The sequence below is a fragment of the Somniosus microcephalus genome, chromosome 5, assembly GCF_052327205.1.
Source record: "Somniosus microcephalus isolate GS21.2 chromosome 5, FLI_Smic_1.0, whole genome shotgun sequence".
Classification (NCBI taxonomy): domain Eukaryota; kingdom Metazoa; phylum Chordata; class Chondrichthyes; order Squaliformes; family Somniosidae; genus Somniosus; species Somniosus microcephalus.
This window is the reverse complement of record NC_140991.1, coordinates 79033071-79177249: the sequence shown is the minus strand read 5'-3', so window position 1 is coordinate 79177249 and position 144179 is coordinate 79033071. Positions and strand designations below refer to the sequence as shown.

Below are 144179 nucleotides of genomic sequence, written 5' to 3'. Positions count from 1 at the left end.
GATAATAAATATCTTCCTCCGCAGCCTCTGGAGCAACTGTACCCATGCTTTTTTCATGTGTAAGTTGTAATGACTTGACCTCACTGAAAGCATTAATGAAAGCGGCGAATTATACTGCGCACGCGCTGCCTGTGCAGTCGCACGCGTTCTGCCTCTGCACCCCTTCGTTCAGAGGACAGGAAATGCCGGTTTTCCCCACATGCACTGTGCATGCTGAAAACCGGCATTTCATCCGGCCAGATGCGTAAGTACCCCGACCGTACTCGCGCATTTGGAAGGGAATTACTGGGCCAACATTTTACATGTCAATAAAATGAAAAATTTAACAATTGCACGACTTGCCCCCTCGCATCTGCGACTGAGGGTCCAAGGAGGTGCATTGCGCAAGAGGTCATCATCGTACGTATCCTCACACTGTTCCCTTTGGGGAACTGTATGAAGTGGTGGAAGGATTTATGGCCGTGATTAACGCTCATTCCGTGACCGTAACCATCTTTGAACCAGCCATTAGGGTGGTTAGTCCTATGGCGGGAGAGTTTTACGGGCTCCCACAACCCATCTGAGGGGGGGGGGGGGCCACCAACACCCACGGACGCAAGTATCCCGCTGGATGTCCACCCAGAATTTAAAGTTGGAGCTCCGACTCCACTTGCCGGGACTGTCTGGAGTGGGGTTCAAAACCCTACTCCTTCTGGCCCAGCGGCAGGGATGCTTACTGCTACGCAAAAGGCCCACTCCGCACAAAAGGTGACACCCATACGTTTCCTGCGCCTTTTCCCTCCCCGTGACTGGAGCCCTATGCTGCCATTTCACGTTGCTAATCGGATTGGGCCTTTGTCATAGTGGTAGGATCCCCGCCGCTGGGCCAGATCAGGGTAGGGTTTCGAACCCCGCTCCAGACAGTCTCGGCAAGTGGAGTCGGAGCTCCGGCTCTAAATTCTGGGTTGACATCCAGTGGGATATTTGCGTCCGTGGGTGTGGGTGGCCCCCCTCCTTGTATAGCTTGTGGGAGCCCGTAAAACCCTCCCGCCATAGGACTAACCGCCCTAATGGCTGGTTCAAAGATGGTTACGGTCACGGAATGAGCGTTAATCATGGCCATAAATCCTTCCACCACTTCATACAGTTCCCCAAAGGGAACAGTGTGAAGACACGTATGACGACGACATTGCTAAATAAATAAATGGAATTAAAAAAATTCTTTTAGGGCTTTTAAAAGTCATTAAATTGCTTTAATTCTCTTTAAAACTACTTCAGATTACTCAAAATAATGTAAACATTTTAAAAAGTTTATAAAAGTTACCAAAATCTTCAAAAAACTTCCAAAAACCTATTTAAACTGCTGCTTTGCATGTAAAAATGCTTAGCAGCTTGACAGAAACATTGGGGGCGTGTCCAGTGAAACTGAGACCTCAAGGGGCGTGTCTCACTTACACTGCACGCTCCTGGCTTCGCGCTGGCTGCACTCCTGGGCGGCGTGACGTCATACGCTGCCCGGGATTCTTCTTTTTCAAACACCAAGTCCAGGCGTCCCTGGAGCTGATCGGCAGTAGCGCGGGGTAAGTGCATATACGGGGCTTGCACGCGCGGCAAGCCCCGTTCACCAATTTCTGGCCCAATATCGAGTTCAACAATTTCAGATCATAACCTCGGCCCCCATTACATTTTTACTTTTTTTTCCTCTCTCCCACATGGCAGCTGTCTCTCATCCTGCCAGTACACTTCACACCTAATCTGAGCCGTCTTTTGTCTCCTACTAGTCCTATTACCATCTCGTCTGGTTTTGAATACCTCTTAATGTCTCTTTACTTCTTTTGTTCTATCGCAGCCCTGCCTTCGATCTATTTAATTTCCTTTCCAGTTTTGAAAAAGGGTTCACCCTAAATGTCGATTCTAATTTCTCTCCACGGATGTTGCCTGGCCTGCTGAGTTTTTCCAGCATTTTCTGTTGTCTATATAGACTTCAGAAGGCATTAGATAAGATTCTGCACAAAAGATTATTAGCAAAAATAAAACCCACGGAACTGGAGGTAACCTTGTGACATGGGTTGTTAACTGGTTGGGAGTTAGGAGATAGAAAGTAGCGATAAAGGGAATGTACTCTGATTGGAACATAGGAAGACTAGGCCATTCAACCCCTTGAACTGGCTCCACCACTCAATTGCATCATTGCTGATCTGTACCTCAACTCCATTTATCCCAACTTTGCTCCATATCCCTGGATACTCATACCTAACAAAAATCAACCTCAGTTTTGAAAGCTCCAATTGTCCTAGCCTCCACAAACTTTGGGAAATTAATTTCAGATTTCTATTACCCTGTGTGTGGAAAAAGTGCTTCCTGATTTGACTCCTAGCGAAATGTGACAAGTGGTATTCCCCAGGGATCTGTATTGGGGCCTCAGCTTTTCACTGTACAGTATATCAATGACTTAGATGAAGGAAGAGAGAGTTGTATATCCAAGTTTTCAGATGACACTAAATTAGGAGGCACAGTGAAGTATGTAGTTGGAAGGAGGAAATTTCAAACAGATTAAGTGAGTGAGCAAAACTGTGGCAGATGAGTTCAAAGTGGGGAAGTGTGAGGCCACTACAACTACATTACAACAGTGACTACACTTCAAAAAGTACTTTGTTATAAAGCACTTTTGAATATCCTGAGGTCGTGAAAGTCGCTATATAAATGCAAGTCTTTTTAGATTTAAGAAGATCAGATCAAAATATTTTATTAATTGAGAGACTAGGAACTGTGGAGGAGCAAAAGGATTTAGATGTCCAGATACACATATCGCTAAAAGCTTGTGCACAAGTACAATAAGTAAACAAAAAGGCTAATGTAATGTTGGCCTTTACCTCAAGAGGGCTAGAATACAAAGGGGAAGAAGTAATACTTCAGTTGTACAGAGTCTTGGTCACACCTCTAGAGTCCTGCATTCAATTTTGGGCACCGCATGATGATTAAGAGGTAGTGGCCAAGGATCTTTGGGGGACTGCAGAGGTAATAGTGCGGGGGGTAGGAAGAGAACCCAAGCTGGAGATGTTCTAGCTATGATTTAATGGATAAGAGTGGAATCAGTGAGGGCAGTCTCACTCAGCTGCACAACTAAGGAGGCACTGGTTGAGGACGGTGTGGTCGACCATTTCAAAGGCTGCAGAAAGATCAAGAAAGATAAGAAAGAATATCACTGTTGTAAAGGGGGGTCACTTGTGACTTTGATCAGGGTTAACATAAAGATAGGAGCAGGAGTAGGCCATTCGGCCCCTCGAGCCTGCTCCGCCATTTAATGAGATCATGGCTGGTCATCCAAATTCAGTACCCTGTCCCTGCTTTCGCCCCATATCCCTTGATCCCTTTAGCCTTAAGAAATATATCTAACTCCTTCTAGAGTATATTTAATGAATTGAACTCAACTGCCTTCTGTGGTAGAGAATTCCACAGGTTCACCACTCTCTCGGTGAAGAGATTCCTCCTCATCTCTGTCCTAAATGGCTTAACCCTTATCCTTAGACTGTGACCCCTGGTTCTGGACTCCCCCGCCATCGGGAACATCCTTCCTGCATCTAGTCTGTCTAGTCCTGTCAGAATTTTATAAGTTTCAAGGAGATCCCCTCTCATTCTTCTAAACTCCAGCAAATATAAGCCCAATCGACCCAATCTCTCCTCAAACGTCATTCCTGCCATCCCAGGTATCAGTCTGGTGAATCTTCGCTGCACTCCCTCCATGGCAAGAACATCCTTCCTCAGATAAGGCGACCAAAACTGCACACAATACTCAAGGTGTGGTCTCACCAAGGCCCCGTACAACTGCAGCAAGACATCCTTGCTCCTGTACTCGAATCCTCTCGCTATGAAGACCAACATACCATTTGCCTTAACCGCCTGCTGCACCTGCATGCTTACCTTCAGCGACTGGTGCACAAGGACACCCAGGTCTCGTTGCACTTCCCCTTCTCCCAATCTATTGCCGTTCAGATAATAATCTGCCTTCCTGCTTTTGCCACCAGTGGATAACCTCGCATTTATCCACATTATACTGCATCTGCCCAATCACCCAACCTGTCCAAATCATACTGGAGTTTCTCTGCATCCTCCTCACAGCACAGACGCCCACCCAGCTTTGTCTCATCTGCAAACTTGGAGATATTACATCTAGTTCCCTTGTCTAGATCATTAACATATATTGTGAATAGCTGGGGTCCTAGCACCGATCCCTGCGGTACCCCACTAGTCACTGCCTGCCACTCGGAAAAATACCCATTTATTCCAACTCTTTGCTTCCTGTCTGCCAACCAGTTCTCTATCCAAGTCAGTACCTTACCCCAAATCCCATGTGCTTTAACTTTGCACGCTAATCTCTTATGCGGGACCTTATCGAAAGCCTTCTGAAAGTCCAAATACACCACATCCACTGGTTCTCCCAGTTACATCCTCAAAAAATTCCAGTAGATTAGTCAAGCACAATTTACCTTTTGTAAATCCATGTTGACTTTGTCTGATCCGGTCACTGTTTTCCAAGTGCTCCACTATTACATCTTTTATAATGGACTCTAGCATTTTCCCCACTACCGATGTCAGGCTTACCAGTCTATAATTCCCTGTTTTCTCTTACCACCTTTTTTAAATAGTGGGGTTTCATTAGTTACCCTCCAATCCATGGGAACTGTGCCAGAGTCTATAGAATTTTGGAAGATGACCAGCAATGCATCTACTGTTTCTAGGGCCACTTCCTTAAGTACCCTAGGATGTAGATTATCAGGCCCTGGGGATTTATCGGCCTTCAATCCCGTCAAATTCCCTAACACCATTTCCCTACAAATACGGATTTCATTCAGTTCCTCCCTCTCATTAGGCCCTATGTTCCCCGACATCTCTGGGAGATTATTTGTGTCCTCCTTTGTGAAGACAGAACCAAAGTATGTGTTTAATTGTTCAGCCATTTCTTTGTTCCCCATTATAAATTCCTCTGATTCTGACTGCAAGGAACCTACACTTGACTTCACCAATCTTTTTCTCTTCACGTATCTATAGAAGCTTTTACAGTCAGTTTTTATGTTCCCTGAAAGCATACTCTCATATTCTATTTTCCCCCTCTTAATTAATCCCTTTGTCCTCCTTTGCTGAATCCTAAACTGCTCCCAATCCTCAGGTTTGCTGCTTTTTCTGGCCAATTTATATGTCCTCTCCTTGGATCTTATGCTATCCCTAATTTCCCTCGTTAGCCACAGTTGCGCCACCTTGTTTTATTTTTTATGCCAGATAGGGATGAACAAATTCTGTAGTTCATCCATACGATCTTTAAATGTTTGCCATTGCCTATCCACCGTCAACCCTTTAAGTAACGTTCCCCAATCCATCCTAGCCAACTCACGCCTCATACCATTGTAGTTTCCTTTATTTAAATTCAGGACCCTAGTCTGTGTCAACTATTTCACTCACCATCTTAATGAAAAATTCTATCATATTATGATTGCTCTTCCCCAAGTGCCCTCACACAACAAGATTGCTAATCAATCCTTTCTCAGCACTGTTGTCTCACAGCGCCAGGGACCCGGGTTCGAATCCGGCCTCGGGTGACTGTGCAAACACCACACAGACATTCTCCCCGTGTTTGCGTGGGTTTCCTCCGGGTGCTCCGGTTTCCTCCCACAGTCCAAAGATGTGCAGGTTAGGTTGATTGGCTATGATAAATTGACCCTTAGTGTTCGGGGGATTAAATACGTGGGGTTACGGGGATAGGGTGGGATATGTGTTGGTGCAGGGGTTACGGGGATCGGGTGGGATATGTGTCGGTGCAGGCTCGATGGGCCGAAATGGCCTCTATCTGCACTGTGGGGTTTCTGTGATTCTGTGATTACATAATACCCAGTCTAAGATGGCCTGATCTCTAGTTGGTTCCTCGACATATTGGTCCAGGAAACCATCCCGTATACACTCTAGAAATTCCTCTTCCACAGTATTGTTACTAATTTGGTTAGCCCAATCTATATGTAGATTAAAGTCACCCATGATAACTGCTGTGCCCTTATTGCACGTGTCTCTAATTTCCCGTTTAATGCCATCCCCAACCTCAGCATTACTGTTTGGGGGTCTGTATACAACTCCCACTAATGTTTTCTGCCCCATGGTATTTCTCAGCTCTACGCATACAGAATCCACATCATCAGAGCTAATATCCTTCCTTACTATCGTGTTACTCTCCTCTTTAATCAGCAATGTTGTCTCAGTGTTATGGCAAGCGCAAAAACCTAATTGGAGAGATTCAAATAGAATTGTGGGAAAGATGGGCACACATTTGTTAAGCGACAGCACGTTCAAGGACTTGAGAGGAAATGGAGGTTGGAGATATTGCAATAATATATGTGCATAAATCCAGGGTAACAGATCTTTGCCATTCTTGTGATTGGTTATGCCCACTTTACATACACCAAAAGGGCTGAACCGAGCGGAAAATCTACTCTCTGCTGTAGAATTAAACCTAAATGGTCAATCTGACTAAAATTTATGTTAATGAGAAAGAATGCAAATATTACAGCAACAACAACTTGCATTTATATAGCGAAGAGATTTGTGTAACAATTCCAAAAACGTAACACTTCGATGACATACACCAGGTGATAATACACAATGCAGTTATAGCACAAGGCATGGGTATAACTTACTGAAAAATATGAGTAACTGCAGCTGCTCATGGTTCTTGTCCAAAAAAAGACTAGAATTTCCATAAAAGTCTTAAAGCTAGTCAAAAGGGGACTCAATTATGACAACATGCTCAAAAATGTAAAACTATTCTCTGTAAATATGTTCAAGCTGGGATGTCAACCTTTGCAAAATTAATTTAAAATCTGCTTTTATTTTTATGACACAAGCCACAGCTACAGGGTTCAAGGGGGAAGACTGAAGAGTCACTAAACACCAAAACCAACAGACAGATGTCACTGATCAGCATTATATATTACAGTAAACTCCCTTTCACTGTGTTACACATACATGGTTTCATAAGAAGCATCACAAGAAATGAAATGGAGAAGTGAAATGTGGCAACCAGAAATTGGCACTGGAATGCATTTTACCACTTATTGGACCAATCACATCATCGTCACTTGCCCGTCGCTAAATGTCCTAGACTGGGTAAAGCAGGCCAATGCTCATTTTGTTCCTTAAAGATGCTATCACAAAATGTAAAAGCATTTTTTCCACCTGTGTATCATGTAACTAATTAACCCTCACATTTCTTTACTCTCCATCATATCTACATATTGATTAGTTTCTAATTAGCAGTTGAATCATAAAAATAGTCAAGAAAGCAGTCATTTACTTGAAAGACTGTTTGGAATAAAATCTCCCAATTCTTCAAGCTGGCGCTTGTCTACAGAGTGCGAGGGTTGTTGGGCTGCAACAATTACAAAGAGGCAAAGTCACAAAGGGATTTGAACACGAGGATGATAATTTAAAAAATGGAGGCGTTGGCAGGATGGGATGCAATGTAGATCAGCGAGCACAGGTGCGATCAGTGAGCAGGACCTGATAAGGGTTCGGAGACGGTCAGCAGAATTTTGCATGAACTGAGGTTTATGGATGATGGGAGGTCAGCCAGGGAAGCATTGGGATAGTTGAGTCTGGAGCTAACAAAGACATGGATGAGGGTTTCGGCAGAAGATGGACTGAGGTAAGGGCTGGGGCAGTAAATGTTATGGAGATGGATGTAGGTAGCCTTCGTGATGGAGGGGATATCAAATAGGGTGCTGAGATTGCAAACAGCTGGCTTCAACCAGAGTTTCTGGGAAGGGGGAGGGTGTAATTCATGTCTAGGATACAAAGTTTGTGGTGGGGGCTAAAAACAATGGCTTCGGTCTTCCCAATGTTTAACTGGAGGAAATGGTTGCTCATCCAGGATTGGATTTCCTCCAACTTCCTCCATAACCAGGAAGACAGGGGGGAATTGGAAAAGTTAATACAGGAGGCAAAGAAAGGTTACGAGAAAAGATTGGAGGCAACATTAAATTGAACCCTAAAACATTTTATAAAAATATAAAGTGTAAGAGGTTAGCTAGGGAAAAAGTTGGGCCTATTAAGGACCCAAAGGGAAATATTCATGTTAAGGCAGAGGACATGGCTAAAGTATTAAATGAGTATTTTGGTACTATCTCCACAATGGAAGTAGATGATGTGAAGGTTATACTAAAACAGAGGGAATTTATAGACAGAAAAGTAATAGAGAGAGAAGACGAACTAAAAAGATTAGCATTACTGAAAGTTGGTAAGTCACTTGGTAACTAGGTATTCTGCGGCGAGTTTCTCACCTCCTGACTCCCCAAAGCCTTTCCACCATCTACAAGGCACAAGTAAGGAGTGTGATGGAATACTCGCCACTTGCCTGGATGAGTGCTGCTCCAACAACACTTGAGAAGCTCAACACCATCCAGGACAAAGCAGCCCGCTTGATCGGTACCCCATCCACCACCTTAAACATTCACTCCCTCCACCACCGGCGTACCATGGCTGCAGTGTGTACCATCTACAAGATGCACTGCAGCAACTCGCCAAGGCTTCTTCGGCAGCACCTCCCAAACCCGCGACCTCTTCCACCTAGAAGGACAAGGGCAGCAAGCGCATGGGAACACCACCACCTCCAAGTTCCCCTCCAAGTCACACACCATCCTGACTTGGAAATATATCGCCGATCCTTCATCGTCGCTGGGTCAAAATCCTGGAACTCCCTACCTAACAGCACTGTGGGAGTACCATCACCACATGGACTGCAGCGGTTCAAGATGGCAGCTCACCACCATCTTCTCAAGGGCAATTAGGGATGGGCAATAAATGCTGGCCTTGCCAGCGTCGCCCAGATCCCATAAACGAATTTAAAAAAAAACAAAGGCATGGATGAGGGTTTTAGCAGCAGATGAGCTGAAGCAGGGGCGGAGACAGGCAATGTTACCAAGGTGGAAATAGGCGGTCTTAAGTTATGCCACGGATATGTGGTCGGAAGCTTATTTCAGGGTCAAATATGACACCAAGGTTGCGAGCATAGAGTCATAGAGTAATACAGCACGGATAGAGGCCCTTCGGCCCATCGTGTCCGCGCCGGCCATCAAGCCCTGCCTAATCTAATCCCATATTCCAGCATTTGGCCCGTAGCCTTGTATGCTATGGCATTTCAAGTGCACATCCAAATGCTTCTTAAATGTTGTGAGGGTTTCTGCCTCCACAACCCTTTCAGGCAGTGAGTTCCAGACTCCAACCACCCTCTGGGTGAAAAAGTTCTCTCTCAAATCCCCTCTAAACCTCCCGCCCTTTACCTTGAATCTATGCCCCCTAGTTATTGACCCCTCTACTAAGGGAAAAAGCTCCTCAGCATCCATCCTATCTATGCCCCTCATAATTTTGTACACCTCAATCATGTCCCCCCTCAGCCTCCTCTGCTCCAAGGAAAACAAACCCAATCTGCCCAGTCTCTCTTCATAGCCGAAGCGCTCCAGCCCTGGTAACATCCTGGTGAACCTCCTCTGCACCCTCTCTAACGCGATCACATCCTTCCTGTAGTGTGGCGACCAGAACTGCACACAGTATTCCAGCTGTGGCCTAATCAGTGTTTTATACAGCTCCATCATAACCTCCTTGCTCTTATATTCAATGCCTCGGCTAATGAAGGCAAGTATCCCATATGCCTTTTTTACCACCTTATCCACCTGTTCCACCGCCTTCAGGGATCTGTGTACTTGCACACCCAGATCCCTCTGACCCTCCGTCTTGCCTAGGGTCTTTCCATTCATTGTGTATTCCTTTGCCTTGTTAGTCCCCCCAAAGTGCATCACCTCGCACTTTTCCGGGTTAAATTCCATTTGCCACTGTTCCGCCCATCTGACCAACCCATCTATATCGTCCTGCAGACTGAGGCTACCCTCCTCGCTATTTACCACCCTACCAATTTTTGTATCATCCGCGAACTTACTGATCATACCCTTTACATTCATATCCAAGTCATTAATGTAGACCACAAACAGCAAGGGACCCAGCACCGATCCCTGTGGTACCCCACTGGCCACAGGCTTCCAGTCACAAAAACAACCTTCGACCATCACCCTCTGCCTTCTGCCACTAAGCCAGTTTTGTATCCAATGTGCCAAGGCACCCTGGATTCCATGGGCTCTTACCTTCTTGACCAGTCTCCTGTGCGGGACTTTATCGAAGGCCTTACTGAAATCCATGTATACCACATCCACTGCGTTACCCTCATCCACACACCTAGTCACCCCCTCAAAAAATTCAATCAAATTAGTCAGACATGATCTTCCCTTGACAAAGCCATGTTGACTATCCCTGATTAATCCTTGCCTCTCCAAGTGGAGACAAATTTTGTCCCTCAGGATTTTTTCCAATAATTTTCCTACCACTGATGTTAGGCTCACTGGCCTGTAGTTCCCCGGTTTTTCCCTACTACCCTTCTTGAATAATGGTACTACATTAGCGGTTCTCCAGTCCTCTGGCACATCCCCCGTGGCCAGAGAGGTCCTGAATATATGCGAGCAGTATGGTTCAGCCTCAGACAGATGCTAGGGAGAGGGATGGGGTCAGTGGCTAGGACCGGAGTTTATGGCAGGGCTTCGGTCTTCCCAATATTTAATTAGGAAAAATTTCTGCTCATCTGGTACTGGATGTCGGACAAGCAGTGTCTCAATTTAGAGACCTTGGAGGGGTCGAGAGAAGCAGTGGTGAGGTAGAGCTGGGTGTCGTCAGCGTACATGTGGAAACAGACGCCATATTTTTGGATGATGTCACCATGGGGCAGCATATAGATGAGAAATAGGAGGGGGCCAAGGATAGATCCTTGGGGGACACCAGAGGTAACGATGAGGGAGTGGGAAGAGAATCCATTGCAGGTTATTCTCTGGCTATGATTAGATAGCCAAGAATGGAACCAGGCGAGTGCAGTCCCACCCTGCTGGACGACGGTGGAGAGGCATTGGAGGAGGATGGTGTGGTCAACCGTGTCAAAGGCTGCAGACAAATCATGAAGGACGAGGAGGGATAGTTTACTATTGTCACAGTCACAAAGGATGTAATTTGTGACTTTGATGAGAGCTGTTTCGGTACTGTGGCAGGGGCCGAAACCAGATTGGAGGGATTCAAACATGGAGTTCCGGGAAAGATGGGCACGGATTTGGGAGGCGACAACACGTTCAAGAACTTTGGAGAGGAAAGGGAGGTTGGAGATGGGTTGGTAGTTTGCAAGGACAGAGGGGTCAAGGGTTGTTTTTTTTGAGGAGAGGGGTGTTGACGCCAGATCTGAAGGAGAGGGGACAGTACCGGAGGAGAGAGAACCATTAACAATGTCAGCTAACATGGGAGCCAGAAAAGGAAATTGGGTGGTCAGCAGTTTAGTGGGAATAGGGTCGAGGGAGCAGGAAGTGGGTCACATGGACAAGATGAGCGCTGAGAGGTCAGGAGGGGAGATCGGAGAGAAACTGGAGAAAATGAGAGTTCAGGGCTAGGGCAGAGGAGAAGCTTAGAGGAAGTTTGGCCTGGTGAGCTAGGGGAAGAAAGTGAAGTGGCAGAGGCAGCTGAATGGATGGTCTCTTCTTAGAGACAAAGAAGTCCATGTGCTCCTCGCACTTGTTGTTGGAGGTGAGTGTGGAGAAGACAGTGGAGAGGGGTTTAAAAAGACGGTTAGCAGTAGAAGATAGTAGCCAGGGGTTATCTTTGCATTCCAGAATTATCCTGGAATAGTGAGCCGTTTTGGCAGACAAGAGTAGGACCCGATAATGCTTTATGTGGTCCAGCCAGATCTGACGGTGAATAACTGAACCAGTTGTCCGCCATATCCATTCAAGTCTGCGTCCCTTGGACTTGAGGGAGCAAAGATGTGGGCCTTACCAGGGGGAGAGAGAATAATGGTTTTAATAGGGGCTAGGGCATCAAAGGTGGTGGTGAGGGTGTAGTTGAGCAGATCGGTAGCTGCAGAAAGGTCATGGTGAATGGAGGGCCAAAGGCTGGACAGTTGGGATTTCATAAGTGCAGTTGTAAGAGAGTTGGGAGAGAGTTTTTTTCCAGGGGTGGACACAGAAGGAAGTAGGGGCGGGTGGGGGAAGGGGCATGTGGGTGGAGAGCGATACAAGAAAGTGGTCAGAGATGGCCTTATCTTCGATTGACACAGTGGGAGTAGCGAGGCCACGAGAGATGGCAAGGGGTGGCCGTGAATATGGGTTGGGGAGTTCACAAAGAGCAAGAGATTAAGGGAGGATAGGAGGGTAGTGAACTCAGAGGAGAGAGAGCATGATGAATTGAGATGGAGGTTGAAATCACTGAGGATGAGAAGTCTGAGGCCGAGGGAGGAAAGCAGTAAGGATATCTCGGTGATAAAATTATCATACTTGGGTGGGCGGTAGAGTGCAAGAATTTTAAATAAGAGCTGAGAGAGGTGGAAAAAGGTGAGATGCTCAAAGGAGGAGAAAATGCCAGAGGAGTAGGGGGGGACAGACCCAAGGTGTGATCTGGTGAGGAGAGCCACACCACCACCACCGCGGTCTGGGCGGGGCAAGTGGTGGAAGGTATAGCCAAGCAGGAAGCATGCAGTGGAGATTTACTAGAATGGTACCAGAAGTGAGGGGCAACAATTACGTAGTAGACTAGAGAAGCTGGGATTGTTCTCATTAGAGCAGAGAAGGCCAAGAGGATATTTAATAGAGATGTTCAAAATCATGAAGGGCTTTTATAGAGTGAATGCAAAGCTATTTCCAGTGGCAGAAGGGTCAGTAACCAGAGGACACAGATTCAAGGTAATTGGCAAAAGAGTCAGGGGTGAGATGAGGGAAAAAAATATGCAGCAAGTTATTACGATCTGAATTACACTGCCTGAAAGGGTGGTGGAAGCAGATTCAATAATAGCTTTCGAAAGAGAATTGGATAAATACTTGAAGGGGGAGAAAATTGTAAGGCTATGGAGAAAGAGCAGGGGAGAGTGGGACTAATTGAATAGCTCTTTGAGAAAGCCGGCACAGGCATGATGGGGCAAAGTGCCTCATTGTCAATGTTCCCGTTAAGCTGCGCAGGCGTGCGGTCACGCAACAAGCTTGGAGGTGCTGCGCAGTAAACAAAAGTCTGCGCAGGCACTTGCAACGTCGTCAGGCCCACAGGGAGCAGACTTCTACGCGCAAGAGAATGCAATGGAATAAAACACATCAAGCGACACTGTGGAATAACAAACGGGTTCGACTGGAATGTTGAATTTCGATTGGAATGGATAAAACACCGAGGAATCAGCAACTTAAATTGGGATTCCCATCATTACATTGATCTGAAAGAGAGAAAATAGAAATTAAGGTAAAGAAAGGAAAAAAAAGAAAAGAATAGACCTCCTTTCTTATTCTCCATTTTTTTTTTTTAACACTCGCTCATCAATAAATAAAAACTGTAAATAACTGGGAGAATTTAGCCAAAAAGGGAGAGAAAATGCTGCCAAAACCCAGGATCGAACAAGGCCCCATCAAACCACTTGTTTAACTGTCTCCTTACTGGGGGATTTCCATCGGTGAGCAATATTATCCTCAAAATTTCATTTTTTGTTAAATGAACCCAGATCTGCACTCGGAGTTAATATCAGTGTTCTCACGGCTGAATAATAAAATTGCGAGTTATCTAATTTTTTTCTGACAGATTTCCTGCTGAAAGCTTACAATTTATCTGATGTAAAGTTCCAAAGGAACTGACATCCGTGATATCTTTTTAAATATTGCAGTTTTTTTATTCTTAAGTCACATTCCTGTGTAAAAGTAACACATTCCACAGCGGAACTATTCTCTGCTGCCCAATGATCTCCAGCACTCGCTCCTCCAGCTGGCTGAGGTCTTGGATGGCAGCTTGCCACCCACCTGTATGCCGCTGCTCTCTCCAATTATGCGCGTGTGTAAATGTGGGGCAATGTGTTTGGGTGATGTGCCTGCTATGATTGAATAGCTGTCAATGTGTGCAAGGTGCGAGATGTGGGTGAATGTTGCAGCAGTGGCAAAATTGTGAGGGTGAAGTGAAGCTAGGATTGTGAGGTCTGAGTAGTGCTAGGTAGAGATTGTTGGTAGGTGAGTAATGGGGATGTGGTGCATTGAGCAATGGGTGAGGCTTATGGTGCAGATGGTGGGATATGGCATTTACCAAAGCCTTTACTCACCTTGACCTGCCATGTGAGGTCATTAAACTTCTTTCGACACTGGATGGCCAACCTTGGGACCACGGTGCTGGCCGTGACATAGGCGGCTATCTCCTGCCAGAGCCTTCGAGAGGTGTGTGGCGAGGGCTTCCTGCCACACACCTCTCCACAGCCACGACCAGTGCCTCAAGAGCCGAACCAAAGAATCTGCGGGCTCTCTCCGTGTGCTGAGGCTCCGCCATACGTTTGCATTGCCGTCTTCTTCCAGCTGAAGTTGTGAGTGGCTCGACAATGAGGTGCTGCAGCATCAATGCACCTCCCCTTTAAGTACTGAATAAAGCCTGTGCCACACATGACAATATTAAGGGAATCAAGGGATATGGGGATAGTGCGGGAAAGTGGAGAGGAGGTAGAATATCTTATTGAATGGCAGAGCAGGCTCGAAGGGCCAAAAGGCCTACTCCTGCTCCTATTTCTTATGTTATGACTGGGAATTAGACTTGACCGCTACTGGCCCACCTGTTGAGCGTTAAGCCAAGGAGCAGTGGTTTTAGTGCTGAAATCAAGACTACAATCATGCTAATGAGGACTGAGCACGAATTTTGCATGCTACCTCGACCATTTTGACCTGGCACAACTCAACATCGTCGGGCCTCAACACTGCCCATTTCGTGACCATATCCAATATCTCGGCCAATGGATTTTACTATTCCCCCAATTACTGACATTAACAGCTACATCCTCCCCCGATACACTATTTTACACAGAACCAAAGCTTTATCCGTTATATCTGAGCACTACCAAAATAAATGTCAAATTTCTCTTTTATATTACCTACAGAGAGATTAGTTTTCGGGTAAATTCTGTATCGGAAAAATCAAAGGGGGCGAGTTTAAAGTGGAATGTACATCGGGCAGGCGATGAGGGGGACTGGTCCTAATGCCTGCTCGATGTAGCTCGCAATAGGTCCAAACAATTTTAATTTACATGGAAACGGCGAGCATGCCGTTCTAGGAGTGGGGCAAAGTGGGAAATCTGGCAGCCGATTTGCGGAGCCATGCTGGCAGAATGCTATTGGGGGGGGGGGGAGGAGGGGAGGGACAGGCAGGTAAGTTAAAGTCTAGGAGGATTTTTAGGGAGGCTCAGAAGTGCAATAATGCTTATCCTGCTGCCAAAAAATCCTCTCCAAACCATTACTTTAACTTTTTCCTCTTTATGCAACACTGGTTTGGCCACTTTCTGCTTGCAGGCAGTGGGCATGATCTGCACTTCGGGGATGCTACACATTGGAGTACTAAAATAACATTGGGGCCCTAGTTACGTCATAGGTCCCTGATTTGCATGGCTCATTGAGCATCCTGCCCGTTTCCAGCAGGAGCTCAGGCCATCTGTTTTAAGGATTGCTCTAAAACTTGAGGCAGGCCTTGAGTGAGGAGATGGCGGTAATTTTGTGTGTAATTCAGTCATTTCTAATAACTGAATAATTGTATTTATTTGTAATTATTATGCTTTTTTGAATCATTAATAAAAATGTTGACCCCATTTATAAGCCAATTGCGCATTTAGTTGGTTAATTCTGAACCGCTGACATCAATAAAATGGCATGGAAAGTAAGTTATGTATTACAGCAGGGTGTCCAAACTCGGTCTTTGCGGATGTATAGATACACACCATGGAGCCTCAGGGGCCACATATACAGTTCCCATAATTTGCTTATATTAATCAAGCTTGGTTTATGCACCAGGGCCAAGACCACAGACTAAAAAGCTTAGAACAATAGTTTACAGCAAAGGAGGCAATTTGACATATCACGGCTATACCAGCTCTTGTCTACAGCAACCCAAAACTAACCCTACTGCCCTACTCTCTCCATAACCCTGGATCTTTCTTTGCTTCAAATATTTATCCACTTTTCCCACAATGATTTATGACTCACATAAAGCCTGTGCCAAAGCATTCCATGCCCCAAATCCTCTGTGCAAACAAATTTCTGCTCACCCTCATAGTAACAATTATAAATTGATGCTCTCTTGTCATTGATTTCCCAGAGGAAATAGTCTTTCCGTATTCACTCCTTCAAAGTCCTCTACTAAATAACCTCTTAGCTCCAATATAAATAGTTCCAGTATATAGTCCTCATCCCTTGAACACTGGTTTCCAAACAAACTGTAGTTTTGAAGTCCTGATGACTCACGCTCCTGTGTTTCTATTTGCTGATGTGGTTTGTATGCCGATAATGCCGCTGGATTGCACGGTTTGAATCTGGCAGCTTTGTGGTTAGTGTACTTTCTCACTGGTGAGTCTGTTGTCTGCAGAACTCCTCCCCACTTGCAAGTACACTACATGCAATATGCCAGATAGCTATCAGCTAACAAGAAGCCGCTTGAGCAAGGAAAAGCCTAAGCCCTAAAAAAGTAATTTCAGAAGATTGGGGTAAACTGCAATATCATAGTTGGAGAAGCAGTTGCCTCCTTCATGTTAACTCTTTTCATTATTATGGAGCAAAATTCGCCAAAAGTGGTTTATTCACCCATGAACAGGGAACATTAGACAATTCTGACACAGGCTAAGTTTACCCTAGCGCTGGTGCTGTTGAAATAGTATTCTTGCTAAGTACAAAAGGGTCACAGGCCTCCAAGTCAGCACCTGTGACATAAAATATATATCGGACTTCTCTCTGGGACATATACTTTTTAGATCACATCTCTGAATGTTCTAAAAGTAAAAAGAGGCATAGCCTTCTTTAACACCCTCCATGCAGTTATGTGTACAGCCTCTCAACTCTCCCCAGGATATGCCTGGCTCCTATCTTCAAAATCCTTTTGGTAGGGAACTGAGGAAACAAACACAAGTCCAGAGTAATAGCATTAAACTTTACTATTTTTTTCCTCAGACCTAATTTAAGTTTCTAGTTTTGTGCCAAATTGGCCCTCTTGTTTCTGATTTAAGTTAAAGGTTCCCAAATCTTAGCAGGGACAGTCTGCAACTGTGGACTTCAGCGTGAACTATTACTACTTCCATTACACAAGCATTCTAATTTTTAAGCAAGATTTCTAAGTCAATTGAAGAGGCTGGAAAGTGTAAGGGGGAAGCACTTTCCATTCAGAAGTATTCCATCTTCATCATTCTCGAAAAAATAATTATAAAAAAGGAGGATATCTAGGTAGAATGTGTCTCAGTATATAGTACACACCTATCATTTTAGGCCATGAACTTTGGGAAAATGTAGTATCATGACTAATTGCCCTTGCCAGAACTTTTAGCTGTTGAAAACTGTTACTATTTGGTCAGAGAGCAGTGAAGGCAGTTAAGATTCCGAAAAAAATTAGTTATATCTAACTAAAAGCACATGATCTACTAGCTAATGCACTACCATTGTACAGAATGTTCCTGCTGATTTTGAAGATAAACTAACTCAATTTCAAGGTTCTTACCGAAGTAATGTAAAAAACACAATTTTCAACTAACCTGCATTAGAAAAGCAGGCCAAACTCCACTCACATGCCATATGAAAGTGCCATTGTACAAATGGCATAAATTGATTTCCATCAGTATTGCAGGGCATCAAAAGTTACAATTCACTAATGCTCGCAGGTATGGACTATAAGAACATAAGAAATAGGAGCAGGAGTAGGCCATATGGCCCCTCGAGCCTGCTCCGCCATTCAATAAGATCATGGCTGATCTTCGACCTCAACTCCACTTTCCCGCTGATCCCCATATCCCTTGATTCCCTTAGTGCCCAAAAATCTATCGATCTCAGTCTTGAATATACTCATCGACTGAGGATCCACAGCCCTCTGGGGTAGAGAATTGCAAAGATTCACAACCCTCTCAGTGAAGAAAATTCTTCTCATCTCAGTTCTAAATGACCGACCCCTTATCCTGAGACTATGACCCCTAGTTCTAGACTCAACAGCCAGGGGAAACAGCCTCTCAGCAACTACCCTGTCAAGTTCTCTAAGAATTTTATATGTTTCAATGAGATCACCTCTTATTCTTCCAAACTCCAGAGAATATAGGCCCATTCTACTCAATTTCCCCTCACAGGACAGCCCTCTCATCCCAGGAATCAATCTAGTGAACCTTCATTGCACCTTCAGAGCAATAGTGGTAGGGGATTCGATAGTTAGAGGAGCAGATAGCCGTTTCTGCGGCCGCAAACGTGACTCCAGGATGGTATGTTGCCTCCCTGGTGCCAGGGTCAAGGACGTCACTGAGCGGCTGCAGGACACTCTGAGGGGGGAGGGTGAACAGCCAGAGGTCGTTATCCATATCGGTACCAATGACATAGGCAGAAAGAGGGATGAGGTCCTGCAGGCAGAGTTTAGAGAGCTAGGAGAGAGATTAAAAAGCAGGACCTCAAAAGGTAGTAATCTCCGGATTTTACTCCTGGTGCCACGTGCTAGTGAGTACAGAAATAGGAGGATAGAACAGATGAATACATGGCTGGAAAGATGGTGCAGGAGGGAGGGCTTTAGATTCCCGAGGCATTGGGACTGTTTCTGGGGAAGATGGCACCTGTACAAGCCGGACGGGTTACACCTCAACAGAGCCAGGACCAATATTCCCACGGGGAGGTTTGCTAGTGCTGTTGGGGAGGGTTTAAACTAGCTTGGCAGGGGGATGGGCACCAGCATATAGGAGTAGAAAAGAGGAAGAAGGTGCATAAAAGATTGAGTGTGTTGGATAGTACTAGAGAAGAAAGTCGTACTAGAGGCAGAAGTAGTACCACATTAGATAGGAGCAGAGTAAGAAAGATAAGCAGTAGTGAGAAAGGATCTTGGCTCAAAGATCAGGAAGTAGAATCAGTATGGGTGGAGATAAGAAATAACAAGGGAAAGAAAGCAGTGGTGGGAGTAGTATATAGGCCCCCTAATAGTAGCTATACCATTGGACAGAGAATTAATCAAGAAATAACAGGAGCTTGTAACAAAGGTAATACAATAATCGTGGGGATTTTAATCTGCATATAGAGTGGGCAAATCAAATTGGCAAAGCTAGTCTGGAGGACGAGTTCATGGAATGTATTCAAGACAGTTTCCTAGAACAATACGTCATGGAACCAACCAGGGAACAGGCTATTTTAGATCTTGTTTTGTGTAATGAGACAGTGTTAAATAGTAAACTTACAGTAAAGGATCCTCTAGGAAAGAGTGATCATAATATGTTGAATTTCACATTGAGTTTAAAAGTGACATTGTAACGTCTGACACTAGAGTCTTAAACTTAAACAAAGCCAATTTCGTAGGTATGAGGGGCAAGTTAGCTAAGGTAGATTGGGAAATTAGATTAAAAGGTATGACAATAGATAAGCAGTGGCAATCACTTAAAGAAATATTCCAAAATTCTCAATGAATATATATTCCATTGAGAAATAAAAACTCCACGGGAAAAGTGATCCATCCATAGGTAACTAAAGAAGTTAAGGGTAGTATTAGATTAAAAGAAGAGGCTTATAATGTTGCAAAGAATAGCAGTAAGCCTGAGGATTGGGAGAGCTTTAGAAACCAGCAAAGGATGACCAAAAAAATTGATAAAAAAGGAGAAAATAGAATGAGAGTAAACCAGTAAGAAATGTAAAAACAGATTGTAAGAGCTTCTACAAATATGTCTTCTTCTTAGGCAGTCCCTCGGAACCGAAGATGACTTGCTTCCACATTAAAAATTAGTTCTCAGGTGACTGATGAGTCCAATGCGGGACCTACAGTCTCTGTCATAGGTGGGGCAGACGGTGGTTGAAGGGGCGGGTGGGTGGGGTGGTTGGGTTGACGTGTGCGCCTTGTGCTTGGCTTCCACTTGCTCCCAGCGAAGAGACTCGAGGTATTCGGCGCCTTCCCGGATGCTTCTCCTCCACTTTGTACAGTCTTGGGCCAGGGATTCCCAGGTGTCGGTAGGGATGTTGCACTTTTTCAAGGAGGCTTTGAGGGTGTCCTTGAAGCGTTTTCTCTGCCCACCTGGGGCTCTCTTGTCGTGTCGGAGCTCCGAATAGAGCGCTTGTTTTGGGAGTCTCGTGTCGGGCATGCGGACAATGTGACCCGTCCATGGGAGCTGATCGAGCGTGGTCAAAGCTTCGATGCTGGGGATGTTGGCCTGAGCGAGAACACTGACGCTGGTGCGCCTATCCTGTCAATGGATTTGCAGGATCTCTCGGAGGCATCGTTGGTGGTACCTCTCCAGTGCTTGGAGGTGCCTACTGTACATGGTCCATGTCCCTGAGGCATACAGGAGGGCAGGTATTACTACTGCTCTGTAGACCATGAGCTTGGTGCCGGGTTTGAGGTTCTGGTTTTCAAACACTCTTCCTCAGGCGACCGAAGGCTGCACTGGCACACTGAAGGCGGTGTTGGACTTCGTCATCGATGCCTGCCCTTGTTGACAGTAGACTCCCAACGTCTGGAAAGTGGTCCACATTGTCCAAGGCCTTGTCATGGATTTTGATAATCGGGGGGCAGTACTGTGTGGTGGGGGCAGGTTGGTAGAGGACCTTTGTCTTACGGATGTTTAGTGTAAGGCCCATGCTCTCGTTCACTTCGGTGAAGGTGTTAACGATGGTTTGGAGTTCGACCTCCGAGTGTACGCAGACGCAAGCGTCGTCTGCATACTGTAATTCGACGACAGAGGAAGGGACGACCTTGGATCTGGACTGGAGGCGAGGTAGGTTGAACAGTTTCTCGTTTGTTCTGTAAATTAGCTCCACTCCAGCGGGGAGCTTACCGAGGGTGAGATGTAAAAAGGAAGAGCGTAACAAAAGCAAGCATTGATCCCTTAGAGGCGGAGACAGGAGAAATTATATCGGGGAACAAGGAATTGGCAGAGGCTTTAAACAAATATTTTGCATCTATCTTCACAGTAGAGGACACAAAAAGTATACCAAAATTAGTGAGGAACGAAGGGGCTAATGAGAGTGAGAAACTTAAAGTAATTAATATCAGTAGAGAAAAAGTACTTGAGAAACTAATGGAACTAAAAGCCGACAAATCCCCTGGACCTGATGGCCTACATCCTAGGGTTCTAAAAGAGGTACACTTAGTTCACGTTGCGATCCGTGGTTATGCTCTGTGCCTTAGCTCCCTCCTTACTTGACCCTACTCTTCGAACTCCTTCCTTAGACTCCTCTGCCTTGCTCATTCTGTCTCCGCTTTTAAAATCTTCCTCAAAACTTATCTTTTCAATCATGCCTCTCTTAACTCTGGGCTGGATCATTTGGCTGTTCGAGCTAGTGCTCTGCTTAACATTAAACATTCTCTACTGCTCCACTAATGCCAGGCATCAGCTGAGCCTTAACCTCAGGCTGCAGCCAACATGGCCTGAGCCTTGAGCCCACAAGTAATGCCACGGGAGATATATCAGAACACTGCACTGAACACACTGGGAATAAGCACATTGGTCACTAGCATTAGCAGTGAGAAACAAGAGCCCAATTTATGTAAATCTATTAGGGTGTCATGGGAGATTCACTTGTAGAAATTTAAATTGGAAGGGGGCATACTGTAGAATGCAAACATGTTTCCATCTCAATGCAGGTAGGACAATTTAAACCAGCTTGCTGAGGTTTTCTAGTTAAGACATTTTAGAATATCATTTGAAACCTTTGGGGAAAAAAGCAATGTTTAAAAAAAAACTAGTGTTTTTCACTTTTAACAGATTACCTGTAAATCAGTCAGCCAAGCTTAAAACCTGCCTACAACAGCTCCAATAACTCAGTTGGTAAAGGTAACGTGTAACTCATAACATTCCAAGTTCGATTTCCATTCTGTGCCGAGTTCATCGATTTCAGCCAGTTTTAAAACTAGAAATCTTACAATTAGCTTCAGTGTCCTGGCATGGACTGAACAAAGGAAAGAAAAAGTAAGCCAGGGTTCCAGCTCGTTTGCTTTACAGTTGCCTATACTAGACATGGACATTGGGCAAAGAAAGAATTGGGCGCAACTGCAATGGTCCCATGGTCAAATACTGCCGAAGCTTGCAGATGGATAATATATGAGCAGCACTGATCAAACCTTACCACAATGTAGATCAGTGCCTTCAGGACAGAAACTGAATGAATAATAAATGTAAAACACCCAGAGACAAAAGGTATCCTTTGATGATCACAATAAACCTCCTGGCTGTAAGGAAAAGTACAACTAGCTCTATGACACAAGTTGAATTGGTTAATGCAAGCCATATCACAATGGTGTGATCTTCAACTTCAGTGAAGTGCTTAAAAAAGATATAAAGTGCAAAATTCCTCTTTTTTGTTAGATGTATCAAAATCCTAAACAAGTTCTTCTTGAATTAATTCACAACATCACTACACATAGTTAAACGAGCTCTATGTAATATATTGTATTTTACCAATTTATCAAAGTATTAACCAGAAACAGGCCATTCGGCCCAACAGGTTCATGCCGGTGTTTATGTTCCACACGAGCCCCCTCCCATCCTTCTTCATCTAACCCCATTATTGGTTGAAAGATTGATGGGAGGAACTGCTGGCTAGGACTTTCTACTTACGAAAGTAGTTGTAAGTTCTATAGTTAATGCTATCAAACAAATGAGTGGAAAATGTCCACAAGACATTCTCTACACCTTTGGTGGTAAATAATATTCAACTTCATGAGTGAACACAATTTCTAACAGTCACGTATAGCATTTTGAATATATTATACATTCCAATGATTTTTTTTTTTTAACAGTATGTAGACAGTTTAATTAGCTCTGCAGAAAGTGGACATTTCTTGAGGGCGATAAATATTAGTACTTTACAGTATTCTGCTTCACCTGGCTGAATCAACTAAGAAATAACTGTAGGTGAAACCATCACTAAGGTGATGGAGTTAGGGCTTCCACATGATTATAGTGAGAGAATGGAAGAAATGTCAGGCCCAGTTTTGGCCCAAAGATTGTGCCAGTGGCAGGTATGAAACTTAGGGGGGAGATATTCGGTGGGCTGCGCCACCAGTTAGCGCCTAAAGAGGGCACTCAGTGGCTTTAGCGCCACTGGCCACGCCTCCCGCGATATTTAGCTGGGGCGCTAATGGCGGCGTTAGCCTGTTGCGCTGCACCGCCACCGATGACGTCATTGGTGTGCGCAGCGCCTCGCTACCACCCCGATCGCGATATTTGGCAGCGACCGCCTCTGTAGCGCCGCTCGCTAATCGCACCCGTTTCACGGGGCCTACCTGTGGTGGCAGTGGCGCAAATTAAGGTGGAGGTGCGGGGCGGCCGTTTTTTTCGGCGGCCGCCTGCCAGCACCTCCATCCCTGGCCTCCTGTTCTCCCCCCGCGGCATTGCCAGACGTTTTCCGAGAGCCCGGCACTTCTCCTCAGTGCCGGGCTCTTTTGCCGGCACTCACGATCACTCATCGCGCTGGTGCAGGCCCCTCCCCCTTAAGAATGGGAGGAAGGCCTGCAGTACCGCAGCGCGCCGTGCCGCAGCATGTGGCGCTGTGGCACGTTGCGCTGTGATAGTCAGTTTCAGCGCCCTAAGAGGGACGCGGAGCGCCTCGAGCCTCGCCCCGTGTCCCTCTTGGGGCGCTCAAGCTGAATTTCCGGCGATCACTGCTGCTCCGATCGCAGCGCAAAATCTGGCACCTAGGCGAGCTTGGCGCCCCGTTTGCGACTCAACCCAATTTCTCCCCCTTAGTGTCAAATTGACTTAGTTGATAGCACTCTCACCAAGTCAGAAGCTTATGGCTTCACACCCCACTGCAGACTTGAACACATAAGCTAGGCTGACAGTGCAGCACACACTGACGTGTCACTGGGAGAATGTTACTAGTGGGATCCCACAGGGGTCATTTTTGGGACCACTTTTTAACATTTTCAGAAATGATCTGGAACAAGGATCACAAACATAGTGGCTAAATTTGCAGATGATACAAAGCTAATGAAGATAGACCACAAAGCTAAACAGAATAAGCTACAGGAGGCGTTGAATATACTTGGGAATTGGGAAGACAGGTGGCAGATGAAATTCAATGTAGAGAAATGCAAAGTCTTTACATCAGGACAAAACCCAAAGGGGGTGGGGGGGGGGGCGATAAATTCAAAACTAACTTGCAGAACCATTATTTCAGTGAGGTAATTTTATGAAACAGCTGCCACAGGAAGCCAGTGAAAGCAGCTGGTGTTCAAATGCAAATTAGATAATTTCTTTCAGAAAATACTATTTTGGGATATTGTATATGAGGAATTTGGGACATGACATATGGTAAATTTACTTGGGAGGAAGAGCACCACTAGCAGATTTTTGTCGCCTCATGTCTGGGCCTGTTGTAGGCTAATTGATAGAGATTGATTGCCATGATTAATCAACAACTCCATTATTGCTGCATCATGCAAGTATCAGGATGATAGAAGCAAACTAGATGGACCTTGGTCTTTTTTCGTCTAGCAATTCCTATGTTCCTAGAGGTGCCATCTTTCGGACAAGATGCTAAACTGAGGCCCTGTCTACAAAAGCAGTGCTCATCCCTCATCCACCGCTACCAAAAATAGATTATCTGGTCATTCATTGTTTGTGGAACCTTGCCTACAAATGTGGCAGCCAATCGCTTACTTCAAAACTCTACTTCAAAATGTAATTCATTCATTGTAAAGCACTTTGCCATGGATTGAGGAAACTATAGGTGCTATATAAATAAAAAAGTGTTTTTGCTACATTACTGATGCTCTTGGATTGGCTGGACTGTTTTTGCCTAGAAGCAGGTCTCATAGAAGATCAAAAATACTAAGTGCTGTTTTATTACTAATATCATTACATATCAAACAACAACTGACGTAGAAAAATGGAAAAAATATGTTTCACAATGTGGAAATAACAAACATTTATAAAATGGCTGTTATCTCTCACAAATAAAGCATGTAAAGACTAATGTCTAAAGATACACAAAATATATGGTTGCAACTTACTTCAATTGTTTTGGGGCAGAGGTAGGTGTTAGGAAAGTTGTGCTTGTAAACTTCATTAGCAACAGTATTGATGTCAACTGCAGCAACAACTTCTGCAGCAATGCAGCTTTCTGTAACAAAGAAAATTAATGAATTGTAGTCAAGTATTGCCAAGCCTTTTTAAAACAAAACAGAGCAAACAATTGCTTAGTTAGCAGTTAAAAATCCACTGTTAGTAGGATTATTGGATTGCACAGCATATTTTCATTCCTTGCTTCCTTACATCATTAAATGGTATCCCACATAGTGCACAGGAGGTGGTAGCTAAATACCATTCAGGCTGCTGTCTATCTGTACATCTATTCGGCTTCCTTCTTCTAACGGTTCTTAATTTCAGCTTTTCTTTCACAGGGCCCCTGGATTACCCCTGCACAGTAAGCACTTAAAGGCAGGTTCCTGGTTATGATCAGGAAGGCAACTTTAGGAATTTTATAACATGGGAGAGGTTACGTGCAGTGGGGGCAAGTAGGGCTAGCAATGGCAAGGTGCTAGCTGGGATGGAGGAAAAGTGCATCTCAGGGCTTAGGACAGAATACCAGTGGCATACAGATGCCATCAGACTGAATTATAACCCATTACTAATGCAATCATTTCAATGAATCAAAAATGACTAGATTTTGCATCCATTTGACTATGAATAGAAGGAATATCTAGTCCAATGTGAAACGTAGTGCTGAAATTACATTGAAGACATGATGTTATCGTAATTGGTACTGTCAACATGAGCTCCATGAGGGCACTGCAGCGGAATTACTTCTCAGCCAGAAAGAAAAACTACAAAGGAATTAAGAATCTACTACATTAATTCTGTGCTGGTTTTCAGTGTCAGTACAAGCAAGGGCCTCTGCAGTGGGACAGTTAAATGTAGGACAAGTGCTTCTGTTCTATCTAGCCCCTGCAACACCAAGAGTCAAAAAAGGTAGAATTCTATTTAAGATCAATTTAAACGTCAAGATCCTCATTTTCTTTTCTTTTTTGTGTTTAATTCTCTGATCTTGCCTGACCATTTGGATTCCATGCATGTATCCTCAGATAAAAGTGTTGTTTTTATCTATAAGATACACTTGATGAAAAAATCAAAGAGTGGTTATTCAGTGAAAGAATGTGTTTATAATTGCACCAAACACTACACGTTGAAGAGCCTTGATAATAACTACAGCCATGTCATTTACAACACAGATACACTGCACACAATGCAACATAGTGCAAAATAAAATTATTTTATATTTCAGTCCGAGTTCACAAAAATTGTACTTCACGATACTATGGTGGTTTTGTGCTACTTCAAACATCAATTTTAGCAGTCAAGATTCACAAATATTATAAATGTAAAATAGCTCAACTGTATTTTGTGTTCATGGAAACTTATATTACATTACTTTTCAAACTGTCACTGAGGCCATAAAAATGGTCTATGAACTTGGCCTGTCATTTAGCTTACATAGACTGATAGAATTTTACAGCACAGAAACAGGTAATTTGGCCCAACAGGTCTATGCTGGAGTTTATGCTCCACCTCAGCCTCCTCCCACTTTATCAGCATAACTTTCTATTCCTTTCTCCCTCATATATTTATCTAGCTTCCCCTGAAAAGCATCTATGCTAGTCACCTCAATCACTCTCATGGTAGCAAGTTCCACATTCTCACCACTTTCCTGGTAAAGAAGTTGCTCTTGAATCCCTTATTGGATTTATGAGTGACTATCTTATACTTACAGCCCCTAGTTATGGACTCCTCACAAGTGGAAACAACTTCCCTATGTCTACCCTGTTGAAACCCTTCATAATTTTAAAGAGCTCTATCAGGTCACCTCTTAGTCTTCTCTTTTCTAGAGCAAAGAGCCCCAGCCTGTTCAGTCTTTCCTGATAGTTATACCTTCTCAGTTCTGGTATCATCCTTGTAAATCTTTTTTGCACTTTCTCCAGTGTTTCTACATTCTTTTTGTAATACTGTATGTAGACCAGAAGTGTGGTCTAACCAAGGTTCTATACAAGTTTAACATAACTTCTGCTTTTGACTTCAGTTCCTCTCAAAATGAACCCCAGTGCCCTGTTTGCACTTTTTATGGCTTTGTTATCTTGCGAATCTGTACCTCAGATCTCTTTGCACCTCTACCCCATTCAGACTCGTAATTTTTCAAAGGAGTAGGTGTTCTCCTTATTCCTCCTACCATAATGGTGCCTTGCTGGTCTCTAACTTGTTTTCTTAAGATTTAGTATTGTTCAAAATAAAAACTGACTTTTAATCATTTTCTCAGAACACATCTGGGTTTTTTCCTCCTGCTTTTCTTAATGTTTTTTGATGCTAAAAAAAACCACTGAAAAATAGTCACAAAAACCCAGGTTTTTAAATTGGCAACAAAAATTGATTTTAAATGTATTTGATATAGTAGAGGTTGGGAACTCAGCAAAGTGGGGGATTGAAGGTACTGCCACAACAGGCAGCACAGCATGCTGGAGCCACTGTGCACCTTCAACTGCTATCCCTTCTTTAAAGAAAATGAAAGGAAAGACACTTATCTCATACAGTGCCGCACTTCTCTTATGGGCAATTCCAATTGCATCTTCACCCTTTTTTATTCGCCTACACCAAGTTATCAACTGCATTCAAAGAGAACAAGTAATGCTTTCTCATCCATACACTACAGACAAGCACCACATAGAACCAATTAGCACAACACAGAACCACCACTTGATGTAATGTGATCATTCTTAATGTAATTTTGACTTTTGTCATGGCTTTCAACAGTATCGTAGGATGCACAAGCTCGAACCATTAAACAGAGTTTCTCCATGGAAGGAGGGGAGATAGTGTTGAAAGGGCACAAAATACTAACTACTCAAACACCATTTTCAAAATTAATTACTAGACTTGATGCAGTAGTTTACGGTATGCTGCCAGAGTATAGTACCAATGTAGTTACAAAAAATAGTTAGTACAGTCCCTTAGGAAGTACTAGAAGGAAATGAGACTTTTGCACAATGCCCAAGGAATACGCCTAGATTCATGTTTGACAAGCTGCCTGTACTAAGGTTGTATAATTTCTACTACAAATGAAAGCACATTTGCTACATGATAAAGAGGAAACCAGTTTTAGTTTAGACATTGACCACATGTTTTCTGCATTTCTTGCATCTTCTCATTTGAAAAAATAACTGGCCAGTTATGGAGAAAGACACATCCTGATACTTAGGCACCTCCAGTCATCCGTTCAGCCTTGGCTCAGTGGTGCCTCGGAGTCAGAAGGCTGTGGGTTCAAGCTCCACTCCAGACACTCGAGTACATCATTTAGGCTAACACTTCAGTGCAGTACTGTGGGACTGCTGCACTATCAGAGTTGCCATCTTTCAGATAAGATGTTTATGCGAGACCCCATGTGCCCTCTCAGGTGGACATAAATAATTATGTGGGACTTCTCAGAAAAGATCAGGAGAGTTCATAGAATCATAGAAATTTAGGGCACAGAGGCCATTCGGCCCACCGTATCTGTGCAAGCCGAAAAAGAGCTATCCAGCCGAATCCCACTTTCCAGGTCTCGGTCCATAGCCCTGTAGGTTACGGCACTTCAAGTGCACATCCAAGTACTTTTTAAATGCGAGTTCTCCCATTGTCCTGGCCAACATTTATCCCTCAACTAACATCACTAAAATAGGTCATTTCTATCATTGCTGTTTGTTGGACCTGGCTGTGTGCAAACTGGCTTCCACATTTCCCTAGATTACACTGTATCTGTAACTGTGACTGCACTTCAACAGTACTTCACTGACTGTGAAGTGCTTTGACACATCGAGGTCAAGAAAGGCACTATGTAAGTGCAAGTTCCTTTTTTCATTTTATAGCTGGTGAAAAAACATGGCAAGGAACGGAGAGAAGTAATGTTGCCAATTTCAACTTTTGCACACTTTCACGTGGAATCCAAAAGATATCTGTATGCATACAACGTAGAAAACCTGCAAAAGCTGAAAACAAACAAACTGCTGGCAATCTGAAACAAAATCAATAAAAACTGGAAACGCTCAGCAGGTCAATCAGCATCTGTGGAAAGAACAGATGAGTTCATGTTTCAAGTGTGGACCATTCATCAGAACTCATATTACAGATGAAGAGCATTTAAAAAAGAACAGAACAAAGGAAAGGGAGGAGGGAAACACACACACACACACACACACACACACACACGAGAAGAAAATGACCTGTAAAGTGTAGAAGGGGAAAACAGAGATGGTTAAATGGCGGAAGTGATATTAGCATGAGACAACAGGAGAAACTAAGGAAATTAAAGGCATTTATGAGGCACAGAAAATGTGTGAATAGCTGAGAAGAGGGGTAGTACAATAGGTAGAAATAGGCATTTAAGTGCATTACTGGGAGAGTGCTGCATTGACAAAGGTACCATCTTTCAGATGACACTCTAAACCGCAGGCTATCTGCCTGTTCAGATAGGCGTAAAAGATCCCATGGCACTATTTGAAGAGAAGCAGTTTCCCGGTATCCTGGACGACATTCATCCCTCAATCAAAACCACCAAATGCAGATTAACTGGTCATTTATCTCATTGTTGTTTATGGGCGCTTCCGCTGTACAACTTGGCTACCGTGTTTGCCTACATAACAGTGGCTACAATCTAAAAATAATTAGTTGACTGTAAAGCACTTTGGGGCGTCGGGAGGACATGAAGGGAGATATTATTGCAAGTTATTTTTTTGCACTGTGTCCAATATTCCATCATCCGTATTGTAGGGAAAACAATTGAAGTATAAAAAAGTATGGCTTATGCAATGGTGAAGTTAGGATTTTGCGAAGGGAGATGCGGGCATTGAATATGAAATGTATTTCCTAGATAGCTTTTGAGGCATGTACTCCAGGAAATGTTACACTTTATTGGTGCATTTTCTAAATTGTTTTACGGTTTCATCATTTAATTTGAATGGCTTATTTAGTGTTTTATTACAACAACATCTTGCCTTTATGTGGCATTTTTATTGTAGCAAAATGTCCTACTGCACTTCACAAAAAAAGGTTGAAGACATCGAGCAGGAGTTGGCAGGAAGTGACCAAAGGCTATGAGAAGATAACAGGTTTTAAGGAAGTTTGTGACAGTAGGAAGAGTTGTAGCAAGACAGCTGGTTTGAGAGAATTCCAGAATAGTAGGCTGTAATAGTAGAATTGCAGGAGAGAAGGATAGACAGACAGGTATACAGAAGACTATAGGAAGTGAGTGAGGATAGGTCTGATAGGCGAGCGGGATTTGGTATGCGATAGGACATGGGTAGCAGTTTTAGCCAAGTTGGAGTTTATGTAGGAGGTAGAGTCAGTGAGGAGAGTACTAGAGAAGTTAAGCCCAGGGATTACTATAAATCAGAGATCTCAATTATTTCTGAGATTTCTGGGGATGTCATCAATGTTTCCCCATTTGGCCTGTATTGCAAACATTTTCAGTTTGCTTCTGGTCCAAAGTTGATTAATAGAAAATAGAAGATATCCATGCATTAAAAAAAGGTTTATCCTCATTCGAACTGAGCATGCATTATGTCTGTGCACAAATATATCTTGAATATGAGCTAGAATAATTTTCTAAAAGCAGAAGTGACTGGATTAACTGCTCAAAGCACTGCACCCTAGATGTGGGATTTTATTAAATAGTCATAATCTGATCAAAAATGTATTACTTAACCTCACAATGATTATCAAAGTTAAATATTACTTAGTTCCAAAGTTAAATACTGTACTGCAGTTTCATATGCAAAAATGAACCCTTTTAATTTAAGTCCACCAGGAAAGATCTGTGGTCTGGTATAATGGGTATGATTCACTGCTTTAGATTTTCAGTCTTAAACCTCCTACAGTTTTCTCTACATTACTCATTATCAGTTGACTGCCTAAGGACAGATGTCTGACCCAGAACTGCTTTTCATTATCATAAAAACACAAATGTACTGTAGTTACAGTAATAGTCTGCATGAGTTTGTACATTGACTACATACTATATACACATGGAAATTATAACAGAATTTAAACTAAAATGAGCAATATTGGCAGCATTATTTCTAGCATTACCAATTTCTATGCTAAATCAAAAATGAAGTAACACATCACCAAACAGTACTCAGAACTGAATGACTAATAAATTAAATAGGGCAAGTTTAGTTTAGTTGTAGGATAAAGAAGTGGTGTATAAAAGCATACCACTGTGAGATAACAGAAGGAATACATCACGAATGGCACAGAGATGAGTCAGTTAAAAAATCATGTAACAAGTGCTGCATTTTCCATACATCATGTTACCAATTCATCCAAAACATTGTTAACAGGGAACGGTAGCGTAGTGGTAATGTCACTGAGCTAGTAATCCAGAGACCTGGACTAATGATCCAACTAATTCAGTTAATTAAATAAATCAGGAATAAAAAGCTAGTATCAGTAATGGTAACCATGAAACTATCAGATTGTTGTAATGTCCTTTAGGGAAGGAAATCTGCTGTCCGTACCTGGTCTGGCCTACGTGTGACTCCAGACCCACAGCAATGTGGTTGACTGCCCTCTGAAATGACCTAGCAAGCCACTCAGTTGTAACAAACCGCTACACACAATCACACGGCCTTGGCACCGGTACAGCCAGCCCAGTCGACCCTGCCAAAATTGGGAGAGCTGTCCCACAGACTAGTCAAGCAACAGCCTGACATAGTCATACTCACAGAATCCCAAACTCCTCCATCAACATCCCTGGGTATGTCCTGTACCACTTGGTTCCAGACCTCATTACAGCCTTGGTCCAAACATGGACAAAAGAGCTGAATTCCAGAGCCGAGATGAGAGTGACTGCCCTTGACCGAGTGTGGCATCAAGGAGCCCTAGTAAAACTGAAGTCAATGGGAATCAGGGGGAAAACGCTCTACTGGCTGGAGTCATACCTAGCACAAAGGAAGGTGGTTGAAGGTCAATCATCACAGCCCCAGGACATCGGTGCAGGAGTTCCTCAGGGCAGTGTCCTAGGCCCAACCATCTTCAGCTGCTTCATCAATGACCTTCCCTCTAACATAAGGTCAGAAATGGGGATGTTCGCTGATGACTGCACAGTGTTCAGTGCCATTCACAACTCCTCAGATAATGAAGCAGTCCATGCCTGCATGCAACAAGACCTGGATGATGTTCAGGCTTGGGCTGATAAGTGGCAGGTAACATTCGCGTCACAGAAGTGCCGGGCAATGACCATCTCCAACAAGCGAGAGTCTAACCACCGCCCCTTGACATTCAACGGCATTACCATCGCCAAATCCCCCACCATCAACATCCTGGGGGATCACTATTAACCAGAAACATAACTGGACCAGCCACATAAAAACTGTGGCAACAAGAACAGGTCAGAGGCTAGGTATTCTGCGACGAGTGCCTCACCTCCCAACTCCCCAAAGCCTTTCCACCATCTACAAGGTACAAGTCAGGAGTGTGATGGAATACTCTCCACTTGCCTGGATGAATGCAGCTCCAACAACACTCAAGAAGCTCGACACCATCCAGGACAAAGCAGCCCGCTTGCTTTGCACCCCATCCACCACCTTAAACATTCACCACTGGCATACCGTGGCTGCAGTGTGTACTATCTACAAGATGCACAGCAGCAACTCGCCAAGGCTTCTTCGGCAACACCTCCCAAACCCGCGATCTCTTCCACCTAGAAGGACAAGGGCAGCAGGCGCATGGGAACACCACCACCTCTCCAAGTCACACACCATCCTGACTTAGAAGTATATCGCTGATCCTTCATTGTCGCTGGGTCAAAATCCTGGAACTCCCTCCCTAACAGCAGTGTGGGAGTACCTTCACACAGACTTCAGCGGTTCAAGGCAGCGGCTCACCACCACCACCTTCTCAAGGGTAATTAGGGATGGGCAATAAATGCTGGCCTTGCCAGCGACATCCACATCCCATAAATGAATAAAAAAAACTGCTCAAATTCTTCTGTTATTTGGTTAGTTATTATTTGTTGAAATTAAGTCATCTCATAAAAGAATTGAGTTGGTCAGTACATCTTTTAACATAAATCATGTTGCCTTAAGCTTGTTATTTGGAAGTTTGGGGACATTATCAAGGCAGCGCTGGAAGTAAAAGAGCTGTAAATATGCATTAAGATGCCACATTTCGATTGTGGAGCATATTGGTAGCAAAGCTGTGAAAGTCAAAGATGGTAACTACCTGTTAAGAGCTGGGTCATGAATTACATTGCTCGAGTCAGAAACTGTTAGGTGTGCGATTTAAAGAGCAGGCCATGATAGAGCAGAGCTATAACAACATATGATGAGAACTGGGTAGAGGAGGCTCGATAGTAGTGGTGCAACACTGAAGCAATGGGAAACTGACATTACGATTGTTAAAACAGTGCAGATTCTTAACCTGAAAAAAGTCTACATAAATTGAGTACAAAAAGTAAATATGTCACGGGTACATAGTTCCAGACCATCGACAAGCAAGCGCTGAACACAATGGCCTCCGTTTTGCCAATGTTGACCTGTAAGAAGTTTTAATTCATCCAGGATTGATGACATAAGAAATAGGAGCAGGAGTAGGCCAATCGGCCCCTCGAGCCTGCTCCACCATTCAATAAGATCATGGCTGATCTGATCCTAACCTCAAATCTTCTATCACTCTGCATCCACCCGAACCCATGTGATCTCCCGGGAGAGGCGAAAAACCAGATAAAGACCCAATGGCCAATTTGGGAGAAAAAAATCTGGGAAATTCCTCTCCGACCCATCTAGGCGATCGAAACTCTTCCAGGAGATCACTCTGTCCCTATATTTTCTACAGTACTTACCTTCTGTAAAGGCGATCTCCACCCCAGCCAGGAACAGGAATAAAACCATCTCCTGAAATCTAACAGAATTAGAACACAGTAGGAGCAGAACAAGGCTACACGGCCCCTGGGCCCACTCCACTACCCACAGGGCCATGACCATTCCGAACCCAGACTCATGTCCAATTTCCTGCCCGCTCCCCGTAACCCTTTATTCCCTTTACTTCTAGGAAACTATCTATTTCTGTTTTAAATTTATTTAATGATGTAGCTTCCACAGCTTTCTGGGGCAGCAAATTCCACAAACCTACCACCCTCTGAGTGAAGAAGTTTCTCCTCATCTCAGTTTTGAATGAGCAGCCCCTTATTTTAAGATTATGCCCCCTAGTTCTAGTTTCACCCATCATTGGGAACATCCTCACCGCATCCACCCGATCAAGCCCCTTCACAATCTTATATGTTTCAATAAGATCGCCTCTCATTCTTCTGAACTCCAATGAGTAGAGTCCCAATCTACTCAACCTCTCCTCATATGACCACCCCCTCATCCCCGGGATTAACCGAGTGAACCTTCTTTGTACTGGCTCGAGAGCAAGTATGTCTTTTCTTAAGTATGGACACCAAAACTGTATGCAGTATTCCAGGTGCGGCCTCACCAATACCTTGTACAACTGCAGCAATACCTCCCTGTTTTTATATTCCAACCCCCTAGCAATAAAAGCCAACATTCCATTGGCCTTCTTGATCACTTGCTGCACCTGCATACTAACTTTTTGAGTTTTGTGCACCAGGACCCCCAGATCCCTTTGTACTACAGTACTTTCCAGTTTCTTGCCATTAAGATAATAACTTGCTCTATGATTTTTCCTGCCAAAGTGCATAACCTCACACTTTCCAGTATTGTATTCCATCTGCCAAATCTCTGCCCACTTACTTAGCCTGTCTATGTCCCTTTGCAGGTTTTTTATGTCCTCCTCACTCACTACTTTCCGTCCCATCTTTGTATCATCTGCAAACTTTGATATGTTACACTCGGTCCCCTCCTCCAAATCGTTAATATAGATTGTAAAGAGTTGGGGACCCAGCACTGACCCCTGCGGAACACCACTAGTTACTGGTTGCCAATCTGAGAACGAACCATTTATCCCAACTCTCTGCTTTCTGTTAGAGAGCCAATCCTCCACCCACGCCAGAATATTACCCCCAATCCCGTGATTTTTTATCTTGAGCAATAATCTTGTGTGGCACCTTGTCAAATGCCTTTTGGAAGTCTAAATACACTACGTCCACTGGTTCCCCTTTATCCACCCTGTATGTTACTTCCTCAAAAAACTCAAGCAAATTTGTTAAACATGACTTCCCCTTCATGAAACCATGCTGAGTTTGCCCTATTAAATTATGTTTATCCAAATGTCCCGTTACTGTCTCCTTAATAATGGACTCTAACATTTTACCAACCACAGATGTTCGGCTAACAGGTCTATAGTTTCCAGCCTTCTGCCTACTACCCTTTTTAAATAAGGGTGTTACATTAGCAGTTTTCCAATCTGCCGGGACCTTTGCTGAGTCCAGTGAGTTTTGGAAAATTATTACCAATGCATCCACAATCCCTACCGCCACTTCGCTCAAGACCCTAGGATGCAAGCCATCAGGTCCAGGGGATTTATCCGCCTCGAGTCCCATTATTTTACCAAGTACCACTTCCTTAGTGATTTTAATTGTATTTAGTTCCTCCCCCCCTAGAGCCCCCTGTTTGTCCAATGTTGGGATATTCTTAGTGTCCTCTACTGTAAAGACTGATACAAAATAATTGTTCAGTGCTTTTGCCATCTCCATGTTTCCCACCATTAATTTCCCGGTCTCATCCCCTAAGGGACCAACATTTACTTTAGCCACCCTTTTTCTTTTTATATAACTATAGAAACTTTTACTGTCTGTTTTTATATTTTTTGCTAATTTACTTTCATAATCTATCTTCCCTTTCTTAATCAATCTTTTTGTTATTTTTTGCTGTCTTTTAAAGACTTCCCAATCTTCCATCCTCCCACTAGATTTGGCTACCTTATATGCCCTTGTTTTTAGTCGGATACTATCCTTAATTACTTTACTTAGCCACGGATGGCTATCTTTTCTTTTACACCCTTTTTTCCCTCAGTGGAATATATTTTTTTGGAAGTTGTAAAATAACTCCTTAAATGTACACCACTGGTCATGTACCGTCTTACCCATGACGGACAAACATCATCAACCTTTGAGTGAAATATAGTGATGAAGAGGTGGAGTTGTGTGTTGCCATATTTGGAGCTGACCCCATGCTTGTGAATAATGTTGCTAAGGGGTAGCATGTAGATAATAGGAGGCAACCATGAATGCAGCCCTAATCACACACAAGCGGATTGTGTAGGCAGAGGAGCAGAAACAGTTCAAGGTATGAAGTGACTGTGTTGGGTCAGGTAAGAGTGGAGACAGCAGAGCCACAAAGGTTGTTTACAACTACGAAACTGCGTGAACTGCCAGTCTGTGCATTCAACACTTTTGGCTTGCCTGATTAGCCAAGAATAGGCCAATAATATTAGCAAACCATGTTGTTTTACTGAAGTTCTTCAATTTTAAAAATGGGATTTAAAAACAAAGTTCCTATCAATAAAACAGGAAAACAGATTTTAACTTGGCACAAAAATTGCAAATGCCAGTTAATACATCAAAAAGGTTCACACAACAGTCTCATTATGTTTAGCAGCATTTATTACATTGGACTGGCTTCCTGCAGCCGGAGGAGAAAACTGTTGACTTATTCTCAATTTTCTGATGCTAAACAAATATAGTGCCAGCAGTGTACTGAGGTAAAAACTAGAGTCCCTGCCTGCCTAATGCAGTCATAAACCGAATCACAATAGCTCAATTATGCTATACAAATAGCCTATTTAAACTATTCTCACTGCAGAAGAAACATTGGAGTATTGGCCATTGACATTTTCCAGCAGCATGATCCAATTTTTTCACTTCATAAGTCAAGATTTTTAAATAGAAAAGCAGGTAACTATAGATATGTCAAGCTTGGCTCACACCTGTCAGAAGGCTGTGCATTGCATTCCTGCACCAGGACTACAGTGCACAACAAAGGCTGACAATCTAGTACAGTACTGAGGAGATGCTGCATTGTTGGAGGAGCCATCCTTTGGATTAGGACATGAACCGAGGCTCAAGCTGCCTGCTCAGGAAGATGTTAAAAATCCCATGCCACCAAAGAAAAGCAGAGTTCTCCCGTGACTTGACCAACATTTCTCCTTCAACCGTTATGACCGTAAAAAGCAGATAACTAGTCATTCATCTCACTGCTGTTTGTGGGATATTGCTGGCACAGAATGGCAAGTACATTCAACTCCCAAAAGCAATTTCATTCAATGAAGTAATTTGAGACATTTTAACAACATGATAAGGTGCCACATAAATATATTTCTTCTATCTGGTGGCTTATTTTTGATTCTGGCAATACAAAGGATCAGCTCATTTTTTTTTTAAAGGTTGCTATATTATATGCTTAACAGTTGTTGTGCCAGGGCCTGGAAAGCAGGGCACTAAAGTTTTGTTGATATAAATTCACAAGTATGCAAAACCACTGTTTTGCTTTCTTCAATTTCATCAATAATGGAACATGTTCTCACCTGGCATCAACACACATGCATCTTATTGCAGTTAACAGCAATTTGAAGCAAGAACCCTGGCTGTATTATCCACCTTCCTACCTCAGAGACACCGAGGCCAATTATTGCAGCCTACTGCTGGCCTCCCAAAGATCAGCAGACTGAGAATCGAACACGAGACCTTCGAGTTTCTACAGTAGCGTGCTACATCAGCAGTGCCTTTACCCGCTAGATTATTCTCAGAATCATCTACAAGGCACAAGTAAGGAATGTGATGGAATACTCTCCACTTGCCTGGATGAGTGCAGCTCCAACAACACTCAAGAAGCTCGACACCATCCAGAACAAAGCAGCCGCTTGATTGCACCCCATCCACCACCTTAAACATTCACTCCCTCCACCACTGGCGTACCGTGGCTGCAGTGTGTACCATCTACAAGATGCATTGCAGCAACTCGCCAAGGCTTCTTTGACAGCACCTCCCAAACCCACAACCTCTACCACCTAGGACAAGGGCAGCAGGCGCATGGGAACACCACCACCTCCAAATTCCCCTCCAAGTCGCGCACCATCCTGACTTGGAAATATATCGCCGTTCCTTCATTGTCGCTGGGTCAAAATCCTGGGACTCCCTCCCTAACAGCACTGTGGGAGTACCATCACCACACGGACTGCAGCAGTTCAAGGCGGCGGCTCACCACCACCTTCTCAAGGGCAATTAGGGATGGGCAATAAATGCTGGCCTTGCCAGCGATGCCCAGATCCCATAAACACATAAAAAAAGAATGTCCTCTAATCTTTTTACTTTTTTTCCCCCAGATGTCAGCCTTTTTCACTCATGCATAACAAGAATGCTAACTTGCTCAGAAAGAACAAATGAACTTCCAAGTATCTAGCGCCTTTCATGACTTCAGCATGTTCCAAAGCATTTCACAGCCAATTAAGTACTTTTGAATTGTAGTCACGTGTAATCTAGGAAACAAAGCAGCCAATTGGCTCAGCTACTCTACATTACAAGATAACAGCAGGGACATAAAATGTTGCCACTCTTCCAATAAGTACAGCTACCTGAAGTATTTTTGGCTATTGCAGTCTTGAGTTACAATGACTATAAATTTAAAAATATTTCCAATATTATTCAAACACATAGCTAATGTACTTTGACTGTTGTCAATATGAAAGATTAGTCATCTCTCAATCAGTTGCTATTTCAAAATTTCCTAATCACAAGGTTTTGATGCAACCTAGATTCAAAATTTGCCCAAGACATTTTGTGTGACTCTGGCAGAAATGAGGTTATGTTAACATATAGTTTATCATCTCTACAAATCTAGCTTCGACTACCTCGGGCCCTGGGTTCGAAGACACGCAGGCTCCAGTATCCCCAAAGCCTCCAAGGTTAAGGTCCAAAGCAAAGCAGTTGGGCAGCCAGATATGTGGGTGTCAGTAACCAGTTTTTCAATTTGTTGGCAGCATTTTAAAATAAAACCAACCATCAGATTTTTCTCTTCTCTTGAATACATCACTTCATCTGTTCCCTTCCCTCTAGGTGACTTTAGGACTCTCACATTTCTTCTGAAATCAGTCCTATATTCAACTTCATTCCCTGAATCCTGTTACTAAACTGGTGTCCTGAATAGAATTGCACTGCTTTGCGAATGAATGATGGCTCTGTTTGTATTAATAAGAGAGAAAACTAATACTGGTCTTTCCTCTTTCCCTCTTAATACCTCATCAGCAAATTAAATGCCATTTTCTTACATGAACAGGCTGCAATGCACTCCCTATGTAAAACCAATCCAGTTGGCAGGAAAATGTGTTGAGTTATGCTTTGACTTTCCATTACTGGTGAAGTACCAGGACCATTAAAGCACAAATACAAGCAGGAAATGCGCAGCGCATTGTGGATTGGGAGCTGATAGTGTTACCAGTATTCATACGCACACTAGTGGATCTCCCATGGTGTTGCTCATGGAAAGTCAGGATCAAGCAAATTTCCCTGAGTATATTGGTGACACTATAGGTATAGGGTTCTGCAACATTTGGAGCTAATGAAACCCCAGCTAGAGGTCGAAGTGTGACTGTGTAACAGATAGCTTTATAATGGGAAGATCCTATTGAGACATTGCCTCAAGCGTGACAGAATGGTTATGCCCAAATAAAAAGGCCACAGCCTACATAGCAAATTTAATATACCCTGTACTATAGATATATATGGAGCATAGCTTACCAGCCTCCAGCTACCACAACAACTTACATTTATATAGTACCTTTAATGTAGTAAAATGTCCCAAGGTGCTTCACAGGAGTGTTAACAACATTTGACATCAAGCCACATAAGGAGATATTAGGACAGATGACCAAAAGCTTGGTTTTAAGGAGCATCTTAAAAGGAGGAGAGAGAGAGGTAGAGGCGGAGAGGTTTAGGGGGGAATTCCAGAGCTTGGGGCCTAGAGAGCTGAAGGCACAGCAATGAGAATTGAAGGAGCACAGTGATCTCGGAGGGTTGTAGGGCTGGAGAAGGTTACAGAGATGGGGAGTTGCGAGGCCATGGAGGGATTCGAAAACAAGGATGAGAATCTTAAAAATAGGAGGTGTAGCCAGACCGGGAGTCAATCTAGCTCAGCGGGCACAGGGGCGACGGGTGAACGGGACTTGGTGCGAGTTAGGGTCCAGGCAGCAGAGTTTTGGATGAGCTCAAGTTTACAGAGAGTGCAAGGTGGGAGACCGGCTGGGAGGGCTATGGAATAATCGAGTCTCGAGGTAATTAACATGTGGTTGAGGGTTTCAGCAGCAGATGAGCAGAGGCCAAGGCAGAGATGGGCGATTTTACAGTGGTGCAAACAGGCAGTCTTGGTGATGGAGGATATGAAGTCGGAAGCTCAGCTCAGGGTTAAATAGGACGCTACGGTTGCGAACAGTCCGGTTCAGCCTCAGACAGTGGCCAGGCAGTGGGATGGAGTTGGTGGCTAGGAAACTGAGTTTGTGGTCCTCCCAATATTTAATTGGAGTAAATTTCTGCTCATCCAATACTGGAAGTCAGACAAGCAGCATGACAAATCAGAGGCAGAGGAGAGATCGAGAGAGGCGGTTATGAGGTAGAACTGGGTATCGCCAGCGACATATGGAACCTGGCGTGTTTTCGGATGATGTCGCCGAGGGGCAGCCTGTAGATGAGAAATAGGAGGGTGCCAAGGATAGATTCTTGGGGGACACCAGAGGTAACAGTGCGGGAGCGGGAAGAGAAGCTAGTGCAGGTGTTTCTCTGGCTACGACTGGATAGATAGAAGTGGAACGAGGTGAGGGCAGTCCCAATCAGCTGGATGACAGAGGAGAAGCGGTGGAGGAGGATGGTGTGGTCAACCATGTCAAAGACTGTAGACAGGCTGAAAAGGATGAGGAGGGATAGTTTACCACGGTCAGTGACACAGGATGCAATTTGTGACATTGATAAGGGCCCTTTCAGTGCTGTGGCAGGGGTGGAAAGCTGATTGGAGGGGTTCAAATGTGGAGTTGCGAGAAAGATGGGCACAGATTTGGGAGGACTTGAAAGGAAAGGAAGTTTGGAGATAGAACAGTAGTTTACAAGGACACTTTACTAGTGAGTTTTTTTTCATTGCTATATTTAGAATGGCAGTTTAGGAGAGAGCCTCAATTCTAAATTTAAAAAAAACTGATTTAAGATGAGACTTGCACAGGTGGCAATTACACTGCTCCAGTGCAAAATCAAAATGATTCAAAATCACCTAGAAGTCATCTTTTCTGAACCAATACTGGTCCATCCCAGCAACTTTATATTTGACTTTTAGCATTTACATGCTGAAAATCCTGGCACAGTTCTAGGACAAAACGTTGAAAAGAAACATGGCATTAACCAACAAAGAATTAGATAGTAGATCTACATAACCAAAAAGATAAATGCTACAATTGCATATAAGCAAATAATTCATTTTATTTTACGACTGCAAAACAGCTAAAGTGATGTCACAACCAGGGAAGGAGCTGATTGGCAAGTAGCTGGTAAGTGTTTCTAGTTAATAGTCTATTAAGTAAAGGCATGGCAGGGCAGCTTAGTTCTGTGGAATGCACATACTGTGCCTCCCAGGTAGTGGAGATACTTGATGGGATAAAAATTGATAGAGGAGGTATTAGAAAGGCTGGCTGTACTTAAAGTAGATAAGTCACCAGGAGCGGATGGGATGCATCCTAGGCTGATGAGGGAATTGAGGGAGGAATTCGCAGAGGTACTGGCCATAATATTCCAATCCTCCTTAGATACGGGGTGGTGCCAGAGGACGGGAGAATTGCAAATGTTACACCATTGTTCCAAAAAGGGTGTAAAGATTAACCCAGTAACTACAGGCCAGTCATTTTGACCTCAGTAGTGGGGAAGCTTTTAGAAACAGTAGTCAGGGACAAAATTAACAGTCACTTGGACAAGTGTGGATTAATTAAGGAAAGCCAGCACAGATTTGTTAAAGGCAAATCATGTTTAACTAACTTCTTTGATGAGGTAACAGAGAGGGCTGATAAGGGTAATGCAGTTGACGTAGTGTACATGGATTTTCAAAAGGCGTTTGACAAGGTGCCACATAATAGGCTTGCCAGCAAAGTTGAAGCCCATGGAATAAAAGGGACAGTGGCAGCATGGATACGGAATTGGCTAAGTGATAGGAAACAGAGCGTAGCGGTGAACGGTTGTTTTTCGGACTGGAGGAAGGTATATAGTGGTGTTCCCCAGGGGTCGGTTCTAGGACCACTGCTTTTCTTGATATATATTAATGACTTAGATGTGGGTGTACAGGGCACAATTTCAAAATTTGCAGATGACACAAACTTGGCAGTATAGTGAGCAGTGAGAAGGAGAGTGATAGACTTCAGGAAGACATAGACAGGCTGGTGAAATGGGCGGACACGTGGCAGATGAAATTTAACGCAGAAAAGTGTGAAGTGATACATTTTGGTAGAAAGAATGAGGAGAGGACATATAAACTAAATGGTACAATCCTGAAGGGGTTGCAGGAAGAGAGAGACCTGGGGGTATATATACACACAAATCGTTGAAGGTGGCAGGGCAGGTTGAGAAAGCAGTTAAAAAGGCTTAGGGGACCCTGGGCTTCATGAAGAGGTATAAAAGAAGTAGAGATACAAATTATGATGAACCTCGATAAAACACTGGTTCGGCCCCAACTGGAGTACTGTGTCCAATTCTGGGCACCACACTTTAGAAAGGATGTGAAGGCCTTAGAGAGGGTGCAGAAAAGATTTACGAGAATTATTCCAGGAATGAGGGACTTCAGTTATGTGGATAGACTGGAGAAGCTGGAGTTGTTCTCCGTAGAGCAGAGAAGGTGGAGAGGAGATTTGATAGAGGTGTTCAAAATCATGAGGGGTCTGGACAGAGTAGATAGAGGGAAACTGTTCCCATTGGCAGAAGGGTCGAGAACCAGAGGACACAGATTTAAGGTGATTGGCAAAAGAACCAAAGGCGACGTAAGAAAAACATTTTTACGCAGCGAGTGGTTAAGATCTGGAATGCGCTGCCTGAAAGGGTGGTGGAGGCAGATTCGATCACGACTTTCAAAAGGGAGTTGGATAAGTATCTGAAGGAAAGAAATTTGCAGGGCTACGGGGAAAGGACAGGGGAGTGGGAATAGCTGAAGTGCTCTCGCAGAGAGGTGGCATGGGCTTGACGGGCCGAATGGCCTTCTTCTGTGCTGTAACCATTCTATGATTCTATGACCTCAGGTTCTTCGACAGACAAAAGTGATCTGGAAATATTAGATATACGTCAAAAAGTAAAATGTGTTACTTCTATACTGAGCTACAACAGCATATATGACATTACAAATTTGGGTCTGCCATAGCTACTTTCTTGTGTTCAAGCAGCGGCTCAGTGGTACAACAACAACTTGTATTTATACAGCACCTTTAACGTAGTAAAATGTCCCAAGGCGCTTCACAGGAGTGTTAAAAGACAAAAATTTGGCACCGAGTCACAGATGAAGAAATTAGGGCAATGACCAAAAGCTTGGTCAAAGAGGTAGGTCTCAAGGAGCGTCTTAAAGGAGGAAAGAGAGGTGGAGAAGTGGAGAGGTTTAGGGAGAGAGTTCCAGAGCTTAGGGCCTAGGCAGCTGAAGGCACAGCCACCAATAGTTGAGCGATTATAATCAGGGATGCTCAAGAGGGCAGAATTAGAGCAGTGTAGATACCTTGGGGGGTTGTGGGGCTGAAGGAGATTAGAGAGATAGGGAGGGGCGAGGCCATGGAGGGATTTGAAAACAAGGATGAGAATTTTGAAATCGAGGCATTGCTTAACCAGGAGTCAATGGAGGTCAATGAGTTTTGGATGACCTCAAGTTTATGTAGGGTACAATGTGGGAGGCCAGGGAGTGCGTAGGAATAGTCAAGTCTAGAGGTAACAAAGGCATTGATGAGGGTTTCAGCAGCAGGTGAGCTGAGGCAGGGGCGGAGACAGGCAATGTTACGGGCGTGGAAATAGGCAGTCTTAGTTATGCCGCGGATATGTGGTCGGAAGCTCATTTCAGGGTCAAATATGACACCAAGATTGTGAACAGTCTGGTTCAGCCTCAGACAAATGCTAGGGAGAGGGATGGAGTCGGTGGCTAGAGAACGGAATTTATGGCAGGGACCGAAGACAATGGCTTTGGTCTTCCCAATATTTAATTGGAGAAAATTTTTGTTCATCCAGTTCTGGATGACGGACAAACAGTCTGACAATTTAGAGACCGTGGAGGGGTCAAGAGAAGAGGTGGTGAGGTAGAGCTTGGTGTCGTCAGCATACTGACACTGTGTTTTCAGATGATGTCACCAAGGGGCAGCATATAGATGAGAAATAGGAGGGCGCCAAGGATAGATCCTTGGGGGACATCAGAGGTAATGGTTTGGGAGTGAGAAGAGAAGCCATTGCAAGTGATTCGATAGATAAGAATGGAAGCAGGCGAGTGCAGTCCCACCCAGCTGGACGACGGTGGAGAGGCACTGGAGGAAGATGGTGTGGTCAACCATGTCAAAGGCTGCAGACAGGTCAAGAAGGACGAGGAGGGATAGTTTACCTTTGTCACAGTAACATAGAATGTCATTTGTGACTATGATAAAAAAAAGTTTCAGTACTGTGGCAGGGGCAGAAACCTGATTAGAGGGATTTAAACATGGAGTTCTGGGAAAGATGGGCACGGCTTTGGGAGGCGACAACACGTTCAAGAACTCCGGAGAGGAAAGGGAGATTGGAGATGGGGCGGTAGTTTGCAAGGACAGAGGGGTCAAGGGCTTTTTATGAGGGGGTGATGACGGCAGATTTGAAGGAGAGGAGGACATTACCTAAGGAGAGAGAACCGTTAATATCAGCTAACATGGGAGCCAGGAAGAGAATTTGGGTGGTCAATGGTTTAGTGGGAATAGGGTTGGGGGAGCAAGAGGCGGTCTCATGGACAAGATGAGCTCGGAGAGGGCGTGAGGGTGAGAAAAACTAGAGAAAGATGTGAGTTCAGGGCTAGGACAGGGGGGAACCTTAGAGGAAATTTGGCCCAGTGGTCTAGGGGAAGGGAGGGAAGTGGCAGAAGCAGCTGAATCGATGGTCTCAATCTTAGTGACAAAGAAGTCCATGAGCTCCTCGCACTTGTTGTTGGAGGTGAGGGTGGAGGAGACAGGGGAGAGGGGTTTAAGAAGACGGTTTGCAGTGGAGAAAAGAAGCCGGGCGTTATCTTTGCAGTCCAGGATGATCCTGGAATAGTGAGCAGTTTTGGCAGACGAGAGCAGGACCCGATATGTGGTCCAACTAGATCTGGCAGTGAATGGCTAAACTAGTTGTCCGCCATTTCCATTCAAGTCTGCGTCCCTTGGACTTAAGGGAGTGGATACGGGGGCCATTCCAGGGGAAACGGCCAGAGTGAGGAACAGCAACGGTTTTAATGGGGACTAGGGCATCAAAGGTGGTGGTGAGGGTGTGGTTGAGCAGATTGGTAGCTGCAGAAATGTCATGGTGAATGGAGGGCCGAAGGCTAGACAGTTGGGATGTTGAAAGTGCAGTTGTAAGTGAATTGAGAGTGTGTTTTTTCCAGGGGCAGACACAGAAGGGAGAGTGAAGGGGGAAGTGGGTGGAGAGCGATACAAGGAATCTTCAGTGGTGTTAGTTGCTCCCATAAGTGGTCTGAGCATCTTACTTTTATGGTATTGGCTCATACTGCCTTGTATGTACTTGTACAATAGTGGGTGTAACAATTGTATCCCCTTGTAACCCGAAGCAGATCTTACATACATGTTTTTCTACAATCTCTCCAAAAGTGAACCAAGTTAACAGTAGGTGAGGCAAGGCTTAATGTCAATAGTTACGCTGTTTTATTTTGTGGTAAAGTGGGCATATAAGGTAGCAGTTATGATCAGATTCACTTAGTTCAATCTGTAAAATATATCTTCATGGAATATGATATGAAATTAATAAAATGCTACACTGCCCCACTTCAATGGGTTATCTCACTTAAACAGAATAATTCCTCTGCATTCTGTTCTACAGTCCAGGGCAGAACATCCTCTCCCTATAGTTTCCTGTCTTTTAAACTTTCTTGCAGCAGTTTTCTCCCCCCGCCCACCCCGAACTCCAGCTTTATGTCAAACTGACACCATCCCCACACCCCCTGCAGAATCCACCAGCCTAACTTGACAATGAGCCCTGCTAAGTTCAAATGAATAAAATTGTTGCAGGAACACTGAACGTGAATGCTTACTTATTGCCTTGGAGTGGCTTGTATGAAAACTAATCTACGCCTGTCAAGTCCTGTTCTCCTGTATTTAAACCCAAGAGATACATTTAGCTCAATAGTAGTATATCAAAAAACATGATATAGGGGCATACTGTATGAACTAACAAAGTATCAGTTGAGGACTTTGGAGTGGGTCCTCACATAAAGACAATCAACATTTTGACCTCTGAAACACTGAAAATGTTCCTTCATTACAGATGAAACACTGAAAATGTTCATTACAGATAAGCTACTGATCAGTACTCCATTTCCAGAGATAATATTTAATAGGAACAGAGGAATGGGAGTAAGCCATTCAGCTCCTTGAGTCCATTACACCATTGTATTAGATCTTTTTGTACCTGTGCACTAGCTTTTACTGATTTGTGTACATGGACACCCAAATCCCTTTGATCGTCCACAGCTCCTAGTCTCTCAGCATTAAGTAAATATTCCAATTGGTCTTTCTCTGATCCAAAGTAAATGACTTCACACTTCCCCACATTGAACTTCTTTTGCCATAATTTTGCTCACTAATTTAGTCTATCTATGTTCATTTGTAACTTCCTGCTCCCATCTACACAACTTACTATGCCCCTAATTTACTGTCATCTGCAATCTTAGATATACAACTCTCTATTCCTTCATCCAAGTCATATATGGTGAAAAGCTGAGTCCTCGGTACAGATCCCTGGGAAACATCCTAGTCCTAATCCTAGAGAGCGTGGATAGGAAGGACCTATGTCCTTTAGCAGAGAGGGGGCATAGATTTAAAGTAATTGGTAGTACGATTAGAGGGGAGTTGAGAAGTTTTTTCACCCAGAGGGTGGTGGGTGTCTGGAACTCATTGACTAAAAGGGTGATAGAGATCGTGCAAACAGATCAACGGAGGATGCAATCACAACTGCTCTACACTCTGCACTGAATCACTTAGACGGTAAAGAGACCTACATCAGAATGCTGTTCATAGACTACAGCTCAGCATTCAACACTATCATCCCCAACAAGCTGGCCACCAAACTCCACACTCTTGGCCTGAACACTTCCCTCTGCAACTGGACCCTGGACTTCCTAACAAACAGACCCCAGTCTGTCAAATTAGGTAACCACACCTCCCCCCCACTGACCCTGAACACGGGGGCCCCACAAGGATGTGTGCTGAGCCCCCTCCTCTACTCCCTCTTCACCCACGACTGTGTGGCTGTTCATGGTTCCAACACCATCATCAAGTTTGCGGATGATACCACGGTGGTAGGCCAGATCACCAACAACGATGAGTCAGCCTACAGGGAGGAGGTCCAGCATCTAGTGAAGTGGTGCGCCGATAACAACCTGGCCCTCAACATCAAGAAAACCAAAAAAATCATTGTGGACTTCAGGAAGTCTAAAGGCGGAAGTCACACCCCCATCCACATCCATGGGGCTGTGGTGGAAAGGGTGGACAGCTTTAAGTTCCTCGGAGTCCACATCACGGAAGACCTCTCCTGGTCCCTCAATACCTCCTCTCTGGTGAAGAAGGCCCAGCAGTGCCTATATTTCCTAAGGAGGCTGAAGGGATGTAACCTGTCACCCCTGATCCTCTCTAACTTTTACCGCTGCACAATAGAGAGCATCCTGACGAACTGTATCACAGTATGGTATGGCAGCTGTAGCTACTATGACCGGAAAGCCCTGCAGCGGGTAGTCAAAACTGCCCAACGCATTACCGGCACCCGGCTACCGACCATAGAGCACATATACCAGAAACGCTGTTTACGGAGGTCACGGACCATCATCAAAGACCCTACCCACCCCAGCCACAGTCTGTTCGCCCTCCTGCCATCTGGGAGACGCTACAGATGCATTCGCACCCGAACGACCAGATTTAGGAACAGCTTCTTTCCCAGGGCTGTCATCCTACTGAACTCCACAAATAAACTCTAAAGCCTGCACATCTGCCAATGCACTTTATTATGTTTATGTTAATGTATTACAAGCCAAATGAATGTTGAATGTTTAAATGTCTTAATCTAAATGTACACTCTCGGGAGCCGCAAGCCTACATTTCGTTGTACTGCACTTGTGCACTAACAATGACAATAAAGTTGATTATTATTATTATTATAAACCCTCACTGCATTTAAAAAATACTTGGATATGCACTTGAAGTGCCATAACCTACAAGGCAGGACCAAGAGCTGGAAAGTGGGATTAGGCTGGATAGCTAATTTTCAGCCAGCACAGATGATAGGCCGAATGGCCTCCTTCTATGCTGTAAACCTCTTCTATGATTCTACCACTTGTCACATTCCACCAATCAACGTTCCCTTTATCCCTACTCTCTGTCTCCTACCTCCCAGCCTATGTCACAGGATTACCTCCAATACCATGTTTTTCATTTTGATTATTTCTTGTGCAGAACCTTATCAAATGCCTCCTGCAAGTCTATATAAGCAATAGCCATAGATGTTGCTGTCTCAATGTTCCTATTTGATTGCGGTGCAGCCCATCTCCCCTGTACCAATCTTTTTATTCTGCTAATGTCCCCAGTTATTTATGAAAGTAGCACTGTTGCTTTGATAGCAGGTTGCCAGCCACTTATTTACACACTTAGTTTTATTGGTGAACTTTCCTTTCTCAAACTAGAAGTATACAACTAGAACACAGCTTTGCATTCCCTATCTTTGAGTTCTGAGAAAAGGCTTGCTTACATGCCTTTAAAACCCCCATATTATTTCTCCCTTTGTCATTTACCACCAAGTTGACTACCACCACAGGGCCGGGTCCTGAGCCCTTGAGCATCCCTTCTAACCTTTCCTCAATGTGTACTTTTCAAGCTCCAGGTAGACAGGCAATTGTCCGTTGGCTTCAGTCGTTCCAGTGTATATAGCTATGTAATTTCCTGTGTAAGAAATCTTCTACAACCAGTTTCTCTGTGCCTCACACATTGTCTCTTAGTCCAAGCTGACCCTTCTGGTATTCCAGCTGCCTTTTCTTCCAGGACCTTGTTACCTTCCTCAAAGGATGCGAACAACATTTAGACGTACACAGTGAGAAGACACAGACACACACAATCCAAGTGCGGTGAAGGGGAACACGTTAGTTTGTAAATTGATAAAGCGTTTAACAGGAGACCTGAACCAGCACATTCATCTTCAATGTTAAACGAGCTCGGTTCTCGGTGCTCTTCTGCTACATGACTGTCATTTTTGCTGCTTTACCTTTCAGCGCATAGTGCATGCCCCCGATGCCGCTGTACAGCTCCAACACCCTCAACGGTGGCTGCGGGGCCTCAGGCTCCATCATAGCAACCGGGCCGTCTCCAGGAGCAAACCTACACCCTCAGTGCTCCGCCGCTGCTCGTGCTCCAGGACAAGAGTTCCTACCTCTGCTCCTGAACGCCTCGCCTGGACAAAAGCCTCCATCTGTCCAATTCAACGTGTAACGTTTCCATATCTGCAACAGAGCTGTGCACGCCAGGGAACTGTAAGGACCGGGATTTATGTCATTAAAAAGAGTGAGACTGACCACAAATCTATTTAAACACAAGGAGGTGTTTTAATTTTTGAGAGGCGAATTCTTCCAAATCGGTGATATTTTTTAAATAAATTGACTGTCGCTCCACATGAGTGAAGTTTTATTGATCTCCATTAAACAGAGCAGGATTCAAGGTGTGCAAAGAGTTGGTGTGTAGCATTTTTCCAAACAGTGATTTCTAGTAAATTATATTAAAGAGTTTGGATGTGATTTCTCTAATATATAAAAGAAAAAACAACTATCATGATTTATTAATTTGAGAGAGTTGATCAGTGATTCAAAATATTTATTTCACATTTTTCCTCTTACAAGACTGTTTGTGTGCACATCTTAATATGTCTAACTTTTTGATGGATGGTGATTATTTGTTAAGGGGACAAAACAAACCAAGTGATTTCAGAGCGAGTCAGATCAGAAATAGGATGAACATACAATAAAAGGTAGGAAAAGGCCAGTTGGTTCATCAATCCTGGCATAATGCAACCTACGCACACCATAAATCCCATTCCCAATATTTCAGGTCAATGACCTTTTATCAGAACCCTTGATTGTCGACCTGAAATGTTAACCCTACCACCCTCTCTCCACAGATGCTGCCTGACCTGCTGAGTGTACCAACATTTTCTGCTTTTATTGGAGATTTCCATCATTTACTGTATTTTACTTTTTCATGTACTTATGTTCTTTTTTCCAGTACAAGTGAAGGAATAGTGTGAATAGCTACAGCTTAACTTACAAAGCCCATGTGTCTACTTGTTTTCACATGTCAGTGCTGTCCTTGAGTAGGCACCGTGCTAGGGGTTCTGTCCACTTTTTCAGAGCTGCTGGTTTTCTAGGTTGGCATGTGCGCACCCCATTCATTTTGCTTTCCATTGGTGCCCTGTGGCCTTGTCACCTACCACCTGTGACCCAAAAGCTAACCTATGATCCTGGCCAGATATCTCCCTCACCAACCACCTGCAGCCCAAAAGCAACCATGCCACACACTACCTCAAAACCAACCTGCCACACTGGTCAAAGCTCACTCCCACTGGAAAATCCGCCCTACAGCACTTGGTGGCTCCCTTACCTGTCCAATCAACACTCCACATCATATCCACAATTGAAAAATGTGTCCTACGGCCCTCAGCAACACCATTGCCCTGAAAGAAGAGGAAGAGAGAGAAAAGAGGCAACACAGAAACAACAGGAAAGCGATAGATTGTATCCTTCAACTTGCCACGAGTAGCGGCGTGGGGATTCATATATAATTATACATTTTGCCCTACATCTATACCATCCAACCTGCTGTCAAATATCAAATTCTTCGATTAAGTGTGAACAGTGCCACAAGACATACACTGGAAATTTAGAGATACGGGGGTATCAGGAAGACCCAAATTATATATTTTGGACTCAGTCTCCCAGCTCCCAAACTATTAAAATCTCCTGGACTTTCCAATATTTGCAAACCAATGACTGGGTATGCATCAGATTATGTCAGCTGACTGGTAGCTAGAGCCTGGGTGGCTAGTTTAATCATAGCAGAAATGGTATCAGAGTTCAAAGCACACTATCTCCTGCCCATGATGTGGCTAATGACTCAGACTGTTTCTGTCACGTACAGTGTTCCACAAATTGTTTGAACCAATCCTAACATAACATGCTAGCAGCTGCTGATTGGGGATCTGGGGTCATGTGCACTGTGTGAGGTGAAGAGTAGACCCCAGAGAGTGGAGACTCAGATTGTGGTAGTGACTCAGTTGGAGCAAGTTTTTGGACATTGGCCATTTAGGCATGGAACAGAGGAATTTGTCATGCAAGGCAAATAATGTACAAACATGTGCCAATCCTGCCAATTTGTCCCTGCTTTGTGCATTGAGTGCTGTTGGAGTTTTGCTAAGTGGGAGAAAAATCATTTAAGTGTATTTTGTGAATTTTAGTGTGTTAAGAAGTCAATTATTTGAAGTAAGTTTAATTTTTTAAGGGTTTTTTAAACTCTTGGGCAGTTTAAACCGGAAGTAGAATCCGGGTATAAAAGGGGAGGGGCTAGTACAGTGCACGGAGTGCTTTGTGCATTGAGTGCTGCTGGAGTTTTGCTAAGTGGGAGAGTTTGGATAAGTGGGAGGTGAGGGTGTGTTTTTTGCTTTGTTTTGTTCCCCACTCCCAGGCTTAGACAGCACTGCGGAGGCGGAGCAGCGAGACGAGTCAACCAAACAGGCTCCACAGACAGTATTCAAGGAGGAGGTTGGTGATCAGCTGGTTGGTTGGTTTTCTTCCTTCTCTTCTCTTTTATACCTTTAAGTTGGTAAGTCCTATTGAATAGTAGTGTGATATTATCATATATATCCGGGCAGGGTCTTCATAACTAATAATAAGAAATTTAATTAATTATATAGAATGGAGCAGGTGATGTGTTACTGTTGCGAGATGTGGGAGCCGGTGACCCCCATTGAGGCTCACGGTGATTACATCTGCGACAAGTGTTTGCTGCTAGAGGAACTCAAGTTCCATGTTATGGAGCTTGAGACCGAGCTTCAGACACTGCGACACATCAAGGAGGGGGAGAAGTTCCTGGACTCTATGTTTCAGGAGATGGTCACACCTATGAAGTTAATTACTGCAGATGTAGTCCGTGGTCAGGGACAGGACGGTGTGACTACGAGTGAGGAAGGTACAGGGATCCAGGATGTAGTGTTGAAGGAGACGCAGCCCTTGTTCTTGTCCAGCAGGATCGAGGTTCTTACTCCCTGTGAGGGTGGGAGCGGGGACTGCAGGGAGGATGAGCAACCTGGCCACAGCACCGTGGTACAGGGGGCCATTCAAGTGGAGGGAGTAAAAAGAAATGTTGTAGTGGTAGGGGATAGTATTATTAGGGGGATAGATAGGGTCCTCTGCAGTCAAGAGCGGGAGTCCCGAAGGCTGTGTTGCCTGCCTGGTGCCAGGCTGGAAAGAAACTTGGAGTGGGAGGGGGAGGATCCAGTTGTCGTGGTCCATGTTGGTACAAACGACGTAGATAGGACAAGGAAGACGGTTCTGTTAAAGGAGTATGAGCAGCTAGGGGTCAAATTAAAAAACAGAACATCAAGGGTAATAATCTCTGGGTTATTACCTGAGCCACGAGCGAATTTGGCTAGGATAAATAAAATTAAAGAGTTAAATGCGTGGCTCAAAGACTGGTGTGGGAGAAATGGGTTTTGCTTCTTGGGACACTGCCACCAGTACTGGGACAGGAGGGAGCTGTTCTGTTGGGACGGACTCCACTTGGCCAGTGCTGGGACTAGAGTCCTGGCGAATCATATAACTAGGGCTGTAGAGAGGGCTTTAAACTAATTAGTGGGGGGGAGGTTTCTAGAGAGCAAATAATAGAAATGACAACAGAGAAGGTCATAGACTTAGGTAGCAGTGGGGGAATTAAAAAACAGAATGTGTCAGGAAGGGACAGAAGGTATGGAGTAAAAAGTAAAGTACTAAAAAGGGAAAAAGCAGGAACTAAGTGTTACAAAACATATTTGAAAGTTCTTTATCTGAATGCACGTAGCATTCGTAACAAAATGAATGAGTTAACGGCACAAATAATGACATATGGGTATGATCTTGTGGCCATTACAGAAACATGGCTGCAGGGTGACCATGACTGGGAATTAAACATACCAGGTTATTTAACAATCAGGAAGGACAGGCAGGAAGGGAGAGGAGGTGGGGTGGCTATGTTAATAAAGGAAGGAATCACTATAATACAGAGAAATGATATTGGGTCAAAGGAGCAGGATAGTGAAACAGTTTGGGTAGAGATAAGGAATAATAAGGGGAAAAAAACACTAGTGGGTGTAGTCTATAGGCCTCCGAACAGTTGCAACTCTGTTGGACGGAGTATTAATCAGGAAATAGTTGAGGCTTGTAATAAGGGAACAGCTATAATTATGGGGGATTTTAATTATCATATTAACTGGACAAATCAAATTGGGCAGAGCAGCCTTGAGGATGAGTTCATTGAGTGTATTAGGGATGGGTTTCTTGAGCAGTATGTAACTGAACCGACCAGGGGGCAAGCAACCTTAGATTTGGTCCTGTGTAATGAGACAGGATTAATTAAAAATGTCCTAGTAAAGGATCCCCTTGGAATGAGTGACCATAACATGGTTGAGTTCCATATTCAATTAGAGGGTGAGAAGGTTGGATCCCAAACAAGCGTGCTGAGCTTGAATAAAGGAGACTATGAAGGTATGAGAGCGGAATTAATTGAAGTGGACTGGGAAAATAGATTAAAGGGTAAGACGGTACATGATCAGTGGTGTACATTTAAGGAGTTATTTTACAACTTCCAAAAAATATATATTCCACTGAAGAAAAAAGGGTATAAAAGAAAAGATAGCCATCCGTGGCTAAGTAAAGTAATTAAGGATAGTATCCGACTGGACACAGAAATCATTCAAAGAGCAGGTAGCACCAGTTTAATTTGCTACCTGCAGCGCAAGGAACAGGCGTGTGTTCATTGCATACCACGATCCCCACGCACATTTTTGGAGGTTATCCTATTTCTCCCCCTTGTGTCTACAGCTCAGGAAAGTGCCAGGTAAATTTATTGAGTAGCTGTCAAGGGGGCTTGTGTAAGCGGTTTTGATCCTAGCCCAATTGCTAGACGGACGGTTTGAATCGCCCCCGACTTACGAAAGTTCTATACCCGGGAATTTTTATTCAGAGTGTAAATGGAATAAGTCACGGACAGGAATGCTTTGGTGAAAAATCGCACTTATATTTATTTGGTCTAACATACACTGGCTAAAACATGCACTACTAAAAGAAATCACTGTCTCTGTGGAGAATAAGATCCAGGTTACAAACAACATACATACAGTACACAACTGGGGACTATAACATGCAGTAATTCCCTTGTTGCTATGGTGGACTCTAACTCCACCCCTACCAATGAATTACCCAGTCGCATAAGCCCCTTCACCTGGCTGAACCAAACGAAGCTCCCACCCCAGAATAGCCCAAAAAAACTTCACTTCTGAGAAAAACCCTGAGCCCCTTACACCTCACCCAGCTCGCCTGGGATATCTGGTTACTGGCTTGGGACACTCAAGACCATGCTTACCACCACACACAGTCGGACTCGATCGCTCCGCTCAGTGGCTTCTTCCTCTGGTCCTTCTTGTTAGGTCGATCTTGATGGAGCGAGAGAGAGAGAGAGAGAATGGTGGAAAAGAATCTATCTTTATAGGAGTGGTTAGCACTGTTGCCTCACAGCGCCAGGGACTCGGATTCGAATCCGGCCTCGGGTGACTGTGTGGAGTTTGCACATTCTCCCCGTGTTTGCGTGGGTTTCCTCCGGGTGCTCCGGTTTCCTCCCACAGTCCAAAGATGTGCGGGTTAGGTTGATTGGCTATGATAAATTGACCCTTAGTGTTAGGGGGATTAAATACGTGGGGTTACGGGGATAGGGTGGGATATGTGTTGGTGTAGGGGTTACGGGGATCAGGTGGGATATGTGTCGGTGCAGGCTCGATGGGCCGAAATGGCCTCTATCTGCACTGTGGGGTTTCTGTGATTCTGTGATGTGTTGGTGTAGGGGTTACGGGGATCGGGTGGGATATGTGTCGGTGCAGGCTCGATGGGCCGAAATGGCCTCTATCTGCACTGTGGGGTTTCTGTGATTCTGTGATTCTGAGTCTTGCTACCCCTATCTTTCCCGCCAATCTTTAAAATCCTTTTGTTTCTAAGCACTCCGGTGCTTAATCAGTGATGGGTCATCATCAGACCCATGAGTATTCCGTGATTGGACTAATGGCCCTAAGTCTGGGACATATCTTCGGTCTTTGTGTTGGGAAAAACTGGCTCCTCTTTGGCTGGCTGGACTAGTGGGTTCATTGTTCTGCTTCGCTTCTAAGATGGAGGTGAGAGGTGCTTTTGCATATTAGAGTAGCTTTCTAATAGGTTCAAGTTCAACGGGTGCCTCAGGGTCCTCAGCCCTTTCGTCAATGGCCCCCTTCCTTTTTCCAGGACTGTCGGGCGAACCCATACATTCTGGATGACTGACCGTTCTTTTGTCACAGCCAACTGCCATGCATTCTCTGGAGTTTTAACAAACCAGTTTTTCACGTATCTGCACAGGGCGATCCCATCACAGGGAAGATACCCTCAGAAAAATCCCATAAAGTCCACAAAATATTCTCGACTGAGTCCATTCTTCAAACAGAGACTTTGCGATGGTTTCCACTCAACTGCCTCCAAATATGCTCTATTGAAAAGGGCACTGTACTGAACACAGCCTCCATCAGTAAGTATAAAGAGCTAATAACATTCTGTAACAAGTACAGAAGCATCAAAAACACTTGTTATTCAAAAAGCTAAAAATAAAGACCTTTCTTGGCAATATCAGCCTGTCCTTTAAGACAGATAGAACCTAAAGGGCAGCTCAGTAATCGGTAGCAGCAATTTTTTCTGGGAGCCGTTTGCCTCTGAAGTGCATTGTGTTATGTATTGTGTGTTCTCCTCCCACCTGTGGTGGCGCTGTCACAGGAGATAAATGGTTGGGTATTCTTTCGGTTAAGTTTAGTTCTCTTTGTTCGGAACTTACCAGAACTTCCTTTCCTTCCAATAAAGCACTTCATGTTTGAATCTCTGAGTTCTGAGTCCTAAATTGTGTCTAGGTAGAAAGGTACCGACACAACAAGTGGCAACGAGGAGCGGATGAATCTGCGTACGTTACAGGTGCAGTGAGTAAACAGAAAATTTAATTTGAAATGTGAGATGGCTACTATATTAGGAAACATCGGTGATTTTGATGAAAATGTGGAGCAATGGAGCGCATATACAGAACATTTTGACTATTTTGTATTAGCGAATGCGGTGGCAAATGAAAAGGTCGTGCCTACCTTTTTGAGTGTAATCGGGCCGAAGACTTTCAATTTACTTCGCAGCCTCGTGCAGCCAGATAAGCCAGGAACTAAAACATATAAGCAACTAGTGGAAATTCTTGGAGCACATTTTTCACCAAAACCTCTGGTTATTGCTGAGAGATTTAGATTTCACAAACGGAATCAAGAGGAGGGGGAATCAGTGACGATGTTTATTGCTGCTTTAAAAAGGTTGTCGGAACACTGCCAGTTCAAGGAGGTGCTGAATGACACCATTAGAGACAGACTTGTGTGTGGTCTGCAAAATGCAGCCACACTGAAGCACCTTCTTACTGAGGACAACCTTACTCTTGAAAAGGCCATTAAAGTTAGTGTCTCCATGGAGATGGCGGAAAAGGAGGCTCACCAGTTGAGTTCAACAGGGAGAGTTCACAAGGTGTCGTCTGAGCCTAAAGGTGTGCGGAACGGCACATGTTACCGTTGTGGGAAAACGGGCCATCACGTTAATGACTGCTGGTGTACGGAGCTGGAATGCCGAAATTGTGGCAAAAAGGGTCACATTGAACGCGCCTGTAGAGGTAAAAAAAGAACAGACAGAGCTGGGAAGCATGGAAGCAAAATGTCTGTATTTGGACAAGAGAGGAAAAAGAGTGTTCATTCAGTGCAGTATGATGGAACAAGCAAAACAGAGGGGAGCGACACCTCTGAGGAGGAAGAGGTGCATATACTGACGGTTGCAGGTGGTTCAAATGGCTACTGGGTGTCACCACTGGTGGAGGGACAATCAGTGCGGATGGAGGTGGACACAGGCGCGGCTGTGTCCCTTGTTTCAGACACTGTCTACAACAAAATGCTAAAGCATCTTACCCTTCAGCCAACAAACATTGTGCTAAAGACGTATACCGGCGAACCTGTGGCCATGAGAGGCGTCATTGAGGTGACAGTTAAATTGAACGGACAGACTGCAAAACTGCCACTATATGTGGTAAAGGGAAATTACCCATCGCTACTGGGACGTGCGTGGCTAGAGAAAATCACGCTGGACTGGCCTGCAGTCCGCATGATGTCAAAAGGGGAGTCAGGTCTGACTGCAGTGTTAAACAAACATGCAGAACTCTTCAATGGGGAACTTGGGAGCATGAAAAAGATCAGCGTGAGACTGGACATTAAACCTGACAGCAAGCCGAAGTTTCACAAAGCCCGACCTGTACCCTATGCAATTAGGCCAAAAGTTGAAGCTAACTTGGAGGCCTTAGTTGAGAATGGAGGCCTGGAGCCTGTGAGCATGAGCAAATGGGCCACACCCATTGTTCCTGTCCTGAAAAAGGATGGATCTGTTCGAATCTGCGGGGATTTTAAAGTGACTATTAACCCGGTGCTGTCTGTGGAACAGTACCCTCTTCCCCTCATTGATGATCTTTTTACGGGCCTGGCCGGAGGGCAAAAGTTCAGCAAAATAGACTTATGCCAGGCTTATCTACAAATGCATGTCGATGACAAATCAAAGGAGCTGCTGACAATTGTGACACACAAGGGGCTATACAGGTACTGCCGCCTTCCGTTTGGAATTACGTCGGCCCCTGTTCTATTCCAAAGGGCAATGGATCAGATTTTGAGTGGATTGCCAGGAGTCCAGTGCTACCTGGACGACATCCTTGTCACTGGGACAAATGAGGAGGATCATCTTCTGAACTTGGATGCGACACTACAACGACTGAAAGAGTACGGACTCAGAGTTCGTAAAGACAAATGTGAATTCTTTCAGTCTTCAGTTGAGTACCTGGGGCATGTGATTGACGCTACTGGCCTGCATAAGGCGCCGCCAAAGGTCAAGGCGATCGTGGAGGCCCCAGCACCCCAGAATGTGAGCCAGTTACGTTCATTTCTGGGGCTACTTAACTACTATGGGAAGTTTATTCCAGACTTAGCAACATTGCTGAAGCCGTTACATCAGTTGCTATGTCAAGGCAAAACATGGAAATGGACTGAACTGTGCAACGAAGCTTTCGCCCAAGCAAAGAAAGCATTGCTGAAATCGGAGGTCCTGACACACTTCGACCCAAAGCTACCCGTGCAGCTAGCATATGATGCATCACCATATGGTGTGGGAGCAGTCATATCCCACATCATGCCTTCGGGTGAAGAGAAACCTATCGCCTTCGCATCACGAACCTTGAACAAGGCCGAGAGTAACTATGCGCAGATCGAGCGCAAGGCCTTGGGAATCGTTTTTGGAATTCGAAAATTTCATCAGTACCTGTTTGGGAGAAGGTTCACACTCCTGACAGACCACCGTCCATTGACTTCAATCTTCGGGCCCCACACCGGAATTCCGTCTCTCGCTGCAAGCAGGATGCAAAGGTGGGCTTTACTGTTGTCAGGACACACATACAACATCAAATATTGCAAATCAGACTTGCACGGCAACGCAGACGGTCTCTCGAGGCTACCCTTGCCTGTTACTCCCCCAGAGCCTCGTCAGATAGACATCTTCTACTTTAGACAAGTGGAGGGAGCACCTGTCACTGCAGTTCAGGTGCGAAGGTACACCCGCAACGATCCAGTCCTGTCTGAGGTAATGGACGATGTCATTCGAGGGAGAGCGAAAGGAGATTCTCCTAGTTTGAAACCTTACGTTTCAAAAAGAAATGAACTCTCCGTCCAGGCAGGTTGTCTTCTTTGGGGACGCCGTGTCATCATTCCGCCACCTCTGAGGGAGCCTATACTGCAACAACTTCATACAGGCCACAGTGGGATGGTTCGGATGAAGGAAATGGCAAGAAGCTACTTCTGGTGGCCAGGTCTCGATGGGATTATTGAGGAGAAAGCCAAAACATGTTCCCCATGTCAAAGGGTCCAGAATGTTCCACAGCTGGCAACCCTACACCCCTGGGATTGGCCTGCAGAAGTGTGGCAGCGAGTACATGTGGACTTCGCCGGTCCTTTCGAAGGGAAGTTGTTTATGGTGGTTGTGGACGCTTGTAGCAAGTGGCCGGAGGTCGCTGTGATGAGGTCTACCACAGCAGAGAAAACAATTGAGAAACTTGGTGAGATGTTCAGCCGTTATGGCTCACCGGAACAACTCGTAAGTGACAATGGTCCACAATTTGTATCACAGGAGTTTGCAACCTTCCTGCATGTGAATGGTGTCCAACACATCAGGTCTGCGCCCTATCATCCCTCTACTAACGGCCAGGCAGAAAGGTTCATGCAAACTTTGAAGCACGCCTTGAAGGCATCGCAAGGTCAGGGCTCAATCCACCAACGTCTGAACAGCTTCCTGTTGTCCTACAGGAACGAGCCGCATGCCACAACCAAAACTTCCCCCGCTTCGCTCATGATGAAGAGGCAGTTGCGGACAAGTTTTGACTTACTCAAACCTCCAAGGGCAGAGCAGGTTGTCCATCGTCAACAACAAGCTCAAGTTGAAAAGAGAGAGAAAAGAGCCAAGGAGAGACGGTTTCATCCGGGAGAGCACGCCCTAGCTCGAAACTACAACACTGGACCGAAATGGGTTCCTGCTACGGTGATCGCGCAGACGGGCCCTGTGTCTTACATGGTTGAGACTGCTGAGGACGTCGTCTGGAGAAGACACACAGATCAACTGTTGCTAGGAGCAGAGACAGCCACAGAGGCTCCAATGGCTGGTTGGCCTGAACTGTTTCCGAATGATACCGCAAACCAGCATCCTTTGCCACAGTGCTCTTCTCCAACACAGGAAGTCAAAGAGACTGTTCCACCTGTGCAAACTCCTGACTTTCAACTGACACAGGCACCTTCTCCATCCAGGCCTGTGTCAATGCCTACTGCTGTGGAAGCCAGCGATGACCGCCGGTATCCTGTCAGAGAGCGGCGGCCTCCAAGACGCTTGGATCTGTAGGCTTAGTGACTTACCCACAAGACTGGGGCAGAATAAACCCCAGGGTAAAGTCAGGGTTTGAGGCAGTCTACCTCTACCCTAGGTTAGTTGAGTGTATTGAAAGTAACTTACCTATTGAGGAATAATGTGGACCTTCCATTTAAGAGGGGAGGAAATGTTATGTATTGTATGTTCTCCTCCCACCTGTGGTGGCGCTGTCACAGGAGATAAATGGTTGGGTATTCTCTCGGTTAAGTTTAGCTCTCTTTGTTCGGAACTTGCCAGAACTTCCTTTCCTTCCAATAAAGCACTTCATGTTTGAATCTCTGAGTTCTGAGTCCTAAATTGTGTCTAGGTAGAAAGGTACCGACACAACACATTGTAGTGCTATTCAGGAGCAAAATGGCAGCAAAGGATTAAAGCCCATTTTTACTCTGTATTGCATTATTTTCTCAGGCACAATTTGGAAGTAGGGCAGTTGGGGATCAACATTAATAGTTGTCAATAATGACTAATATTTATTTTTGTTTATGTGTACATTATTTTGAATATAATTTTTTAACACATTTGTTTTCTACATATTAGTAATTTGAATACAAATGACTGACTTGTGAAACCTTGTACAGGAAGACGGAAAATAGCAGAAGTGGCAGTTATGCAATGTGTAACGGACTTCTGCATATCACCACTTAACGAAATTCAACATTCAACATACCAACAAACTTCCTACCCCCAAACCACATTGATTGTTGCTAAGAACCATTATCAACTCCTGGTTGGTTAGTTGCAATGTCAGTCACAACATCAGCTGCCACCTCATAACCTTAAAGCATTTAGGAGATGTGTGTCACCTCTCTATAAATATCAAGCAACTTTTGAGACGCCGTCCTGTGCCGCTGCATAGGAACTTGTGTTCTGGAAGAACCTTTGCAAAAAAGAAGTTAAAAAAATTATAAAATGAGTTATTACGTAAATAACAAATCATCATTCCGCAGAATGACTATGCGGTCAAAATCAAGTTCACAATCGTCTGCTGCTGCCTCAAATTCCACACCAGTTCATCGCTCCTTCACGAAAACAATGACCTACTCCACCCCATCCACTGCCTCAAGTTGGCTGAACAAGGGTGCTCCTGGAAAAATGTCTGCTGATAATGACCCATTAGACTTTTCCCTGCTGGACGCCATAAGTGATGAATTCAAAACCAGCCGGACCAACGAGAAAGACAAACTGATTGACCTGAACAACCGCTTTGTGAACTACATCGAGAAGGTGAGATCCATGGAGCAACAAAATAAGATCCTTAATACTGAACTGCAGGAACTGAAGGGCAAAGGCACTTCCAAGATCGGGTACATCTATGAACAGGAGCTTAAGAAACTGCGGCAAGAGTTGGATCATATCTCTAAGGAGAAAGCCAGGATTGAAGTGGCAAGAGACAACTTGTTGGATGATATCCACAAACTCAAAAACAAGTATGATTTTTTTTCCTTCTTTTCATTTTGAAAGGGGTGGGGGAGATAGAGATTATTTAGAGTGTCAGCCATGGCTCAGTTGGTAGCACCCTTGCGTCTGAGTCAGAGGGTTGTGGGTTCATAGTCCCACTCCAGAGACTTGAGCATGAAAATCTAGGCTGACACTCCAGTGCAGTGCTAAGGGAACGCTGCACTGCTGGAGGTGCTGTCTTTCAGATGAGATGCTAAACCAAGGCTCTGTCTGCTCTCTCAGGTGGACATAAAAGATCCCATGGCACTATTTTAAAGAAGAGCAGTGGAGTTATCCCCAGTGTCCTGGCCAATATTTATCCCTCAACCAACATCACTAAAGCAGATTACCTGGTCATTATCACATTGCTGTTTGTGGGAGCTTGCTGTGCGCAAATTGGCTGCCGCGTTTCCCACATTACAACAATGACTCCACTTCAAAAAGTACTTCATTGGCTGTAAAGCAATTTGAGACGTCCGGTGATCGTGAAAGGCGCTATATAAATGCAAGTCTTTTCTTTCTTTATATTCCTATAAAAATTACCCTTAGCAAAGTAGAGCTAAATCCCAAGTATTGTCTATTCAGTCTTCCCCTAGAAACATCATCAGATTCCCTGACAATCATACTGTTGGAATGAAAATCAGATGTGCTCTATAACAGGTGAGTGATCCACCCCACTAGATTAACAGTCCTTGTTACCCCCTTCACCACTCTCTCCACTCTGCATTAAAGAACGGTAATTGTAAGAGACCCTTTTCAGTGATGCACAAGCCTTGGAATGCTCATTATGCACTGCTCTGGCAAGCCAACTTGACTTGCTGCTCCAGCTCACTCAGGATCATGAGGCTAGTTGGTCATCCCACAGTTATTGTGTGTCGCTTTGAATTGTAGAAAGAGAGGGCAAGAGTAAGTGAGTGGCTACTGAAAAGAAGAGTGCAGATGTATGGGGCTTGTGCTGGTAGTGCCTATGCTGAGAGAGATAGGAAACAAGATAAAAGCAGGATGAGGAAGTGTTGAATGGGGAGCACATGTGTGGAATATGAAATGAGGAAGGAGTCCTTAGAGAAGATGGTGATTATGCAAAGACTAGCAAGTGAGGAGAATGCTGCGAGTGGCAGGTGTGAAGGGAGAAAGGAAGGGGCAAGAGTGTGTTTGTAATGAGAATGAGAGGTGGTGTAGTGTGCCCTTTTGCTGGGTGGTGAAGGAAGTGATGGAGGGAATGGAGTTGTTCAGAGTGCTCGGAGATGGAGAGTAGAACTGCTGCCATGTGTTCTAGAGAGAGGGATAAATGAAGGGCAGTGTTCACTCTTACTATTCTAGTGAGGTCATTGGAGTGCTTCCTGCACTGGATCTAGGTCCTGGGGGTGACAATCCTGTAGCTGACGACCTCTAAAATCTCTCTCCACGCCTGGAGGGCAACACTCCTGGCATGGCTGGGAAACAAGAGTTCCCTCCTCGCCCTCACCTCTTCCGCAATCACCTCCAGGGAGGCTTCTGACAACCTGGGGGTTTGCCAGCGACTCATTTCTCAGACGATTCTTGTTGCAGCACTCTGGAAATGAAAGAAGCCATAAAGGAATGCAACCTCGCTTTAAGAGATGCATTCCCACTTTAAACAGACCTCTGGCTGACCCACCGGAAATTGTGCCCCGGTGGGGTCAGCAAATTCAGTGGGAAACCCGCCAGTGAGATGATAATGAGGCCCAGGAATTAAAATATCCTGGATATGTTTTTGGCTGCAGTGGGTAAGTTTTAAACTGAAACTAATATTCACCCACCAAAAACTGACTCATTGTGTAGGTTTTAAACCAAATGAGACATGGTTTAAAGATCACAAAACCTGCAAAGTGTTTCCCTCAAATATAAATTTTTTATATTACACATCTTGTTCCTCCCCCCGCCCTTAGAAATCATTGTAGGGTTAAACTAACACATCTGGTATGCACAATAAGGTCACATAGTTCTGAAACAGAGAAAATTGTTGCAATATCCTTTTTGCACTGTTTTACCCAGCAAGATCTTTGCACAACATGCTTTTGGAAATCTATGCTTATGACAAGACTTCTGTACAATGAGATGGTGCAATTCACGCCACATGCAACTCACTAGAAAGCACAGAATGAGGGAAACTATTTGCCCTATCCTTCTACAGGCCATTGGTATGTGAATGAAGGCAAAACCCACAGAATGCATTTGATGGTTGATCCCAGCTCTTCCAAAACCATACTTCAGCTTATTCTGCTATGCTGGAACTCAAAAGCAAAATATATAGGGCTGGATTTTCATTGGGCCGTGGAGGCGTGTGGGGAGTTAAAATTGCATAAACTGACGGGCGGGCCCAAGCCCGCCTCCATCCTGCCTCCAAGCAATTTTAAATAATTCGTGTCTAGTGGTCCCGTCTCCGTCCCGCCTCCAAGAGGCAGGATAGGCCGTTAATGCCCTTAACAACCACTAAATTGGCTCCATAATGCCATTTTAAAAGGCCTTTGTGAGTTTAACCCTTTTCCCACGTGAATCGCGCCTGTTCTGAAACACGACGGTGAAACCTGGCGGGAGCACAAGTGGATTGCTGACTATCAGCTGCAGCTCAACCATTAAATAGGAGATTTGATCAGCCATCATTTGCAGGTGGTAGGACTTAGTTGTCTCAGGTCTGGGGGAACTTTTAGAAGGCATAACCACAGCTGTGGAAGTTTGGAGCCTGACACCCATCTCCAGTGTGACCTCCTGGGAAACCCCTCTCGCCACCTTCACTCAGCGCTTCCTCAACTGAGGAATATATCAGAAGCATGGGAGCCATTTATTTCCTTCCCTTCTGGGCATTAGATGAGGAAGAAGAGCAGCTGCGGCATCAGCAGAACCAGGAACAACAGCAGCACCAACAACAGCAGCACCAACAACAGCAGCACCAACAGGAGCACCAAGCTGCTGCTCACCCACCTGAAGCTGCACAGGCCAGAAGGGGCCAGCGCATGGAAGCCCGGCGGCGCAGGAGATACCCCCCAAACAGGATCTACAGACACAGGGTCAGCTACTTCAACATGTCTGAGCAGCAGTGCCAAAGGCGGCTCCGACTTTCGCGAGAGGTAGTGGGTGACATCTGCGCAATGCTGCAACAAGACCTGCAGGCCAGAGGACCAGGTGGACAACCCTTACCAGTGGCCGTCAAAGTCAACACCACACTCAACTTTTTTGCCTCAGGCTCATTCCAGGGGTCAGCAGCAGACATCAGCGGCATCTCCCAGGCGGCCGCACACACTTGCATCACGCAGGTAACCGATGCCCTCTTTGCCATCGTGCACAATCACATCCATTTCACAAGGATCAAGCAAGTGCCACAGCGCGTGCGGTTGGATTAACTAATCTGGCAGGCTTTCCAAGGGTGCAGGGCGTCGTTGACTGCACACATGTGGCCCTTAAGGCACCCCATCGCAATCCAGCTATTTTTGTCAACCGCAAGGGCTTCCACTCCCTTAACGTTCAGCGGGTGTGTGACCACAAGAAGGAAATTTTGCATGTTTGTGCCAAGTACCCTGGCAGTTGCCATGACTCCTTCATACTGCGCCAGTCTAGTGTGCCTCCGCTCTTCAGTCCGCCAGACCAACTTAACAGATGGCTACTTGGAGACAAGGGCTATCCCCTGAGGACATGGCTAATGATGCCGTGGAGGAGGCTAGCCAACGAAGCTGAGGAGCGCTGCAACTCCAGCCACATTTCCACCAGATCCATTATCGAGCAAACCATCGGTTTGCTGAAGATGCGCTTCAGATGCCCGGATAGATCAGGTGGAGCCCTGCAGTACTCAGCAACCAGGGTCTCCAGAATTGTCATGGTTTGCTGTGCACTTCACAACATAGCACAGCATCGTGGCTTGCAGATTCCTGAGGACCAAGTGGCTCCTCACATATCCTCCTCAGATGAGGAGGAGGAGGAGGAGGAGGAGAGTGAAAACGAACATCTTGCAGAGGCCCATCAACTAGCGGCAGCAGTACGTGAGAACATAGCTGCCTGGGATGCAAGGAACGCACTCATCTTTGCCAGATTTGCTTAGCCTAGCCACTCAAGGACTTTTGCCTCGCATCTTCTTATCTGAGCATCGACAATGGCCAAGAACCAGCTGACTCCTAGCAATTTGATCACCTTAATGACAATTCCAAGTAATCCTAAGCCCTCAATGTGAAAGTCCCATTCGCGAAATGACACACGCCACAACTACAGCAGTAGCCATCAGATTTTTTATTAACATTATTCATCTGATGACTTTCTCACATAAAACATCAAATTTCACCCAAGTGACTACCCTTGTGACTATTTGTGCAGTATCTTTCTCTTACGTGTGCTCCTACGTGGTGCTTTCCCTGTGGCTTCAGCAGATATGGAGGCCCCTTGCTCACTTTCCTGCTGCTCCTGTCTCGACACCTTTGGTGGGCATCCTCTGGGGTTGTGAACCTGTGAGGGCTCGTTAACAGTCTGCTGCTCCTGCGGCTGTGCAGGGGTTGAGACGCCAATCTCAGCTGGGTGTGGACTCTGGTGGGGCTCTGACCGAGGGCTCTGCAGTGGCATGGAAGTGTGAGCACTTGGAGAGGAGCCCCCACTTCCTTGATGTCTGCCACCAACTTCCCTCTCATGGGTCAGGTCCCCCTCAGCGCTTGCAAGTGGCTTGAGAGCACCTTGCTGCACATCAGGGGGGCCATGGGGACCCATATCTGCACTGGCAGACCTACTCAGAAGGACTTCCATGAAGGTCTGGTTTCTCTGCTCAACAGATGACCATCGCTCCTCCAGTGATGTCATTCTATTCTGAGCACTCACCATGTTTTCTGCACTCTGGCGACTTATCACCTCCATGGAGGTTGCCATCCTTTCCATGGTGATGCGTTCATGCGCCAGTGACTCCACAAAGGCTCTGCTCATGTTCGCTGTGGACTCCTCCATTCACTCCACACTCGCAGCAACCCTGTAGACAAAACCTGCCAGAGACTCCTGTATCTGTTCCTGGAGTTCCAGCACTGCTGATCTTGTGGATGGACCCAGAGGCAGAGGGTCAACATGCAGCTGAGCCAAGCTGGCAGAGTCCTGCGCCCTCCGACGAGGACTCTCCACTGCTGTCCCTGTCTCCACAATCTGCTGATGCTCACTTGTGAGCTGTGATACACCAGGTGACAACACTACTCTATGTCCCGAAGGTCCCACCGAGGTGTGAGTGTCTGCGCTGGTGCTGGGTGCACTGAATTCTGCTGACGCTGCGCCCTCAGAGGTTGCAGCTTCCTCTGAGGAGTCTGGAAGCTCAGGCTCTTCCTCCTGGACAGTCAGGATGGGTGCTGTCGATGGTCCTGTGGGGGAGTAAAGGAAAGAGTTAGAGATGTGAGGTCAAGGTTACATGCACATTGCATATTGCAGATGATCATAAGTCCATCTGTTAGAGCTTCAGAGTCATTATCAGCAACTCATGCAATGTCAATGAGAGAGATGTAAAACTATTTTGTCACCAGCTTGCTGTGATGCACCCATCTGTCCGTCCCCCACTTGCACATCTTCTTCCACTCCGACGATTTCCAGGACCGCCTCCTCCCAGGGGGTGAGCTGGGTAACTAATGGTGGCCCTCCTCCTGTCCTGGCTCTTTCCCTTTTATTGTGAGCTCTCTTTTCCTGCAATGAGGGAGACAAGTGGAATTTGAGTGAGAATGAAGGAGTGAGTGTAGAGATTCCATAGCATAGATACTTAACTTGTACTCGCTGGAGTTTAGAAGAATGAGATGGGATCTTATTGAAACTTATAAAATTCTGACAGGACTGGACAGACTAGATGCAGGAAGGATGTTCCCGATGGTCGGGGAGTCCAGAACCAGGGGTCACAGTCTAAGGATAAGGGGTAGGCCATTTAGGACAGAAATGAGGAGGAATTTCTTCACCCAGAGAGTGGTGAACCTGTGGAATTCTCTACCACAGAAGGCAGTAGAGGCCAATTCATTAAATATATTCAAGAAGGAGTTGGATATATTTCTTAAGGCTAAAGGGATCAAGGGGTATGGGGAGAAAGCAGGGACCGGGTACTGAAATTGGATGATCAGCCATGATCGCATTGAATGACAGAGCAAGCTCGAGGGGCCGAATGGCCTACTCCTGCTCCTATCTTCTATGTTTCTATGTTTCTATGAGACAAAGATGGAGTGAGCTGGCAAGACCAAGGGCCCTCCCTGTGTGTTGTCAGTTGTTTTCATAGCATCAGAGCGATAGGGAGTGTGAGGGCTGCATAGCCGAATAGTTAGTTGAATGTGAGCATAGAGAGAAAGGGAATGGGTAAGGGTGCATGGATGTCAGTGTCACATGGGATGTGGAGGAAGAGATTGCTAAAGCTGAGTGCTGGGGAGGAAAGGCAATGGGGATCAGATTGAGGGTGATGGGAAATGCATACTCACTTTTCCAGTACGCAGAATTCATGAAATCTCTTCCTGCACTGTATCTAGGTTCTGTGGATAACTGTTAAGGAGTTGACCTCCTCTGCCACTTGCCTTGGTCTGCTGGGGAGGCTTCTTCCTCCCTGATGAAGGGAAGAGCACCTCCTTATGAGCTCTCGCTCCCTCAACCAGAGCCTGCAGGGCAACGTCGTCGAATCTGGGAGCAGCCCTAGGTCTGTCGCTGGCCATTGTGACTCCAGGTCCCTCTAACAGTAAATGCCAAAAGGTTGGCAGCCTGCAGAAGAAGCAAGGCTTGTTGCAGACCTTAAATGCAGCAGCAATGATGACGTCATAAGATGCGGCTTTCTGACTGGAAAAACTCAAACGCTGGAACTCAATTGGACAATTAAGTTAAAATAGCATCAATCTCCCATATCGATTTATATTCGTGTGGATAACATGAAATGCGGATTTCATGACACCAACCCGCCCCGAATGAAAATCCAGCCCAATCTGTCTATGACTTGTGTGATAGCCAATAAAAATAGGCACAGAACAAAGGAGTGGACAATACAAGGCTTTATTTTAAAAATTCAATGTTAAAATTGTAATGCCAGGTCAAACAAATGCTTCTTATTTAATACTAATTAAATGTTACATGGAGTTTCTTTCACTCCATCACTCTTAAACAAAGTGAATATATCAATTGAAACAATTGCCACTGTGTGCACTAGTGGTGCTGCTTGGTCATCATTTAAAATATGGCCTGGAAAGAGAAATATAACTGTTGGATCCGTAATTCAGTGGATATGCTATTATTAAATAATCACACGGATGCTGTACATTAACAAATAACAGGTCTTTACTGGAGGAGGGTAGTCTCTAGACTGGGGGTACAGAGGCATGCGCAAAGCTTATATACCGGTGTGGTTACTGCCGGTACTACAGTATACAGGAGCTGTAAAAGTAGTTCTGACTTAAAGGCACATACACTACAATTCCTCCCCTTTTAGATTAGTAATACCCCTAATATTCAAATAACAATTAACATTTCAACATGTACATTAAACAACAAAAGTCCATTTATACATTCAGTCTTTGGGGCGGCTTCCTGACCCTTTCAGGATAGCGCCTTTCCAGAGGTTCTTGTTTTTGGTGCAGAGGCGATTCTGACCCCTTTTCATCGGGTAGTTCATCGGGTTCTACTGCTACTGGATCTGAAGTAGATCGGGTTCATCCCCAGGTCGGGTTCATCCCCAGGTACTCGAGACATGGGGTTGACGTGTTCCTGTGGCGCTAAGATCTGAACGACGTGGCGTCTCACAATGTTCTCCCCGACATCCACTGTGTACATTAATGACCCCTGCCTTGTACATATCGTTCCGGGTTGCCACTTCTCTGTTCGATAGTCACGGGCCAAGACTGGTTGCCCTACATTGAAGCTCCTTGTCGGCTTCTCATTGATGTGCTGGAATTGTTTGTCCTCAACATTTCTTCGCACATTTGGTCTGAGCAAGTCCAGACGAGATCTCAACCTTCGGTTAAAGAACATTATGGCCAGGGTCTGGTTGGTAACTGCATGTGTCGCGTTTCGGTAGGCTAATAAGAAATTGTCCATCTTATGCTGTAGTGGAATTTCATCGTCGCACATGGCCTTTATCGCCTTCTTAAAGGTTTGTACGAACCTCTCAGCCAATCCATTTGTGGCTGGATGATACGGGGCGGATGTGTAATGCCTTACCCCATTCCTTTTCATAAATTTTTGGAACTCGTCGGACACAAACTGTGGTCCATTATCAGAGCAAATCTGCTCTGGCAAACCGTTTCTGGCAAATATGGTCCGCAGGACTGCAATCGTTTTCTCTGTAGTGGTTGAAGACATTTTTATCACCTCAGGCCACTTTGAATGAGCATCCACTGCTATTAAGAACATTGAGTCCATGAATGGACCAGCGAAATCAATATGCACCCGTTGCCATGGAGAGGATGGTCACTCCCATGGGTGTAGAGGGGCATGTGGTGGTGCATTTTGCACCTTCTGGCATCCTAAGCAGCTCTTTGTTAGGTCTTCGATTTGTTGATCGATTCCCGCCCACCACACATAAGCCCTAGCAAGGCATTTCATTTTCACTCCCCCCAGATGACCTTCATGTAGCTCATTTAGCACTCTCTCCCTTAACTTGGGTGGAATCACCACTCTGGATCCACACATCACTGTCCCCTGGCATACTGACAGCTGTTCTCTTCTGGATGAGAATGCTGGCAACAGTGAGTCGCCATGTGTTGGCCATCCCCTCACCGTCAATTCATATACCCGTGACAGCGTCGGATCATTGCGGGTCTCCTTCTCTATATCCGCGTTTGTTACTGGCAATTGTTCAATTATTGATGAATAAAATATCTCGATAGGGTCCACTGCTGGTGCTTCCTCCACAGTAGGCAGTGGCAGGCGCGATAGCCCATCAGCGTTCCCATGCTGTTTCGTGCCTTTATATTCTATTTCATATTGATTCGCCCCTAGAAACAGGGACCATCTTTGTAACCGCTGTGCAGTCATCACTGGAATGCCCTTCTTAGGATTAAAGATGGAGACAAGTGGTTGGTGGTCAGTCAGCAAGGTGAACGTCTGCCCATGCAGATAGTGGTTGAATTTTTTTACTCCCCATACTAGGCTGAGGGCCTCCCTGTCAATCTGGGCATAGTTGCACTTGGCTGAGGCTAGTGACCGAGACGCAAAGGCTACTGGCCTCTCCAACCCGTCTGGGAATTTGTGCGACAGCACCGCTCCAATACTGTAGGGTGATGCATCACATGCCAAACGAATTGGTAGTGCTGGGTTGAAATGGGCCAACACCTCTTTTGATGTGATCAATTCTTTACACTTCTGGAAAGCTCGTCTACGTTCGTCATCCCACTTCCATGGTACCCCTGTTTGCAGTAGGGTGTTCAGCGGGTGTAATACCGTAGACAAATTTGGTAAGAACTTGTTGTTAGATCCGTGTGTTAATGGAGACACGGAATGCAGGAGTTGATTTAACAAGTGTTTACTGAACAAAGTCTGGAGGTGAACTAATTACAGAAGACGCTACACAGGCTTATATACCGAGTGGTCACTAGTGGTACTACAGTATACAGGGGCTTCAAAAACATATTTCCTCTTAAAGGTACATACACTACAATTCCTCCCCTTTTAGATAAATAGTACATAACATTTTAAGTAATCATTAAATAACATTTTTACAAGAACAATAATATACACATTTGCTGAAGTTAATCAATTACAAATTCAGTCTCTCTGGAGGCTTCCTGACTCGGTCCGGATAACGCCTCGGTGGTGTAGTAGGTTCTTTTGACAAGGTCAATTCGGCTTCAATGCCAGTGTTGGGTTCATCTGGTTCCAGTATCACCGGATCGGAGGTAGATACTATGGGTATCTCTGCTTCATCACTAGGTGTATAGAGTTGTGGTGTAGGTTGTCCTTTTTCGGATGACTCTATGATCTGGTCAGCATGGCGCCTTATTATGCTTTCTCCAATGTCCACAGTATACATCAGTGGTCCTAGTCGTGTGCAAATAGTTCCAGGCTGCCATTTCTCGGTACGGTAGTCCAGAGCCAAAACTGGTTGACCTATCTGGAAAGTTCTAGTTGGCCTTTCATTCATGCTTTGAAATTGCTGGTTCTCTACGTCCCTTCTGACGTTTGGCTTGACCAAATCCAGCCAGCATCTTAGGCTTCTATTGAAAAGCATCATGGCGGGGGTTTGGTTTGTAACTACATGTGTTGCATTCCTGTATGCAAACAAGAAGTTATCTACCTTATGTTGTAGATTTATGTCTTCATTACCCATGACCTTCATGGTCTTCTTGAAGGACTGGACAAACCTTTCAGCCAATCCATTGGTGGCGGGATGGTATGGGGCGGATGTGTAGTGCTTAACCCCATTGTATTTTAAGAACTTCCTGAATTCTTCGGATACAAATTGCGGTCCATTATCAGAACAGATCTGTTCAGGCAGCCCATTCCTGGCGAATATGGTCCTTAATACTGTGATGGTTTTTTCCGTGGTGGTGGAGGATATCTTTATTACCTCCGGCCACTTGGAGTGTGCATCCACCGCGATTAAGAACATTGAGTCCATAAATGGACCAGCAAAGTCGATATGTACCCTTTGCCATGGAGATGAGGGCCACTCCCATGGATGTAGAGGGGCTTGTGGTGGGGCGTTTTGGACCTTCTGGCATCCTAGACAGCTCTTGGTCATTTCTTCGATGTCTCCATCGATACCTGGCCACCACACAAACGCTCTGGCTAAGTTCTTCATTTTCACTCCACCCAGATGCCCCTCGGGAAGCTCCTTTAGCACTCTATCCTTGAGTTTGGGTGGAATCACCACTCTGGATCCACACATCAGCACACATCAGTTCCTCAGCACACTGACAGCTGTTCTCTTCTTTGCGAGAATGCTGGCAACAGTGGTTCGCCATGTGCTGGCCATCCCTTCACCGTTAAATCGTAGACGCGTGAGAGAGTCGGGTCATTTCGCATTTCCTTTTCAATGGTAGAATTTGTCACCGGTAGACATTCCACTATGGTCGAGTGGAACATCTCCACTGGGTCCACTGTAGCCGCCTCTTCCACCGTTGGCAACGGTAGGCGCGATAACCCGTCAGCATTCCCATGCTGTTTTGTTCCTTTGTATTCTATGTCATATTGGTGTGCCCCTAGGAAAAGGGACCACCTCTGTAGCCTTTGCGCTGTCATAATGGGAACGCCCTTTTTAGGGTTGAATATGGAGACGAGGGGTTGATGGTCAGTCAACAAGGTAAATTTTTGTCCGTGTAGGTAATGGTTGAATTTCTTCACCCCCCACACCAGGCTGAGTGCCTCCCTGTCGATCTGGGCATAGTTACGCTCAGCTGAGTTCAATGAGCGTGACGCAAAAGCTATCGGCCGCTCCGAGCCATCAGGGAATCTATGTGATAATACTGCTCCCACGCCGTAAGGGGATGCATCGCACGCCAGTCTGATTGGCAGTGATGGGTTGTAATGAGCCAACACTTCCCTGGACGTGATCAAGCCTTTGCATTTATGGAAGTCTTCGCTCCATTTCCAAACTACTCCCGTTTGTAGCAGTGCATTAAGAGGGTGCAGAACCGTCGACAAGTTTGGTAAAAATTTATGATAGTAATTTACTAATCCCAGGAACGACCTTAATTGTGAGACATTTTCAGGCGCTGGGGCCTTTACGACTGCTTCAATTTTTTCAGGTGACTTATGCAACCCTTCTTCGTTAATGACATGGCCACAATATGATATTTGTTTCTGGAAAAATTCGCACTTGGGGCGATTTGCTCGTAGGCCCCGTTCTCTCAACCTCGTGAGCACCTGCTCCAAGTTGGCAAGGTGCTCGTTGTCGTTTTCTCCTGTTACAAGGATGTCATCTAGGTAGCATTGAGTCCCTGGAATCCCTTGCAGGACTTGCTCCATAGCTCTTTGCCAGATAGCCAGAGCTGATGCCACTCCGAAAACCAGTCGATTGTACTGGTACAGGCCTTTGTGTGTGTTTATCGTGAGATACTTTTTAGAGGCCTCCTCAACCTCCATCTGTAGATATGCCTGTGCTAAGTCAATTTTGGTGAAACGTTTCCCTCCGGATAGTGAGGCGAAAATATCTTCTATCCTCGGAAGAGGATACTGTACCATGTGAAGAACTGGGTTTACAGTCACCTTGAAGTCCCCACAGATGTGAACTTTTCTCTGTTCTTCAGATTTATCATTATTCAACGCTTTCTTCATGACCGGGACGATGGGTGTTGCCCACTCGCTCCAATCTACCTTGGATAACACGCCTGCTTTTTCCAAATTCTCCAGCTCTGCCTCGACGGCTGGACGAATTGCGTATGGCACCGGCCTTGCCTTAAGAAACTTGGGAATTGCCGCATCTTCCACTTTTATTGAGGCGGTGGCGCCTTTCAGGGTTCCTAGTTCCTGTTGAAACACTTCTTTGGCGTTAGCCAAGATTTCTTTTAATCGTCCAGGTATGACGTCATCATCATTTTTTTTCTTACTGGTCACCGTCAGTGCCTGAATGGAGTGCCAGTCTAAACGTATCTTTCTGATCCATTCACGTCCCAACAACGGTGGACCACCATCTTGCAGAACGTATAAATACAACTTCTGTATTTCCTTGCCGTTGTATACAACAGGCACCCTTATTTTCCCTCTGGGGTATACTTTCTGCCCCGTATATGTCGTCAAGATAATGGATGTGTCTTTCAAAGGTATATGCGGAAATAGCCGCTCGTAATCCCGTCGACTCATGACGGTCAGAGCTGATCCTGTATCTAGCTCCATTTTGACTGGGGACCCCGCTATCGTGAGGGTAACCCAAATGGTTTGGTAATCTTCTTTGGCAATTACATTATGTAATTTGAGACAGCTTAGTCTCTTGTTTCCGGAGTCGCTATCGCTCTTCTGGTCTTCGGAGCTACTGTCCGTCATCATTTGTACCTTTCTGTACTTTTCCTTATTGACCTTCTTACTGTCAGCGGATTTCTTTCCAGATCTGCATACACGTGCAATGTGTCCCATCTTTCCGCATTGCTTGCATGCTTTGTCCTTGAACCAGCAGTCCTTCTGGTCATGGGTGGATCTGCCGCAGCGATAACATCTCTCGAAACCCCGTGTCATTTCATGGGTGCCAAAGTCCTGTGGCTTTTGCTGTATCTCTGCAGCTCCTCTTGCTGCTGCTTCGTATGATACAGCCACACTGAAAGCCTTGTCCAGTGTCAAATCTTTCTCAGAAAGTAGTCTTTTCTGTGTTCCTTCGCTTAGGAGACCGCAGACGAATTTGTCTCGTAGAGAATCTGCCAGTCCTGCCCCGAATTGGCAGTGCTTTGACAGCTTTCGTAATTCGGTGAGGTAATCAGCGTTACTTTCATTCTTGTGCTGATTCCTCCTGAAGAATTTGAATTGTTCCGCTATCAGCAGTGGTGTTGGGTTTAAGTGCTCCTGTAAGGTATCAACAATCTCCTTAAAATTCTTGTCCATCGGTTTGGCTGGAGTGATCAAGTTTTGTAACAGCCCGTATGTCCTTGCGCCCATCAGATTTAGAAGTACCGATGCCTTTTTATCATCCGCTACTTCATTCGCCTTGCAATATACCTCCACTCTTTCCACATATGTGGTCCAATCTTCTATATCACTATCGAAAGCAGTAATATTGCCAGTCTTCGGCATCTTGAAAATCTAAAATGGCGCTTCCCGCGCTTTTCCTCCGTCCCCGACGGATCAAAATGGCGCCTCCCGTGCTTTTCTTTCTTCCCCGCCGAGTTAAGATGGCGCCTCCGGCGCTTTTCCGCCGCTGCCGCTGCTGCCAACGCTGTTCTCCACGGTTCCTGTTGTGACCTGCAGCTTTTCGCGGTATTTCTATTTTTTATTTTTTTTTATATATCGCTTCAATAGTTTCTCCGTTACTTTTGAGAACCGTTCCCGTCGTGGAGCGGACCCTCTGGGACTTTCCCCTCCCTCTGCTCGGTCCGAACGCCGACCTGCTTTGCAGCACCGGCCGCACCCTGAGTGCTCCACCCTCTCTCTCTCTTTGCTTCTGCTTCCCGACTCACTGCCCGGCCCCGTTGCAGAGCCACCCGATCGAGCTCTAGCCCGTCGCAGCCCAGGAAGGATCAGTGCACTACCTGCCACCAGCCCGTTTAGCTGGTGAAACCACAATTTTTTTTCTTCTTGCTTTTGGCTTCGACCTTCGTCTGAGGAATCGATCCCCTTGAGGTGCTGCCGAATTGCAGGTAAGTTCGTTTCTAACTCATTGCCACTGTTAGATCCGTGTGTTAATGGAGACACGGAATGCAGGAGTTGATTTAACAAGTGTTTACTGAACAAAGTCTGGAGGTGAACTAACTACACAAGACGCCACACAGGCTTATATACCGAGTGGTCACTACTGGTACTACAGTATACAGGGGCTTCAAAAACATAGTTCCTCTTAAAGGTACATACACTACACTTGTGGTAGTAGTTTACCAGCCCGAGGAACGACCTCAGTTGTGACACATTTTCCGGTGCTGGAGCCTTGACTACTGCCTCAATCTTGTCAGGGGACTTATGTAACCCCTCTTCATCGATGACGTGGCCACAATACGAGATCTGTTTCTGGAAAAACTCACACTTGTGGCGATTAGCTCGTAGCCCATACTCCTTTAATCTGGTGAGTACCTTCTCCAAGTTGGCAAGGTGATCACCGTCATTTTCGCCCGTGACCAAGATGTCGTCGAAATAACACTGGGTCCCTGGAATCCCTTGCAGGACCTGATCCATCGCCCTTTGCCAGATAGCCGGAGCCGAGGCTACTCCAAACACCAGCCGGTTGTATTGATAGAGACCTTTATGAGTGTTGATCGTAAGGTAATGTTTCGAAGCTTCTTCTACCTCCATCTGCAAGTACGCCTGGGCTAGATCAATTTTGGTGAAGCGTTTACCTCCAGATAGCGAGGCGAAAATATCCTCAATTCGTGGAAGCGGATATTGCACCGTGTGAAGGACTGGGTTCACTGTCACCTTAAAATCCCCACAGATGCGGACCTTCTTTGGTTTCCCAGGCGTATTACTCAACGACCTCTTCATTACAGGAATGATGGGTGTAGCCCACTTGCTCCAGTCCACTTTGAACAGTACTCCTGAACGTTCCAACCCTTCCAGCTCTGCTTCAACAGCTGGTCTGATCGCATAAGGCACTGGTCTGGCCTTCAGAAACTTTGAGCTTGCATTTTCCTCTATTTTAATCGTTGCTGTTATTCCTTTTAGTGTTCCTAGTCCCTCCTGGAACACTTCTTTTGCATCAGTTAGCATTTTTGACAGTCGTCCAGGTGTGACGTCGTCATCCTTTTTGGCCTCAACCTTCAGTGCCTGTATGGAATGCCAGTCTAATTGTATCTTCCGGATCCATTCATGTCCTAGCAGTGGTGGTCCTCCATTTGGCAATACATATATATCCATTTTAGGTATTTCCTGGCCTTTATATGTCACTTTCACCCTTATTTTTCCTTTGGGGTAGACTTTTTGCCCCGTATACGTCTTCAATACAATCTCTGTAGCTTTCAAGGGTATGTGTGAAAATAGCCGCTTGTAGTCTCTTTGATTTATGACTGTTAGAGCTGACCCTGTGTCCAATTCCATTTCCACTTGGACTCCGTCTATCTTGAGTGTAACCCAGATGGTCTGGTGATCCTCCATTTCGGTTACCTTATGTAGTTTCAGACAACCCAGCTCCTTGCTTCCGGAGTCTGTGTCACTTTTCTGTTCGTCTGAACCACTGTCCATCACCTGGTGTACCTTTTTGTACTTCTCCTGTGGAGATTTCTTACTGTTGGTTTTCTTCCCAGACCTGCAGACTCTTGCTATGTGTCCTGCTTTCCCACACTGTCTGCACACTTGGTCCTTGGACCAACAATCTTTCTGGTCATGTGTTGTTCTGCCGCAGCGATAGCACTTCCCTGTTCCATAGGACATTTCATTAGTGCCATATTCTTGCGGTCTCCGTTGTACCTCTGCAGCGCCCCTTGCGGCTGCTTCGTGTGATACTGCCATACTGAAAGCTTTGTCCAGCGTAAGGTCCTTTTCTGATAGAAGCCATTTCTGGGTTCCTTCGCTTTGTAGCCCACACACAAACTTGCCCCTTAATGTGTCTGCTAGTCCCGCTCCAAACTGGCAGTGTTTCGATAGCTTGCGCAGTTCCGTTAGGTACTCAGCATTGCTTTCGTCTTTGTGTTGGTTCCTTTTATGGAACTTAAATCGTTCTGCTATCAGCAGCGGTGTGGGGTTTAAGTGGTCCTGTAGGATTTCTACTATGCTTTTAAAATTCTTGTTTACCGGCTTCTCTGGGGTTATTAGATTTCGCAGTAACCCATAAGTTTTTGCACCCATGGAATTTAACAGAACCAGTGCTTTATTAGCATCTGGCACTTCATTCGCCCTGCAGTACACCTCAATACGTTTCACATATGTCGCCCAATCTTCGACTTCATTGTTGAACGTAGAGATACTGCCACTCTTCGGCATCCTTGGGTGTGCGTTAACTATCACAAATGGCGCCTCCCGCGCTTCCCCTTTTTCTCCGCTGGCACGAAATGGCATCTCCCGCACTTTCCTTCCTTCCCGCGCTCGCCCTTCTTCTCCGCTGCGGCTTCTAAAAATGGTGTCTCCTGCGCTCTTCCTTCTTCTCCGCGGCTCAATGGCGTCTCCCGCGCTCTCCCTTCTTCTCCGCGGCTCAATGGCACCTCCCGCGCTCTTCCTTCTTCTCCGCGGCTCAATGGCGTCTCCCCTTTCTTCGCCCCGCGGACCCTGTTCAGCCCGTGAGCACTGGCTGTGCTCTGCGCGTTCTTCGTTTTATATTTTTCGACGCTGCTCAGTCTAGAACCCAGCTGTTTCTTACCCTCTCTCTCTCCAGTTTGTTTTATTTTCCTCGACGCCGCTCGGTGTTCAACCCCCGGCTGCGCCCTGCGCTCTTCACCCCCTGTCTTACCCCGTCGACGCTGCTCGGCTCTCTCTCCGCCGTCGGTTGGCTCCAGCCGCCGCTGCTCGGGAAGTGTCTGCGCTGGACCTGTCGTCAGTCTCTTACTGCTCGTTGTGGCTGGGGAACCAAGCCCGGCTCTCCACAGCCTCCCCTGCGAAGTTGGATCTCTGCCTGACTGCTGGGCGGTTGCTCGTGGTCGACGCCCGTGTTCCTGGCCTCGACTATTTTTTATTTTTTTTTATGTTGCAGGTAGATTCGAATCGACACTTGTCGCCACTGTTGGATCCGTGGTTCAGTGGATATGCTATTATTAAATAATCACACGGATGCTGTACATTAACAAATAACAGGTCTTTACTGGAGGAGGGTAGTCTCTAGACTGGGGGTACAGAGGCATGCGCAAAGCTTATATACCGGTGTGGTTACTGCCGGTACTACAGTATACAGGAGCTGTAAAAGTAGTTCTGACTTAAAGGCACATACACTACAATAACTATGTTAGCTTTTCAGGTAAATAATTTTCTGGACTATAACTCAGTAATAAAAAAATAGTTTCCACCTACAAGACAATGTTGCCACTGAATAATGAATATTTTCAATGAGTTATTGGAGGACTTTGATTTCTGATGTGGCTTTACATATGGTGACATTTCCATGGTTTGCTGCCTGGGTGGAGCCAAGAATTTGTGACGTTAAATTCATCTCGGATGGTAGTGCAAAACATAGCCAGTCAGCAGCCCATTTTACACTCCGCCCAATTTTATTTTCCATTGAAGTAAATATAGTTTAAATACCTTCCTCCAGTTAGTTAAATCTCTTGAACTCGCTTACCACAAGTGAACTCTAGAAATACTCAACGGGTCAGTCAGTTTTGTTTTAGATTTCCAGCACCTGTAGTGTTTTGCTTTTTGTTTGCAAGTGAATTCTGACTCACTATCCTTGTTATCCTCAAACCTGGTCAAAAATACACTTGTACATCTTCTCTGTCTGAAGCTAACATAAGTTCCATCATTTCTCCATAACATAGAACATAATGAGCTGAAATTTGTTGAAAAAAATAGCGATGTCTGAACGATGCACGCCATTATTAATGTGCAAATCGGCTAGCAACTTGTGGCGAGGAAGAGATACCCCATGAATTGCGAATCACCACAAGTTGCTGGTTGATTTGTGTCACTATGCCATTAGCTTCGCGAAAACGGCATCTCACCCTTAACCTCCCCATGATTTTCATGAAGTTTCTGCATCTACACATTAATTGACCATTAAACTCACCACAGATAGTTTCGTCTAGTAATTAACAGCGTGAGTACCCTTTTAACAATGTGATAATTGTTAATGACTGCCAATCAGCGTCTCTTGCCCAGAAAATAAACAATTAAAAGTGTGGAGTCTCATCTATCCGACAATGTGGAAAACTGCCCAGGTATGTCCTGTCCACAAAAAGCAGGACAAATCCAACCCGGCCAATTACCGCCCCATCAGTCTACTCTCAATCATCAGCAAAGTGATGGAAGGTGTCATTGACAGTGCTATCAAGCGGCACTTATTCACCAATAACCTGCTCACTGATGCCCAGTTTGGGTTCCGCCAAGACCACTCGGCTCCCGATCTCATTACAGCCTTGGTCCAAACATGGACAAAGGAGCTGAATTCCAGAGGTGAGGTGAGAGTGACTGCCCTTGACATCAAGGCAGCATTTGACTGAATCTGGCATCAAGGAGCCCTAGTAAAACTGAAGTCAATGGGAATCAGGGGGAAAATGCTCCATTGACTGGAGTCATACCTAGCACAAAGGAAGATGGTTGTGGTGGTTGAAGGTCAATCACCACAGCCCCAGGACATCGCTGCATGAGTTCCTCAGGGCAGTGTCCTAGGCCCAACCATCTTCAGCTGCTTCATCAATGACCTTTCCTCCAACATAAGGTCAGAAATGGGGATGTTCGCTGATGACTGCACAGTGTTCAGCGCCATTCACAACTCCTCAGATAATGAAGCAGTCCTTGCCCGCATGCAACAGGACCTGGACGACGTTCAGGCTTGGGCTGATAAGTGGCGGGTAACATTCGCGCCACAGAAGTGCCAGGCGATGACTATCTCCAACAAGCGATATTCTAACCACCTCCCCTTGACATTCAATGGCATTAAAATCGCCGAAACCCCCACTATCAACATCCTGAGGGTCACCATTAACCAGAAACTTAACTGGACCAGCCACATAAATACTGTGGCAACAAGAGCAGGTCAGAGGCTAGGTATTCTGCAGCGAGTGTCTCACCTCCTGACTCCCCAAAGCCTTTCCAACATCTACAAGGCACAAGTAAGGAGTGTGATGGAATACTCTCCACTTGCCTGGATGAGTGCAGCTCCAACAACACTCAAGAAGCTCGACACCATCCAGGACAAAGCAGCCTGCTTGATTTGCACCCCATCCACCACCTTAAACATTCACTCCCTCCAGCACCAGCGTACCGTGGCTGCAGTGTGTACCATCTACAAGATTCACTGCAGCAACTCGCCAAGGCTTCTTCGGCAGCACCTCCCAAACCCGCAACCTCTTCCACCTAGAAGGACAATGGCAGCAGGCGCATGGGAACACCACCACCTCCAAGTTCCCCTCCAAGTCACACACCATCCTGACTTAGAAGTATATCGCCGATCCTTCATCGTCGCTGGGTCAAAATCCTGGAACTCCCTACCTAACAGCAGTGTGGGAGTACCTTCACCACACGGACTGCAGCGGTTCAAGAAGGCAGCTCACCGCCACTTTCTCAAGGGCAACTAGGGATGGGCAATAAATGCTGGCTTTGCCATAAACAAATTTTAAAAAAATCCCTTCAGGTTTCAGGTTGGCGATTTAAAAAATGTCAAATTAAAATCTTTTAAATTTTTGGCCCAGTAATTCCGTTCCAAACGCGTGAGTACGGTTGGGGTACTCACGCGTCTGGCCGGAGGAAATGCCGGTTTTCAGCATGCACAGCGCATGCGGGGAAAACCGGCATTTCCTGTCCTCTGAACGAAGGTGTTCAGAGGCACAGCGCGTGCGACTGCACAGGCAGCGCGTGCGCAGTGAACTTCGTCGATTTCATTCATGGATTCAGTGAGGTTAAGTCCTTGCAACTTACACATGAAAAAAGCATGTGTAAAGTTGCTCCAGAGGCTGCAGAGGAAGATATATTTTATCGTGGCGCTTCTGAAAGGCAATATTTTTGTTTGGGAAAGGGAGGAAAGTTATTTTAAGAAATGCTGAGGTAAGTTTTAAAGTTTAATTTTTTTTTTTAAACGGGTTTTCAGCACTGTAGGTAGAAGGAGCAATTGTGGCTGTGTGAATTGAATTTGCTGTGTTTATTAAATGTGAAAATGACTGTTCTAAAATGAGTAATGTAACATTTCCAACATTTTTAAGAAAGAAACTTTTCATCAGTAATATATTCTTTTAAGTAATTATGTATGTATGTCCGTATATATTCCTTTACGTATATGTATGTATGTATATATTCCTTTACTTATGTGTATGAATGTATGTATTTAATTATGATTTTCCAATAAGTTACTTTCTCTGAAAGTCATAATTAAATACATACATTCATACACATAAGTAAAGGAATATATACATACATACATATACGCAAAGGAATATATACAGACATACATACATAATTACTTAAAAGAATATATTACTGATGAAAAGTTTCTTTCTTAAAAATGTTGGAGTCATTTTCACATTTAATAAACACAGCAAATTCAATTCACATAGCCACAATTGCTCCTTCTACCTACAGTACTGAAAACCCATTTTAAAAAACAAAAATAAACTTTAAAACTTACCTCAGCATTTCTTAAAATAACTTTCCTCCCTTTCCCAAACAAAAATATTGCCTTTCAGAAGCTCCACGATAAAATATATCTTCCTCCGCAGCCTCTGGAGCAACTGTACTCATGCTTTTTTCATGTGTAAGTTGTAAGGACTTAACCTCACTGAAAGCATGAATGAAACCGGCGAATTTTACTGCGCACGCGCTGCCTGTGCAGTCGCACGCGTTCTGCCTCTGAACCCCTTCGCTCAGAGGACAGGAAATGCCGGTTTTCCCCACATGCGCTGTGCATGCTGAAAACCGGCATTTCCTCTGGCCAGATGCGTGAGTACCCCGACCGTACTCACGCGTTTGGAACGGAATTACTGGGCCAACATTTTACATGTCAATAAAATGAAAAATTTAACAATTGCACGATTTGCCCCCTCGCATCTGCGACTGAGGGTCCAAGGAGGTGCATTGCGCAAGAGGTCATCGTCGTACGTATCCTCACACTGTTCCCTTTCGGGAACTGTATGAAGTGGTGGAAGGATTTCTGGCCACGTTAACGCTCCTTCTGTGACCATAACCATCTTCATACCAGCCATTAGGGTGGTTAGTCCTATGGCGTGAGGGTTTTACGGGCTCCCACAACCCATCTGATGGGGGGGGGCCACCCACACCCGCGGACGCAAGTATCCCGCTGGATGTCCACCCAGAATTTATAGTTGGAGCTCCGACTCCACTTGCCGGGACTGTCTGGAGCGGGGTTCGAAACCCTACTCCTTCTGGCCCAGCGGCGGGGATGCTTACCGCTACGCAAAAGGCCCACTCCGCGCAAAAGGTGACACCCATACATTTCCTGCACCTTTTCCCTCCCCATGACTGGAGCCCTATGCTGCCACTTGAAAGACCAAGCTATCATCTGTCCTTTTTGCGGCGCCTTGGATTTCTCATTACCAATGATGAGCAGGCGCTGCGCCTCCACCTCGTTGAGGAGATTGCTGAGGTCATCATCAGTTCAATTGTGAGTTCTTTTAATGCCGTGAATTGTGCTCATTCCAGCCATTTCACGTTGCTAATCGGAGTGGGCCTTTGGCGTAGCGGTAGGATCCCCGCCGCTGGGCCAGAAGGGGTAGGGTTTCGAACCCCGCTCCAGACAGTCCCGGCAAGTGGAGTCGGAGCTCCGGCTCTAAATTCTGGGTTGACATCCAGTGGGATATTTGCGTCCGTGGGTGTGGGTGGCCCCCCCTCCTTGTATAGCTTGTGGGAGCCCGTAAAACCCTTCCGCCATAGGACTAACCACCCTAATGGCTGGTACAAAGATGGTTACGGTCACGGAAGGAGCGTTAATCACGGCCATAAATCCTTCCACCACTTCATACAGTTCCCCAAAGGGAACAGTGTGAAGACACGTATGACGACGACGTTGCTAAATAAATAAATGGAATGAAAAAAATTCTTTCAGGGCTTTTAAAAGTCTTTAAATTGCTTTAATTCTGTTTAAAACTACTTCAGATTCTTCAAAATAATGTAAACGTTTTTAAAAGTTTATAAAAGTTACCAAAAGCTTCATAAAAATACCACAAACCTATTTGAAATGCTGCTCTCCATGTAAAAATGCTTTGCAGCTTGTGAGAAACATTGGGGGCGTGTCCTATTAAACTGAGACCTCAAGGGACGTGTCTCAGTTGCACAGCGCGCTCCAGGCTTCGCGCTGGCTGCACTCCTGGGCGGCGTGATGTCAGACGCTGCCCGGGATTCTTCTCTTTCAAAAAGGAATTCCAGGCGTCCCTGGAGGTGAACGGCAGGCGCGTCGGGTAAGTGCAGATCGGGGGCTTGCACGCGCGGCAAGCCCCCGATCCGAATTTCTGCTCCTTTGTCTTTTCCTTTCTGTCTCTTTTTTCTCTCTCTCTTAATCCAACCTTTCTTTCCCTCTCTATTTCTCTTTCTGTACCTGATTTGGCATTGAATTCACCCACTTTAATACACCCTCCATCTCCATTGTTCCTCTGTTTATTGCTCAATCCTTTAACCTCATTAGTTAAGGAGTTTGTGCCATTGTTCACCAAGGTCCCAGATTCTGCTTTATTGTCAGCTCACATTTCCAGCAATTCTGTGGCAAAAATGTTTTAAAACCTAAATATGCACGAACAAATCCAACTAACAGGGCATGCCATGAGAGGCCCCATTCCAGAAAAATCCAAGCCATTAATGCCCAATAAAACCCAGCCTTTAACTGCAGACACCTGGATGGATGGACCCTGTAGACTAACTGGTAATGGTTGATATGTTAATGTTATGTGATCTTCAACTCATCTTCTGAACTGTTCTTTTCAGGCTGAGGAATGAAATACAACAACGGGAGGAAGCTGAAAACAACCTGTCAGATTTCAGAGAGGTAAGAACAGTTAGGAATTGGCAAGTATCATACTAAACAAATCAATTGTTAAAATGATCAACTTGCTGAATTTCCTCATCAGACCTTTGTTAGTGTACTGGTTAATGTGTTTGCTTTTGCTATTTTAACAGTCGTTAAAGTAAATAGGTTAATGACTGTATTAAAATAGCATAAAAATTTAACACAAACGCATTAGAAAGTGCTGAAAAAACACTGCACAAAATGAAATGTCCAATGATTCAAACTGCATATGGGGATACATTCTGTGTGCCTGCTGGGAGAGCATGTATGCTACGAGTGGAAAGGGAATGCAAAATTGGGAGAACATAACATCCAGTTTCTACTGGGTTGCAATTCTACAATCTACTGAATTTTGTGTCAGAAAGTATTCTTGCCATTTTAGTGACTTGGCCTTTATAAAGACCCAGGTTTGATGCAAAATATGTAACTAAATGCCTAGCAGAGTTCTATCGGATTGGCCCCAGGTTTGCTTTTATTCCCTTATGTGCACATTTGTAATGGGCGCAGGGAAATCTCCAGGGATTATGAAGAAAGGTTGAGCAGGTTGGGCCTATACTCATTGGAGTTTAGGAGAATGAGAACGGATCTTATTGAAACATGTAAGATTCTGAAGGGGCTTGACAGGGTAGATGCAGAGAGGATGTTTCCCCTCATGGGGGAATCTAGAACTAGGGGGCACAATTTCAGAATAAGGGGGCACCCATTTAAAACGGAAATAAGGAGGAATTTCTTCTCTCAGAGGGTCGTGAATCTTTGGAATTCTCTTCCCCAGAGAGCTGTGGAGGCTGGGTCATTGAATATATTTAAAGTGGAGATAGGCAGATTTTTGAATGACAAGGGAGTCAAGTGTTATGGGGAGCAGGCAGGGAAGTGGAGTTGAGGCCAAGATCTGATCAGCCATGATCTTATTGAATGGCGGAGCAGGCTCGAGGGGCCAAATGACCTACTCCTGCTCCTACATCTTATATTCTTATGTTCTTATGAAGGAGCTCATAAAGTGGTAGATTTTGTTTATTTGTTTGCAATATTTATGGCACTTTTTATTAGATTGAGCAGCATTGAGATGGGCCAGATAATTTAATCCTTCTAGTTAAGCCAAATAGCTGAGAGCAGGAGGCTGATTTAAAGAAGATGTAAAAGCTTAATAAAACATATATAACCAACCAATCAAAAGAGAGCTACACACCGACTGAGAGAGAGCTACACAGCCACCGAGAGAGAGAGCTACACACCAACCGAGAGAGAGAGCTACACACTGACCGAGAGAGAGAGCTACACACCGACTGAGAGAGAGAGCTACACACCAACCGAGAGAGAGAGCTACACACCGACCGAGAGAGAGAGCTACACACCGACCGAGAGAGAGAGCTACACACTGACCGAGAGAGAGAGCTACACACCGACCGAGAGAGAGAGCTACACACCGACCGAGAGAGAGAGCTACACACTGACCGAGAGAGAGAGCTACACACTGACCGAGAAAGAGAGCTACACACCGACCGAGAGAGAGAGCTACACACCGACTGAGAGAGAGAGCTACACACCAACCGAGAGAGAGAGCTACACACCGACCGAGAGAGAGAGCTACACACCGACCGAGAGAGAGAGCTACACACTGACCGAGAGAGAGAGCTACACACCGACCGAGAGAGAGAGCTACACACCGACCGAGAGAGAGAGCTACACACTGACCGAGAGAGAGAGCTACACACTGACCGAGAGAGAGAGCTACACACTGACTGAGAGAGAGCTACACACTGACCGAGAGAGAGAGCTACACACTGACCGAGAGAGAGAGCTACACACCGACCGAGAGAGAGAGCTACACACCGACTGAGAGAGAGAGCTACACACCAACCGAGAGAGAGAGCTACACACCGACCGAGAGAGAGAGCTACACACCGACTGAGAGAGAGAGCTACACACCGACTGAGAGAGAGAGCTACACACCGACTGAGAGAGAGAGCTACACACCGACTGAGAGAGAGCTACACAGCAACCGAGAGAGAGAGCTACACACCGACCGAGAGAGAGAGCTACACACTGACCGAGAGAGAGAGCTACACACTGACCGAGAGAGAGAGCTACACACTGACCGAGAGAGAGAGCTACACACCGACCGAGAGAGAGAGCTACACACCAACCGAGAGAGAGAGCTACACACCAACCGAGAGAGAGAGCTGCACACTGACCGAGAGAGAGAGCTATACACCGACCGAGAGAGAGAGCTACACACCAACCGAGAGAGAGAGCTACACACCAACCGAGAGAGAGAGCTGCACACTGACCGAGAGAGAGAGCTACACACCAACCGAGAGAGAGAGCTGCACACTGACCGAGAGAGAGAGCTACACACCAACCGAGAGAGAGAGCTGCACACTGACCGAGAGAGAGAGCTACACACCAACCGAGAGAGAGAGCTACACACTGACCGAGAGAGAGAGCTACACACTGACCGAGAGAGAGAGCTACACACTGACTGAGAGAGAGCTACACACTGACCGAGAGAGAGAGCTACACACTGACCGAGAGAGAGCTACACACTGACCGAGAGAGAGAGCTACACACCGACCGAGAGAGAGAGCTACACACCGACCGAGAGAGAGAGCTACACACTGACCGAGAGAGAGAGCTACACACCGACCGAGAGAGAGCTACACACTGACCGAGAGAGAGAGCTGCACACTGAGAGAGAGAGAGAGCTACACACTGACTGAGAGAGAGAGCTACACACCAACCGAGAGAGAGAGCTACACACCGACCGAGAGAGAGAGCTACACACCAACCGAGAGAGAGAGCTACACACCGACCGAGAGAGAGAGCTACACACTGACCGAGAGAAAGAGCTACACACTGACCGAGAGAGAGAGCTGCACACTGACCGAGAGAGAGAGCTACACACTGACTGAGAGAGAGCTACACACTAACTGAGAGAGAGAGCTACACACCGACCGAGAGAGAGAGCTACACACCAACCGAGAGAGAGAGCTACACACCGACCGAGAGAGAGAGCTACACACTGACCGAGAGAGAGAGCTACACACTGACCGAGAGAGAGAGCTGCACACTGACCGAGAGAGAGAGCTACACACTGACTGAGAGAGAGCTACACACTAACTGAGAGAGAGAGCTACACACCGACCGAGAGAGAGAGCTACACACCAACCGAGAGAGAGAGCTACACACTGACCGAGAGAGAGAGCTGCACACTGACCGAGAGAGAGAGCTACACACTGACTGAGAGAGAGAGCTACACACCGACCGAGAGAGAGAGAGAGAGCTATACACTGACCGAGAGAGAGCTACACACTGACCGAGAGAGAGAGCTGCACACTGACCGAGAGAGAGAGCTGCACACTGACCGAGAGAGAGCTACACACTGACTGAGAGAGAGCTACACACAGACTGAGAGAGAGAGCTACACACCGACTGAGAGAGAGCTACACACTGACTGAGAGAGAGAGCTACACACCGACTGAGACAGAGAGCTACACACCAACCGAGAGAGAGAGCTACACACTGACCGAGAGAGAGAGCTACACACCGACCGAGAGAGAGAGCTGCACACTGACCGAGAGAGAGAGCTACACACCGACCGAGAGAGAGAGCTACATATTGACCAAGAGGGAGCACTACACACCGACCGAGAGAGAGAGAGCTACACTGACTGAGAGAGAGTGCTACAGACCGACCGAGAGAGAGAGCTGCACACCGACCGAGAGAGAGAGCTACACACCGACTGAGAGAGAGAGCTACACACCGACCGAGAGAGAGAGCGACACACCGACCGAGAGAGAGAGCTACACACCGACCGAGAGAGAGAGCTACACACTGAGAGAGAGAGGGAGCTACACACCGAGAGAGCTACACACTGACCGAGAGAGAGAGCTACACACTGACAGAGAGAGAGAGCTACACACCGAGAGAGAGAGAGAGCTACACACCGAGAGAGAGAGCTACACACCGACCGAGAGAGAGAGCTACACACTGACCGAGAGAGAGAGCTACACATTGACTGAGAAAGAGAGCTACACACCGACCGAGAGAGAGCTACACACCGACCGAGAGAGAGAGCTACACACCGAGAGAGAGAGAGAGCTACACACCGAGAGAGAGAGAGAGCTACACACTGACCGAGAGAGAGAGCTACACACTGACCGAGAGAGAGAGCTACACACCGACCGAGAGAGAGAGCTACACACCGACCGAGAGAGAGAGCTACACACTGACCGAGAGAGAGAGCTACACACTGACCGAGAGAGAGAGCTACACACTGACTGAGAGAGAGCTACACACTGACCGAGAGAGAGAGCTACACACTGACCGAGAGAGAGAGCTACACACCGACCGAGAGAGAGAGCTACACACCGACTGAGAGAGAGAGAGCTACACTGACTCTATTATAAACTTCTTCAATGTGGAATAGGGGGCAAAGTCTATGACCTTATTAAATCAATGTATCTGAAAAACAAATGCGGGGTCAAAATTGGAGACAAACGCACCGATTTCTTCACCCAGAGAAGAGGCGTCCGGCAGGGCTGCAATTTGAGCCCGACCCTGTTCAACATATACATAAATGAATTAGCAGACATGCTGGAGCAAAGCGAGTCACCAGGTCTCCGTCTCCTAGATGGAGAAGTGAAATCCCTGTTCTATGCGGACGACCTGGTTCTGCTGTCTCCCACAGAACAGGGATTACAGCAACAACCAGACCTACTCGACAAATACTGCCAAAATTGGGCTCTAACAGTAAATCTAAAGAAAACCAACATCATGATTTTTCAAAAAAGGCCCAGATGTCAGGAAAACAAATACCAGTTTACCCTCAGTGATACCACTATAGGACACACTATGAGCTACACCTACCTTGGTCTAACTATTACAGCATCAGGGAGCTTCAGCATAGCAGTGAATGCACTAAAAGAAAAAGCCCGAAGAGCCCTATATGCAATAAAAAGAAAATTCTACAACATCCAAATCCCAATCAAAATCTGGCTCAAAATATTTGACAGCATAATCCTGCCCATTGCACTGTACGGTAGTGAAGTATGGGGCCCGCTAAATCACCAAAGCTACACTAAATGGGAAAAACATACAATAGAAGCCCTACATGCAGAATTCTGCCGAAGCATCCTTCGCACCCAAAGGAAAACGCCAACAAATGCATGCAGAGCCGAACTAGGCAGATACCCACTGATAATAAACATCCAAAAACGAGCACTAAACTTCCTAAATCACCTCAAATCTAGCTCCCCAGACACCCTTCATTTCAAAGCCTTTCAGACCCAAGAGCTAAACCCAGAAAAGAGTCCCCTGAGTCAGCTGCTACGGAAACTAAGTACTCAGCCGGACCCTGACCAGCCCCAGACCAACACAGCCGCCCAAACACCAATCCGAGTGAACCAAATCATTAAAAAATGCAAAGAAACCTACCTGGAACATTGGAACAAAATAACCGAAAGCCAAAGCAGATTAGAATGTTACCGGGCCCTAAAAAGAGAATATAAACTGGCAGACTACCTCACGACCATCAGAGACACAAAACAGAGACAGACCCTCACCAGGTACAGACTAAGCGACCACCAACTGGAAATTGAAAAAGGCAGATACAAGAAATCCTGGCAGCCTAGAGAGAATAGAATATGCGATCAATGTCTGGCTGGCGAGGTTGAAACAGAAATGCATTTCCTCCTAAAATGCGAAAAATTCAACACATCAAGAAACATATTATTCAACAAGCTAAGCCAAACAACCCCAGATTTCAAGGAATTGGATGATCTGTCAAAATTGAGATTAGTCCTAGGAGAAGGAGACAGACCATACCTTGGGGCCAAATATGTAACAACATGTCACAACCTGAGGACTGTTTAAAATTAAGACTGTTTAAAATTAATATTGAACGTACCAAATGAAGTACAAAGACTGTTTAAAATTAATATTGTTTAAAAGTAATATTGTATGTACCCAACAAATGTCAAATCGATTGACACCTACAGAATGTTGGAAAACTGTACCTTTTTGCTATGTAAGCTTTGGCAATATAGTTCTCTGTAAACTTTCATGCCAATAAAGCATTTTAATTGGAATTGGAATTGGTAATTGGAATTGGAATTGGAGAGCTACACACCAACCGAGAGAGAGAGCTACACACCGACCGAGAGAGAGAGCTACACACCGACTGAGAGAGAGAGCTACACACCGACTGAGAGAGAGAGCTACACACCGACTGAGAGAGAGAGCTACACACCGACTGAGAGAGAGCTACACAGCAACCGAGAGAGAGAGCTACACACCGACCGAGAGAGAGAGCTACACACTGACCGAGAGAGAGAGCTACACACTGACCGAGAGAGAGAGCTACACACTGACCGAGAGAGAGAGCTACACACCGACCGAGAGAGAGAGCTACACACCAACCGAGAGAGAGAGCTACACACCAACCGAGAGAGAGAGCTGCACACTGACCGAGAGAGAGAGCTATACACCGACCGAGAGAGAGAGCTACACACCAACCGAGAGAGAGAGCTACACACCAACCGAGAGAGAGAGCTGCACACTGACCGAGAGAGAGAGCTACACACCAACCGAGAGAGAGAGCTGCACACTGACCGAGAGAGAGAGCTACACACCAACCGAGAGAGAGAGCTGCACACTGACCGAGAGAGAGAGCTACACACCAACCGAGAGAGAGAGCTACACACTGACCGAGAGAGAGAGCTACACACTGACCGAGAGAGAGAGCTACACACTGACTGAGAGAGAGCTACACACTGACCGAGAGAGAGAGCTACACACTGACCGAGAGAGAGCTACACACTGACCGAGAGAGAGAGCTACACACCGACCGAGAGAGAGAGCTACACACCGACCGAGAGAGAGAGCTACACACTGACCGAGAGAGAGAGCTACACACCGACCGAGAGAGAGCTACACACTGACCGAGAGAGAGAGCTGCACACTGAGAGAGAGAGAGAGCTACACACTGACTGAGAGAGAGAGCTACACACCAACCGAGAGAGAGAGCTACACACCGACCGAGAGAGAGAGCTACACACCAACCGAGAGAGAGAGCTACACACCGACCGAGAGAGAGAGCTACACACTGACCGAGAGAAAGAGCTACACACTGACCGAGAGAGAGAGCTGCACACTGACCGAGAGAGAGAGCTACACACTGACTGAGAGAGAGCTACACACTAACTGAGAGAGAGAGCTACACACCGACCGAGAGAGAGAGCTACACACCAACCGAGAGAGAGAGCTACACACCGACCGAGAGAGAGAGCTACACACTGACCGAGAGAGAGAGCTACACACTGACCGAGAGAGAGAGCTGCACACTGACCGAGAGAGAGAGCTACACACTGACTGAGAGAGAGCTACACACTAACTGAGAGAGAGAGCTACACACCGACCGAGAGAGAGAGCTACACACCAACCGAGAGAGAGAGCTACACACTGACCGAGAGAGAGAGCTGCACACTGACCGAGAGAGAGAGCTACACACTGACTGAGAGAGAGAGCTACACACCGACCGAGAGAGAGAGAGAGAGCTATACACTGACCGAGAGAGAGCTACACACTGACCGAGAGAGAGAGCTGCACACTGACCGAGAGAGAGAGCTGCACACTGACCGAGAGAGAGCTACACACTGACTGAGAGAGAGCTACACACAGACTGAGAGAGAGAGCTACACACCGACTGAGAGAGAGCTACACACTGACTGAGAGAGAGAGCTACACACCGACTGAGACAGAGAGCTACACACCAACCGAGAGAGAGAGCTACACACTGACCGAGAGAGAGAGCTACACACCGACCGAGAGAGAGAGCTGCACACTGACCGAGAGAGAGAGCTACACACCGACCGAGAGAGAGAGCTACATATTGACCAAGAGGGAGCACTACACACCGACCGAGAGAGAGAGAGCTACACTGACTGAGAGAGAGTGCTACAGACCGACCGAGAGAGAGAGCTGCACACCGACCGAGAGAGAGAGCTACACACCGACTGAGAGAGAGAGCTACACACCGACCGAGAGAGAGAGCTACACACCGACCGAGAGAGAGAGCTACACACCGACCGAGAGAGAGAGCTACACACTGAGAGAGAGAGGGAGCTACACACCGAGAGAGCTACACACTGACCGAGAGAGAGAGCTACACACTGACAGAGAGAGAGAGCTACACACCGAGAGAGAGAGAGAGCTACACACCGAGAGAGAGAGCTACACACCGACCGAGAGAGAGAGCTACACACTGACCGAGAGAGAGAGCTACACATTGACTGAGAAAGAGAGCTACACACCGACCGAGAGAGAGCTACACACCGACCGAGAGAGAGAGCTACACACCGAGAGAGAGAGAGAGCTACACACCGAGAGAGAGAGAGAGCTACACACTGACCGAGAGAGAGAGCTACACACCGACCGAGAGAGAGAGCTACACATTGACCGAGAGAGAGTTACACATTGACCGAGAGAGAGAAATATCATATCATATCAATATCATTATTGTTATCTTATCAGTATTATTACTATTATTAGATAGATATATGTGCATGCCTCATGAAATTTATACTAAATCATCACTTAGCATTATAGAAAATAGTGTTTCCACACTCATCCCACAAAAGAGGTCCATTTTATTTCGTTTTATTGAACTATATAAATGCGTTCTTTCCACATAAGCTGCTGGAATATCCAAGGCCTCCGCTCCTCAACTTTTGGGATGAAGAGTACAGACCCTGAATTCCTAAAAGCTATAAAAGACATTGATATAATTGTGTTAACAGAAACATGGTGCCAAAAGGACATGCCGACCCACTGTCCTCCAATGTACCATGAAATCATTGTGCCCTCAGTAAAGAACACTAAAACACGCAAGGGCAGAACCTCCGGGGGAATATTGGTGTGGTATAAGGGAGAACTGGACAAACACATCTCACCGGTAAAACAGGGGAAATCACACGTATGGCTAAAACTAGATAAAAATATAGGAATAGCAAAAAAAGATGTTTACTTATGTGCGATCTACATACCTCCAATAGATTCGCCATATTTCGAAGAGGAGTTATTTGATACTCTCCACATGGAAATCAGCCATTTCCAGGCCCAAGGAAAGGTGATAATATGTGGGGACCAAAATGCAAGGACCGGTTGTGAACCTGACTTCATAGACCCACAGGGAAACAACCATGTGTTTGGCCAGACCCCTTTAGATGTCACACCAGCCATCGCAAATCGGAACAACCTTGATCGTGAAATAAACAAAAGCGGTAGGGAGGTAGTGCAACTCTGCCGAGCCTTAGGCCTGTACATAGTTAATGGTAGGTTCAGAGGGGACTCCCAAGGGAGACTCACATACTCCTCAACTCTTGGGTCTAGTGTGGTGGACTATACAATCACTGACCTGGACCCCTGCGATATCAATGCATTCACTGTCAGGCAACAATCCCCCCTCTCAGACCATAACCAAATAAATGTGTACCTTAAACTTTCTGCCCAAACTACAGACACAAAAAAGGAACACAGTAAGCTACATAAAATAAACCAGACATACAGATGGGCCCCAGACAGTGGAGATAAATTCATCACAGCACTAAATTCACCTGATCTCACAAGTAAAATTTCAAAATTTAAAGAAAATCTATATGAGATCACCAGAGATGGTGTAAACACGGCCATAGAGGATATAAATATGATCTTCCATGAGGCAGCTGTAAAAGCCGACCTCGTGAAACAGAAGAGGAAGCATCACAAAAGACAAAATAAAAATATGAAATGGTTTGACCACGAATGCAAAAATGCCAGAAAAGACCTGAGAAAAATATCAAACCAAAAGCATCGGCAACCAAACAATCCGGACCTACGTACTAGATACAATGAAACCCTCAAAAGATATAAACACACCATTAGGAACAAAACACAAAACTATACCCACAAAATACTCGAAGAAATTGAAAACTCCACCAATCCAAAACAATTCTGGGAAATGTGGAATAACCTGAGTACAACACAATTGCAAGCATTACCAATCCAAGATGGCGACATCTGGAGAACACATTTTGAAAACCTCTACAAAGACATCCCAAAAAACAAAACAAACCCAAGTCAACATCAGGTCACAGAAAAACTCCACACATTAGAAGCAACAATTAAAGACAACCAAAACCCTCTAGACTCCCCAATCACATGGAAAGAACTGGCCACAAAAACAAAATCTCTCCACCTAAAGAAAGCCTGTGGCCCAGACAACATCAAAAATGAAATGCTAAAGTTCAGCAATATGGAGATGCAGGGTGCGATACTCAAACTATTCAACATCATATTACGCTCAGGCTGTTTTCCCGATATCTGGTGCCAAGGACTAATCTCCCCCATATATAAAAGTGGAAACAAATCAGACCCAAATAACTACCGCGGCATCTGTGTCAACAGTTGTCTAGGGAAGTTATTCTGCAGTATTCTAAATAGTAGATTACTTGATTTTCTTAACAAACATAATATCCTCAGAAAAAACCAAATAGGCTTTCTTCCAAAACACCGCACCGCCGACCATATCTATACCCTTCACACCCTCATTGAAAAACATAAACACCAAACAAAAAATGGGAAAATATTCGCCTGTTTCATCGACTTCAAGAAAGCCTTTGACTCTATATGGCACGAAGGGCTCTATTATAAACTACTTCAGTGTGGAATAGGGGGCAAAGTCTATGACCTTATTAAATCAATGTATCTGAAAAACAAATGCGGGGTCAAAATTGGAGACAAACGCACCGATTTCTTCACCCAGAGAAGAGGCGTCCGGCAGGGCTGCAATTTGAGCCCGACCCTGTTCAACATATACATAAATGAATTAGCAGACATGCTGGAGCAAAGCGAGTCACCAGGTCTCCGTCTCCTGGATGGAGAAGTGAAGTCCCTGTTCTATGCGGACAACCTGGTTCTGCTGTCTCCCACAGAACAGGGATTACAGCAACAACTAGACCTACTCGACAAATACTGCCAAAATTGGGCTCTAACAGTAAATCTAAAGAAAACCAACATCATGATTTTTCAGAAAAGACCCAGATGTCAGGAAAACAAATACCAGTTTACCCTCAGTGATACCACTATAGGACACACTATGAGCTACACCTACCTTGGTCTAACTATTACAGCATCAGGGAGCTTCAGCATAGCAGTGAATGCACTAAAAGAAAAAGCCCGAAGAGCCCTATATGCAATAAAAAGAAAATTCTACAACATCCAAATCCCAATCAAAATCTGGCTCAAAATTTTTGACAGCATAATCCTGCCCATTGCACTGTACGGTAGTGAAGTATGGGGCCCGCTAAATCACCAAAGCTACACTAAATGGGAAAAACACACAATAGAAGCCCTACATGCAGAATTCTGCCGAAGCATCCTTCGCACCCAAAGAAAAACGCCAACAAATGCATGCAGAGCCGAACTAGGCAGATACCCACTGATAATAAACATCCAAAAACGAGCACTAAACTTCCTAAATCACCTCAAATCTAGCTCCCCAGACACCCTTCATTTCAAAGCCTTTCAGACCCAAGAGCTAAACCCAGAAAAGAGTCCCCTGAGTCAGCTGCTACTGAAACTAAGTACTCAGCCGGACCCTGACCAGCCCCAGACCAACACAGCCGTCCAAACACCAATCCGAGTGAACCAAATCATTAAACAATGCAAAGAAACCTACCTGGAACATTGGAACAAAATAACCGAAAACCAAAGCAGATTAGAATGTTACCGGGCCCTAAAAAGAGAATATAAACTGGCAGACTACCTCACGACCATCAGAGACACAAAACAGAGACAGACCCTCACCAGGTACAGACTAAGCGACCACCAACTGGAAATTGAAAAAGGCAGATACAAGAAATCCTGGCAGCCTAGAGAGAATAGAATATGCGATCAATGTCTGGCTGGCGAGGTTGAAACAGAAATGCATTTCCTCCTAAAATGCGAAAAATTCAACACATCAAGAAACATATTATTCAACAAGCTAAGCCAAACAACCCCAGATTTCAAGGAATTGGATGATCTGTCAAAATTGAGATTAGTCCTAGGAGAAGGAGACAGACCATACCTTGGGGCTAAATATGTAACAACATGTCACAACCTGAGGACTGTTTAAAAGTAAGACTGTTTAAAATTAATATTGAACGTACCAAATGAAGTAGAAAGACTGTTTAAAATTAATATTGTTTAAAAGTAATATTGTATATACCCAACAAATGTCAAATCGATTGACACCTACAGAATGTTGGAAAACTGTACCTTTTTGCTATGTAAGCTTTGGCAATATGGTTCTCTGTAAACTTTCATGCCAATAAAGCATTTGAACTGAACTGAACTGAACTGAGAGAGCTACACACCAACAGAGAGAGCGCGAGCTACACACCGAGTGAGATACAGCTTGCCATGAACAGAGGGACAACCAGTAAACTAAGAAAAGAATATATATAAACAATGCGAATGTATATTTATACACTCAGGGATATACCTGTTTATACACTGTATGAATAGAACTGCGTTTATGTGCGAAACCATAAATGTATTTTGATGCTTTGGCAACATAAGATGTAACTTATCATGCCAATAAAGCGATTTGAATTGTGAATTGTGAATTGAGAGATACACACTAACTGAAAGAGAGAGCTACACAGAGAGAGAGAGAGCTACACACTGACAGAGAGAGCGCGAGCTACACACCGAGTGAGAGATACACACTGACTGAAAGAGAGAGCTACATACCGACTAAGGTGTCTTTACCCAGTGAACCTTCAGGTAGCAGGGCAGTCCAGGGATCTGTGCCTTCGCAGACTGAACCCTCAGAGGGAGGTTCACTTAAAAAGCGACAACTGCTGTTGCGTTTGTGGGCCTTGCTTTAATGGTTGGAGTGGTTGTTGATTCAGGGCCGACAATTGGTTAGTTAGATACTGTAACATTTTTGTAACATTAGGTTACTGCACACTGAGTGTAACAATGTTTTGATCCATTTGATAAAGGGCACATTGGGTAAGAAGGAAGGTCTTCTGTTTATGACCAGGGCATGTCTCCTCTAATCGCCTTCATGCTGATGTAACCCAAATTCCCTCTGTATTCATTCACATGTGCATTTTGGCTACTGCACTGGAGCCGAGCCCATTACTTATTATCCCCCTGTTCAGCCGTTCTCTCCTGCCTCATTCCTGTCTTGTCACCCAGCCATACCACCTTTCTTTTCTTTCCTCTAGGGTGCTGTTGGTAAACCAGGGCCCTTAAATATACCATTTAACTGTCGTGTAATTGGTGGGATTGATTTGAATTAATTTAATTTAATTACAATTAATTAAAGGGTAAGTCATGGCAGGACAGCTCAGTGCCGTGGTATGCTCCTCCTGCGATATGTGGGAACTCAGGGACATGTCCTGTGTCCCTGACAACTATGTGTGCAGGAAGTGTATCCAGCTGCAGCTACTGGCAGACTGCATTGCGGCACTGGAGCTGCGATTGGATGCATACTGGACCATTCGTAATGCTGAGGACGTCGTGAATAGCACGTTTAATCAGTTGGTCACACCGCAGGCAAAGGTTGGACAGGCAGAAAGGGAAGGGGTGACCAACAGACAGAGTACTAGGTGCAGGCAGGTAGTGCAGGGGTCCCCTGTGGACATCCCCCTCTCAAACAGATACACCACTTTGACTACTGTTGGGGGGGATGGCTTATCAGAGGAAGGCGGTAGCAGCCAACTTCCTGGCACCAGGGGTGGCTCTGCTGCACAGGACGGGAGGAAAAAGAGGGGTAGAGCTATAGTAATAGAGGATTCGATTGTAAGGGGAATACATAGGCGTTTCTGCGGCCGCAAACGAGACTCCAGGATGGTGTGTTGCCTCCCTGGTGCAAGGGTCAAGGATGTCTCCGAGCGGCTGCAGAGCATTCTGGAGTGGGAGGGTGAACAGCCAGTTGCCGTGGTGCATATAGGTACCAAGGATATAGGTAAAAAATGGGATAAGGTCCTAAAAGCTGAATATAGGGAGTTAGGAGGTAAATTAAAAAATTGGACCTCAAAGGTAGTGATCTCAGGATTGCTACCAGTGCCATGTGCTAGTCAGAGTAGAAATAGAAGGATATTTCAGAGGAATACGTGGATAGAGGAAAGGGAAACAAGGATAAAAGCAAAAGATAGGAAGGAGAAAAACAAAAGTGGCAGTCAGAGAAATCAACGGTTTAAATCAAACATGGCCACAGTAAATAATAATTTTAATAGGTCTAAGAGCATTAAAAACACAAGCCTGAAGGCTTTGTGTCTTAATGCGAGGAGCATTCGTAATAAGGTGGATGAATTAGCTGCGCAAATAGAGGTAAACAAATATGATTTGATTGGGATTACGGAAACATGGCTCCAGGGTGGCCAAGGCTGGGAACTCAACATCCAGGGGTATTCAATACTCAGGAAAGATAGGCAAAAAGGAAAGGGAGGTGGGGTAGCATTGCTGGTTAAAGAAGTGATTAACACAATTGTAAGGAAGGATATTAGCTCTGATGATGTGGAATCTGTATGGGTAGAACTGAGAAATACCAAGGGGCAGAAAACGTTAGTGGGAGTGGTATATAGACATCCAAACAGTAATGCGGAGGTTGGGGATGGCATTAAAAGGGAAATTAGAGAAGCGTGCAATAAGGGCACAGTAGTCATCATGGGTGACTTTAATCTACATATAAATTGGGCTAACCAAACTAGTAACAATACTGTGGAGGAGGAATTCCTGGAGTGTTTTCGGGATGGTTTCCTGGACCAATATGTCGAGGAACCAACCAGAGATCAGACCATCTTAGACTGGATATTATGTAACGAGAAAGGATTAATTAGCAATCTTGTTGTACGAGGCCCCTTGGGTCGGAGCGATCATAATATGATAGAATTCTTCATTCAGATAGAGAATGAAGTTGTTGACTCAGAGACTAGGGTCCTGAATTTAAATAAAGGAAACTACGATGGTATGAGGCGCGAGTTGGGTAGGATTGGTTGGGGAATGTCACTCAAAGGGTTGATGGTGGATAGGCAATGGCAAACATTCAAAGGCCGCATTGTACTGGCCTCACTAGATGTGCTCCTATCTAGTTATCCAGCAAGTTAAACACTCATTCAAATAATTCCTCGTGAAGCATTTTGCTGTTTTGAAGCTTTACTTGAACAAATTTGTGAAACTGTAAACAAAGACAAAGTATGCTTTGTACATAAACTGAGTACTATACATATGATATTACATAAGATATAAACATATTTACAACAGTAGAATAGACTAATTGTATAACTAACTAACATTTGGACTAACTTCTGTAACTATCAAATATTAACCTTTTATAAACATAGTGTTATCAAAATACTACACTGACAAAGTTGCTATCATGCTAATAGACAAAGATACTCACAGATATTGCGCCTGGCCTAACATATGAGATCAGATTACATTGGATTGCGAATCCCTCATGGAATTCTCCATTACTCAAGTCAGGTTCTTCCTGGGATTCTACTTCCTGGGATCCTACTTCCTGGGTCACATAGAAAGAAAGGTAGAAAGGTCAAATGACCTCTCACACAGGAAGAAAGGTAGAAAGGTCAAATGACCTCTGCTGCACGCAAACACTGCTAACACATAACCACCACCAGAGGGTGCTATCTGCGTGTAAAATGTCCATAATGTCCAGAACACGCATGGATGAACTACAGAATTTGTTCATCCCAGTTTGGCATAAAAATAAAACAAAAAAGGTGACTCAACCATGGCTAACAAGGGAAATTAGGGATAGCATAAGCTCCAAGGAGAGGACATATAAATTGGCCAGAAAAAGCAGTAAACCTGAGGATTGGGAGCAGTTTAGGATTCAACAAAGAAGGACAAAGGGATTAATTAAGAAGGGGAAAATAGAATATGAGAGTAAGCTTGCAGGGAACATAAAAACTGACTGTAAAAGCTTTTATAGATATGTGAAGAGAAAAAGATTGGTGAAGTCAAGCATAGGTCCCTTGCAGTCAGAATCAGGGGAATTTATAATGGAGAACAAAGAAATGGCAGACCAATAAAATATATATTTTGGCTCTGTCTTCACAAAGGAGGACACAAATAACCTCCCAGAGATGTCAGGGAACATAGGATCTGATGAAAGGGAGGAACTGAAAGAAATCAGTATTTGTAGGGAAATGGTGTTAAGGAAATTGATGGGATTGAAGGCCGATAAATCCCCAGGGCCTGATAAGCTACATCCTAGGGTACTTAAGGAAGTGGCCCTAGAAATAGTAGATGCATTGCTGATCATCTTCCAACATTCGATGGAATCTGGAACAGTTCCCATGGATTCGAGGGTAGCTAATGTTACCCCACTATTCAAAAAAGGTGGTAGAGAGAAAACGGGGAATTACAGACCGGTAAGCCTGACATCGGTAGTGGGGAAAATGCTAGAGTCCATTATAAAAGATGTAATAGCAGAGCACTTGGAAAACAGTGACAGGATCGGACAAAGTGAACATGGATTTACAAAAGGTAAATTGTACTTGACTAATCTACTGTAATTTTTTGAGGATGTAACTGGTAAAATAGATAAGGGAGAACCAGTGGATGTGGTGCATTGGACTTTCAGAAGGCTTTCGATAAGGTCCACATTAGAGATTAGCGTGTAAAGTTAAGGCACATGGGATTGGGGGCAAGGTATTGACTTGGATAGAGAACTGGTTGGCAGACAGAAAGCAAAGAGTTGGAATAAACGGGTCTTTTTCCGAGTGGCAGGCAGTGACTAGTGGGGTACCGCAGGGATCGGTCCTTGGACCCCAGCTATTCACAATATATATTAATGATCTAGACAAAGGAACTAGATGTAATATCACCAATTTTGCAGAAGACACAAAGCTGGGTGGGCGTGTGTGCTGTGAGGAGGATGCCGAGAAACTCCAGGATGATTTGGACAGGTTGGGTGATTGGGCAAAAGCATGGCAGATACAATATAACATGGATAAATGTGAGGTTATCCACTTTGGTAGCAAAAACAGGAAGGCAGATTATTATCTGAATGGCAATAGATTGGGAGAAGGGGAAGTGCAACGAGACCTGGGTGTTCTTGTGCACCAGTCAATGAAGGTAGGCATGCAGGTGCAGCAGGCGGTTAAGAAGGCAAATGGTATGTTGGCCTTCGTAGCGAGAGGGTTTGAGTACAGGAACAAGGATGTCTTGCTGCAGTTGTACAGGGCCTTGGTGAGACCACATCTTGAGTATTGTATGCAGTTTTGGTCGCCTTATCTGAGGAAGGATGTTCTTGCCATGGAAGGAGTTCAGCGAAGATTCACCAGGCTGATACCTGGGATGGCAGGAATGATGTATGAGGAGAGATTGGGTCGATTGGGCTTGTACTCGCTTGGGTATAGAAGAATGAGAGGGGATCTCATTGAAACTTATAACATTCTGACAGGACTGGACAGACTAGATGCAGGAAGGATGTTCCCAATGGTCGGGGACGTCCAGAACCAGGGGTCACAGTCTAAGGATAAGGGGTAAGCCATTTAGGACAGAAATAAGGAGGAATTTCTTCACCCAGAGAGTGGTGAACCTGTGGAATTGTCTACCACAGAAGGCAGTAGAGGCCAATTCATTAAATATATTCAAGAAGGAGTTGGATATATTTCTTAAGGCTAAAGGGATCAAGGGGTATGGGGAGAAAGCAGGGACCGGGTACTGAATTTGGACGATCTGCCATGATCACATTGAATGGCAGAGCAGGCTCGAGGGGCCGAATGGCCTACTCCTGCTCCTATTTTCTATGTTTCTATGTTTCTATGCTTTGCCTCCCCCATCCCCACCCAAATCCATCACTACTCCTCTGCCTTCCTGTGCTCCCGCTGCCATTCCAGGTTTGAATTCCCCTTGGATAAGCTCACAGTTAACCTTTGTGCCTCTTTCAGCATTCTCCGAAGGGCCCGTTGAGGCACCTGTCACTATCTCCTTACATGCAGCACCCCAACTGCCCCATCCTCCTCTCTCGTTGTCTATCCCACCCAGCATGTCCGCCTAGGAGTTAAATTGGCCCTGTCTTCATGTTAGCGAGCTGGATGAGTCTGATGCGGGCCCCACTAGCCCCCAACGCTTAACACTTACCCCAGTTAAAATCAAGGCTTATAATTAAACCCATTTGTTCAGCTGCCTCTGCCACAACACTCCCTTCCCCTTACCTTGAAGTCAATGGAAATAAAAATTAGAAGAGATGTAAAACGGGCTCCCGATTCACTATCACCTATTATACATAATCACACTAAGTCAAAATTACCCCAACTGAGTGGTAAGTGCAACCTAGAAGATTAAGACGGAAACTATATGGAAAGATTTCTGATACTGTTGAGAAGCATCTTAGTGGTATAATATGGTTGCACATCCTTCCTGCTTTTCTCTCCACACCCATGAATGTCATACTTTCTTCTTTTAAGTTTCATTACATGCGCATAACTGCAAAGAGACATTTTCTAAATAAATATATATGTGTGTGTGAGGGGGAGGGTGGTGGGACTGCTGCAAATGTATTGCTTAAATTGCATGCTATTTGAACTTCATTTGGTTGTCTTTCTTTTTTATGCTTTTCATCTTATTTTGTATCTTCCTGGTTCAAACCATCTCCATAAATAGTGTGAATAGGCCAGAGGTAAGATGAGGTCTCTCTAAAGTTACTTTGCCCAACCTCAGGGAAGCTGCAGTGGGGTTTGAAGTTCCTCGAACTGCTTTCCTTAATGGCACTGCAAATAAATTTATAAAGATTTTACTTGACCCTTTTTTGAATTACTCTTGGTACAAATCTCTGCCCAACAGGATGTGGACGAAGCGACTCTGGCATGTGTAGATCTACAGCGTAAAATCGACGCATTACAGGATGAAATTACCTTCTTAAAGAAACTTCACGATGAAGTAAGGACATATTATCATCTAAAATTCCAACAATTTATATGTTTGTAATATTTATTTAAATACATTTTTAACAGTCGTTAGAAACTGGTAGTCAGGGCTGTGTGGTGGATGAGAAGATTGTCCTCTGGTCTTGAGTTTGAAGCCTGCTCGTATTTTAATTATACCATAGAGCTACTTCTATTGTGTGAATCTTATGTATGCCTGGTTAGTGCAAGTCTGGCTAGGGCCTTCACTGCTGCTGGGAGAAGGACTATACAGAGGAAAAATGCCAAAGACCAATTGATGTCTTGTTCAGGCAAGTTGAGCGGTCAGCCCACTCAGTCACCAAGCATTTTCAACAATGTCTTTCAGCCAGCCTACGTGCAGACTTAAAATGGCATACTTGACCTTGATGCTGCCAGCAGTATCTGCTGTTTATGTTTGCCAGCACTGACACACAGCAGTTGGGGGCACTCTGTAAAACCCCCTCTCCTTGGAATGTTGTTACCTCCAACAGTATTGATGTCATTATGTTTATTTTACATAGATGCCTCTGTCAATATGATTGCTGGTGATGGTAAACTTGTAAAGTAGATGGGCAACAAACTGATGGAAAGCACATCTGCTTTATTTTCAGGTTGAAAGGGCTCCAAGTGGAGTACATTTGACAATTTATTTCCTAGTTGGAATTAATATATAGCCCAAAATTGCCCAAAGTACAACTCCAACTGGTACTATATTGTCAGATTCATTCAACAAGATGGCTGGTGTGGGAAAAGTCGATACTGCACTAGGCTTTTTCTTGAGGCTGGGATTAAAATGTTTTATTGAGGCACTGTAAAGAAAGTTTTATCCCGCATTTAGCCCAAACTATATGTCACCTGCTTGAAGCCAAAAATGAGTGAGAAAATAAGCATTTTTTCCATTCAAGACCAATAACACTTAACTTCATGAGTGCAACATTTTACAAAAAGAAAACATTAAATCTAAGAGTTTGAATAAATTATGACTTGAAGTTATCTTATTTCTTCAGGAGATTCATGACCTGCAGGTTCAAGGCCAAGATCAACACGTCAAGATTGAGATGGATGTGGCTACACCTAACCTTTCTTCAGCACTACAAGAAGCTCGTTCTCAGTTTGATAAACTTGCTGCTAAGAACATTTCTGAAACTGAGGAATGGTACAAGTCCAAGGTACATTTTCTGATATTTATTTATTTATTGCTTAGTATTCTAACCTTGTTTAAATTGCCGCATTTGGAATATTGTGCGCGAGGAGATATTCTTGGAGTGGAGATGTTCGGAGAAGTGTGAAATTCTAGGACTTAAATTCTAGGGACACTCACAGAATTTAACTTGTTTTTGCTAAAGACCTTTGAGAGGAGACATGATCAAGGATTTAAAATGCTGAAAGGAATGGAAAATGTAGATCCAAGAAAATAGTTTATAAGTACCAGGAGACACACGTTGGTAAGAAAGTCAGGAATAATTGTTTTTCATACCAAGAGTTGTGGAATAAGTTGTCACAGAAGGCCATTAAAGAAAACTGCATGAATGTGTTCAAGGGTCAACCAGAGTGAGGAGGGACTGAAGTATATTGTCAGAAGGTAGGAAAGTGAGGTAGAGCTCAATCAAAAAAGAAAAGTCCTGTTGGGCCTAATGCCCTTTTCTTAATTGTTCCTAAAAATTCTTATGTTCTAAGCAGGTTATTCAATTTGGATTGTGAGTACAGTACCAGAGGACACAAGTGAAAAATGATCTAGCCTCAAGCAATACTTGAGATTAGAAGAATTCTCCCCCTGCCGCCCCACCCCCAACCGGCACAGATATATATGTGGAATAAATTGACAACTGAAGCAGTTATTGCTGCATCCATTAGCATCTTTAAGAAAAACTGGGAACATTTCTGGTTAAGAATGGGATTAAGGGTTATAGTGATAATTACAGATAGAGATGATTAAATTGTGTGGAACATAATGGCGAAGATCTTGGAAGAATTATGTCATAGAGGACAACTAGTCAAGGAAATACAGAAAGGACACTGTTAGATCCGTGATTCTGAGAGTATGATGTTTTTCAATAACTACATGGATGCTGTAACTTAACAATCAACAGGTGTTTACTGGAGTAGGGTAGTCTCAAGACTGGGAGTACAGAGGCATGCTCAAGGCTTATATACAGGTGTGGTCACTGCCGGTACTACAGTATACAGGAGCTGTAAAAGTAGTTCTCTCTTAAAGGTACATACACTACAATTCCTCCCCTTTTAGATTAGCAGTACCCATCATATTCAAATAACAATTAACACTTTAACATGCACATTAACCAGAAATAGTCCATTTATAGATTCAGTCTTTGGGGCGGCTTCCTGATCCTTTCTGGATAGCGCCTTTCCTGAGGTTCTTGTTCTTGGTGCGGGGGCGATTCTGGCCCCTTTTCGTCGGTTAGTTCATCAGTTTCCACTGCTACTGTTTCTGAGGTAGATGCTACCGGTATGTCGGGTTCATCCCCAGGTACGCGAGACATGGGGTTGATTCGTTCCTGTGACGCTAAGATCTGATCGACGTGGCATCTCACAATGTTCTCCCCGACATCCACTGTGGACATTAATGGCCCCTGCCTTGTGCATATCGTTCCGGGTTGCCATTTCTCTGTTCGGTAGTCAAGGGCCAAGACTGGTTGTCCAACATTGAAGCTCCTTGTCGGCTTCTCATTGATGTGCTGGAATTGTTTATCCTCAACATTTCTTCACACATTTGGTCTGAACAAATCCAGACGAGATCTCAACCTTCGGTTAAAGAACATCATGGCCAGGGTCTGGTTGGTAACTGCATGTGTCGCATTTCTGTAGGCTAACAGGAAATTGTCCACCTTATGCTGTAGTGGAATTTCATCATCGCACATGGCCTTTATCGCCTTTTTAAAGGTTTGTACGAACCTCTCAGCCAATCCATTTGTGGCTGGATGATATGGGGCGGATGTGTAATGCCTTACCCCATTCCTTCTCATAAATTTCCAAAACTCTTCGGACACAAACTGTGGTCCATTATCAGAGCAAATCTGCTCTGGCAAGCCGTTCCTGGCAAATATGGTCCATAGGACTGCAATCGTTTTCTCTGTAGTGGTTGAGGACATTTTGATCACCTCAGGCCATTTCGAGTGAGCATCCACTGCTATTAAGAACATTGAGTCCATGAATGGACCAGCAAAATCAATATGCACCTGTTGCCATGGAGAGGAGGGCCACTCCCATGGGTGTGGAGGGGCATGTGGTGGTGCATTTTGGACCTTCTGGCATCCTGAGCAGCTCTTGGTTAGGTCCTCGATTTGTTGATTGATCCCCGGCCACCACACATAAGCCCTAGCAAGGCTTTTCATTTTCACCCCTCCCAGATGACCTTCATGAAGCTCATTTAGCACTCTCTCCCTTAACTTGGGTGGAATCACCACTCGGGATCCACACCTCACTGTCCCCTGGCATACTGACAGCTGTTCTCTTCTGGATGAGAATGCTGACAACAGTGAGTCACCATGTGTTGGCCATCCCCTCACCGTCAAATCATATACCCGAGACAGTGTCGGATCATTGCGGGTCTCCTCTATATTCGCGTTAGTTACTGGCAATCGTTCAATTATTGACGAATAAAATATCTCGATAGGGTCCACTGCTGGTGCTTCCTCCACAGCAGGCAGTGGCAGGCGTGATAGCCCATCAGCGTTTCCATGCTGTTTCGTGCCTTTATATTCTATTTCATATTGGTTCACCCCTAGAAAAAGGGACCATCTTTGTAACCGTTGTGCAGTCATCACCGGAACGCACTTCTTTGGATTAAAGATGGAGACAAGTGGTTGGTGGTCAGTCAGCAAGGTGAACTTCTGCCCATGCAGATAGTGGTTGAATTTATTTACTCCCCATAATAGGCTGAGGGCCTCCCTGTCAATCTGGGCGTAGTTGCACTCGGCTGAGGTTAGTGACCGAGACGCAAAGGCTACTGGCCTCTCCAACCCGTCTGGGAATTTGTGCGACAGCACCGCTCCAATACCATAGGGTGATGCATCACATGCCAAACGAATTGGTAGTGCTGGGTTGAAATGGGCCAACACCTCTTTTGATGTGATCAATTCTTTGCACTTCTGGAAAGCTCGTTTACGTTCGTCATTCCACTTCCATGGTACCCCCGTTTGCAGTAGGGTGTTCAGTGGGTGTAATACTGTAGACAAGTTTGGTAAGAACTTATGGTAGTAGTTCACCAGCCCGAGGAACGACCTCAGTTGTGACACATTTTCTGGTGCTGGAGCCTTGACTACTGCCTCAATCTTTTCAGGGGACTTATGTAACCCCTCTTCATCAATAACGTGGCCACAATACGAGATCTGCTTCTGGAAAAACTTGCACTTGTGGCGATTAGCTCGTAGCCCATATTCCTTTAATCTAGTGAGCACCTTCTCCAGGTTGGCGAGGTGATCACTGTCATTTTCGCCCGTGACCAGGATGTCGTCCAAATAACACTGGGTCCCTGGAATCCCTTGCAGGACTTGATCCATCGCCCTTTGCCAAATAGCCAGAGCTGATGCTACCCCGAACACCAGCTGGTTGTATTGGTAGAGACCTTTATGAGTGTTGATCGTGAGGTATTGTTTCGAGGCTTCTTCTACCTCCATTTGCAAGTATGCCTGGGCTAGATCAATTTTGGTGAAGCGTTTACCTCCAGATAGCAAGGCGAAAATATCCTCAATTCGTGGAAGCGGATATTGTACCGTGTGAAGGACTGGGTTCACTGTCACCTTAAAATCCCCACAGATGCGGACCTTCTTTGGCTCCCCAGGCGTATTACTCAACGACCTCTTCATTACAGGAACGATGGGTGTAGCCCACTCGCTCCAGTCTACTTTGGACAGTACTCCTGAACGTTCCAACCCTTCCAGCTCTGCTTCGACGGCTGGTCGGATCGCATAAGGCACTGGTCTGGCCTTAAGAAACTTTGGGCTTGCATTTTCCTCTATTTTAATCGTTGCTGTTATGCCTTTTAGTGTTCCGAGTCCCTCCTGGAACACTTCTTTTGTGTCAGTTAGCATTTTTGACAGTCGTCCAGGTGTGACGTCGTCATCCTTTTTGGCCTCAACCTTCAGTGCCTGTATGGAATGCCAATCTAATTGTATCTTCCGGATCCATTCACATCCTAGTAGTGGTGGTCCTCCATCTGGCAATACATATAGGTCCATTTTAGGTATTTCCTGGCCTTTGTATATCACTTTCACCCTTATTTTTCCTTTGGGGTGGACTTTTTGTCCCGTGTATGTCTTCAAGACAATCTCTGTAGCTTTCAAGGGTATATGTGAAAATAGCCGCTTGTAGTCCCTTTGGTTTATGACTGTTAGGGCTGATCCTGTGTCCAATTCCATTTTCACTTGGACTCCGTCTATCTTGAGTGTGACCCAGATAGTTTGGTGATCCTCCATTTTGGTTACCTTATGTAATTTCAGACAACCCAGCTCCTTGCTTCCGGAGTCTTTATCACTTTTCTATTCGTCTGAACTACTGTCCATCACCTTATGTACCTTTTTGTACTTCTCCTGTGGAGATTTCTTGCTGTTGGTTTTCTTCCCTGACCTGCAGACTCTTGCTATGTGTCCTGCTTTTCCACACTGTCTGCACACTTGGTCCTTGAAGCAACAATCCTTCTGGTCGTGTGTTGTTCTGCCGCAGCGATAGCACTTTCCTGTTCCATATGACATTTCATTGGTGCCATATTCTTGCGGTCTCCGTTGTATCTCTGCAGCGCCCCTTGCGGCTGCTTCGTGTGATACTGCCATGCTGAAAGCCTTGTCCAGCATAAGATCCTTTTCTGATAGAAGCCGTTTCTGGGTTCCTTCACTTTGAAGCCCACACACAAACTTGTCCCTTAACGTATCTGCTAGTCCCACTCCAAACTGGCAGTGTTTCGATAGCTTGCGCAGTTCTGTTAAGTACTCAGCATTACTTTCGTCTTCATGCTGGTTCCTTTTGTGGAACTTAAATCTTTCTGCTATCAGCAGTGGTGTGGGGTTTAAGTGATCCTGTAGGATTTCTACTATGCTTTCGAAATTCTTATCCACGGGCTTCTCTGGGGTTATTAGGTTTCGCAGTAAGCCATAAGTTTTTGCACCCATGGAATTTAACAAAACCAGTGCTTTCCTAGCATCTGGCACTTCATTCGCCCTGCAGTACACCTCAATGCGTTCCACATATGTCGCCCAATCTTTGACTTCATTGTCAAACGTAGAGATACTGCCACTCTTCGGCATCCCTGGGTGTGATTTAACTGTCAAAAATGGCGTCTCCCACGCTCTCCCTTCTTCTCCGCTGGCACAAAATGGCGTCTCCCGCGCTTTCCTTTCTTCCCGCGCTCGCCCTTCTTCTCCGCTGCGGCTTCTAAAAATGGCGTCTCCCGCGCTCTTCCTTCTCCGCGGCTCAATGGCATCTCCCGTGCTCTCCCTTCTTCTCCCCGCGGACACTGTTCAGCCCTTGAGCCCTGGCTGTGCTCTGTGTGTTTTCCTGTGCGCCTTTCCCGTTTCCGCTGCTCAGTTCTGAACCCAGCTGCTGCTTTACCCTCTCTCTCTCTGTTTTGTTTTTCCTCGACGCCACTCGGTTTTCAACCCCCGGCTGCGCCCTGTGCGCTTCACCCTCTCTCTTACCCCATCGACGCTGCTCGGCTTTTTCTCTGCCGTCGGTCGGCTCCAGCCGCCGCTGTCCGGGAAGGGTCTGCGCTGTACCTGTTGCCAGTCTGTTGCTGGATCGTTGTGGCTGGGGAACCAAGCCCAGCTCTCAACAGCCTCCCCTGCGATGTTCACTCTCTGCCGGACGACTGGCCTCGACTTTCTTCCACCGCCCTCCCGGAGTGAATCCTTGAACGGAAATGCAGAGTTGGAGGTAGATTCGAATCGACACTCGTCGCCACTGTTAGATCCGTGATTCTGAGAGTATGATGTTTTTCAATAACTACACGGATGCTGTAACTTAACAATCAACAGGTGTTTACTGGAGTAGGGTAGTCTCAAGACTGGGAGTACAGAGGCATGCTCAAGGCTTATATACAGGTGTGGTCACTGCCGGTACTACAGTATACAGGAGCTGTAAAAGTAGTTCTCTCTTAAAGGTACATACACTACAGACACTGCTTTGATATTGTGATAAGATGCACTTACTGAGATTGTGTATTTGAACAGGTTTCAGACCTTTCACAAAATGCTGCTCGCAACAATGAAGCCCTTCGCCTGGCAAAGCAAGAAGCAAATGATTACCGCAGGGAGACCCAGACGCTCAAGTGTGAAGTTGAAGGACTTAAAGGAGCGGTAAGTTGCCTAAGTATGAATAGCATGCGCAGCCAGATGTTGTATCTGTTAAAAAGTGCCTTTGTCAAAAAAATAGATTTCTATATGCAGAGATATAATTGAGTGTGTGCCAAGGGGTTTACCACTATCATATTAATATGAAATGTAATCCACAATTTCTTTGGAATTATGGGGCTGTGCACCATGCTAATAACATTAAAATGAAGCAAAATGCTGCAGCTTCAAAATGGCTGTCAGTCTTGGCTACTTTGGAAAGCCACAGGGAAAAATCCCAGCCTTATTTCGAAATGCATCCTCATTCATTTGATTGAACTTCATTTATATTACTTCAGCTGGAAATAGAATAGCAATACTCAAGATTGATGTTAAAACTGCTGTTTCAAAAAGAAGTACAGTTATGCTACAATCAAGCAACCATAGAGTCATAGAGTTATACAGCACAGAAAGAGGCCCTTCGGCCCACCGCGTCTGCGCCGACCATCAATCCCTGTCCAGTCTAATCCCATTTTCCAGCATTTGGTCCATAGCCTTGTATGCAATGGCATTTCAAGTGCTCATCCAAATGCTTCTTGAATGTTGTGAGGGTTCCTGCCTCTACCACCCTTTCAGGCAGTGAGTTCCAGATTCCAACCACCCTCTGGGTGAAAAAGTTCCTCCTCAAATCCCTTCCAAACCTCCTGCCCCTTACCTTGAATCTATGCCCCCTTGTTATTGACCCCCCTACTAAGGGGAAAAGTTCCTCTTTATCTACCCTATCTATGCCCCTCATCATTTTGTACACCTCAATCAGGTCCCCCCTCAGCCTTCTTTGCTCCAAGGAAAACAACCCCAGCCTGTTTAGTCTTTCTTCATAGCTGAGGTGCTCCATCCCAGGTAACATCCTGGTGAATCTTCTCTGCACCCTCTCCAAAGCAATCACATCCTTCCTATAGTGAGGCAACCAGAACTGCACACAGTACTCCAGCTGCGGCCTCACCAGCGTTTTGTACAGCTCCATCATAACCTCCCTGCTCTTATATTCTATGCCTCGGCTAATGAAGGCAAGTATCCCATATGCCTTTTTAACCACCTTGTCTACCTGTTCCGCTGCCTTCAGGGATCTATGTACATATACACCAAGGTCTCTCTGACCCTCTGTACTTCCTAGGGTCCTACCACTCATTGTGTATTCCCTTGCCTTATTTGTCCGTCCAAAATGCATCACCTCGCACTTTTCAGGGTTAAATTCCATTTGCCACTTTTCCGCCCACCTGACCAACCCGTTTATATCGTCCTGTAGCCTGAGGCTTTCCTCCTCGCAATTTACCACCCCACCAATTTTCGTGTCATCTGCAAACTTACTGATCATACCTTTTACATTCTCATCCAAATCATTTATGTAGATCACAAACAGCAAGGGTCCCAGCACCGATCCCTGAGGTACCCCACTGGACACAGGCTTCCAGTCACAAAAGCAACCTTCGACCATCACCCTCTGCCTCCTGCCACTCAGCCAGTTTAGGATCCAACGCGCCAAGACACCCTGGATCCCATGGGCTCTTACCTTCTTGACCAGTCTCCTATGCGGGACTTTGTCAAAAGCTTTACTGAAATCCATGTAAACCACATCCACAGCATTTCCCTCATCCACACACCTAGTCACCCCCTCGAAAAATTCAATCAGATTGGTCAGACATGATTTACCCTTGACAAAGCCATGCTGACTATCCCCGATTAATCCTTGCCTCTCCAAGTGGAGACTAATTTTGTCCCTCAGAATTTTTTCCAATAATTTCCCTACCACAGATGTTAGGCTCACTGGCCTGTAATTCCCTGGTTTATCCCTGCTACCCTTCTTGAATAATGGTACTACGTTAGCCATTCTCCAGTCCTCTGGTACATCCCCTGTGGCCAGAGAGGTTCTGAAAATTTGTGTCAGAGTCCCTGCAATCTCCTCCTTTGCCTCACACAACAGCCTGGGATACATCTTGTCCGGGCCTGGGGATTTATCCACTTTTTGGCCTGCTAAAACCGCTAGTACCTCCTCCCTCTCGATGCTAATATGTTCAAGTATGTCACAGTCCCCTTGCCCGATTTCTATGTCTACATCGTCTTTCTCCATAGTGAACACAGATGCAAAAAATTCATTTAAAACCCCGCCTACATCATCTGGCTCTACACACAGATTGCCACTTTGGTCCCTAATGGGCCCTACCCTTTCCCTGGTTATCCTCTTGCCCTTAATATACTTATAAAACATCTTAGGATTTTCCTTTATTTTGCTCGCCAGTGTTATTTCATGCCCCTCCTCGCCCTCCTAATTTCTTTTTTAAGTATGCCCCTGCACTTTTTATACTCCTCTAGGGCTTCCTCCGTCTTTAGTCTTTTGTAACTGCCAAAAGCCCCCCTTTTTTTCCTAATGCATTTTTGTATATCCCTTGTCATCCAAGGTTCCCTTTGCTTGTTGGTCCCACCCTTGACCTTTACAGGAACATGTTGGCGTTGTACTCTCTCTATTTCCCTTCTGAATGTCTCCCACTGCTTTGATGTGGATTTTCCTATAAGTAGCTGCTCCCAGTCCACTTTGGCCAGATCCTGCCTTATCATATTAAAATCGGCCTTTCCCCAATTTAGAACCCTTATTTCCGGGCCGTCTTTGTCTTTTTCCATGACCACCTTAAATCTCACCGAATTATGGTCACTGTCGCCAAAATGCTCTCCTACTGATACTTCCACCACTTGCCCGGCTACATTCCCTAGAATGAGGTCCAGTACCACCCCCTCTCTTGTAGGACTTTCTACATGTTGGCTCAAAAAGCTCTCCTGGATGCACTTTAAGAATTCTGCACCCTCTAAGCCTTTCACACTCTGACTATCCCAATTAATATTGGGGAAGTTGAAATCCCCCACTATTATTACCCTATTATTTTCGCACTTCTCTGAGATTTGCCTACATATCTGTTCCTCTATCTACCCCTGACTGTTCGGGGGCCTATAGTACACTCCCAGCAAAGTGCTTGCCCCCTTTTTGTTTTTAAGTTCTACCCATATGGCCGCATTAGAGGAACCCGCTAATATATCATCCCTCCTTACAGCAGTAATTGATTCCTTAATTAATATTGCAACACCCCCTCCCCTTTTACACCCCCCTCTGTCTCGCCTGAAGATTCTATACCCCGAAATATTGAGCTGCCAGTCCTGACCCTCCCTCAACCATGTCTCCGTGATAGCAACAATATCGTACTCCCATGTGTTCAGCAACAACTTCAGTTCATCCACCTTATTTGCAAGACTCCTTGCATTAAAATAAATGCCTTCCAGCCTTGCCATATTCCCTTTTGCCTTCACATATTTGCTCTGCCTTCCCAGCTGACTTGTTTTTTCCTCCGTATTTGGCTGTAAATCACCCCCTACTATAGTTCCACTCTGTATCCCATCCCCCTGCCAAGTTAGTTTAAACCCCCCCCAACAGTGCTAGCAAACCTCCCCGCAAGGATATTGGTCCCCCTCTGGTTCAGGTGTAAACCGTCTGACTTGTACAAGTCCCACCTTTCCCAGAAGCAGACCCAGTGATCCAGGAAACTAAAGCGCTCCCTCCTGCACCATCCCTTTAGCCACGCATTCATCTGTTCTATCTTCCTATTCCTATACTCACTAGCACGTGGCACCGGGAGTAATCCAGAGATTACAACCTTTGAGGTCCTGCTCTTTAATCTTCCACCTAGCTCCTTAAATTCTTGCTGCAGGACCTCATCCCTCTTTTTACCTATGTCGTTGGTACCAATGTGGACCACGACCTCTGGCTGTTCACCCTCCCCCTCCAGAATGCCCTGCAGCCGCTCAGTGACATCCTTGACCCTGGCACCAGGGAGGCAACAAACCATCCTGGATTCACGTCTACGGCCACAGAAACGCCTATCTGTTCCCCTTACTATAGAATCCCCTACCACTATTGCTCTCCCACTCTTTTTCCTCCCTTCCTGGGCAGCAGGAGCACCCCCACTGCCAGGAAGTTGGCTGCTGCTGCCTTCCCCTGGTGAGTCATCCCCCTCAACAGTATCCAAAGCGGTATACCTGTTTGAGAGGGGAATGGTCACAGGGGTCTCCTGCACTACCTGCCTGCTTCTATTGCTCCGCCTGGTGGTCACCCATTTCCTTTCTTCCTGTGCAGCCCTACCCTGCGGTGTGACCAACTCACTAAACGTGTTATCCACGACTCTCTCAGCATCGTGAATGCTCAACAACCCATCCACCTGCAGCTCCAGTGCCTCAATACGGTCTGCTAGTAGCTGCAGATGGATTAATAACTTTCTGTTTGCATTTGATACTGCCCACGATCTTATCTGTACAATGAAAAGGTACTACTTATTTGTGCAGAATTGATTTCCCCCGCCTAGTTTTCTTACCTTACTACAGACCATCCCTGATGGGGGAAACAACAAAAACAACAACTTGTTGTTGGCATTTAACGTAGTAAAATGTCCCAAGGTGCTTCACAGGAGCGTTATCAAGAAAACACCGAGCCATATAAAGAGATAATAGAACAGGTGACCAAAAGCTTAGACAAAGAGGTAGGTTTTAAGGAGCATCTTAAAGGAACAGAGAGAGGTAGTGAGGCAGAGAGGTTTAGGGAGGGAATTCCTTAGGGCCTAGGCAGTTGAAGGCACGGCCGCCAATGGTGGAGCGATTAAAATCGGAGATGCACAAGAGGCCAGATTTGGAGGAGCGCAGAGATCTTGGAGGGTTGTAAGGGTGGAAGAAGTTACAGAGATAGGGAGAGCGAGGGCATGGAGGGATTTGAAAACAAGAATGAGAATTTTAAAATTGAGGTATTGCGGACCGGGAACCAATGTAGGTCAGTGTGCACAGGGGTGATGAGTGAACGGGACTTCAGAGATGGGCGGCAGAGTTTTGGCTGAGCTCAAGTTTATGGAGGGTGGAAGATGGGAGGTCGGCCAGGAGAGTGTTAGAATAGTCAAGTCTAGAGGCATGCATGAGGGTTTCCGCAGCAGATGAGCTGAGGCAGGGGCAGTTGGGCGATGTTACGGAGGTGGAAATAGATGGTCTTAGTTATGGCGTTGATATGTGGTCGGAGGCTCATCTCGGGGTCAAATATGACACCAAAATTGCGAACAGTCTGGTTCAGTCTCAGACAGTTGCCAGGGAGAGGGATGGAGTCGGTGGCTAGGGAACGGAGTTTATGGCGGGGACCGATGACAATGGCTTCAGTCTTCCCACTATTTTGTTGGAGGAAAGTTTTGCTCATTCAGTACTGGGTGTTGGACAAGCAGCGTAACATATCAAAGACCGTGGAGGGGTCAAGAGAGGTGGAGGTGAGGTAGAGCTGGGTGTTGTCAGCAGTTGACCTGTTTCCAGGCCTCTACTATTGCTACTCTGAAACAAGCCACTCAGAATTATGTGGCTTGGGATTTTCCCTCCTTCTCTGTGGCATGCACTATGCAGCTCTCCAAGGTAGCACAATGGAAATTGAAAACTCAGCATGTGGAAGGTGGTGGCCACAAGCCTACAGCCTCTGAGTCAGCTGTGGCTCAGTGGGTAGCACTCTTGCCTCTGAGTTAGAAGGTTGTGGGTTCAAGTCCCACTCCAGTGACTTGAGCACATAAAGCTAAGCTGACACTCCAGTGCAGTGCTGAGGGAGTGCTGCACTGTCGGAGGTGCCGTCTTTTGGATGAGACGTTAAACCGAGGCCCCATCTGCTCTCTCAGGTGAACGTAAAAGATCCCATGGCACTATTTCGAGGAAGAGCAGGGGAATTATCTCCAGTGTCCTGGCCAATATTTATCCCTCAACCAACATAACAAAAACAGATTATCTGGTCATTAGCACATTGCTGTTTGTGGGACCTTGTTGTGCGCAAATTGGCTGCTGTGTTCCCCATATTACAACAGTGACTCCACTTCAAAAAGTACTTCATTGGCTGTAAAGTCCAGTGGTCGTGAAAGGCGCTATATAAATGCAAGCCTTTCTTTTTCTTTCTTTTTACCATTCCGTGGTGCAGTGTACTGGGGCACCAAAATGCAGTACTGTTGTGTATGTACCTTTAAGAGAATAACTGGTCTCAGACTGCAGTACCGTCAGTGACCACCCCTGCATAAAAGGCGCTAGTGAGCCTCTGTTGTTTTCAGTTTCACTATTGACTTCCATCAGTAAAGACGTGTTTTGTTCCACTCCTGCTGTCCGTGTTTCAATCATTCACGGACGTAATACTGGCGACGAGCAGATACGAACCTACCTACAGTCTGCACCACCTCCTGGGATCCATTCCTACAGCAAAGTGAGCAGAGGTTGAGGCCAGAAAGAAAAGAAAGTAAGAGGCAGTAGAAATGGGCGTCGACCGTGGGCATCCGCCCCTGTGTTTGTGGAGTTGAAGATTGCTGGAGAAGCTGTCGGAAGCGGGGCCTGGTTCCTGTCGACGGTGCTTCAGCTAATCGGGCTGGTGGCAGGTAGTGCACTGATCCTTCCTGGGCTGCGGCGGTCGCGAACTCGAGCGGGTGGTTTGCAACGGGGCTGAGCAGCGTTGTCGGGAAGAAGAGAGAGAGAGGGTGGAGCACACAGGGCGCGGCCGGTGCTACGAAGCCGGGCTGCGTATAGACCCGCGAAGAGGGAGGCAAGAGTCCCACAGGGTTGTTCCACGATGGGAAAATAATAAAAAAAAGAAATATTAAACACGCAAGAAACCGCGAGGAGCTGCAGGTTGCAACGGGAACCGCGGAAAGCAGCGCTAACAACAGCGGGGAAGAAGGCAAAGCGTGGTAGGCGCCATCTTAATCAGCGGGGAAGAAGGCAAAGCGCGGGAGGCGCCATTTTGTTAAATCAGGGAAGAAGGCAAAGCGCGGGAGGTGCCATTTTAGATTTGCAAGATGCCGAAGACTGGCTGTATCACTGCTTTTGATAATACAATAGGGGACTGGACCATGTATGTGGAAAGAGTCAAGGTATATTTCGAGGCAAACGAAATAGCGGAGGAGAAAAAGGCATCGATATTGCTAAACTTAATGGGTGCTAGAACGTACGGCCTATTGCGGGACCTGATTACTCCAGCCAAACCGAAGGCAAAGAGTTTTAACGAAATTGTTGCTGTCCTACAGGAACACCTAAACCCTGCACCGCTGTTGATAGCAGAAAGATTTAAATTCCACAGGAGAACTCAGCATAAAGATGAGAGCAATGCTGAGTACCTCATGGAACTACGCAAGCTATCAAAGCACTGCCAGTTCGGAGCAGGACTGGCAGATACCCTACGGGACAAATTTGTCTGTGGACTCCTGAGTGAAGGAACACAGAAGAAGTTACTCTCAGAGAAAGAGCTGACGCTACATAAGGCTTTCAGCGTGGCAGTATCGTATGAAGCAGCAGCCAGGGAGCTGCAGAAATTCAACAAAAACTACAGGAATGCGGCACCCACGAAATGACACGGGGATTTGCAAAATGTTATCGCTGCGGCAGAACTAACCATGACCAGAAGGACTGCTGGTCCAAAGACAAAATATGCAGGCAATGCGGGAAGATGGGACACATTGCATGAGTTTGCAGGTCTGGGAAGAAGACCAGCGACAACAAAAAGGCTACTAAGGAACCGTACAAGAAAGTACAAAAGATGGCGGACAGTAGTTCCAAAGACCAGATGAGCGATAGTGAATCCGGGAACAGGAGACTAAGCTGTCTCAAACTTCACAATGTAATCGCAAAAGAGGATCACCGAACCATTTGGGTCACCCTCACGATAGCAGGGTCCCAAGTTAAAATGGAATTGGATACAGGATCAGCGCTAACCGTCATGAATCGACGAGACTACGAGCGGTTATTTTCACACATACCCTTGAGAGAGACATCCATCATCTTGACGACGTATACGGGGCAAAAAGTATAGCCCAGAGGAAAAATAAGGGTGCCTGTCGAATACAATGGCAAGAAAATACGGAAATTGTATCTCTACATACTGCCAAATGGTGGACCACCGTTATTGGGACAGGAATGGATCAGGAAGATAAACTTAGATTGGCACTCCATTCATGCAATGACGGTGGACGGTAAAAAAGATGAAGACGTCACTCCTGGATGATTGTCAACAATCTTAGCTGACGCCGAAGAGGTATTTCAACAAGAACTGGGCACGCTTAAAGGCGTAACCGCCTCAATAAAAATAGAAGAGAATGCAGTTCCCAAGTTTTTCAAAGCAAGACCGGTACCATATGCAATTCGCCCAGCCGTCGAGGCAGAGCTGGAGAATCTGGAGAAGGCAGGCGTGTTGTCTAAGGTCGACTGGAGCGAGTGGGTGACACCCATCGTTCCTGTCATGAAGAAAACGTTAAGCAATAAGTCCGGGGAGCCAAGGAAGATTCGCATCTGTGGGGATTTCAAGGTGACGGTGAACCCAGTCCTTCACACAGTACAATATCCTCTTCCAAGGATAGATGAAATCTTCGCCTCACTGTCTGGAGGGAAGTGTTTTACAAAAATTGACCTAGCACAAGCATATTTGCAGATACATAGATACATAGAGATAGGAACAGGAGTAGGCCATTCGGCCCTTCGAGCCTGCTCCGCCATTCAATGAGATCATGGCTGATCTTCGTCTGAGATCATAGCTGATCTTACCAGTTCAGTACCCCGTCCCCGCCTTTTCTCCGTAACCCTTAATCCCCTTAGCCTTCAGAAATATATCCAATTCTCTCTTGAAAATATTTATTGAATTAGCCTTCACAGCCCTCTGTGGCAGGGAATTCCACAGGCTCACCACTCTTTGAGTGAAGAAATTCTTCCTCATCTCTGTTTTAAATGATTTGCCCGCTATTTTTAGACTGTGGCCCCTGGTTCTGTGCTCCCCGGCCATTGGAAACATTCTCTCTGAATTCAGCCTGTCCAGGCCTGCCATAATTTTATATGTTTCGATGAGATCCCCTCTCAATCTTCTAAACTCCAGTGAGTACAAGCCCAAACTATTTAATCTCTCTTCGTAGGTCATTCCCGCCATTCCAGGTATCAGCCTGGTGAATCGCCGTTGCACTCTTTCCATGGCAAGAACATCCTTCCGCAGATGGGGCGACCAAAACTGTACACAATACTCCAGATGCGGTCTCACCAGCACCTTGTACAGCTGTAGTAAGGTATCCCTATTCCTATACTCGAACCCCCTTGATATGAAGGCCAACATACCATTTGCCTTCTTAATCGCCTGTTGCACCTGCATGCTCTCCTTCAGTGACTGGTGCACAAGAACACCCAGGTCCCTCTGCACTTCCCCATCTCCCAATCTATTGCCATTTAGATAATAATCTACCCTCCTGTTTTTACCCCCAAAGTGGATAACCTCGCATTTATCCACATTATAGTGCATCTGCCACGTATCCGCCCATTCCCCCAACCTGTCCAAATCGCACTGTAGCCTCCTGACATCCTCATCAGAGCCCACCCCTCCTCCTAGTTTAGTGTCGTCAGCGAATTTGGAAATATTGCATCCAATTCCCTGATCCAGATCATTTATATATATTGTGAACAGCTGGGGTCCCAGGACAGATCCTTGCGGCACCCCGCTGGTCACTGCCTGCCACTCCGAAAACGAGCCGTTTATTCCAACTCTCTGTTTTCTATCTGCCAGCCAGTTCTCTATCCACGTTAATACTTTGCCCCCAATCCCATGAGCCTTAATTTTGCATGATAATCTTTTGTGTGGAACCTTATCGAAGGCTTTCTGGAAGTCAAGGTACACCACATCCACTGGCTCTCCCCCATCTATTCTACCAGTTACCTCCTCAAAAAATTCCAGCAGATTAGTCAAACACGATTTACCCTTTGTAAATCCATGTTGACTCTGTCCGATCCTTTCCCCATTTGTCAAGTGCTCCGCTATTTTATCCTTAATAATGGACTCTAGCATTTTGCCCACAACCGACGTAAGGCTTACTGGTCTATAATTCCCTGCTTTCTCTCTACCCCCCTTTTTAAATATTGGGGTAACATTAGCTACCCTCCAATCCACGGGTACTGTTCCCGAGTCAATGGAGTTCCGGAAGATGATCCTTAGAGCATCTGCTATCTCCAGGGCCACCTCCTTAAGTACCCTAGGATGTAGTTTATCAGGCCCCGGGGATTTTGAAGAGTCCTCTAGGAAGTATCTCACGATAAACACTCACAAAGGTCTTTACCAGTATCATCGATTGGTATTCGGAGTAGCATCGGCTCCGGCGATATGGCAAAGAGCGATGGAACAAGTCCTGCAAGGGATTCCGGGGACTCAGTGTTACTTGGACGACATCCTTGTGACAGGTGAAGATGACAGTGAACACCTTAACAACCTAGAACAGGTGCTCACTAGACTACGGGAACATGGGCTGCGAGCCAACCGCCCCAAGTGTGAATGTTTTAAGAAACAGATATCGTATTGTGGCCACGTGATTGATGAAGAGGGGTTACATAAGTCCCCTGACAAAATTGAAGCGGTTGTTAAGGCCCCAGCGCCTGAAAATGTGTTGCAACTGAGGTCATTCCTCGGATTGGTGAATTACTACCATAAGTTTTTGCTGAATTTGTCGACAATTCTGCACCCACTGAACGCCCTGCTACGAATGGGGGTAGCATGGAAATGGAGCGATGATTGTAAGCGGGCCTTTCAGAAGAGTAAGGACTTAATCACTTCAAGGGAAGTATTGGCTCACTACAACCCAGCACTGCCGATCAGACTGGCGTGTGATGCGTCTCCCTACGGCATTGGGGCGGTACTGTCACATAAATTCCTTGATGGTTTAGAGAGGCCGATAGCTTTTGCGTCACGCTCGTTAACTTCTGCCGAGCGTAACTACGCCCAGATTGACAGAGAGGCCCTCAGCCTAGTTTGGGGGGTGAAGAAGTTCAATCACTACCTGCACGGTCAAAAATTTACTCTACTAACCGATCATCAACCTCTTGTCTCCATTTTCAACCCTCAGAAGGGCGTACCGATAATGACAGCACAACGGCTGCAGAGGTGGTCCCTTTTCCTAGGGGCACACCAATATGACATCGAGTACAAAGGAACTAAGCAGCATGGAAATGCTGATGGATTGTCACGCTTACCGTTGCCGACGGTGGAAGAAGAAGACCTTGCAGTGGATCCAATGGAGTTATTCCACTCGACCATAGTCGAATGTCTCCCTGTGACGAATGCAAACATAGAAAAGGAAACACGGAATGACCCGACACTATCACGGGTCTATGATTTAACGGTGAAGGGATGGCCAGCACATGGCAAACCACTGCTGCCAGCATTCTCGCCGAGAAGAGAACAGCTGTCAGTGTGCAGAGGAACCTTGATGTGTGGATCCAGAGTAGTGATTCCACCTAAGTTGACGGATAGAGTGCTCAATGAGCTTCATGAGGGTCACCTGGGTGGGGTAAAAATGAAGAACTTAGCCAGAGCGTTTGTGTGGTGGCCGGGAATCGATAGAGAAATCGAAGAGATGACCAAGAGCTGTGCAGGATGCCAGAAGGTCCAAAACGCCCCAGCACAAGCTCCTCTGCATCCATGGGAGTGGCCCTCATCTCCATGGCAAAGGGTGCACATTGATTTTGCTGGTCCCTTCATGGACTCGATGTTTTTAATTGCGGTGGATGCACATTCAAAGTGGCCAGAGGTAATAAAAATGTCCTCAACCACCACGGAGAAAACTATCACAGTTTTACGAACCATATTCGCCAGGAATGGGCTGCCTGAACAGATTTGCTCTGACAATGGACCACAGTTTGTGTCTGAAGAGTTCCGGAGGCTCTTAAAGAACAATGGTGTTAAGCATTACACATCTGCCCCATATCATCCAGCCACTAATGGATTGGCCGAGAGGTTTGTCCAAACATTCAAGAAGGCTATCAAGGCAATGTGTAATGAAGATATACCCCTACAACACAAGGTGGACAACTTCTTGTTTGCCTACCGGAATGCGACACATGCGGTTACCAACCAAACTCCAGCCATGATGTTCTTCAATCGAAGACTACGATGCCGCTTGGATTTGGTTAAGCCAAACGTCCGAAGAGATGTGGAGAACAGGCAGTTTCAAAATATGAATGAATGGCCGACCAGGAGTTTTAAGATAGGTCAACCAGTTTTGGCCCGGGACTACCGCACTGAGAAATGGCAGCCAGGAACGATTTGTACACGTCAAGGACCTCTCATGTATACCATGGACGTTGGGGAGAGCATTGTAAGATGCCATGCTGACCAGATTCTAGAGTCACTGGAAAACGTCAACTCCACACCACGATCTGATACACCTGGTAATGAAATCGACGTTCCAATTGCAGCTACCGCAGAACCGGTAATATTGGAAGCAGATGAACCAAACAACGACATTGATCCCGACTCAACATTGCCAGAAGAACCTGATACCCCAAAGAGGCGTTATCCAGACAGAATCAGGAAGCCTCCTCAAAGACTGAACCTTAACCTTAACCAATGTATCTAGCAACCGTAATTGTGATTGTAATTAGTTATCATTTAGTTGTTAAATGAATGTTATGTACTGTTTATCTAAAAGGGGAGGAATTGTTGTGTATGTACCTTTAAGAGAATAACTGGTCTCAGACTGCAGTACCGGCAGTGACCGCCCCTGTATAAAAGGTGCTAGTGAGCCTCTGTTGTTTTCAGTTTCACTATTGACTTCCATCAGTAAAGACGTGTTTTGTTCAACTCCTGCTGTCCGTGTTTCAATCATTCACGGACGTAATAAGTACCTCTGCCATTATTTCGCTCCCATGAACGAAAATGTCACTCTACCTAAGCTGGGCTAAATTGTAGGCGTTCCTCTGTTTGTGAAATTTTACAAGAACATAGATATGCATAAAGGGTGGTGGAATGAAGAGAGACTACAGCAACTGATTAATCGACTGTGTCCTAAGCATTTATACCTCTCAAAATAGATGCTAGAAAACTGCAAAATGGCCAAATAATTTTATTAAAGGCATGAACAACTAATCCAGCTTCTACAGATGTGCAGAGGGTTGTGAATCTTTGGAATTCTCTGCCCCAAAGGGCTGTGGATGCTGAATCGTTGAGTATATTCAAGGCTGAGATACATAGATTATTGGACTCTAGGGAAATCAAGGGATATGGGGATCGGTAGGGAAAGTGGAGTTGAGGTCGAAAATCAGCCAAGATCTTATTGAATAAGGGCTCAAAGGGCCATATGGCCTACTCCTATTCCTATTTCTTATGTTTTTATTTAAAGGTGAGAATTTTATGAGATTTCATTCTCGGTGTAAATCAGGATTAAGAATGCAATGGGTTATGAGTATTCGGAGAGCAATGAGCATGGTGATTAATAATGGTGTCTTCTGACCACAAGCATGGACACAGTGGTCATTGCCATGGATATTATAGTTCAGGAGAAGTGTAGCATTTTGGGATGTCTGACTATTTTGTCACAAGCTAAGCTTACAACCCCATATCCATTCCATCACAAAGATCACCTATTTCCATCTCCACATCGCCCACCTCCACCTCTTTCTGAGATTCTTTGTCATCTCCAGAGTCAACAATTCCAATGCTCTTTTGGTCGGCCTCCCATCCTTCACGCTCTGTAAACTTCAGCTCATCCAAAGCTCTGCTGCGCATATCCTGTCCCACCCAGCTATCACTTCTGTGTTTGCTACCTACAACCTCTCCCAGTCCCCTAACACCTCCAATTTAAAATTCTCACCCTTGTGTTTAAATCCGTTCATGGCTTCACCCCTCCCTGTCTCTGTAAATGCCTCCATCCCTACAATCCCCGCAGAACTCTGCGTTCCTCTGTCTCGGGCCTTTTATGCATCCTCATTCTCTTTGCCTTAGGATTAGCTTTCAGCTGTAGGCCACGCGCTCTGAAATTCACTCCTTAAACTCCTCCACCTCCCACTCTTCCTTTAAGACCCTGCTTAAGATCCACCTCTTTGACCAAGCTTTTAGTAACACCTCATAATAACTGCTTCTGTAACTTGGTACAATTTTTTGTCTGATTCTGCCTCGGTGAAGCACTTTGGGATAGTTTTCTACATTAAAGATGCTATATAAATGTACATTTTGTTCATGGTCACAATTCATTTTATGATCTTATGCTTCAACTTATGAAAAAAATCTGGTAAACTGACTTAGTTATGAGGTTTTTATTAAGTCCCAATTTGCTAGAAGTCGCTCTTTTTATGTGTGAGGGGTGTTGGCAATATTTCAGCATGTTCCCATTACAATAAAATTCCCATCCTGGTCCTCTTGACTAGATTTTTGACCAGATTGTTGACTTCCATTCTGACCAATTTTATTCACGATAAATCAGGATTCCACTATATTTTGATTGATCACTAAGCATGATATAATTTGTACTAGCATTTTCAATTAACCTAATTGGATAGTGTTGTGGATGTAGAATTTGGGTGTGTGTGTGTGTCGGGTGGGTGGGGGGAGTTAAATGCCTATCTGAGTTCAGACTTTGGCAGCAATTAACAGTGAACTGGCTACCCTACAGTCGGAGCTCTGTGACAAAACAATAGGCACTGCATCCTATGGAATGAAAAGTAACTCGTGCAAACTCACCTTCATGGAGTGACTTTGGAGTCAGAAAAAGGATAGTCCCCTCCCACAGTGTACACACATGGCTAGAACACAATATTAGTCACAAGGAAAATGGAAGAAAATAAATATCTATATGTTATCCTTGAAACAGAAAGACTTTCTTGAGCATCAGAAGGAAGAAATGGAGGATCAGTTCAACAAGGAAGCAGCCAAGTTCCAGGAAACTATCACTCGCCTTGAAGATGAAACCCAAAATCTGAGTGATCAGATGAGTCATCGTTTGCATGAATATCAGGATCTATTGAAAATTAAAACAGCTTTAGATATTGAGATTGCAACATACAGGAAATTACTGGAGTCTGAGGAAACCAGGTAAGATGTTTGTGTAATTTTCAAAAATATTTGATTCATGTTTTTAAAAAGCATTTGACAATACAGGATTACTATATAAGCTCAGCAATCAATTAATTACCTGTTTGTGAGATGGAACTCATTCACATGGCTACTGTGTATGAAAATTGCCATATGTAAACTATACTGTTGAGTATTGTAAATGGAAACACCTTCCTATAAGTTAGTTATGTAACATCGATGCTAACAATTTATTCAGCTATATGTTCATATTACCTACTAAAGTTAGCCATGAAGACATATTTTTCACATTCATATAATGGCAATTTTGAATCCTTGCCTTGCTGACATTTGAATCCTAGAAACTTTATTGCATCCCACTTGGGCTGGAAGGGAGTTGAAGAAGGAATTAAAACATTGGGAGTGAAATTGGACTTCGCCGATAGCGCAAAATGGGTAATAGTGGGCGAGCTTTTAAAAGGACTACCGATTCACGACACCCATTTTGCGCTATCACCAAAGACCAATTTCACCCCCATTGTCTATTTTATATAGTGGCAAGTGCAAAACCTCTGACATCCGGTTACCATGGAGCTGAATTGTTGAGGGTAGAAATGCATGTTTACATTTATTCCCATCCTCACTGCCAAAGGAGACCATTAATGGGGATCAAATAACTAATACTTGTATTTATCTAATTTCTTGTGATATCAAGATATCTCAAAGCACTTCACACAATGAATTACAATGGAATGTAGCTACATATGTTGGCATAAAAAATTAAGGATGTAATGAAAAAGGTGTAAGCAAAACAGTTACGCTAACCAAGTTCTTTGTTTTGTAGGTTTTCTATGCTTTCTCCAACTGCTACCCCTCTGTATCAGCAAGGTAGGTGGTTCATTGTGTTGTTACAGTAAAATAGGAACAAGAAAATGTTCAAATCTGGCAAACTGTTCTTAGCATGTTATGTTTTCTATTTTTTTGCATACATGGAGCTAGTGCGGTTTTAATTAAAATAGATATTGTTTAGAACTGTGGCAGTAGCACCAGTGTACCACTACTAAACACTCACACACAACCTATAATCATTGATCAGTTCTATCAATGCAGTTATCTCTAGGAATCTTATATTCCTACCATCCTTGCCTTCTTGGTAGCACTAAATGTACAATATATTCATTTGAAAATCATCTGATCCTCCACTATCCAAGAAATCTTCCTCACTTTCTTTTAAAATAGGCTACGGTCTGCTCATCCATCCCATCCAACTGAGAGTTTATAGTGGCGGAAATGATTAATCAGTTCAGTAAAGAAGAATTTGAAGAAAATTAAAAGCCCAAATCAGATATAAACATTTCACATTAAGACACAATTTCATTATCTTCCTTGCCTTACAGAAACAGAATTTGAACTGGACAAACAACCTGCATTTCGTTCCCCCGTAAGGAGTCTGTCCATGAAAACAATTGAGATAAAAGATGGAGAGGTTAGTTAGTGCTTGACACTGATTTTATAAAAGGATGTGGCGGAGCCACCAAAGGACTCAGATCATTTGTATATAATTCCTTTAACAACATGTTAGCTACAGCCTGAGTCTGTATCTTTATTTATGCTGTTTAACTGTACAGAGTGTGGTTACTTTAACAGTGCGGTTAAAACGTGATGACGTCACGCCATTCATCACGTGATCCCCCACTAGCAAGAAAATGTGATGATGTCATGACATCAGCCACGGGACTGCCGGAGCAGTCCTCGTGGAGCCTCCAAAGAGAGCAGGCCTACATTCGATGTTATCCTGCAGTTTCTTGTTAAAACCTGTTTGTTTCATTAAAGTTCATTTTGTTTGATCGCCTGAGTAGAACTCAGTCTTTTAGTTAGGAACCCACGTTCCTACATTGGTGACCCCGACTTTCGCGAACGGTTTTCGCGGAAGATCTTCAGCATGGAAACGAACGCCGTGACTCTGAAACTGCCACAGTTCTGGGAGCAACAAACAGCTGTGTGGTTCATCCAGGCTGAAGCCCAGTTCGCCATCAGGAACATCGTCGCGGATCAGACCCGTTATTACTACGTGGTCTCCGCCCTCGATAGCGCCACTGCCTCGCTGATTGTCAGCCTACTCGGTAGTCCACCTACTGACCGCAAGTATGATACGTTAAAGGCGCGGTTGCTACAAGTCTTCTGGCTCTCGAAGTCAGAACGTGCTCGCCGGCTTCTCGCTATGCCTGGCCTCGGGGACTCCAAACCGTCCGAGCTCATGAGCCAAATGCTCACGCTCTTAGGTGCCAAACCGGAATGCTTCCTCTTCCGGGAGCTATTCCTCTGCCAACTGCTGGAGCAGGTGCAGGCTGCCCTAGCCAGGTCCGAGGTCACAGACTGAGCAGAGCTTGCTGCCGAAGCAGATAAGATTTTCACAGTAACCCAGCAGTGCTGCGCTGCCACGAGACGCCCATCCCCCACAGATGCGGCTCCAGCTCCTCTTGGAGCGGGCTGGTGCTCCTACCACGCCCGTTTTGGCGCGAAAGCATGACGCTGCCGCTCTCCCTGCAGTTTTTCGCCCAACAAAAAAACAAAGCTCCTGCAGCGTTCCTGGCGAAGGAGGACCGGGTCTAACAGGCGCTCCACGGCTGCGATGGCCATCGGATCTTCGGGGAAACTTCTTTTCATCACCGACTCCCTATCGGGTCGACGTTTCCTTTGCAACACCGGGGCGCAGTGTAGCATCCTACCTGCGTCGAATCTCGATATTCAAGCTGGGGGCCACGGCCTTTCCCTCATGGCGGCTAATGGCACAGCCATTCGAACTTTCGGAAAGCGGCGGGTCCAAGTGTGTTTCGGCGGTCAGTGCTTCCATTGGGAATTCGTCACGGCCACAGTCTCGCAGGCCATCCTAGGGGTGGATTTTCTGTGTGCCAACGGCCTCCTTGTCGATGTCTGGCACCGCCGGTTGATCAACGCGGCCACCTTCCACTCGATTCCGTGCCACTGCGGTAACGCCGTGTCGTGCTCTATCGCCTGCGCGTTCCTGTCTCCGGATGACTTCACTCGGCTCCTCAGAGAGTTCCCGGAGCTGACCAGGCCCACTTTCTCCTCCTCGGCCACGAAGCATGGTGTTGAACATCATATCACCACTACTGGCTCCCCGGTTTATGCACGGGCTAGAAGGCTTGAACCCGGCAAGCTCGCAGCTGCGAAAGCGGAGTTCGACACAATGGAGCAGCTGGGGATTATTCGCCGGTCGAATAGTCCCTGGTCTTTGCCTCTCCACATTGTTCCGAAACCGGGCGGCGGCTGGCGGCCATACGGCGGCTACCGACGCCTGAACAACGCCACTACTCCTGATCGGTACCCGATCCCGCATATTCAGGATTTCTCGGCCCATTTGGCGGGAAATTCCATCTTTTCAAAAGTCGACCTCATCCGGGGGTATCATCAGGTTCCTGTGCACCCGCAAGATGTCCCGAAAATTGCAGTCATCACCCCTTTCGGCCTTTTTGAGTTCCTGCGGATGCTGTTTGGCTTGAAGAACGCAGCACAGGCTTTCCAGCGCTTGATGGACTCCATGCTCCGAGACCTAAACTTCATCTTCGTCTACCTCAACGACATTCTCATCGCCAGCGCTAGCAAGGAAGAGCACATCTGCCATTTGCGTACCCTCTTTACGCGCCTCAGTCAGCATGGTTTGATCATCAACCCGGCCAAGTGCCAATTCGGCCTGCAGCGGATCGATTTCTTGGGACACCGCATCACATCAGACGGCGCCGTCCCCTTACTGATGAAGGTGGAGGCTGTTATCTCTTTCCCGCGCCCGCCAACCGTCAAGGCCCTGCAAGAGTTCCTCGGGATGGTCAATTTCTATCACCGATTCGTCCCTAAGGCGGCTCTGCTTATGCAGCCTTTGTACGAGGTCCTCAAGGGCAAGTCCGGTAAGGATCCAATCAGCTGGACGACCGAGATGTACCAGGCGTTCGTCAACACCAAGAGCGCCTTGGCCAACGCAACCATGCTGGCGCACCCGCTTCCAGGTGCCACCATCACCCTTACCACCGACGCGTCAGACTACGCCATCGGCACAGTGCAGGAGCAGTGGGTGAACGGCACGTGGCAACCGCTGGCGTTTTTCAGCCGTCAACTATGGAGGAATGAAAGAAAATACAGCACTTTCGATCGGGAGTTGCTGGCCCTTTTTCTAGCCATCCACCATTTCCGGTTCTTATTAGAAGGACGTCCCTTCACGGCTTTTGTCGACCACAAGCCTCTAATGTTCGCCATGGCCAAGACCGCCGAACCGTGGTCAGCTCGTCAACAACGTCACCTGACGTTTATTTCTGAATTCACCACGGACATTCAACATGTATCTGGTAAAGACAACCTGGTAGCGGATTGCCTCTCCCGCGCGACGGTCCATGCGGTTCACCTTGGGATTGACTACGCCCTCATGGCTGCGGATCAGGCCTCGGACCCAGAGGTCCAATCATACAGAACCGTCCCCTCTAGTTTCCAAGCGGCCGACGTCAGTTTCCAGGCCACAGGCACCACGCTCCTTTGCGACGTCTCCATGGGCGTTCCCCGACCTATTGTGCCAGTCGCATGGCGCCGGAAAGTGTTTGACGCCATACACGGGTTGTCGCACCCTGGTATGAAGGCTTCACAACGGCTAATGTTGGCGAAATTCGTCTGGAAGGGTATGCACCTGGATGTCTGTGGCTGGGCCAACACCTGCGTGGTCTGCCAGAAGGCCAAGGTCCAGCATCATGTAAAAGCTCCAGTGGCTACGTTCGCTGTTCCGGAGCATCGTTTCGACCACGTGCATGTGGACCTTGTGGGGCCACTTCCGCCTTCCCATGGTTATACGCATCTCCTCACCATGATGGACCGCACCACTAGGTGGCCAGAGGCAATTCCTTTGGTTTCCACCACTTCGGCAGACGTCGCTAGAGCTTTCATCTCCTGTTGGGTTGCTCGTTTCGGGGTACCAGCGGACATCTCTTCCGATCGTGGGCCACAATTTTCCTCGGAGCTCTGGAACGCTGTAGCTCAGGGGCTCGGCACCAAACTTCAACGCACCACCGCCTATCATCCACAGGTGAACGGCCTGTGCGAGCGATTCCACAGGTCACTTAAAGCCGCCCTACGGGCCAGTCTTCAAGGTGCGGGATGGGTGGACAGGCTCCCATGGGTCCTTTTGGGTCTTCGTACAGCGCCCAAAGAAGACCTGCAATCATCCTCAGCGGAACTCGTTTATGGCCAGCCGCTCCGAGTACCAGGGGATTTCCTCCCTTCTCCCACAGAGCCATGGTCCGCCTCCCAGCAACTCGTCAGCCACCAGGAAGCGGCCAGATGCTTCACTCCGGTGCCTACATCAAATCACGGCCTACAGAGCTCCCATGTGCCGGCTGAGCTGAAGAACGCCGAGTACGTATTTATCCGCCACGACGCTCACCGGGATCCGCTCAAGCCCCCTTACACTGGTCCTTTCCGCGTCATCGAATCGGGAGACAAATCCTTTTCGGTCGACAGCGGAGGAAAGCCGGATCACATTTCGGTGGACCGGTTGAAGCCGGCTCACTTGGACCTGGCCCACCCAGTCATCATCGCTCAACCGCCGAAATGTGGCCGACCGCCCGCAGTCGCCGTGCCAGATCAACCACAGCCGCCTGCCAGCTCGACCACACCCGCCGCGCCAGCTCAACCACAGCCGCCCGCCAGCTCGACCGCCGTCCATCAGCTTCCTCTGCAGGGTTACCGAAGTCGCTCGGACAAACTTGTCAGACCTCCTCGATGCCTCACTTTTGCTGTTAAAGACAATTCTGGGGGCCGCATGTGGCAGAGCCACCAAAGGACTCAGATCGTTTGTATATAATTCTTTTAACAACATGTTAGCTACAGCCTGAGTCTGCATCTTTATTTATGCTGTTTAACTGTACAGAGCGTGGTTACTTTAACAGCACGGTTAAAACGTGATGACGTCACGCCGTTCATCACGTGATTCCCCACTGGCGGGAAAACGTCATGACGTCAGCCACGGGACTGCCGGAGCAGTCCTCGTGGAGCCTCCGAAGAGAGCAGACCTACATTCGATGTTATCCTGCAGTTTCTTGCTAAAACCTGTTTGTTTCATTAAAGTTCGTTTTGTTTGATCGCCTGAGCAGAACTCAGTCTTTTAGTTAGGAACCCATGTTCCTACAAGGATCCATTTTAAATGAATGATTATAACATAGGTTTGAAGCAATTATAATAAAATGCATATATTTCTTCTTTTATTTCCCATTTGCAGGTACTCAGTGAAGCCTCCCATGAGTATGAAATAAAGATAGCCAGTGAACCCGCTGACTTGACTGAAGATTAAACTTACAGTTAAAGTCTATGAATCCTGCCTTCCATGGACCAGTTTTAAAAACGTAAAAAGCAAAATGAGAATGGTGTTATTCCCTTTGTGAAAAAAAGTTTTTAGGTTTTATGGCTTTCTGGATTTATTTGAAGAGCTGCATGGAAGGGCTAGATCAGATCATTTGCAAACATAGTAGTAATATTTGGTCAAACAGTACACAATGGCAAAATATTTCATCAAACAGGTTTGAATTTGAATTTAACATTTTTATTGCTTCATCGTAACCATTAATTGTAAACTGCCGTTACTGCTTAAATAAAACTCTCTGCTTCAGTAAAACTTAAGAAAATCAGTATTTATTGTCTTGAGTCCTTTACTTAGTACAAATATATATCTCAGTAATATTTAAAGGCCCGGTATTGTTCACTCTTTGAATGTATGGCATTTAACTGTTTCCAATAGCAACAGCTTTTTTTGTAAAGTTAACAGCTAAGAAATATACAGAACCAAAGAACTAAGCAGCCCACTTTTAAAGACATTTTGACATTTATGATATTTATTTGTTTGCTGTAAGTCACTGAACCACACTGAAGCTGTTGGTCAGTGTGGTGAAATAAGTCTTATAAGTATATATCTTATTCTACCTGTGTATAGTTTCCTATTGTAATCTATTGTAACCCTGCTGTTTTCTTGGTTGGCCAGGAATGCTGATGTACTGTATACCACTCTGCTGTGCCATTGATTGTCCTGATACTGTTACTTCGCCCCTGGCTCCGCCTCCTAGTAGTTCTGAGAAGCTGGTCAGTAGGCTAACATGTGTGTTCTGTTCTGTCCAGTTCTAAGCTAATAAAAGCCAACTGTTTGAGTTATAACTACCAGTCTCTGTAGTTATTTAAGGTATATCAATTTTATTAGCTTACTACTTCCAGGGATGGACAGACTCCTGAAGCCGGAGCGTCTAGACAGTGATCCACATTCGGCGGACGCATCGAAGAAATTCGCACACTGGCTCCGGTGTTTCGAACATTTCATTGCATCGCTCGATGATGAGGCCAACAAACTGGGCCGACTGACTAACCTAGTAAGTCATCGGACCTACTCGCTAATCGAGGACGCTCCTACCTACTGATACTTTAAGCAAGCTATCAGTATCACAGGAGGGACTGTAAGATTTGCAAAATTTTCATTAAATAATCACGTAGGAAAATAGGGTTAATAAAACAGCTTTATTGACCAAAAGAAGCTTATACAGAGAAACCTTTGATAAAAGGGCACACAAAATGGCCACCAGACCTCGTGACCAGCTTCTGGGACCATTTGAATTTCTGTTACTGCAAGCCAGACAGGCTTGTGGATTGAGGGCATTAAAAGCCCGCAAAAACCAGTTTTGGGAAGCCAAAACTCATGGAACTGAGCATACATATTGATTAGATTATAAGTACAGGACAGATTTGGGTGGCAGGATGAGACCCATCAAGAAATGGGCGGACAATTGAACGAACGCTTTAACCCATTACACTGTACAAAGAGAAGCCGTTTAGTCATAGAGTCATAGAGTTTTACAGCACAGAAAGAGGCCCTTCGGCCCATCGTGTCTGTGCCGCCCATCCATCCCTGTCCAGTCTAATCCCATTTTCCAGCATTTGGTCCATAGCCCTGTATGCAATGGCATTTCAAGTGCTCATCCAAATGCTTCTTGAATGTTGTGAGGGTTCCTGCCTCTACCACCCTTTTAGGCATTGAGTTCCACATTCCAACCACTCTCTGGGTGAAAAAGTTCCTCCTCAAATCCCCTCTAAATCTCCTGCCCCTTACCCTGAATCTATGCCCCCTTGTTATTGACCCCCCTACTAAGAGGAAAAGTTCCTCTTTGTCTACCCTATCTATGCCCCTCATCATTTTGTACACCTCAATCAGGTCCCCCCTCAGCCTTCTTTGCTCCAAGGAAAACAACCCCAGCCTGTTTAGTCTTTCTTCATAGCTGAGGCGCTCCATCCCAGGTAACATCCTGGTGAATCTTCTCTGCACCCTCTCCAAAACAATCACATCCTTCCTATAGTGAGGCGACCAGAACTGCACACAGTACTCCAGCTGTGGCCTCACCAGCGTTTTGTACAGCTCCATCATAACCTCCCTGCTCTTATATTCTATGCCTCGGCTAATGAAGGCAAGTATCCCATATGCCTTTTTAACCACCTTATCTACCTGTTCCGCTGCCTTCAGAGATCTATGTACATGTACACCAAGGTCCCTCTGACCCTCTGTACTTCCTAGGGTCCTACCACTCATTGTGTATTCCCTTGCCTTATTTGTCCGTCCAAAATGCATCACCTCGCACTTTTCAGGGTTAAATTCCATTTGCCACTTTTGCGCCCAACTGACCAACCCGTCTATATCGTCCTGTAGCCTGAGGCTTTCCTCTTTGCAATTTACCACCCCACCAATTTTCGTGTCATCTGCAAACTTACTGATCATCCCTTTTACATTCTCATCCAAATCATTTATGTAGATCACAAACAACAAGGGACCCAGCACCGATCCCTGAGGTACCCCACTGGACACAGGCTTCCAGTCACAAAAGCAACCTTCGACCATCACCCTCTGCCTCCTGCCACTCAGCCAGTTTAGGATCCAACGCGCCAAGGCACCCTGGATCCCATGGGCTCTTACCTTCTTGACCAGTCTCCTATGCGGGACTTTGTCAAAAGCTTTACTGAAGTCCATGTAAACCACATCCACAGCATTTCCCTCATCCACCTCCCTAGTCACCCCCTCGAAAAATTCAATTAGATTTGTCAGACATGATTTACCCTTGACAAAGCCATGCTGACTATCCCCGATTAATCCTTGCCTCTCCAAGTGGAGACTAATTTTGTCCCTCAGAATTTTTTCCAATAATTTCCCTACCACAGATGTTAGGCTCACTGGCCTGGTTTATCCCTGCTACCCTTCTTGTATAATGGTACTACATTAGCTGTTCTCCAGTCCTCTGGTACATCCCCTGTGGCCAGAGAGGTTCTGAAAATTTGTGTCAGAGCCCCTGCAATCTCCTCCTTTGCCTCCCACAGCAGCCTGGGATACATCTCGTCCGGGCCTGGGGATTTATCCACTTTTTGGCCTGCTAAAACCGCTAGCACCTCCTCCCTCTTGATGCTAATATGTTCAAGTATGTCACAGTCCCCTTGCCCGATTTCTATGTCTGCATCGTCTTTCTCCATAGTGAACACAGATACAAAAAATTCATTTAAAACCCCGCCTACATCATCTGGCTCTACACACAGATTGCCACTTTGGTCCCTAATGGGCCCTACCCTTTCCCTGGTTATCCTCTTGCCCTTAATATACTTATAAAACATCTTAGGATTTTCCTTTATTTTGCTCGCCAGTGTTATTTCATGGCCCCTCCTCGCCCTCCTAATTTCTTTTTTAATATGCCCCTGCACTTTTTATACTCCTCTAGGGCTTCTTCCGTCTTTAGTCTTTTGTAACTGCCAAAAGCCCCCCTTTTATTTCTAATGCAGGGCAATCTCCAGACCGATCAATATACAAACCAAGTTACGGTAACAAAGCAAAGACATTATCGGCCCAGGAAGGCCAGTTAAGCTATCACCGACTCCCGTTATGAAGACAAAACACCCCTGCAGAGAGTTCTGCCCACCAAAATTATTACAAAGACAGGACTATGATTTGGCGGGAGATAAGAATGTTCCAAAAAGTATAACTGTGGATTGAGTAAAGTCCATCGGTGGACGCTTTGCTTCACTTCGGTTCGGAACTTTACTTCGGTTCGTGGTTCAGTAAACGGTGTCCAGCGGGGTGTTCAGCCGTGTGTTCCGCGACTTTGGGAGGTTCGGCCAGGCAAGGCCCGGCCACGACGAGAAGACGACGAGGGAGGCCCGGGTACTTTTGTCGGGAGATCATCGACGACCCAGGCCGGAGAAGAAGACACTCAGGGCCCGGGTACTCCCGTTCTTCAACGTCACATCGGTAACGGATCCATCCGTGGCGAGCGCTCACCAAGGCTGTATTGGCTGCCTTCAATGCAGGAGAACCAAGAGGAAAACAAACTGCGCCAGAAGCTTCCAAACCCACGTGATGACGGAAAGCTGTGTCGAAAGTCTGCAAAGCCTTTTTCGCAATTCTTAAAGTGGTGAGCATGATCCCGAGTCCCTCAAATCAAAACTTAGTTAGGTTTAGGGGAGGGGGTTAAGGGTAATTGTAATGTGTTACCCCTTTCACGATGTGCCGTGTGTTCCCCATTTCTATAGAGTTAAGTTTATAGATGTGTGCATGCTTGTAGTTGCTTTAATCTGTGCATATGACATGTATTTTATAATGCTGCAAACTGTTCAATAAAGGCATCCATTTCGTGCTATTCGACCTGGTCTATTGAGTTTTTCTCTGCACTACAGCTCCCTGCACCTAAGTCCAAGGTCTAGAACCGTAGGGGCGAGTGGGTCGAACCACTCACGGGTAATTATTGCAAGAAGCCTGGCAGGAGACCAGAGCAAGCAAGAGAAACCCCCTACACTACGAGGATGCACTCGCGACTCTCAAGGCCCAATACCTGAAGCCTGTTAACGAGGTGTATGCCAGGCATCTCTTGGCTACCCGCAGGCAACTACCGGAGGAATTGCTGGATGATTTTCCACAGAATCTAAAGGCCCTGGCGAAGGACTGCAACTACAAGGCCGTGACGGCCATTTTGTACCAGGAAGAAGCGGTTCGCGATTCGTTTATATCGGGCCTTCGATCGAATTACATTAGGCAGAGGTTGCTTGAAAGGGACACTCTGGATCTAAAGACGGCCGTGGCTACAGCTCGATCGCTGGATGTGGCACAGAAGAACTCCGAGACCTATGCGTCAGGCCATGCGGCCCTCTCAGCCTCATGCGCGCCGAGCGAGGAGGCGCCATCCTCTCCGCCTGGGCCTTGGACCAGCCCTACACCACGGGAGTCTCCACCCAGCCCCACCACTGCAGCGATGTCCTGCGGACCAAGATGCTACTTCTGCGGCCAGCTCAAGCACCCCAGACACCGATGTCCTGCGAAAGACGCCACATGTTTCAAGTGCAAGAAACGGGGACATTTCAGCAAGGTATGTAAGGGGAATCCCGTACCTGATACAGTCTCCGCGGCCCTACATGTGGTCCCAGAATTTGATACCGTCTCAGCGGCCGCCTACGGATCTACGATAGCCTCAGTCACGGTTGACCAGTCCAGACCGCATCCACTATCAAAGTCTATGATGGACGTTAAGGTAAACGGACACCCGACGAAGTGTTTAATCGATTGCGGGTGATGTGCCTCAATAATTCCGAGACTCGATGTTAGCGAAACAAAACAAGGCTTTTATTAACTTAGAAGGTAACACGCAGTGGAGAGAGGTATCTTCCATCTGGAGGTCTGCAGTACTGGATATGAGGCCAGACTGAGCTTGCTTACATAGGGGCCAGGTATGGGCGGAGCCCTACACACAATACATTACAATATACAATACAATGGTGAGCAGACGGAACTGAGGTAAGGGAACTGAAACCTGAAACCAACCACAGTCACAGGCAGTGATGAATGGAATATTTCATCACATTCACCCCTTCTATAGATTTAGTCTGCTCGGGGGTTTGATAGTCCTCTGCGACCGACGTGGCTGTTGTGGTGTCGCGGGTGTCGGCTGGGTGTCCCCGGTGGCCTCCTGGGTCTCTGCCGGGGGTGCCGCCAGGGTTGTTGAAGGGGTAGTTGGTGGGGGTGCCATTGGTCGATGTTCTTCCGGGGGTGATGAAAGAATAGTGGGTGGGTAAGAGTTGCTGTGATCGTTGTTGTTGCTATTGCCGTGGTTGTTGTCGTTACCGGCTGGGGCGACGTCTTTTATGGACACGGTGTCCTCCCTTCCGTCGGCGTGCCGGACATACGCGTATTGGGGGTTGGCGTGGAGTAGGTGCACTGGCTCCACGAGAGGGTCCGTCTTGTGGCCCCTCACATGCCTTCGCACGAATACCGGACCTGGGGTGGAGAGCCATGATGGCATGGATACGCCTGAGGTGGATTTCCGGGGAAAGACAAACATTCGTTCATGAGGCGTGGTATTAGTGGCAGTACACAATAGCGACCGTATCGAATGGAGCACATCTGAGAGGACTTCCTGCCAGCGGGAGATAGGGAGGCCCTTGGTCCTTAGAGCTAGAGTGACTGCTTTCCATACTGTCCCGTTCTCTCGCTCCACTTGACCGTTACCCCGGGGGTTGTAGCTGGTGGTACGGCTCGTGGCGATCCCCCTGGACAGCATGTACTGGCGTAGCTCTTCACTCATGAAGGACGCCCCCCTATCCGTATGGATGTAGCTCAGCATACCGAACAGGCAGAACAGGCTGTTGAGGCATTTAATGACCGTGGCGCTGGTCATGTCTGGGCAGGGGAAGGCGAATGGGAAACGGGAGTATTCGTCCACAATGTTCAGGAAGTAAACATTGCGGTCGACTGACGGGAGGGGGCCCTTGAAATCTAAGCTGAGCCGCTCAAAGGGCCATGTAGCTTTGATTAAGTGGGCTCTATCTGGGCAGTAGAACCGAGGCTTGCACTCAGCGCAAGTGCGGCAGTTCCTGGTCAGAGACCGAACTTCCTCAATCGAGTAGGGTAAGTTACGGGACTTTATGAAGTGGAACAGCCGCGTGACCCCTGGGTGGCAGAGGTCGTTGTGGAGGGTCTGTAGCCGATCCCCGGTGGCGCTGGCACACATCCCTCGTGAGAGGGCGTCAGGGGATTCGTTAAGGGCCCCTGGCCGGTAAATGATGTCATACTCGAAGGTGGAGAGCTCGATCCGCCACCTAAGAATCTTATCATTTTTAATCTTCCCCCTCTGTTTATTATTGAACATAAACGCTACCGACCGCTGGTCGGTAAGTAGGGTGAAGCGTTTGCCGGCTAGGTAGTGGCGCCAGTGGCGCACTGCCTCCACGATGGCTTGGGCCTCCTTTTCTACGGAGGAGTGTCTGATCTCGGGCCCTTGGAGGGTCCTCGAGAAGAAAGCTACGGGCCGCCCCGCCTGGTTGAGGGTGGACGCCAAGGCAAAGTCAGACGCATCACTTTCCACTTGAAAGGGAGTGTTCTCGTCCACTGCCTGTAGCGTGGCCCGCTCAATATCCTGCTTAATGCTTTTGAAGGCGGCGTGGGCCTCAGCAGAGAGCGGAAAAGAGGATGCTTTCAAGAGGGGGCGGGCTTTGTCGGAGTAGTTGGGGACCCATTGGGAATAATAAGAAAATAACCCCAGGCACCTTTTCAGGGCTTTGGGAGTGTTGGGCAGGGGCAGCTCCCGTAGGGGGCGCAATCGGTCGGGGTCTGGTCCGATTTCCCCATTCTCCACCACGCTGCCTAGTATGCAGAGGCGCGTGGTGTTGAAAACGCACTTGTCCTCGTTGTAGGTGAGGTTGAGTTTTTGTGCGGTTTCCAGGAACCTCTCGAGGTTCGAGTCGTGATCCTGCTGGTTGTGACTGCAGATGGTGACGTTGTCGAGGTAGGGGAAGGTTGCCTGCAAGTGGTGGTCATCGACCATGCGGTCCATCTCCCTCTGGAAGACCGAGACCCCATTCGTCACCCCAAAGGGGACTCTGAGGAATTGGTAGAGGCGTCCGTTCGCCTCAAAGGCGGTGTACGGGCGGTCCTCTGGTCTGATAGGGAGCTGGTGGTACGCTGACTTGAGGTCGATGGTGGAGAACACCCGGTATTGGGCGATTTGGTTCACCATTTCTGATATGCGGGGTAGCGGGTAGGCGTCTAGTTGGGTGTACCTGTTGATCGTTTGGCTATAGTCGATCACCATCCGTTTCTTCTCGCTACCCCTTACCACTACCACTTGGGCGCGCCACGGGCTGTTGCTGCGTTCAATAATGCGCTCTTTCAGGAGCCTGTCTACCTCGGTCGCGATAAACCGCCTGTCCTCCCAGCTGTACCTCCTGCTTTTGGTCGCTATTGGCCGGCAGTTAGGGGTAAGGTTCGCGAATAGCGAAGGCGGCTTTACCTTCAGGGTAGCCAGACCGCACACTGTGAGGGGCGGCTGGGACCCACCGTACTTGAGCGTGATGCTTTGGTGGTTGCACTGGAAATCCAGGCCCAAGATCATGCTCGCACATAGATTCTTCATGATTAATACTTTAAAATTATCGTATACAGTTCCGTTAACGGACAATTGTACCGTGCAGTAACCCAGAATGGTCGATGTCTGGGTTTTATCAGCCATAGAGATGGTACCCTGAGTAGGGACCACCTTTAGGGAGAGTTGTTGTGCCAGTTCAGGGTGGGTAAAACTCTCCGTGCTTCCACTGTCAATTAAACATTTAACCCGGCACCCGTTTACCTCGATGTCCACCATTGATTTGGATAGCGGGTGCGGCCTGGTCTGGTCCACTGTGACCGATGCCACTGTAGGGCCCTGATCGAGACAAGATGGCGTCCACGCTGTCTGCTCATGAGATGGTGGACCCCACGAGGTCGGGCAAGATGGCGTCCAAGATGGCCGCTCCCACGGCGCACACGCGGCGGTGGCGGGTTTTCCGGCGGGGTTCCCTCTGCACACCTTTCCGAAGTGCCCCTTCTTACCGCACTTAAAGCAGGTGGTGCCTTTCGCCGGGCACAGGTTTCTGGTGTGCTTTGGCTGCCCGCAGAAGTAGCAGTTGGGTCCCCGACGCGTCGCGGCTGTCGTAGGGCTTCTGGGGGGAGAGCGGGGCCCCGACGGTGTCGGGCTGCCGGGCGGGGAAGATGCCTTCCAAGATGGCGGCGCCCTTGGTGCACACGTGGCGGCGTGGACGGCGCGGGCTGAAGAGTAGGCGTCCGAGTTTCTCTGGGCCACATCCAGGGATCGCGCGGTGTCCGCAGCCTGTTTCAGGTCCAATCCCGTTTTTTCCAGCAGTCTCTGCCGGATGTAAGTGGAGCTGAGGCCTGTGATAAAGGCATCGCGAACAAGCTCGTCAGTGTACACTGCGGCTTTTACATCTTGGCACTTGCAGTCTTTGCCAAGCATTTTCAGGGTGCCTAGGAACTCCTCCACCGATTCCCCAGGTCGCTGTGCGCAAGTAGCGAGCAGATGCCTAGCATACACCTCATTCGTAGGCTGCTGGTAATGCGCCTTTAAGATGTTGCAGGCAGCCAGGTACGTGTCGGCGTCTTGGATGAGGGGGTAAACCCGGTGGCTTACCCAATTCCGCAGAATTCCGAGTTTCATACTCGCAGCGTCCGTAGCGTCTTTGACGGCTGCGGAATTGTCCAGGAAGAATTCCATACACATAAACCAGTGTCCGAAGCGTGCCGATGCATCCGAAACATGCTGGTCCAAACCCAAACGTTCAGGTTTTAGGAGTTGATCCATTGTGTTGAAAAATAAGTTAATAAAATTGATGTGCCTCAATAATTCCGAGACTCGATGTTAGCGAAACAAAACAAGGCTTTTATTAACTTAGAAGGTAACACGCAGTGGAGAGAGGTATCTTCCATCTGGAGGTCTGCAGTACTGGATATGAGGCCAGACTGAGCTTGCTTACTTAGGGGCCAGGTATGGGCGGAGCCCTACACACAATACATTACAATATACAATACAATCGTGAGGAGACAGAACTGAGGTAAGGGAACTGAAACCTGAAACCAACCACAGTCACAGGCAGTGATGAATGGAATATTTCATCACAGCGGGAGTACTGAGAGTTTTATTCACCCTAGCCTCATCAAACCGTACTCACTAAAGGTGTACCCTACCCGGAGCAAAGTTGCGATGGCATCTAAGCCCCTCACTTCGGAGGTAAGCGGTTTCTGTAAAATAACACTGACTGTTAAGGGCACAGAGTATAAAGATTTTAAACTCCTTGTGTTGCCACAGCTCTGCGTGAAACTAATTCTAGGCCTAGATTTCCAGTGCCACCACGAGAGCGTCACACTTGCATATGGCGGATCTCAGCCCCCACTCACAGTTTGCGGCCTCTCCACTTTAAAGATAAGCCCGCCATCTCCGTTTGCGAACCTTGCCCCAAACTGTAGACCTATCGCGACCAAAAGTCGACGGTACAGTTCGGAAGATAAAAAATTTATAAAAGAAGAAGTAGGAAGGCTACAGCGGGAGGGTATCATCAAAAATAGTAATAGCCCGTGGTGTGCTCAGGTAGTGGTGGTTAAAACTAACGAAAAGAAACGGCTCGTGGTCGACTACAGCCAGACCATCAACATATATACGCAACTAGACGCTTATCCCTTGCCTCGCATCTCCGAGATGGTGAACCAGATTGCCCAGTATCGTGTGTTTTCCACTATTGACTTAAAGTCTGCCTATCACCAGCTCCCCATAAAAGTAGATGACCGTCCTTATACGGCTTTTGAAGCAAATGGGCGCCTGTACCAATTCCTTAGGGTACCCTTCAGGGTCACGAATGGAGTTTCCATTTTCCAACGGGAAATGGACCGTATGGTAGATGAGAATGCGTTGGAGGCAACATTTCCGTACCTGGACAATGTTACTATCTGTGGACGCGACCAACAGGAGCATGACCGGAATCTCGCTAAATTTCTAGAGACTGCCCAAAAGCTAAACCTGACCTATAACGAGCAGAAATGTACTTTCAACACTACTCGTCTGTGTATTCTTGGTTGTGTGGTAGAGAATGGGGTAATGGGGCCAGACCCTGAACGATTACGCCCGCTTAAAGAACTACCACTGCCACATAATCCTAAGGCCTTAAGAAGGTGTCTGGGATTCTTCTCTTATTATGCTCAGTGGGTGGCCAACTACTCGGACAAAGCCCGAGCCCTTATCAAGTCGACGTCTTTCCCTCTATCAGTAGAAGCGCAGGAGGCATTCACCAACATCAAACGGGACATTGAAAAGGCCGTGGTATGTGCTGTAGATGAGAGGATACCCTTCCAGGTAGAGAGCGATGCTTCTGATTTCGCGTTGGCTACAACCCTCAACCAGGCCGGGAGACCAGTAGCCTTCTTTTCCCGTACACTACAGGGTCCTGAAGTCAGGCATTCTTCCGTTGAGAAGGAAGCACAAGCAATTATCGAGGCGGTCAGACATTGGAGACATTATCTCGCCGGCAAACGTTTCACACTCCTCACTGACCAGCGGTCTGTGGCCTTCATGTTTAACACGAAGCAGAGAGGCAAGATAAAAAGTGACAAGATCCTAAGATGGCGGATAGAACTGTCCACTTACGACTACGATATTATGTATAGGCCAGGAGCACTCAACGAGCCACCCGATGCCCTATCTCGAGGGGTATGTGCCAGCCTTAGTACTGGCAAGCTCCAAAGTCTCCACGACGCACTCTGCCACCCAGGAATCACCCAATTGAATCACTTCATCAAGTCTCGCAACTTACCCTACTCCATCGAGGAGGTCCGAACGATGACCAGAGCCTGCCGCGTTTGTGCGGAATGCAAACCCCGCTTCTACAGGCCCGAACAAGCTCACCTCATCAAGGCAACTCGGCCATTCGAGCGCCTAAGCCTTGATTTCAAAGGTCCTCTCCCATCGGTTGATCGTAATGTCTATTTCCTCAACGTTATAGACGAATACTCTCGTTTCCCCTTTGCCATTCCCTGCCCGGACATGACCAGTGCTACGGTAACCAAAAGC

The 144179-nt window shown here is 46.0% G+C and overlaps 2 protein-coding genes across 7 annotated transcripts in view; one reads left to right on the top strand and one right to left on the bottom strand.

Moving 5' to 3' along the window:
- trdmt1 (tRNA aspartic acid methyltransferase 1) overlaps positions 1–49734 on the bottom strand; it is a 105038-nt gene extending 55304 nt beyond the window's left edge. The window contains exons 1-2 of one of the 6 annotated variants that reach the window (XM_085987868.1): positions 49638–49734; positions 25039–25148 (exon numbers count right to left, since the gene is read on the bottom strand). In XM_085987868.1, coding sequence (XP_085843994.1) covers positions 25039–25148; positions 49638–49676 — 149 coding nt within the window. In that variant the 5' untranslated portion in view covers positions 49677–49734. Of the gene's footprint in view, positions 1–7315; positions 8432–25038; positions 25149–49472 lie in introns of those variants that run through there. The other 5 variants (XM_085987871.1, XM_085987867.1, XM_085987866.1 and 2 more) reach the window with 5 other exon arrangements.
- Positions 49735–61304: 11570 nt separating this feature from the next.
- Positions 61305–133437, top strand: LOC147117137 (vimentin-like). The gene is made up of 9 exons (XM_085987865.1): positions 61305–61964; positions 85033–85093; positions 103961–104056; positions 105069–105230; positions 111243–111368; positions 126035–126255; positions 127079–127122; positions 127632–127720; positions 132512–133437. Exons 1-9 carry the CDS (start codon positions 61447–61449, stop codon positions 132581–132583), a joined length of 1389 nt encoding a protein of 462 aa, XP_085843991.1. The 5' UTR covers positions 61305–61446; the 3' UTR covers positions 132584–133437.
- Positions 133438–144179: the final 10742 nt, after the last annotated feature.

What these genes read in the sequence shown, in the direction of transcription:
- LOC147117137 (XM_085987865.1), top strand. Translation starts at nt 61,447, where the DNA reads ATGAGTTATTACGTAAATAACAAATCATCATTCCGCAGAATGACTATG. An exon ending in ATCCACAAACTCAAAAACAA is followed by an intron (nt 61,965 to 85,032) that starts GTATGATTTTTT and finishes TGTTCTTTTCAG; the next exon opens with GCTGAGGAATGAAATACAAC. An exon ending in TAAAGAAACTTCACGATGAA is followed by an intron (nt 104,057 to 105,068) that starts GTAAGGACATAT and finishes TTATTTCTTCAG; the next exon opens with GAGATTCATGACCTGCAGGT.